This window comes from Python bivittatus, unplaced genomic scaffold (genome assembly GCF_059951505.1).
Source record: "Python bivittatus isolate LINGU-HERP-01145 unplaced genomic scaffold, Pbiv_v1 ctg000680_np1212, whole genome shotgun sequence".
Taxonomy (NCBI): domain Eukaryota; kingdom Metazoa; phylum Chordata; class Lepidosauria; order Squamata; family Pythonidae; genus Python; species Python bivittatus.
The window spans coordinates 6,830,574-6,974,023 of record NW_028277095.1 but is presented as its reverse complement, the minus strand read 5'-3'; the positions used below and the strand labels follow the sequence as shown (position 1 = coordinate 6,974,023).

At 44.2% G+C, this 143,450-nt stretch overlaps 4 protein-coding genes across 6 annotated transcripts; 1 reads left to right on the top strand and 3 right to left on the bottom strand.

Moving 5' to 3' along the window:
• Positions 1-26,655: 26,655 nt before the first annotated feature.
• On the bottom strand, positions 26,656-57,425 carry STARD7 (StAR related lipid transfer domain containing 7). The gene is made up of 9 exons (XM_088151883.1): positions 57,263-57,425; positions 52,753-53,205; positions 46,485-46,705; positions 42,562-42,611; positions 39,749-39,859; positions 39,558-39,640; positions 38,133-38,232; positions 35,427-35,511; positions 26,656-31,258 (listed from the first exon to the last, which is right to left on the bottom strand). Exons 2-9 carry the CDS (start codon positions 53,172-53,174, stop codon positions 31,056-31,058), a joined length of 1,275 nt encoding a protein of 424 aa, XP_088008009.1. The 5' UTR covers positions 53,175-53,205; positions 57,263-57,425; the 3' UTR covers positions 26,656-31,055.
• A 2,405-nt stretch (positions 57,426-59,830) lies between these two features.
• On the bottom strand, positions 59,831-74,536 carry TMEM127 (transmembrane protein 127). The gene is made up of 4 exons (XM_088151872.1): positions 74,377-74,536; positions 70,635-71,060; positions 65,248-65,412; positions 59,831-63,447 (listed from the first exon to the last, which is right to left on the bottom strand). The coding sequence occupies exons 2-4, from the start codon at positions 70,876-70,878 to the stop codon at positions 63,140-63,142; spliced, it is 717 nt and encodes a 238-aa protein (XP_088007998.1). The 5' UTR covers positions 70,879-71,060; positions 74,377-74,536; the 3' UTR covers positions 59,831-63,139.
• A 36-nt stretch (positions 74,537-74,572) lies between these two features.
• Positions 74,573-85,592, top strand: CIAO1 (cytosolic iron-sulfur assembly component 1). Of its 3 annotated transcripts, none has more exons than XM_007430389.3 (8): positions 74,573-74,954; positions 76,328-76,498; positions 77,376-77,524; positions 80,614-80,725; positions 81,345-81,433; positions 81,635-81,836; positions 83,684-83,771; positions 84,910-85,592. In XM_007430389.3, the coding sequence occupies exons 2-8, from the start codon at positions 76,360-76,362 to the stop codon at positions 85,148-85,150; spliced, it is 1,020 nt and encodes a 339-aa protein (XP_007430451.1). In that variant the 5' UTR covers positions 74,573-74,954; positions 76,328-76,359; the 3' UTR covers positions 85,151-85,592. The 3 variants fall into 3 exon arrangements, with proteins under 3 accessions (XP_007430451.1, XP_015743954.1, XP_007430452.1); XM_015888468.3 differs by having other exon boundaries at positions 74,574-74,954; positions 76,321-76,498; XM_007430390.3 differs by lacking the exon at positions 74,573-74,954 and adding an exon at positions 75,018-75,321.
• A 3,291-nt stretch (positions 85,593-88,883) lies between these two features.
• Positions 88,884-134,971, bottom strand: SNRNP200 (small nuclear ribonucleoprotein U5 subunit 200). Its single transcript, XM_088151864.1, has 45 exons — positions 134,789-134,971; positions 133,801-133,964; positions 132,603-132,774; positions 131,323-131,515; positions 129,848-129,903; positions 129,062-129,160; positions 128,645-128,797; positions 127,952-128,051; positions 126,269-126,405; positions 125,600-125,683; positions 123,418-123,591; positions 123,178-123,315; positions 122,741-122,896; positions 120,666-120,836; positions 120,328-120,521; positions 118,504-118,627; positions 116,464-116,613; positions 115,991-116,101; positions 113,667-113,798; positions 113,310-113,498; positions 111,772-111,969; positions 110,796-110,948; positions 109,541-109,621; positions 108,667-108,750; positions 108,094-108,200; positions 106,960-107,078; positions 106,016-106,170; positions 105,650-105,839; positions 104,364-104,537; positions 103,017-103,177; positions 102,562-102,786; positions 101,191-101,382; positions 100,726-100,904; positions 97,669-97,820; positions 97,068-97,176; positions 96,147-96,255; positions 95,175-95,364; positions 94,877-95,041; positions 94,661-94,782; positions 93,700-93,843; positions 93,363-93,539; positions 92,164-92,324; positions 91,275-91,356; positions 90,738-90,830; positions 88,884-89,378 (listed from the first exon to the last, which is right to left on the bottom strand). The coding sequence occupies exons 1-45, from the start codon at positions 134,831-134,833 to the stop codon at positions 89,235-89,237; spliced, it is 6,408 nt and encodes a 2,135-aa protein (XP_088007990.1). The 5' UTR covers positions 134,834-134,971; the 3' UTR covers positions 88,884-89,234.
• Between the last annotated feature and the right edge of the window lie 8,479 nt (positions 134,972-143,450).

Below are 143,450 nucleotides of genomic sequence, written 5' to 3'. Positions count from 1 at the left end.
AGGAGTGGGAGCAGAGCTGAGTAAGAGCTGGCAGGGAGGCTGCTCCTTGTCTCCAAAGGCAACCTGCCAAGCTGGGCGAGGTCCCCAGCGCCTCCACCCACTCCAGCCTAGCAGAAGGGAAGGAGCAGAAGCTCGTGTCCATGGCAGGTGACTCGCTGGCCCATTTTGGAGTGGGAGAATCGCTGAGGGCAAGGTGAGGCCAGCCTGGGAACCAGCTTTGCCCTGCAAGAGACAGAAAGAGAAAGAGCAGAAGAACATGTTTTACTTTGGGGGAAATCGGGTGTGCAACCAACAGCCAAGGGGTGGCCAAGTCAGTGCCAAGGTGGGCTTTGGGGTCTGGAGTGGATGTGCACAAAGTCTCATGAAGTGTGTGGGTATGTTGATGTGTGTGTGCATCCTGACAGTGGCGTGGTTCATACATCACTCTCAGCCATAATCTCTTGAAGCATGATTTGTTGACTAAGGCACCCTTGGCAGAGTTTGCCCATCAGGCAAAGGCAGGGAGTTGCAATGTTCTCCTGGTATTGGCTGGATATGGCCTTGGATTGGTATAGCAGATGTCCATAGTGTGTAGTGGAGCGAGGGGAATAGCCAATTCTATTTACACTGGCACTGAATCAAAACGATAGCCAGAATGATGATCTTCCAGACATTAATTAATACTTTAGCCCTTTTGTCACATTAAAAATAACAACTTGGTAAAAATGTTTAGTAGTATTCAAAAGGCACAACCAAAATGTGTGACCCTTCCTCTTGGGGTTATAAACCACCAAACTAAATCATGGTTTATGAACCACTGTGCTTATAATGGTTTGTCTGATTTGGACTCAGCATGTTGTGTGACCCCAGTCATTGAATGAGGGCATCAGTCCACCTATCCATTTCAGATTTTGAGTCCCATAAATTTATGGTTTGATCAGTTTCTTCTTGCTTTGGTATGTTCTCACACCTGTATCTAGTTGACCTCATTTTTTCATTGGAACAAGTCAGTGTCATCTCTTAGTGACCACAAAGATAGATTTTCTCCAGGGTGATCTGCCCCAGCCTGGTCTTTCAAGTCTTCCAACAGTGCACCCATCATCACTGTAACTGAGTCCATCCACCTTGTTGCTGATCGTCCTCTTCTTCTCTTTCCTTCTACCTTTCCCAACAATATAGACTTCTCCAGAGTGATAGGTCTACTCATAATGTGTCCAAGGTATGATAATTTGAGCCTGGTCATTTGTGCCCCAAGTGAGAACTCTGGAATGGTTTGTTCTATGCTCCGTTGGTTTGTTTTCTCAACTATCCATGGTCTTCTCCAATACCAAGTTCGAAGGTGTTACTACCCTTTCTATCCTGCTTCTTCAAAGTCCAACTTTCAGTTCCATACAAGGAAAACCATTGTCTGCACAATTCTGACCTTTGTAAGGATAGACACATCATGGCATCATGCCACTCTGTCTATGCAGCATATTTCTTACCTCCTGGTTCTTTACAATTGATGATCAATCCTAAAAGGCAGAAAATATCTACCACTTCAGTATCTTCATTGTGAGTTCTAAGGTTGGTTGCTGTAACTGCTGTCATTAGTTTGGTCTTCTTTGTATTTCATCTTAGTCCTGTTTTTTCATGGTGCTTCTGGATTTTCATTGCTAGAGCTTCCAGATCATTTGCATTTTCTGCTATCAGAGCAGGATAATCAACATAGTGCTGGTTATTGATGTTTCTTCTCCCAGTTTTAAAACCACACTCATCTTCTAATCCAGTTTCCCTTAATATACTATATCCAGCATCCCCACAAATAAGGGGAGAATATATAGCTTTGTCTCACTCTTCTGCCAACCTGGAGCCAGTCTGTTTTACACGGTTCTATCTGGATTGTGACTTCCTAACCTGTTTTGCATGAAGACAATGAGATGTTCTGGGATTCCCATTTTCCTAAGGACATGCCACAGCTTGACATGATCAACCCAACTGAAAGCCTTTCTATAATCGATGAGGCACATAGTGACCTCATTTTGGTATTCTTTGGCTGTCTCAATTATCCAGTGTGCATCACTGGATAGGCTTTTCTAAATCAGTATGAATAGGTGGCATCTCTTTTTCCATGTAGGGCTCTAATCGGCATTGGATGATCCTAAGCAATATTTCGCTAGCATGTGAAATTAAGGATATTGTAAGATAAGTTGCCCACTCTGTTAAGTCTCTTTTCTTTGGTATTGGTATGTAGACTGACCTCTTCCAATCGGTTGCCCACTGTTTTATTCTCCAGATTTGCTGGCAGAGTTTGGTTAGAACTTTTATTGATTCTTCCTTTGTTGTTCACCATATTTCTGTAGATATTCTATCAGTTCCTGTAGCCTTATGACTTGGTAATGGCCAGAGTGCTGATCTCAATTAATCTTCTAGTACTAGGAGTTCATGTACTGTAAGTAGGCAACATCTTCTAAGATGTCTTGGATGTTGACATCTTTATGTACAGTAATTCAGTATACAGGTAGTCCTCATTTAGCAACCACAGTTGGGACTGGCTACTCAGTCATTAAGCAAAGCAGTTGCTAAGTGAAACCAAGACTGTGCTTACGATCTTCCTTCAGCTTTCCTTTGCTTTACAGACCTGCAAAGGTCATCAAGGTGAGGACTGGTCATAAAGTTACTTTTTCATCTCTGTCGTAACTGGGAATGGTCGCTGTACAAGGCAATCACTAAACAAGGACTACCTGTATTCCTTCCATTTTCTTTGCCTGCATGGCAACATCAGGAACCAGACATGTCAAAGGTTTTAATTTAGGCATATCATAAACACCATTATTACTCCGAAAGATCCTCAGCTCTTCCTCAGTAGCAGGTTGAGGGCCATCCCACCCAAGGCCCCATAATCTAGCACTATATCATTAATCAGTTGATATTGTCTGTCCATGAGGTTTTCTTGGTAAACTACAGGAATGGTTTGTCATGCCGTCTCCTGCGCAGTATGAAATGATGCCTTTGCTGGGGTCATTTGCCTCTGGCATCTTCCTATATTGTTATTGCCCAATATAGATGCCTGTATATATTCTTAGCATACCCTCCCAGTAGTATTCACTCATCCTTCCCAGGAACACCCTGCACCAACTCCTCCTCCTGCCCCAGGACTTGAGCAGACATTTCTTCATAGATCTATACTTTTTATTTAAAAAAAAAAACTTCCAGATTAAATTCATACTTAAATACTATTGAAACCTATTTTAAAATTCATTTGTTCTCAAAATATTTATCTATCTATCTATCTATCTATCTATCTATCTATCTATCTATCAATCAAATTTGTCACCGCCCATCTCGTTAGAAAATGACTCTGGGCAGTTTTCAGGAAAAATAAATATTAATTAAAAATGCAATGTAACAAATCGTCCTAAATAAATAGTAAGTAAATTCCCAGATAATTGATGGTAGCTAAAACTAAAATACGCATTTCGAGATGTATTTTCTCTTGAAGCATGGAAGGGTAAAACCATTCTGATGCAATGTGCAGAAAGGACAAGACCTGGGTTCAGTGTTTTAAGCTGCACATTGATCCAGGAAGAGAGGATCAGGTCAGACTAGATCACATTTTAAAAACAACCATTCTCCTACTTCCTACAATGGCACCTCCCTCCCGCCTACCCCGCAAACAGCTAGTGCAGATGTTCTTGACTCCCCATCCTCCAGAGAAGCCTTGGAATGACAACCATCCAGCTGGAAACTCTGGAGGCCAGGAAGCTGAAGGTTACTCGCCCTCCACCACAGATGCATTAAGCTGATCGAGCAACAGAAACGTTGCAAAATAATTTAATGTTATAATATGGTTATAGCGTAATGGCCCGTTCAGGACCCAAGAATGTTGAGCGTGTGGATGTTCTTTGCTGGTTGGTTATGAGAACAGCCTTTTCATTTCATTCAGGGGTATCCGCGGGAGGTGTGTCTATCAGGAAAGTGAAGATGGTGGCCAAAGCTGCATGATTAAAGCTGCCATCTTGACTTTTGGGCACCCCTGCCCCCACCGTGGTGCCCCTGTCTTCCCCAGGTGACTCTGAGGCCAGGAGGAAAATTCTGCCCCTTAGCAGAAGATGGAGATGGATGAGACTGCAATCTGAAAGCAATCCAATTAATGAGATTTCTCTTTTCCCTGTCCTCTGTTCAAAGAAGCTTTGGGAGAACCTTGAATTTTGTCAAGGTGGGATGCCAAGATCTTGGCACAGAGTTACCTTATTTATCTTTGTGTATACCTAAGTGAGTAAGCAAAATTAGCACCATAAGATCCAAGACCATTGACCAAGCATGACTCTATCCATCCAGTCCTACAGATGTAAGGAGATCTGGACGATATGACAGGCCTTATCTGTAGGAGTCTCCATCTCCCTACCTCAGGAGGTATGCATGACCCCTACCCATCTCTTGCTTCAGAAGGCCTTCAAAACCATTCAAGAGCCTTTGCTCCATCATGAGAACTTGGGGGAGTCCATCTGGTTATTGTACTTGTTTTAATGTTGGTTAGGGGAATTATTAGGATATTCTTTATTAAATTCTCCCCAGAGTTGGTATGACTTGGGGCAGTATATAAATACTTTTTTTAATTGCATCTTTCTTTTGCCACTTATCTGTACACTTTCTGCAATGCAATATTTATTATATGTGCACAATATGCTAACCTATTTCAATGAACTGCAGTTTACAAAATTAACCTGATCCTTAAACTAACTTGGGCTATAAACTGGTTGGGTTACACAATTTGCTTAACCAGGTTGATTAAAGTCATCACAACATGGTAAGCTAGGTTCGTGTTTTGCAGCCCAGACCTGACAGTCCTAAGCTTGGTCCATCCTTGATTCAGCTGTTGATTACTTCACGTTTTGTGCAAAGGCAACCTTTGGGTTAGTTTGTGGTTCAATGTATTGGGGAAAGCCATAAAATGGGTTATTTCTTCACCATGTTTAGCATGTGTGAATGCAGCCACCAAGCCATAAACAAGCCAACCATTTATTAACCTAGTCTGTTCTGCAAACTTAGCTGTAGACTCCAAGGTCTCTTGATGCCATCATCAAAGTAGGAAAGAAAACCAGCAACTTCCCCATGCACATCTGTATCAAGCCAGGGAAAGGAAGGAGCTCTCTTTGTGCTCACCTGAAGGATGGAGTCTAGAATGCTTTGGGCTGTAACAAGAAAATTCCCACCCAGCTGAGAGTCCAAGACTGCAGTCCCACTTTCATGAGAAGCGAAGAAGTAGCTTTTCCTGACATTATCTGACCCATCGATCTGCAAGGGAGGACCCAAGAGCTTGCAACAGGAGTTTTTCCAGGGTGGGCCCATCCGCTATGGAGCCCTTGGATGAGTCCCAATATCCCACACATTGAAGCAGAATTTTATAGGTTGACCACACCAAGTATAAGTGAAGCCAAGCCATGCTTCTTGCTTACAACCACTATTTATGAGACACAATCATGTGACTAACACATGCAGATTCTATGGTGTCCTTGGCTTTGTCCCTGAGTTTTAATGTTGTTGTTGTTCAGTCGTTAAGTCGTGTCCGACTCTTCGTGACCCCATGAACCACATCGCGCCAGGCCTTCCTGTCCTTCACTGCCTCCCTGACTTTGCTCAGTTTCATGCTCATTGCTTCAGGGATGCTATCTGACCATCTCATCCTCTGAGTTTTAATAGCTTGCTCCCAATTGCCCCCAAATCAGCCATTTCCCCTTCCTACTCATGGGACTGAAGTGGGCTTCCAGGTGAACTTTTAATCCTAAAGGAGACAACCAAGATCATTAGCTGATTTTTGTGTGACCATATCTTCTGGAGAATTCCTTCACACAGCATCAAACACATCTCAGCCTCTGGTGTTCCAGGGAGCCCTGGCTAACCTTATCAGAAGAAGGTCACACAGGGAACAGGCAATCCACCTACATCCTTCTTATTATCAGCCTTGGATTAACCATTATGCAAATTAAACATGTGCTTTGGGCCTCAAGGGAAGGGGGGCACCACAGAGTTTTTCCCCTAGCTATCATGCCTTTACCTCTTTGACTTTCGGTTTCAATAAATTTTTGTATTTGCATTTCTCCTTTATAACACTTTTATTTAAAAGATGTTGAAACTTTGCATTTTTCTATTGTCCTAGGTATAAGTAAATAATTTCCTTATACTGCTGACTGCTATTTAGCGTTAAATGAATAAAAATCTTCTAAAGTGTTCTGGGGTCCAACCTCAGGAATGGTCTGGAAGGAAACTGAATTTTTAATCTCCTAGTTCACCTTCCGCACTTACTGAATCTTAATGTCTCGGCAGTGAAGCAATGGAGTGGCACCATTGTTGGGCTGTACTAAGGGCAGTGTTTCTCAACCTTAGCAACTTTAAGAGGTATGGATGTCTACTCCCAGAATTCTCCAGCCAGCATGCTGGTTGGGGAATTCTGGTAGTTGAAGTCCATCCATCTTAAAGTTGCCAGGGTTGAGAAACACTGACTTAGGGTACCGGTTGGCCTTAATCTGACCCTGCTTATTATCAACCAGACTCCCAGGCCCACCTACATTTCTTATTTTAAGATTCTTTTAGTTAAAAACGAACAAACAATAAATAATAGCAAAGCTAAATTCCAACCGTCAACACGATCTCTGTGTTCAGGATAGTCTCTGATCCCCACGAAGGTCCTGATGGACAGAATCAGCATGGTGGTGACTGCTGGACCGCTATACATTCTGGAAAGTACGCCCACCTGCCCTGGAAAAGATGAAACTTGGAATGGCAGAGACCCAGAGGACTACATGCTGGCTGGGGAATTCTGGGAGCTGAAGTCTGCACATCTTAAAGGTGCCACGTTTCAAAAACACTGGACAACAGGGTGGTGTCAGGGAACAACTTCATCAACTGCTTACCTTATTTACAATCAAAGACCAAACCTATAAAACACAATCACATAAAAGGAAAATAAAGTTAATACAGTAAAAGCCCCATGATTAATAAAATGAATAACTACTTTAACTTTTTAGTTTGGTTTTGGATGATTGTGCTAACTAGTACTAATGAAGCTCACCAGCTTTTCTTCTGCCAAAAAAGTGTTGTCAGCATTCTCACCTTGGCCCTCATGTTGTTTCTCTGTCTTATTTATTGTTTAAGGTAGCATTACAGAAATACTTCCTAAATGGAACAACCTTATAATAAGACCTTTAAATTTTGTGTGCATCCTAAAGGGAATTCACTTTACTTACATAAAACATATATATACTTGCCAGTCCCAGTAAGCAAACAAATTTTGTCAGACACCTTCTCAAGCAGGATTATCGACCAAATGTTATCAAATTATTTCTCATATAAAAGATTGTACAACTATTGAATCTCCATTGGTGGGCAATGATTAACTTTGCTATGAAAAGCAATTAGACAACATTTCTTGTTTTGTAACTTTTCCCATCTCTGCTTTCCCACCTAAGCCTTGACTGCTGTAGACTATTAACAAGAAAGTCTGCATTTTATCAGAAACAGGGTCTACACATCATACTAAACCTTGGTTTGTTTAACTATGATTTATTGATTAAACTATAAATGATTGGATTTGCAAAATACAGAAAGCCATAATTTGAGGGAAGCATGGCTGGTCCCTGAAGACACTGTAAGACACCTATTTTGCTCCTTAAAAAGTTCTAATGCTACATATTTTGGACCCAGCCATACCATAGATGATCTGGGGCTGATTTACAGATCTCAGAACAATGGTGGGGATTGCATGGAAACTGTGGACCTGCCTTCCTTGCCATTAAGTCTGACCGACATCTCCCTTTCAGCAGTGTCTGTTATGTGAACCTGGCCAACAACCTGCTATTATTCTCTAGCTAATAATCCTGTTGGATACGTGCAGAATACAGTCTTGTGCACCAGAAAAGCATGAATTGTAAGGCAGCCAATGTCCGTCTTAGAACTATTAGTTCTAGGCTGCAGAAACCCAACCAACCACTAGATAGCAGCAAAGAGCTGGAGTTTTATGTCTCTCTGCTGTCATCTAGTGGCTGTTTGTGTTTGTGCAGCCCAGATATGGACATGTAATCCTAAGCAAGCACTTTCTCCCTCCCCCATGTCAATGTTCCCATCCAATGTCAGAAGGTTCAACGTGCCAAGCAACCCACCCCATCCTGCCACTGTTCCAAAAACCACTTGCAGCTGGAGGAGCTCCCAAGCTAGGCAGGTTCCAAAACTGCAGGGTGCCAGCTCTTCCCAGACAGGCCACCTCCCTTGTCTTGAGATGAGGCTGCAACTCCAGCTGAAATATGGGTAGATGTGGTTTGGAAACAGCCCCTTATTTATTCTGACTTCCTGGGAGAGAAACTAGAAAAGAGCTTGGGTTGATGCAGAGCATGGGATGAAGTTCAGTAGGTCAAAGATACAACTGAGGCGTGGAGGTAACGCTAGGGTGCCTTGGGGCAATAGTTTGGTGCCCTAGAAATGAAAGGGAGATGAATCCCAAGAGGAGATTTTGTAGTGCAGCAACAGGGATCCTTTGGCTTCCTGGATGTAGTTGAATGCGGTTCCCAGCATCCTTCACCGTCAGCCAGGCTGGCTGGTTCTCTTGGGAGTTGCAGTTCTCCACTTCTAGGCTCTCATGGGTTCTCTGCTGTGTTTGATATTCTGGAAGGATGTCAGATGGCTCTCCCTCAGACATGTTTGCATTCACCCCAGTTGATTTACGTAAACTAGAATGTGGCCTAAATAGGTACAAAGAGTGTTGCTGGATGGGCCATGGCTTCATCTAGTCTATTATTCCAAGACAGGTTGGCCAACAGGAAGCCTCTGCCATTTCTGAGAGTTCTCCCTGGTGGCATTCAGAAGATTACAACCTTTGAATGAGCGGGATTTCCTTTAGGGATCAAGACATCTTTTTCAAATCTCAAAACTTGCACCGTGGCATCTGCCAGGCATAAAGACATGTCACTGGAGTAGACACAAAGATTTGTCCACTGACCATGGGGACAAATTCATGAAGTTGTGCAAATGGAACCAGTCGAAGAATAACTAGTTTAGTTTTGATCTAGCATGAGGTATGAACCAAGCCATGCTGGTTCACTCAACCCACTTGGTTAAAACAAACCATGCTTAATGCAGCATATGAACACAGCTATTACCATTCCCATCTTTGTTCTGTGGCCTCCAGATGTGATAGGATTACAAATCCCAGAACTGCTAGGCCCTGAGCTATTGACTGTAATGCTTGGGGTTATGGTAGTTTAAATCTCTGGAAACCACAAGTTTGGGAAATCAAATCTACATGGATTTGATGAATATATCTCACTAAACCATTAGGTGGTTTATTTTGTTGTACCACAGTATGTTCTGTGAGAATCCAGATCCTGTGGCTCAGTGTGTTGCAAATGAATATATTTGCAACACACTGTTGTGACTATTGTTCAAACACACATCTGCCGATTCCAGAACCATCACCATCACCATCATCATCTCTCACAGAATCTTAGAATTGTGACTAGGATCACCTGGTCTAACTCTTCTTAAAACCTCCAGTGTTGGAGAACCCACAATCTGTGTAGGTAGAATCTTCTAGTTCTCTACAGATCTTACCCTCAAGAAGTTCTTCCTTGTATTTAAATGAAATCTACATATTTGCAACATATACTTGTTATTTCTGGTTCTAGTTTCTGTGGCAATGGAAAATACTTCCTGACCATCTTCCCTATGGCACCTTTTTATGTACCTGACTACTGATATTATATTTTCTCTCCAGCTTCTTTGCTCCAGACTGAATATCCCAGTATCCTTCAGCCTGTCCTCACATGGCAGTTCCTCAAGTCCTCTATCAACATTGTCACCTTCCTCTGAATCTATTCTTTGGAAATATGGTGGCTACAAGACTCCAGGTGTGGTCTCACCAGTCCTGTGTAGAGGGATTAAGGACTTTTCTTCTCTGCCTCTGGCTCTTTTCTTGTTTTACAAGTTCACTGATAGAATGGTGGACCTTTCTTTCTTCATAGCCAGGTGCAGTTGACAAGAGTTCTGCCAGTTTCCTCTTTCTGCCCACATGATGGGGAGAATGGTAAACAGTGGTGCTTTCTTTCTTTTTTCTAAAAATTCACCAATGGATGCACCAGACAGGAAAGTGTCAGATATAAAGGGGAGTAAACAGAAGGGAGGGCTTATACAAAAAGTCTTACAAATGGAAACTACATGTCCTCAAAGACCCACCCATGGAAAGGAAAGTGATTGGTGTCTGCTTTCTCAGCACAGGTAGAAGGGATAAAGAAGCAGGGGATCCACCAACCACGGAAGATGATAATCCTTGTCCAGACACAGCACTCAGCCAGCATCCTTGACAAAGCTGAAAAGCAGATTGAAATCCAGATGGCTATTTCTTAAGCCACTTAATTCCCAACCTGTTTATACATTGGAGTCAAGCAACTTAAGGCTGCAACAAGGGTGACCGCAAGATGTGGTCAAAAAAGTTAAGATAGTGGCCATAAGAGTGTGATTGAAGCTCTGTCAATTTTGTATGTGTGTCGCAGGTGGGGCTTTGATCACACTGTTGTGGCCACCATCTTGACTTTTTCCACCATACCTGTGGACACTTGTGGACTGGGGTATAGAAAAGCCCTCTGCAACTTCATCCTCATACATGGAGTAGGTTCTGAAATGTCCATTCTTTCACAGTTCTTGAGAGACCTTGGTTCAAAGAGTGACAGTGAAGGAAAATAGGCCAAGGGAGAGCTAATCCATATTAAATCATCTTGGAGGAAGTGGAAACATTTGACAGCAGTGCACAACCTGATACCCCAAGACTTGCAGGCCCCCCTTCAGGGTCTTCAGAAGTTGTTACCCAACTGTAACATCAGATGGAACAGAAGAAGAAAATTACTGGGGTGGAATATAACTTTAAATCTGAGTCCCATGATACTACACCTCTTTTTCTTCTGGCCCCATCCACTACCATTTGGTATGCACTCCCAGGAATACTACGCCATCCAAGAGTTTCCCCAAGTCTATCTATCCCAGCTTTAGGAAGTCTAGCCACCTGACTTCAGAAGGAACAACCTGAATTGCAACTGCATTAAAATACTTTGCAACAGAAGGAAACATGTACATTTGCATCTGAGAGAAGGAAATGCACGTGGGTGAGCTAATTGTGATGGTTGGGGGTTCTGGGGTGTTTTCTAGACCTGCCTGTTTCCTTAAATAGAGTAGTGCTGGCAAAGATCTCCTTTCCTAGCATCCTTCAAATGATTCCCTTCTCCTCAGTTGCTGAGGAATGGGATTAAATGATGCTAAACCTGTTCTATCCCTGCCACCTGTCATTAGCCAGTGACCCTGTCAAGGTTTCTAAATGCTCCTAAATCCAGTGGGATTAAATAGCTCACTTCTTCCACCTCTGTTCAGACACCAGGCAGGTCCAGTCTCCACCCAAGCAAGGAGAAAGTCAACTCTATGAGCAGGAACCCTAACATGGCAAAAATCTGGGCAATAACACCACTCTGGTCTCCACCAGTACTATTTTCCCTCTCTTAATCCTCAGCTGAACTACCCACCATCCATTGTGCACATCTTGGGGGGAAATACAGTTCAGGGTCACAGTTTTTAAAAAATCCAAAGAATTGAGTGCGTTGATTCAGGCACACTGAGACCCCAAACTTGGCAACTGCTCAACCAGAACGTTTCTCCTGTCTGACAGGCTCATCAGCAGTTGGGAGTGGAGCTCCCCAGGACATAGATTACTGGAAGGCTGCCAGCCTTATGCAAACAGCAGCTGGCCACGTGCAGCCAGAAAGCGAGAGAGAAGAGCAGTGCTAGAAGAGGGTGTTCCTCCCAACTAATGACCCGGGGGCCCTCCCCAATGGCTTCTGGGAAAAGTGAATTGGATTAAGAGGGGGTGGGGAAAAGAGATGCAAGAGGAAAGGTCCAGGAAGTGGCAGTGGGTGGCTGGTCTCTTTCTCCCCCCTGGGGAAAGGAAGGCGGGAAGTAACAGAAGCTGCATGAGCTGAAATGGGTGGTGAGGTCAGGGGTCCACCAAGTAAAGAGGGTTGGTCAAGGGAGCAGGTGTTGTCCTGGAGAAGCTGGCCTTCACATTCCTGCCAAGAGGGACACCATGGCTGTATTTTAAGATTGTCAACTGATCAATGGAAAAGGAAAACTTGGATAACCTCGCATCTTACAGAAGCACCAGACTGTGGACTCAGAAGGATCACAAAGATCATCTGCAGTGTAAAGGAAATCCAATTAAATAATCCTCAACTGGTGGCTGTCCAGCCTCTTCTTCAAAATCTTCAGAGATGGAGACTCCATAAGTAGACTGTTTCACTGTTGTTCCACCCTCCTTCATTAGATTTATATCCAGCCTTTCATTCAGGAGCTCAAGGCAGCATACATTGTGTTCCTTCCTCCCCTGTTTCACCACCACCACCACAAGCCAGTGAGCTGGGTTGGGCTGAGAGTGTGACTGGTCAAACATCCCCCCAGGAGCCTCCATCACTGAGGGTCGACTTGAATCTAGGTCTCTCTGGTGCCAGTCCAATACTGTCACCACCACACCAGCCTGGCCCAGCAAAACACAGCAGGACAATGAAACCTTCCAAGGAAAGTCAACTTTCAGTCTTCTGCTTGCCATTAGGTGAGATGGCCATATTTGCTGGGCTGTCAACCACCTGAAGGATTCTTGCAAAGATGATTGCAATCACAAGAAGGGAGATAAAGAAGGTCTTGCCCATCCCCTGCTCATCCTTTTGCCCACAAGGGGGGAAGCATTGGTTTCTATTTGAATTGTAGGACTAACCTTTACCTTTGTCTCTAGGCCACCACTTGCAATCACTGTCAAAAGATCTAGGTCCCACCCAGATATTTTTTTCCCCACCTGTCTATAGGTATTCTGTGATTACATTGATCACTTGTAGTATGTCAAAGACTTAAACTTTCAACAGCATGTCCTAACCTAGGACTGGTCCACACAGCCAGTTTGCTTCTGTGCAATAATGGGCCATTAACCATTTCTCAAGGGCAAGAACGCATGGCATCATCCTCTTCTGGCCCCCGGCCCACCAGGAAGGCAATCTTCTTCCCATCTTTTCCTGCTATGTGTCAAATGTAGTGTTTTCTGACTTGCCAGCACTTCTGGTTCACTTGCTGTGACTCATTTTATTGTAAGCAAACACTTCCACTCCAATTGGCTACTGTGGTAGGAATGACCCCTCCCTTCTAGTCACTGCCTTTTTAAAAAAGAGTTCACCAGTGGAACAGCAAGCAAGCAAATAGTTGTTGAATAAATAATAAAGCTCCAGGCCGCTTCAAGTACCAATGGAACAGTTAAAAGTTGGACATTTGATTTTTTTCTTCCGAGTTCACTTATAAAACCATGAAAAGTTGGCTCTGTCTTTTTTATAAGTTATATAAATTCAGTGGAACAGTGAAAATGAACTTGTCTGTGGGTTTTTTGTGTGTTGGTATTTTGTTTCCTTTAAACCAGGTGGAATGGATAAGAAGCCACTTTCCCCTTCTAGCCCAAGGAACAGGAAAAATGGCTTTGTTTGTAGGCTTAACTGTTTAGATCAGTGTTTCTCAACCTTGGCAACTTTAAGACGGGTGGACTTCAACTCCCAGAATCCCCCAGCCAGCATGCTGGCTGGGGAATTCTGGGAGTTGAAGTCCACCCGTCTTAAAGTTGCCAAGGTTGAGAAGCACTGGTTTAGATTTATATGGCCACCCATCTCAAACAAGTGATGCTGTGCAGCTAAAGCAGAGGAAGGGGTTGAAATCTAGAAGGGCTTTTTCAAGCCACCTTCATTTTCAACTAGTTTATCCACAGGGTCCAGCAATTAAATGCTACAGAGTGAACACTTCTATAGTGCAAGTGTCAAAAAAGTCAACACACTATCTATGACCATGAAATTGAAGCCCTGCCCCCCCTTTTTTTACCTGTGTTGCATACATGACACATATAAAAGTGGTCAACCCTTGGATTGCATGGTCTTGGATGACATAATGATGTTTTTTGAACCTTCCCTTCCCTCCATTTACACACAACTCTGTTTGAGCCCCACCTAACTATGCAATCAGCCCGTTCAAAACCACTGTTCTATATATTTAAATCAGCATAGGCATATTTTCTGAAAAGTCATGCCCTCTTTTGGGGGTGATTTATAATGCTTGCCTTCATCCCCCTTCCTTGCAGATCCCATTGTGACTCAAGAAGAGGTGGTCTCAACCTCTATTTGCTCTGGATTCACACCTCATGCGAAGCCCACTTTCCCAACATGGGTGTCCTGCAAACTTTCCATTCCCAGAATTCTCCAGCTCTTGTTGGCTGGAGAATTCTGGGACTTAAAGTCCACACACACTTCTAGAGGATACCCAGAATGGGGAAAGTTGCGTTCAACTACAGCTTGTTTCATCACGGTTGTTGAACAAATCATTCGCTGGGTCACACAAATTCTAATTTATTTATCACATTGATTGAAATCACACACAAACAACACACTAAGCCAGTGGGAAGCGGTAGAGCACTTTCTCCTGCCTGTCTTCCATTCCAGCTCAGGTCTCTGACAACTGGGTTCCTGCAACAGACGTAAGCCCCAAACACCATTGCTGTATACACAGAATATGTCACCCAAACAAATAATCATATTGTGTCTTAAAGTGATGGCTTTGTTCCAGAGTTGGATGAAGGCCAACTGATGCCCTAAACCCAGCCCAACAATGGTGCCCTTTTATGGAAGTGAAACTCTCACACTGTGAGACAGAAACAAATGTGGTCACTGACAACACCTTCAAACCAAACTTTTAAACTTTAGTCACCCACCATGCTAAAGAATTTATTTCTAACAATGCAGATTAAAGTCAAACACAATTACAAAAAAATTGAATGGAGTGTGGCAGTGAGAGAGGCATGATAGCGGGGGGGGGGGGAGACTGTGGTGCCCCCCTTCTCTTGGGGCCCTAAGCACGGGCTTAGTTTACTTAATGGTTAATCCAGGGCTGAATTTGCAAAAGAGGGTTTCTAAAGCTTTGAAGACATCTTTGAGATGGGAGGAAGAAAGTTTGAATGGAGATTCAATCCCACGACAGCAACTTGATGAATTAAAGATCAAGATTGTTAGATCTCCCCCCCCCCCCCCGCCAAAACATGGAATATAAAGTTGACTTGTTTGATTGAGGGCAAAATAAAAAATACTGCCATAAAATGACAAGGATTTTTGGATTTGCAAATGGAAAGGGGGAATTACAGGAAGAAGTGGATTATGTATATAATTTTATAGGGGGTGGAGAAATATTAAATTTGCTTGTACTTGTTGCAAAGAAGATGGGGAGTCACTTCCTTACAGTAAATATTCCTTTTTTATTTCTTTTCTTTTTGCACTTTACATTTTTTTTCTTGTTCTTTTCTTTTTTTCTTTCTGATACTAGTTTCTTTTGTCTTTTTGTATTGTTCAAATCCTCAATAAAAATTATTTTTAAAAAACAGGGCTGCCCTGTTCACACAACAAACCAAAAATGATGGCTGGATTCCTGCCAAATGTTGAAACCCGGTTTCCCAACCCCATTTTAGTCTAGTCTAGCATGTTGGGTGAAGCGAGCCAACTTGTCAAAGGATTTCAAACAAGCCTCCTTCTTTCTCAAGGACCTCCAACTTTAAATGAGAGTATTTTCTTAATTAGCCAGGTGAAAGGGTTGAGTTCCCAACACTTCAAGCACTCCATTCTATCATCTTCCTCCTCCTCCTCCTCCTCCTCCTCCTCCTCCTCCTCCTCCTCCTCCTCTTCTTCTTCTTCTTCTTCTTCTTCTTCTTCTTCTTCTTCTTCTTCTTCTTCTTCTTCTTCTTCTTCATCATCATCATCATCATCATCATCATCTTTTATATATGTGTGTGAGCTAATAAACCTGTTCTATGCCCCCTCCCACCACCTCTGACTTTAAACTACAGCAGGAAGCTACTTCTTCAGTGACAGCCTCTCTACAGTTTTCCCACACCACCCATTTAAGGAGGCATGGGTGGAAGCAGGATTGTGCAACTTCATGGGACATTCATACAACATGTTCCTTCCTTGAAGGCAGCCTGATGCAAAATGACTTCACTGGGAACACCATCGTCCCTACCTAGCAGGGCTGGCATCAGCAGCTTGGATCAGCCGGGCTCCCTGCCCACCTGCCCATATTTGTTTTTATATTTAATGGTATGATTTAGCATATACAGTAGCTAGATCCTGGACTGGCACTAGGAGGACCCAGTGCAAGCACCCCGTCAGTTGCAGAAGCTCCCTGGGGGACTTTGGGCTGGTGCAACCTACTTCACAAGGTTGTTGTGGGGGGAAGGGGAAGGGGGGAACCTATGTAAAGAGAAGAAGGGAGGGAGGGAGGGAGGGAGGGAGGGAGGGAGGAAGGCAGGCAGGCAGGCAGGCAGGCGGGAGGGAAGGAGGGAAGGAGGGAAGGAAGGTATAGAGCACCCTATAGTAGTTTCTAGTATGATCTGCATTTCCAAGAACACCTCTGACCCCAAAGGTCCCCACAGGCAGTCAGATAGAATAAAAATGGTGGGGACAAGCAGCCAAGCCTTTGACTGGAAGGGTGCCCCCCTGCCCAGAAAAGAAAGCCGAAGTGGAATGGAAGGCAGGAGCTCAGGTCTTCTGCTAACGTGTGGCCATTAGCTGCGCACATCCTTGCAGCAGCCATTTTGGGGAGAGTTCAAACTATGATGTGTTGCTACCAGCCCCAAAATTTGCCTCCCTCAGTGCCTCCAGGACATGGACCTGCACGTGGATCTGTAGGGCTTGCTAGCAAAAAGGCAGCAAGAGAGGTGCTCCTCTCCCAAAGTGGCTTGCAGTGGGGAGCCCTCATCTACAAGGCAGTCAACACACAAGTTACAATGTCTTTCTTTCTCCTTTGTGGCACGGGCTGTCTTCTTTCAAGCTGGTACACTCTGCTCCACGAAATGCATCGTTTTGCAGCCGTTTCTAATTAAAGCCACCCCCAATGCCTTCCCAGCAGGGCCGGGAGTTGGACCAAAGGCAGAACAGAACCAATCCTGGGTGGAATTTACCACAGACTTCCACTTCAGTAACTGTTGATGGACCCCAGAAGTCCCGGACCTTGATTTACTTGGCCAGACTCAGATGACACTCGCTGGTTGGTGACCGAAAACACACAGTATTCCCTGTTTCATTATATCTCAAGGGATGCCAGGATCCTGACTGAGAATTTGCACAGCATGTTTAATGCAATCATTGAATGTCCTGGGTTCCTACAATACGCCAAGCTATCAGACAATCAGATGGGCTGAATCATGCCCATCTGATTATGTATGATTCAATGCCCAAGATGATATTGCCTCCCTTAAGCCTGCGAACACAAATCAGCTTTCCAGATAGAAAAGTATTTAATTATTGATATGCCCCGACGTCTTAAAGTTGCTGAGATCGAGGAAGGCTGTTCTAGAGGATGTTTTGCACAACTCAATTCCATGGTGATGTATGGGAAGTCCCTGATGTTCCATTTGCAGAAAGTGGTGCAACAGCTATTGAAGACCTCACGTATATCTTATTTGATCGCAAACAATATTCTGCGGAAAGGACCATTTATTCAGATCCTTAATTAAAAACTAAGAAATATTGGGACTCTCAGGTTAGGCTGTCATACAAACAGGGAACAAACTTGCCCATTATTAGGAAGACTGTAATTTTCATATCAAAGACCATTCTGAATTCATAGCAAATTCAACCCCAATTTGCTCTAGTTAGACTAGAGCAAATTGGGGTTGAATTTGCTATGAATTTGTCCTACTGTTTTTTATGTATTGTTTTTATAGCTTTTTGATATAGTCAGATGACTAATCAATAAACTGTATTATATTGTATTGCAAGTATGGTTTGGTGTATGTGCAAACCCAGGAAACAGGTTCATTCAGTAACAAGGCTAAGCAGCCATTAAGTCACAACCGGCTAATCAAGGTTTACACAAACTAAGCTTAGCAGGTGGCGTGAATATAGTTTTTGGGTCTTTGCCTGACCTGGATAAGTGTCTTGTGTGAACCCAGTCATTATTTTGGTACTATCACCGTGGGAATTTTAAAAATTAAGAGTATTTAAATGTTTTAAATAAATAATAACCTGTGGCTCTTCTCTCCATTTTCAACATTGCTTCATGGATTGGTTATTCTTTAGATCTGATAAATAATCAAAGGGTTCAACTGCGTTTAGTTTAAATAGAATTTGGTGTTGCCTAACCATCAAAGGCAGATGCCTTCTTTGAAATATTGAAGGCTGAGACATGGCTAACTTAACTGTTGTTTGTTGAATAAGCCACAGTGGCCGGGATTGTACAACATGGTAAGCCAAAACCAAATAAACTATCTGATGACTTCAGATGGTGAGCGAACCCTCCTTAGAATAGCCCCTCATGAGTAAATCAATCTTTCTCTGAAGGGCGCTGCTAAAAGTCTCAGAATTTCCCTCAGAATCAATTAAAAGTCTCAGAATTTCCCAGGCAGGATGGCTGTTATGGCCCATTCTGGACATTAAAGTCCATGCATCTGTGGGGTGCCCAGGCTGAGGAAGCTTGGAACAATGGACTTCTCTAAATCATAGACTTTGACCTCAGGAGGCTGTGATCTCTCCCCTCTCCCCAGCTTGACTAGCGGGATTTTTGGAAGTGGGTATTTCCAACACCACTCACTACCCTACAAAGAATCTATGGCACATGTACAGGAACTGATATTCAGAGATACTCCCTGGTGAAAAGAAAACTTCGGAGTTTCTCAATCAGGGGTGCAACATTTGTCGCCCGAAGGCAGCATCTGGCCCAGCCATGCCCTGTTACAGTCTCCAAGGCCTGTTTTGGGGAAGTTTGGAAAAGTTCTGAATAGTTTTGAGCAGTGAAAGGATTGCCTGAAGCCTTCCAGAGATTTTACGGCATTTGTTTTGTTCCTTAGAAAAATCTTCTCCCCCCAGATTAGGTTCTGTCCCAGTATTTGGGAATACTGCCCTCAGCATGGTTCAGAGAGCACAATGCAACCCCTAACTGATAGAAGTTGAGCTTCCCTGTCCAAAAGTAACAGTTTCCAATTTGTTAAATCTAATTTTGGGGTCCTGAGGAGGCTACCTCTTTGATCCTGAGACACACAAGGCCCAAGGCAGCACACTATTGACCTCGACTGATGTGATATGGTCCTTAAAAGCTTTTAATTACAATCTAGTCGTCCACATAAAGAAAAGGTTGGGAACCATTGTCCAACAGCTTCCAAATGCATGCTGTGGCATGTTTTATGACTACATATATGTGGAAAGGTGCCTCCCATCTAAACACAGCTGCCATTTACTGGTGGCTTGTGGGGAAACTGGTTTTTCATCCTCTTGAAGAGTCTTGTGTTCTCTCGTGCTTCCTCGAACTTTTGCCTCCAAAGCAAAGCTGGCTTTTGAAACCTTGAGAGAAAAGAAAGGTCCTGCTGAAGTCCCAAACCAGTTCTCCTTGTGAATCTCAAGCTAAAGAGGAAATCCTCTCTTTGCATAAGTGACTGCCATTCTTCAGCCCACCTTCATAGCAGATTGAAACCCCAGATGGCAAGGTACAAATGAATCTAGAACACAATCCAGCTGGAAATTTTAATGCAAGTTCAATGGAAATTAGCAGGAATTGGATGACAGGACTTCAGATGTGGCTCAAACTAAAACTTTTAGTATTACTTGAACTCTGGAATTTATCACTTCTGAAAGTTCATACAGAGAGGTTTTCCCACTGAAGCTTTCCCATCGGACTGCTACTTAGACTTCTTCCACATGGCTGTCCTGCCTGACATTCCTTCTCTCCTTTTTGATCCATGGGAAACTAATCCTGTTTGGGGGCGATATGTGGATCACGTCTTTTCAAAGGTTATGATTACCATGACACTTAGCAAGTAGCAGCACTTGGGTGGCCTTGCCTGAGCGTGGAAGCTAAGCAAGGCTGGCCTTGGTAAATTTTGGATGAAAGACCATCAGAAAATCCAAGGGCTGTAGACTTAAAATGAGAAGGTAAAGAAATCCTGGAAGAAGATAATGGCAATTCACTTCCATGGTGCTGTCAAAAACACTGCATGGACAAGTCTATAAAATCATTAGACGTTCAGCTTAACTCACGGGTGCCTTGATTTTGAATAGGACTGCTGCTGTTCAAGAAGAGAATATCTGATTTCCATGCAGAAGATCCTAATGGTCTAATTGCCATCCTGCCCTACTAGGGCTGGGACAACATTAGCATGAAATTCTAAGTTGCTGCCAGCCAGTGCCACCATACAGAGCTTTTCAGACCATTGGTCTGCCTCCAAAAAGGCAATTTCCAATGTGCTTATGTGCCATCTATTCTAGCAAATATTGATAGCCATACCAGCTAGATCAGTGTTGTCCAAACATGGCCACTTTAAGATGAGTAGACTTCAACTCCTAGAATTCCCCTGCCAGCAGGTTGGCTGAGGTTGAGAAACACTGCACTGGGGCACACAGAGATAAACGGGGTGTAGATGTGAAATAATGCAGTAGGTGGAATTCCTGCCACTCAGTTCCTTTCTGCTCAATCAGTCTTGCTAAAGAGTATCTGGAGAATCATGCATGGGAACATATTGCTTCCAGCCTGGTGCCTTCTTAGGGAATTGTCGCTCAACCAACCCAGTGGCAGTGAGTCCCATTGTCTGCCAGCTAACCTATTCAGAATGACACTCCTCTGTTCCCCCAAAGATATATGGACCATGCCATCTGTCTGATTCATCTTTGCTGCCAACGTCCCTGATGCTTAAACAGAGCTGGGCCATCAATACGGTCACCTCTGGCCAGGAGTGGTTTTGATCAGAGAACGAACTGAAATCTGGGAGTTTCTTGAAGGCAGAGCTGCAACCGTGCTGTCATTTCAATAGCACAAGCGACAGGGTGCAACTCAATCTGTTAAACTGAGCTGGGATAATTACGGCCCCCTGGTTCCATCTTCTCGTTAGTGCATGTCGAGGAGAAAGGTAACAATAAAAACAATTATTTTTCCCCGTTCGTCTATTAAGATCGTGCTGGACGTGACGTCACTGGAAGACAGTCCCACATCATCTTTTATGCCATTTTTCATTCATAGCAATGCACAAAGAAGCAGAGGGGGAAAAATGAATACATTAAAAAATAAATATAATTATAATAATTGAACATCATCAAACAACATCTGCCTCTCCCAGATCCTTGGAAAGGACGCAAGAGGTGGATAAAAATGCCAGATCCAGTCTAAACATCTGGGTGACGGTGCGACCAAGCATAATAATGTATTAAATTTATGTTGCCTGACTCCCAGCAACTCTGGGCAGTTTACAATTGTTAAAACATTTAAAAACAAAGAACAATACAAAAACACAAAAAACAGCCCAAGACAAAACAACAATGGCAAAAAAGAAAAAAATAAACCCGGGGGAAACAGAAAGGAGCATCAATCATCCTCTCCAAAGGCCTGGGTAGAGTGCCAAGTCTTTAAGGCCCTTCAAAATACCACGAGAGTGGGAGCTGTTTGGATTTCAGAAGAACAGAACAAAAAGAATATTTAAATCATAATCTTTTGTGTGTGTGTGTGTGTGTGTATGTGTGTGTCTGTGCCTTCGAGTCAATGTTGACTCCTGGTGACCACCTTGAATAATCCCTGCAGTTTTCTTGGCAAGATTTTTTGGAAGTAGTTTGCCATTACCTGCTTCCTAGGGCTGAGAGAAAGTGACTGGCCCAAGGTCACCAGGCTGGCTCCTGTGCCAAGGTGGGACTAGAACTCAAGTTTCCTTGCTCCTGGTCCAACATCTTCACCACTAGCCCAAACTGGCTAACAAGCAGTTGATTGATTGATTGATTGATTGATTGATTGATTGATTATGTGCCATCATGTTGTTTTTGACTCCTAGCAATCCCATAAATAGATTTTCTTCATGATGATCTGTTCCTAACCTGGTCTTTCAGGTCTTCCACGGTACACCCATTGCCACTGTAACTGAGTCCATCCCCCTTGCTGCTGGCTGACCTCTTCTTCTCTTCCACAGTTCCCAGCATCAGAGCCAAGCAGTTGACAGATATTTTAATCCCCACCCTTCCAACAGAAATACAAAAATAAAATCCAGATAATAATAACACGATGCCTTATTCAAAGCTAAAAACTAGTTTATCCTTAAAACTAAGCTATGGTTTGCTTAACCAGGTTCTCTGGAACAAGCCAGAACTGGCTGGGTTCACAGAGCAATCAACTAGATTCATATATTGAACTAATCCATGGTTTGCTTAACTGTAGTTTATTGAATGAACAGCTGGATTCACACAACACACTAAATCAAAATCTAAGAAACCCTACTGTGACTTAATGTGATGGTTCTAATTACTGCCCTAAACCCAACTTCTGAATCTTTAAAGTTCTATGAGCAGATGCTTCCACCTTTATTTACAGTCCCAAGGTTACAGGCTAAACTGAGAAATCAAGAAGCACCCTGAAAGGAATGGCATATTGTCATGTTGTCATCAAAAAAATTACACGGATGTGTCCATGAAGTCACCATAAGTCAAATTTAGTTGAAGAAACCTCACCTATCTTTACACTGTTGCTCAGATAAAACATCATGCAGGATGATCTTAGGATAAAGAGGGGAAGTATGTGTTTGGGGTAAGAATGTAACTTCCTTTGCCGAAGAATGGATGGAGTCTATTATTGGTGGGCAACCTGCAACCCCAGGTCACATGCAGCCCTTGAAGCCCTCTTGACTGCTAAAAACAGATGGCACCATTCCAGCCATTTTGAGTTGTGGAACAAATAAAAGATGTTGTGTAAGCCCAAAATGGGCGTATCCTTGTTTTTGTAAAAATGAAGAGAACCCATAAATTCCTTCCACCCTGCAGGGGTGTGATGTGATTTCACCCACTTTGTGGCTTCAGAAATGTCGAGTGTGGTCCTTGGCCAACAAAGGATTGCCTATCCTGGTAGATCCCCAACTCTGGGGCTTAATCTGAAGCCAATTCCTGAATCAGTGTTGAACGTCAGGTTTTAATATGAAAACCGTGAAGAGAATAATTGCCTCTCAATCAAATCAAAATCAAACTAGGACACAAGTCTCAAACAGCTGGGGGACCAACTTCCAGTCTGGGTCTCTCTCTTCTAAAAACTTACACCATGCTGGCTGAATTTACACATTATGGTTTGTTTTGTTTTCCTTGAATCCTACAGTTGTAAGAATGCCTTTGGCCTTCAAGCCCCTTCTTGGAATAGGAACTCCAACTCAAGCATCCCCAAAAGATGGTTGTTTGAACATCTCCAATCAAGAGGAGCCTCTCTAGATTGTTGGTTCCTTGGCCAAACTGCTCTTACTGTTAAGTTTATGCTTTCCCAAACGTTCAGTTGGAAACGGCCTTGCACTAACTGGAATCTTTGTTCTATGTCCTGCCGTCTGGAATGATAGAGAATAGGATTTGTCTGTCTTCTGCATGATATCCGTTCAGGTATTTGAAGAGGACCATCATCTCCCTCCTCAGTTTTATCTTCTCCAGGCTAAGCAAGTCCAGCTCCTTGAACCTGTCATTCTGATTCATTCTCTAGCCCTCTAATCATCTTTGTTGCTCTTCTCTGAACTTGTCCGAAGCCCCTGAGGTCAACCCGATGCTTAGTGTTGGAATCCAAATTCAACCATGTGCACCATATGACTGCCCAGCCTCTGCTTGTAACCCCAGTGGAGTCCACAACCTCTCTGGGTCACTGGTTCAAGAAGCTGCTCATACTGGTCTTTCAAATATTCATCTGGAATCTGCCTTCTGTAATTGAATCCCATTGTTTCCAGTCTTGCCTTCTGGATGCTAAATAGGCCTTGACTTTGAAGGTGATGCCCCTTCAGGGACTTAAGAATGCTATCATCTCTCTATCTCCCTCACCCCATTCTTCGCTTCCAATGGCTAAACATACCTATAACCTCGTCTCAAGCTGAGACTATCCACTTAGAGTAGAGGGAAAGCCATTTGTCTGAGATGGTACACTAGAAGGCAACAGATCAACAGATCTGGGCAACAGAATGTTAGGAGACCATCAAGATCTCTTCCAGCCCTAGAATTCTGGGAAGAATTTACCGCCCATGATTTGGAAACTGCCCATCTACTGACGCAACCTAACATTCATTTCACTTTTTGCAGCCACATCACAGGCTTATTCCTTGATGGTGATTGACCTCCGTGCCATGGCTTGATTGTGGCTTATTCAACAAACCATAGTTAAAACAAGAGTGGCATTGTCAGTCCAGCAAGGTAGACCAGACTAAGAAACCAATGCCACATAGGACTATTTTTATTGTAACAGAATCTTGCAAGTATGAATGGGCTTCCTCCCCCCCTTCTTTATCTTCATGTGAATTAGGGAGGGGCTCTTCTGAGATGTTTTCTCAAGTTATTTTCTTGGCCTGGGCTCAAGCCCCTCTTATCTGACTGTTGTTTTGATAGTAGCTCTTCTGTCATCATAGTGTTTGAATTCAACCACCATCATTTGGAATGGCCTACAACACCAGGGCACAGGCTGCCTTTTCACTGATTATACCCCCTCACCTGTCCCCCCCCCTTTTGTCATATGCACTCTTGAAAGCCACTAGCGTTTCCTGCACATTTGGTTTTTCAGTGATATACTTAATACGTAAACCTCTGCAAACATGATGATTATTCAGCTTGTTCATTCATGGAGCTGGAGCTGGAGCTGGAGCTGTCGACTTCATGGACAGCAAGATGCTGTTGCTGGGCAGGAACAACCTAAAGCTTTTGCTTCAAAACATAGAGAAGACCCTCACCTCCTCCTCATCACCCCTCCCCAAGGGGGACTGAACACCCACTCTTCAAAGTTGTCCAAAAGCTTTTTTTAGAAGCCACCACAATGGGCCGGGGCATAGCGCTGGCTTCCTGTTTCCATTGTAGTGTGGCTTCTTGAACAGTGTGAGGTAAGATTTGCCAATTCCGGTGTGAGTCATCTCTCCTACATACAGCTCTGCATGTTATCTCATTGGACAAGGTTCTTGATGAAAAGATTAGCAGAGCATCCCCGTTCACCACCACAAAAACAGAAGTGAGAGATGCAGCAGCAACCCCCAACCCACTTCTTGCATTTCTGGCTATATCCTCCAAGAAAACCATGAATAAAGCAAGAGAGTAGAGGATCAAAGGCTCTGGAAGATTGTCATAGCAGTGCGGTGGGTGGGGGGCGAGGGAAGGCGCAAGGCTTCTTTGGGCTCAAGGTCTGGAACAGGCTTCGCACAACCATTCAAGCTCCCTGCTCTAAGAGGGAGAGGACCAGGCCCCATTTTGGGTAGCAGAATTTTAAGGAGTGAAATGGGTACCTTAAGCATCTTCGGGGCTTAATTCTGGGCCTTAAAATCCCCCTGCTTTAAAAAAAGAACCCAAATCCTTGGTCTAGAAAAGAGATGCCTGCAGAATGTACATGGCTCCAAGATCATGGTTTTTGCACCTCTGTAGTTAATAAGGTGGCTTTTCGTATTTCTCTTTACTTTCGAAGAGTTTGGAGGCAGCTAATTCTGCCATACTGGATTATCCAATTATTTCCACTGCATCCAACTTACGAAAAAGCACTTTTTATCTCGGCACGATCCCCTGCCTGTTGCTTTACTCTCTTCAAAATATGTCCCACAGTGAAGAATAGCATGCCGCTCTGTGTCATCAGATCATTTAGTAGTTCCTCATAGAAGCACGTGCTTCCAGCCCTTTCAGTCTGCCTCCATCGGAATCCGCTAATTCTGCCATCTGAGAATCACGGGATATTCCAAAAATGAGGACAAATGAACCTATTGCCACCTTGCATGACTCACAGCTCCCACTATCATTGCCTTTTTCTAACAAGTCTCATCTAACAATAAGAAATAAGGGGACCTTGACGTCAGCCAGATCTTTTTTCCTCTCATTTTTTTCAAACAAAAAACGTGCAACAGGGAAGTGTGTTTCAGAGTTTAATTTATGGAGGTGAAGAGCAGAAGGCCCTAGAGTGTACACCGTGAAGACAGGAATTCTCATTCAGATTTTTTAAAAATTACCCCTCCTGATTTATTTTTGCAGAGCAGGAGCACGTGCCAGCACCAAAGACAAGGTCTTCTACTATTTTTCAATACGGGTGGAGCTTCTCTTAGTGGCTGGATAAGGAAAGACAGTTAAAGAATACTCCATAATCACAAGAAGCATTAATATGTATTGCTCTTCTGACAGATTAATCATAAGTTTCAAAACTCAAAGCTGGGCGGATAAAGTCAGCTCAAGCTATCAGCACCACGTCCTCGATCATTGAATATAAGGGTTGGAACAGATTTTGGAGTCCAGCTCCTTGCCCAGTTCAGGGATCCACTGTTACATAGCATCCTCAGATGTTTAGCCGGTTTAAATGCTTCCCAAGGTAGTTCATTCCATTGCTGAATGTGTTAGTTAGGAAATGTTTCCCATGTCTAACTGAAAGCTAGCTTTTTCCAGATTGATCCCACTGCTTCTTGTATTGCCTTCTGAAAAATCTTTGAACAATTCTGCCCTATCTTCTACAAGACCACCCTTCGCATTCCTGAGGACAACTCCAATGTCTCCTTGCAGGCTTATCTGCCCTGTCTCCATTCTTTGGTTTTTATTCCCCCTTCCTGGCCCCTTGCTATCTTGGTTATGTTCCTCTGGACACACTCATCTGTCAATGTCCTTCCTACAATATGGTGCCCAGAAGTTAACGTGGTAGTTGAAATGAGACCTGACCATTGCAGAATAGAGGAAAAATGACTTCCCTTGACCATGACATACTTTTGATGCAGTCTAGATGTTCTTGGGCAGCTGCATCACTCGATGTAGAGGGAAGAGGGAATGGCCTTGCAGGACAAGAGGACTGACCTACATGGCATTGGTTACTTAGTCTGGTCTACCTTGCAGGGCTGACACAAGTACACTTGACATGATCCTTTTGTGTGCACTACTGTTCTGGATGCTGTCCCCTCCCCAGCTACCTGAGACTCACGCCTTTGATTTTTCCCACTTTACACTTGTCCTTGCTGAATCCATCTGGCTGGTTTCTGCCTGTTTTCCCAGATTGTCAAGACCCTCTTGATACTTTAAATTGCTTGTTATCCACCCTTTAGGGCACTGAAAGATCGTATTTTCTACCCTCATCCAAGTCTGTTATAAATATGTTGAACAGCAAGGGCCAGAATGGAGACCTGTAGAATCCCATTTGATACATCTTTCCAGCTTGACAGTTATGTATTCGTTGAGTATGATTGTTCAAGCAGTTTCACCTAACGTAGCACTGTCCAGCTCACATTTTGCCACCTTCTCTACGAGGGCCTCATGGGAGGCATTATTGCTGAAATCAAGGCATGCTATCTCCACATTTCCATGGTCAACTAAACTGGGTACCCTATGGGAAAAAACATCAGATTGATTCACAATTTCTTAAGTTTCCATTTATTTTTGATAAACCTATGGGAGCTAACCAATGCGTTCTTTTTGAAATGCTCATAAACAAATTGCGTAATTGTTCCTTAATCGTTTTTGTTTTGTAATTGTTTTGCCTGAATTCAGTGTCAGCTACCAGTCCATAGTTACCCAGTCCTTTTCCCCTTTTAAAGAATGTTGACCCTTTCCTGGTCCTCTTGCACTTCTTCTCAACACTTAAGAAACAGGGTATGAGATGACATCGACGAAGTCCTTCGACATTCTCAGACCCTGAAGACTGAAATTCACTCATGGTAGCCAGATGCTCCTTAACCATTTACTGACTTCGCTTGCAATTCCACTGTGTCATTTATACTGCTTATGTCTACCAGAACACAGCAGCCCTTTGAAGAGAAGACGCAATCAAAGCAGAAATTGAGGAGCTCTATTATGGCACCAATATCTTCATCAACCAGTGGGCTCTGCCCTTCCTTTGGCTACTCACAGAGCCACAAAATACCTTTTGTTATCAGCATTCCTTGCACACTAAGCTCCCTTTGTGCTTTTAGCCTTTTTATCTTGCTTTCTGCAGGTATTAATTACTCAGTGGTCTGGTTCCTTGGTGATTCCACCCATCTTTCCTATTCATGCCCTTCTTAATTCTTGGGAGTCAAAAGCTCTCTAGGTATCCAAACATTTTCTAACATGCAGAGTTTTTTCCTCATTAGAATTGTACTTCTGCTATCTTACTGGAGAGAGGTTCCTCTCCTGTGTTCTCTTGGATCTGACAACAGCTGTCCATAGGATCCCATAGTGCACTTTTTTAAACTTGTTAAAACTGGCAGTTCCATAATGAACATGAAACAGACTGAATCTTCAGAGCAAATCTGCCCGATCTGCACTGGCACAGACCTAACCTATTCAACAGAACGATCTTTACATGGCAGTGACGTGCTGCCACCTAGCGGGCGATATATTAAAAGGACACCAGGAATAAGATCAGGAAAGCAAATAGAACAAATGAGGAAACTGCAAAAGTTAAATTGAAATTTTGATGTTCAGTTGCTAGCTCAATCTTCCCCACCTGATGGCCTCCAGAGTACTGGAAATTCTCCTGTGGTCTGAAGCAGAAGTCAACAGAATATCCCAACTGGCAATTAGACAGGTTGATACAGCAGTCATTCAAAAAATCATTAGGAATATTTGATTTAAGAAAGGGGATTAATTTTTTTGTGTAAGACGTCTAGTAAATGGAGCATTGTCACATTGTTATATGTCCTACTGGATATATTTCCTTCTCCATATAACAAACCAAGCCAAAGTAATGTTAAATTGTAAATGATGTTATCTGCAATCTGACCTAATATCGGGCAGGGGTTATAGTGAAGAATTTGGATTATCCCAAAGAAAGTGCCCCATAATCACAGGAAAAACAAATGTAACCCCCAGAATTTAGGGGGACTGGAGAGGTATCAATAATGCTGCTTTGTGTAGTTAGTCCATTCCTAACCTAAACCCATTACTGGCCAAAAACACTTTCCATTTTGGGATGCGAACATGGGAGGCCGAACCCGTACAGATGTTCTAAACACAAAGAAAGCTTTTAGCAATGGGAGGCTTTTTCCCACCCACTCCTCAGAAGGCAGCCTGGTTAGATGGGAGCACCAATGAGTTACATTTATTGATGTTTGGTTCTCATAAAAACATTAGTTGAAATAAAAACAGAAATCACTCAACCATTATATTAAGACGGTCCCAGGACAAGAACAAGGGGATCTCCATGCACGTACAGTACCTCTGATCACTCAGCCCAGACCAAAGTCCTGCCACCCCTGATGAGCTCTTCTTAGTCAGCCTACACGTTTCCCGTTTCCTGCCACTCGTGGATTTTTTCCCCTAAAGATGACATGCACAACCACATAAAACAGAAGAGAATGGGAGGATATCAACTGTCTCTTCTGATACAAAAATGTTCTCTGAGGCACCATATATATATTTGCAATAGTATCTAACCACACTTTTGGGGTGGGAGGAGCTGGCAGAGACCAGCTTCCTTAGCATCATGAAGCTACCCATGACCCACTTTGGGAAGACTCCACTTGTGGGAAACACTGCATAAGATGCCTGGGCATGGGAAAAGGATGTAAGCCTGCTTCCTGTTTTACACGGGACATGCTTGTAATCCAACCAGCTAGTGAGCAAGGTGTATGAGAAAGCCTGCCCTGTACACTTGCCAATCATAAAGCACCCTTAGGAAGCCTGGCTGAAATTCAGCCAATTAGTACATCTGAGCTTATGGAAGAAATCAATTTAAAACAAGGGTTTAAAAACTGGAGAGTAGGTTTCCCCAGTTTTGCTTCCCACCACCTCCTGTCAACACACCTACAGGGTGCCAGGTTGGAAAAGAGGCTCCAAACAGTCTTGGAAGGAACCATGCATAACGCTTAACCACTTGCCTTGCCCCACGTGAAGCACCTCTGTTATAAGCTGTTTTCCCCCCCTACCTTACAGCAAGGAGGCAAAGGCATCTTGGAAGTTCTCACCTGCTACATGTGCTCTTACGACATACATTCGGTCTTATGACATACATTCATACACCCATATGAATCCTCCAAGAAAAAATGATATTCTCTCTTCCTCCTTCTTACCCTGCTCTGGCCACCCAGGAAGCCGGCTAGCTAGCCTACCACCAAGCAGGAATCTCCACTTCCAACATGGCAAAGGGACACTCTGGACCAACACGCACAAAGACGACGTGGGCAGGTCCTTCTTTTACTTTGAAAACCCAGTTCAGAGATGGTGTCTTTGGACAGTCAAGGTGGCACTTTTGTTGATATCATCAGACTGACAAATAATCACATCAGAATCCTCCTCCCATTCAAAAGTTGAGGAAGTGAGCCAACAGTGGTCAAAGGCGATCAGTTCTAAAAGGGGAGGAGGGAGAGGTTTAAGCTGCATAAAAATATGGCCTTCCTTCACTCTGTGGACAGAGATTTAGTAATGGGTGTAGCACGGACCCTAATGCCAACTGGCTCTCAGCGGGTTCACTGCCCACTTCCAGTGGCCAAAGAGGTGGCATTCAGTTGTGCCTCAGGGATAAAAAGGCACTTTGGCAGCAAAGCAGCTCTTGTGTGGGCAGAGCACAAGATTAACAGACACACATACATGGGAAGCCAGGAAGAAGCATTCAGGTCTCCATGAGGATGCAGAAGACAGCACTGGGGCTGCAAACAGTTGGACTTGCCTCTCTCAGCCCAGCCCTGCAGCTGCCTTGAGGCTATTAACCTCTACAAAAGGGGAAAGATGCGATAACCTGGAAACTCTACTGAGCTTCGCCCTAAATGGCTTGCAGGGGAGCCTCAAGTGGTGGGGGAGGAAGAAGTGAGCCCCCCCCAGGAACACAGTGTATTTCTCAGCAAACACCCTACCCGCGCCCCCCCCCCCACTACACAGAAGTGGCCGCACAAAACTGTTTTTCAAGAGTGCCGAGCCTGGTTTCCAAGGGCTGACGGTGTTGCTTTTTTTCAAGAAAGAGAAGTGGCAGAGAAGGGGAGGAAGAGGAGTACAGACACAGGCGGAGGTGGTCAGCTGAATTGAGATCCCAAGGGCATCTCCCTCCTTGGTCTTCTCAAAGCCTGGAGCAAGAGGCACGGGCTGGCAGCATTGCCAAACAAGCCCTCTCCTTTAAGCATAGTCCATCTGAACGGGGCTGCAGGTCCCTTCATTTTTATGGTCTTGGCTGGGCAAGTTGGTCTTCCCGTCACTACTGCTGTTCTCACTCCCGTTGTTCCAGGATCTGGAAGAGGCAATATAGTCTTTCACAGCAATCTCCATGTTCCTGGCCTTCAATGCAGCTGTATGAAGTTTCTCCAAGAAGTCAGGCATGCCTGTGAGGGGGGCAACGAGGAGGACATGTAGGTGGAGGAAAAGCATACCAGGTGTTTGAACACCGACACATGGTCAGTGAAACCAATCCACCCCCGAGCACTAAGCAATCAGAACCAGTGGAGATCACATGGGCTGCAGCCTCATAGGGGGCTGAGGATCTCACCTATGCCTTAAGATATATCCTTATCTTCTCCCCCTGGGGTTTAGGCGGAAGAGCTCTCCCACCCACATAAATTGCTACCTACAGAAACACAGGATCCCTGCTCCTCCCAGAACATGGCCGAAACCCTGAGCTACACTCAGGACTGAAACCTTCGAGAGATCTGAACAGGAGTCCCACCAAAACTCTGGGGACTCTGTTCTGCTCGGGAGAACCAGAATTTGAAGAGGTGCCTTTTCAGTTCAACTAAGCATTAATAACCAATTCTGAACAAGTTCAAAAGGCAACTACGTGCAGGATCCTCTCCAAATTCCTATAACAAAAGGGAATGATCCTCAAATACCAAACCTGAGGGGGAGCAATGAAGACCCCATCATATAAAATCAGCCTCTTTTCATGGGGGATCTAAGGATAATCTTCTGCCAAGCTACTCATCCATTCATTCCATTTCTATATGGCTTCCCCATTAAAAGAAATCCTGGGGCAGCTCACATTTAAAAATTGCAAGTAGAATTAAAGTCAGGAAGTTAAAAAAAATAAAAACACGCATCAAGTTGTTTCATTAAAAAAATAAAATAAAATCAGCAACATAAGCATTCAAGTGGTAATACAAAATAAGAGCTGCAATAAAAAAAGTTAATTATCACAGCAGAATGAGCACATTATTAAAAGCCTTTCAGCATGGGAGGGCACCCAGAATAGGCCCTCCAGAGATGAACTCAGTGTACAGGTAGGACCATCAGGGAACAGATGTTCCTTCAGATACTGTGGAACCATGAAGGGCTTTACAGATTAAAACCAGTACCCAGCACTGGGACTGGAAACAAATGGGGAACTGAACTGATGTGAAGTGTTCCTACTGTAAACTTCCAGTCAGTCCTCGTGCTGCAGTTTTTGTACTAATTGAAGTTTCTGAACTGTCTTCAAGGGCAGTTCAATGTACTGCAGTACAGTTAGTCCTCTCTTAACAACCACAATTAAGACTGGCAATTCTGTTGCTAAGTGATGCGGTTGCTAAGCGAGACATCACGTGACCGTGACAGGCTTACAACCTCACTTCAGCCACTGTCGTTAAGCGAGGTATCACGTGACCACGACTTGTAGTTTTACTGCCGGCTTCCCCATTGGCTCTGCTTGTCAGAAGCTGGCTGTGAAGCATGCAAACGGTGACCACATGACTGTGGGACACTGTGACAGTCATAAATGCCAGGACTGGTCATAAAGTTACTTTTTCAGCACTGTCATATCTTCAAATGGTTGCTAAACAGGGCAGTTGTTAAGTGAAGACTATCTGTACTCTGCAAAAGCACCAGGACATGGACTACTGCAGCAAGATATATCCAAGTAAGATATAACTGGTGCACCAGCCTAAGCTGGAGAAAGATGCTCCATGCCACAAAGGCTACTTGTGCCTCTAACAAAAAGGATGGATCCAGACGTGCTCCCAAGCTGCACACTTGACCCTTGGGAAGTGCTCTTCATCCTAAATCCATCTTATCTAGATTGAGCTTCATCTCTCTGGCCCACATCCAGTCCATTACTACAGGTGGGCAGGCATTGATTCAGCAGTACCACTGCCTCACCTGCCTCAGATGAAAAGGAGAGGTCATGCTAAAGACCATCAGCATACTGATAACATTTTGCTCTATGTCTCTGACCTCAATTAGCAACTTCACAGAGATATTGAACAACACAGGGGATAAAATGGAATTCTGTGAAAACCCACAGCATAAATACCACAGGGTTGAGCCCAAATCTCCCAGCATCACTTTCTGGAGAAGGCCATAAAGGTACAAGCAGAACCACTTCAAGGCTGTTCTACCCACATCTCCCTTGGACAGTAGCTCCAGAGACACTGTGCAATGTAATATTGGTTTACATAATATGGTTGATGCTGCTGAAAGCTGTTAAGAAGACTAGGAGAATCAATAGGATTACATTCCCTCTCTCCCAACAAAGACTGTCTAGCAGGGTGACCAAGGCTGTCTCAGTACCAAAACCAGCCCTAAACTCCAATTCAAATGGAACTAGAAAGCCCATTTCATGATCAGCTGCTAATGCTGATCATCGATACTAGACTCTTGAGGGTATGTTGGCTACTGCTCTATAATTGTCTAGGTCTTCCGTCCAATGATACAAGCCTCCTTTAGAAAGCCCAGGATAATTCCTTCATGGTGGAATTTGTAGCTTCCTAGACTTTTCCTACTTATAGTGGGGCAAAAAAGTATTTAGTCAGCCACCAATTGTGCAAGTTCTCCCACTTAAAAAGATGAGAGAGGCCTGTAATTTTCATCATAGGTATACCTCAACTATGAGAGACAAAATGGGGGAAAAAATCCAGAAAATCACATTGTCTGATTTTTAAAGAATTTATTTGCAAATCATGGTGGAAAATAAGTATTTGGTCACCTACAAACAAGCAAGATGTCTGGCTCTCACAGACCTGTAACTACTTCTTTAAGAAGCTCCTCTGTCCTCCACTCATTACCTGTAGTAATGGCAACTGTTTGACCTTGTTATCAGTATAAAAGACACCTGTCCACAACCTCAAACAGTCACACTCCAAACTCCACTATGGCCAAGACCAAAGAGCTGTTGAAGGACACCAGAAACAAAATTGTAGACCTGCACCAGGCTGGGAAGACTGAATCTGCAATAGGCAAGCAGCTTGGTGTGAAGAAATCAACTGTGGGAGCAATAATTAGAAAATGGAAGACATACAAGACCACTGATAATCTCCCTCGATCTGGGGCTCCATGCAAGATCTCACCCCGTGGGGTCAAAATGATCACAAGAATGGTGAGCAAAAATCCCAGAACCACACGGGGGGACCTAGTGAATGACCTGCAGAGAGCTGGGACCAAAGGAACAAAGTACATCAGTAACACACTATGCCGCCAGTGACTCAAATCCTGCAGTGCCAGACGTGTCCCCCTGCTTAAGCCAGTACATGTCCGGGCCCGTCTGAAGTTTGCTAGAGAGCATTTGGATGATCCAGAAGAGGATTGGGAGAATGTCATATGGTCAGATGAAACCAAAGTAGAACATTTTGGTCTAAACTCAACTCGTCATGTTTGGAGGAGAGAGAATGCTGAGTTGCATCCAAAGAACACCATCCCTACTGTGAAGCATGGGGGTGGAAACATCATGCTTTGGGGCTGTTTTTCTGCAAAGGGACCAGGACAACTGATCTGTGTAAAGGAAAGAATGAATGGGGCCATGTATCGTGAGATTTTGAGTGAACACCTCCTTCCATCAGCAAGGGCATTGAAGATGAAACGTGGCTGGGTCTTTCAGCATGACAATGATCCCAAACACACCACCCGGGCAACGAAGGAGTGGCTTCATAAGAAGCATTTCAAGGTCCTGGAGTGGCCTAGCCAGTCTCCAGATCTCAACCCCATGGAAAACCTTTGGAGGGAGTTGGAAGTCCGTGTTGCCCAGTGACAGCCCCAAAACATCGCTGCTCTAGAGGAGATCTGCGTGGAGGAATGGGCCAAAATACCAGCAACAGTGTGTGAAAACCTTGTGAAGATTTACAGAAAACATTTGACCTCTGTCATTGCCCACAAAGGATATATAACAAAGTATTGAGATGAACTTTTGATATTGACCAAATACTTATTTTCCACCATGATTTGCAAATAAATTCTTTAAAAATCAGTCAATGTGATTTTCTGGATTTTTTCCCCCATTTTGTCTCTCATAGTTGAGGTATACCTATGATGAAAATTACAGGCCTCTCTCATCTTTTTAAGTGGGAGAACTTGCACAATTGGTGGCTGACTAAATACTTTTTTGCCCCACTGTAGGTTACAAGTTATGGGGGCATGCAATCTGTAAATTAAAGCACCTTATCCACATCATCAGGCCTTCAAAAATGAAACTGGCATTTTTTAAATCACACAATTCTGAAATCTGAGAACACAATAACCAATTCACAGTTCTCATTCTATCCCCTTGATAGCCTGTTCTCTAAGCTGAAGAACCACATTCCCAAAACTCACCACTGGAAACCATCCAGCTGACACAGTATCGAGGAAACACAGTTTGCGGGTTGTCACTGTATGTTAGCAGGTAGTCAAAGCCATTCTGAAAGGAGAAACAATATTTACTGACTCCTCCTCCTTGTAACAAGGAGATCCCTGCCTATCTGGCACATCCAGTTAACTTACCCAATTTAACCCTTTACTACATAAAATGAAATTAATGTAAAATAATGAATTATAAAAATTATAAAAGCAAAGAAAAGTGCCAATTGCTATGGTAATAAGGAAAGAATCATGAAAAATTTCTCTGATGCCAAACTTAAAAGGCTCAGGGAAATTTATATGAGGGATGGGAACTTTGCCATAAGTCAATCATAAGCAATGAAAGGGTTCAGAGGTGTCTGGCAGCAACTTTATTTCCAAATGGGCTTTAAAGTTGTCCCAGAGACTATGCCCTTCAGTAGTAAAGATCTGATGTAACTGGGGGCATGAATAAATGTGAAGAAAGTAATGACATTGGAGATTTAAACTGCAGTTGTTCAAAAGGTGAGTTCCCATGTCACTTTGTACAACGCAGCTTATAGTCAAACATTTTCTTGTTCCTTTTCCTAAAGCTGCGTTAGCAATACTTAGTACAGTGAACTTCCGGGGGAGGTATAGCTTTTGCAGACCAACAACTGTGGCGAAGACCAAGGAACCGATGAGTAGACTGGTTCCTTGGAACCTCTCCGGATAAGGAGAGGATGGGAGATCTCCCCCATGTGCTGCTCCTCACGAGGAGACTAGAGGATAGCGGTTTTCCACAGATTTGAGCACTGGAAGATGATGGGATTAGCCGTCTTGCTCACAACCAGAGCAGAGACTTTGATCTTAGAAAGTTATAAAGGGACTAAGGGTCCAGATAAAATTGGAATATTAAAACTTTTACAATAAGATTTTGGAGTTAATTATAAAGAAAAAACAGCTTCCCGTGGGAAATAGATTTTGTTTTGGTTTTTACAAGACATAACAAAGATAAACAATTTAATAATTTCAAAAGCTGGACACTACAGGGGACTACAGTTTTTAGTTAGAGGAAAGATTTACAAGCATGTAAAATATTGCAAAACATATAACAATAAAAAAACTGAAAGCAACTTTTGAAGAATGGAATCAGAAAATAGTAGCCACAATATCGACAATGTCAGTAATGTTGTTTGCTTCTATGGATAGACTATGTCCAAAAGATGTTACTGAAGAAATGACAGATGAAGAACAAATTTTATCTGACAAGATAGAGATGGTATTGAAAGTGGATTTACAATTACAAATCCTAGGACAATATTTGAATGAACTAAAGAATAAGAGTGTTAGAAGCAGAAGGAAGGAATATAAAGCTGGTTTATTTGGTCAAGCTTAAAACAAGATATGTTGTTACTTCTGGCGATCCTTTATGGACTTTCTGCTGACACCAGGACTGAAGAGATGATGTTTTATGGATTTGTTTATAGATAAGAAATGGGATATGGATGAAGAGATGTTTGTAACCTCAGAGGGGATGAAGAGTCACTAAGTTTGTTTATACTTGTTGTGATGAAGGTTGGAAATAACTTCTTTATACATTTCTTTTCTCTTTTACTATATTATTTTTCTCCTTTTTTCTTGCACTTTTTTCTTGCATGTTTTACTCCTTTCTATTCTCTTTTCTTTAAGTTTAGTTTGCATTAAATTTTATTATTATAATTAAAATTCATATATATATCAATACCTACTACAGTGTTACTTAAAGTATGGTCTGAGGACCCCTGGGGGTTCCCCAAAACCCTCTCGGGGGCCCATGAAATCAGAATTATTTGCCAGATAATCTTCAATATTTGCAAAAATTTAAAACAATGCCCCTCTTCTCATTATTATTATTTATTTGTTAAAAAAGTGTTTTTCATGAAAATATTTTATTTATGTTAATATCTAATGGGTTTAATAGTTATTTTTACATGATTCGATAAATGCTCTACAAATGCGTCAATTTGAATTTTTAATATGATAAATGTCAATAAATGTAACCCATACAAACAAAAGCTCTTTTGGGGTCCTCCATAATTTTTAAAAGTGGGAAGGGGTCCTGACAGCAAAAGGTTTAACAAACACTGACTTAGTATATTAAGTGTGTTGAATGCAGACATTGGAGAACACATATACAGTATCTACCACTCATAGGAAAAAAACCAGCTTTCAGATAGACAGGATGGACAACTTGAAGCCCCAAAGCCTATTTCTGATGTCCCCAAAGTCACTTCTAACCAGAGGCGCAAAAACCTGGTGATCCAGCTTCTTGCCATTCTGAAGTGGAAAACATGTAACAAGAGAGAGCACATTTTCAAGTAAGTTTTAATGTAGTTTTTACACTAACTGAAGAAAACCTAAAAATACAAAGGAATCTCCTTAGAAAATCCTGGCCCCACCCAATTTGTATTATCAAAGCGTGGTCATTAAATGAAATAAGATGGTCATCGCTGCTATTGACCCAGCAGTCAACCTGTAAAGTCTGGCAAGAATTATAGAGATGATACATAATGCATGTCAAATGCTGAGACCTATAATATAATAAAATGTGCATGATAAGACAAAAGAAGAGGACTCAAACACACATTAACAACTGTTGTTTCAGCCTCTTACATATTCTTGCTCCCTGTAGAGAAAACCTCTTCTAAATTTCAAATTCCCTGGGAGAAAAAGGGGACTCACCTCATCAAATGTTTTGTGAGGATGGATAACCATTTGTGATTCGTAGGTTCGGACACGGACAAATTCAGGATCTTCTGGGACGCCTGGGTGCTCAACCGCTCTGACCAAAAATAAGAAAGAGGACTTGTACTTCACAAAAGCAATCAACCATCAGTTCAGTTCTAGGGCTGCAGACATTGTGTAATTGTAGAGAGTAAGAAAGATGATATTGTCAGGATCTACACAATCAACTATCAAAGGGCTATTAAAAAGTTATTAGAAAATTTATAATTTTAACAGGCATGTGCTAATTAGCTAGTAAGTAAAAATGTTAGTTTAGGAAGGAATCATAAGTTACGTAGTTGCTTGCTTGTTCCTGCCATAAAAGGAAAGAGGGGAGATGAAGAATAAACAACAAAGGCCAGGTGCGTTGTTATCTAGCCTCGAGGCACCGGCAAGGCTGAACAACCGTGAGACCAAAGAAGAGGCGCGAAGAAATCAAGTGGGAAAATAGAATAGAGGGGGGTTAAAAGGAGAGCCCTGGCTGGGGAGGGTCAGTCTCAGCAATCTATGGAACGCTGTATGGTGCTTCTCAAGAAAGAAATCTTTATTGGAAACAACCGGGCTCCAGGAGATTTACTGGACTTGGGAACTGAGCGTGCAGGCTCTGACAGGTATGGACAGAGATATGTGAGAACTGTTGCCTAGGGGAAAGGGGCTAAAGCATTTTTGAAGTCCAGAAGGAGAGAACGTTTGGAAGCAGCTCGAGCAGACGCCTCCCTAGGTCACTGGGCTGTAAGGAGGAGGAGGAGGCCCAGCACAATCAACTTGCAAGGTTCTGTTATTAAAGCCCATCTCAGTCTAAGTAGTTTTAGCCTTCCCGTGGAGATGATTTCCTGATCTGGTCTACCTTGCTAGGCTGGCATCCGTCTTGCAAGTCCGATCGTGCTGGACCTCCTCATCTTTCTTATACGCCACTGAATCAGGGAGGCATCTTCCTGAGCTGCTTCAGAATGTTATCTTGTAGCTCTGGACTTAAAAAATACTTTAGCCCATTTTGCCTAGGTTCCTGCATATCTCTGTCAAAGTTATCTTCCATATTCTCTACACAATTCAAGTTAGCCCTATCCTATAGCTCACAAGGCTTTCAGTTACAGGACAAAAGAAACAGGTGGAAGATCAGATTGGAACAATCAAAAAAAGTGTTTCAAATCAGGGATCTCAAATTGATAGGCACATTGAAACTAGAGGAAAGAGCACAATTTAAGTTTCCAGATGAGCTCTTTACCACTTAACAACAATGTTCACTTGTTGCTCCTTCATTCTTCTAGCATTTGCCCGAGAACCATTCCAAAAGATTAAGAAATCCAAATTTAGCAAGCAATTTGGCAGACTGCTGTCCTTTGCTGCACAATAAATATGCCTCCTGGGCACCTGATCACTTACCGGGACACCAGCACCATCAGATTGTTTTCTTGGTCCACGTCATACCGTCGAACATAAACGTAATCCCGAGAATACATTGGGTACTGGAAAGGAATGGTGGTAGAGGGAGAAAAAAGGACACCGTCATCACACTGGATGCCCACAGGCAACGCGCCTGGCAAGGGGCACAAAGCGAAGAAAAGAGTCCTTACCGGAAAGTGAGTTACCCAGTGCACAACCTCTGAGCCGGTGACCTGGTCTCTCTCAATCACCTCCAGTTTGATAACTAGGGAGTCCCATTTCTTCCGATATTCAGTATCCAGCTAGAAAAGAAGAACCCACAAACTCTCAGTCAGTTGCCCTAAGCTTCCTGTTTGCTAATGCAATCCAAAACACACTGCAAGGACAACATCAACAATCTTGAGGCCTCCTTGTTTGCTTTCATCTCAGAAAAAAGTTCTTCTCCCACCTGGCGGGTTCATTTTGGGTTCATTTTTGGAGTTTGGGAGATAGGATGGAGTCAGGCTTTCTCTTCCCTCAAAGGGGTATGCATATGAGAACATCAGAATTCAGGAAAGGATAGAGAAAAACCTGAAGGTACCGTTCCATGCTCTTTTACATCCAGAACCTGTTCTGCAGAAGATGCAGAACAGCTACATCTGAAGGCATAAAAAATAAGATAGGAGAATGAAGAAGAGAATAGAACAGAAGGCATTTTGGAAAGCCGGAAGCAAATGTTCTGGGCCAAGGCTGCCTCCCCTTAATATCAGCAGCTACTGCATACACGTTTACAGGTAATCCTCGACTTATGACCACAACTGGGACCGGAATTTCCATTGCTAAGCGATGCAGTCATTAGGCGAAACATCACGTGATCGCACCACTTAGCAACAGCAGTTCCTGTAGTCTCAGCTGCGGTCATTAGGCCAGGACAGCGTGGTCATTAGGTGAGGACCTCATGCTTTTCCTGCCCTGCTCGCCTTTGCTTCAACTCCCCTAACATGCCTATATCCCCCCATCTCTGTCTTATTGGCTGTCCTGCACTTTGCCGCCTACCCCTGCCGCCCCCGCTGCCCAGAGCTGACCTTCCCCATCTTCCTCCTTCTGCCTCTGGCCTGGGGTCTAGGTGCTGGGTGAGAGTGCAGCCCTGGGATGCGAGCTGCGAGTGCAGAAAGGCAGTGGAGCTTGCCCAGCCCGGCCAGGGAGAAGACAGTGGGGCAGCGAGGCATGGTGCTCTCTGTTGCCAGGTGAGGCAAGAGAGCTGGCAGCAGCTCCCCAGGCAAAGATGGAGGCTATGTGGGAGGCACTGTTTGGGGTGGCGGCAGAACTGGAGGAAGTGGAGGGACGTGGGCTTCCCGGAGGCGCAGCACATAATCTGCAGCTTGTGTTGGAAGCGGTCCTGGAAAACTGGCCTGAGGGCTTCAGTGAGAGGTGGAGATGCACCCAGCATTGGCAGAGCCTACCCAGAGGCCCTCTGCTTGCTCTCAGCCCAGCCTTCCTCCTGCAAAGCATCATGAAGAGCCAGCAGCTTCCAGTGTGCTGAAGCCTGCAGACCGGCTCTCCAGGGGTCCTTCCAGTATGTGCTTTGCACCTTTGGAAGACCTCAGAAGCTTTCCGAAAGCTTTCTGCAGCATTGCGAGAATGGGGTGCACTATTTGGAGAAAGGGGTGAGCGGCCTTGGGAAGAAAGCCTGGCATGGCCAGCAACTGCCTTGCATAAGGCAGGCTGGGCGCACCTCATCAGCAGCGGGAGGAAGATGATGAAAGTCAGCTGGGTGCGGCAGGGCCTGCGGAGCACAGGGTGGCTGGGGCTTTGCGCTGTGGCACTGGGGTGGCTGGCCGTGGCATGGGGCGTGAGGCGGCACTCAGCAACAGTGCCGACTGTGCTGGAACTGAAGTAGAAGCCAGGGGCGGTGGCAGGTGGCTGATACTGCTGGGGCTGAGAGACCCCGGGCCTGTAATTCAGCCCCAGCGCTGCCACTAAGGAATGCTACTGTGCAGGGCAGTCAAAAGGGAAGAGATGGGGGGAGATAGGAGGGTGGGGAGAGTTGAAGCGCCCCTGTAATCATAAGTGCAGGCAGGCTGCCAAACACCTGATTTTGATCATGTGACCGCAGGCGTGCTGCAATGGTCATAACTTTGAGGACTGGTTGTAAGCCCCTTTGTTCAGCACCATTGTAACTTCAAACGGTTGCTGAACAAATGGTTGTAAGTCGAGGACCACCTGTATTGGTAGTTGGTCATCAGACTATCAGCTTGACCAAGGAAAGTAGGTGAACCATTTCTTGAAAAAAGTTTATTTTAAAAGGAAATGAAGAGAGAAAAAAGATACATAAAAATTATAAAATACAGTTATTACATGGAAAAGTTTGCAAAGTAATATAAGATAAAGTTAAAGAAAATATAAACTATTCCACTGGAAGAAGTATTGCACTTTTCAAGTTAATTTGGATATTGATGTATTCTCCCTTAGTTTGCCATTCTTCATTTCATTAGAGGAATTGCAAACTAGGGGAGAACACATCACAATTAAACATTGTTTTCAGTAAAAAGAACGAAGCATCCTGGTGCCAGTTATCATATATAAAACCAGCTCAGTGCATTTGGTAGGTATATAAAGTTTAGTAATACAGTATTTAGCAGAAAAAATAATTAGTTGAAAAGGAAAGTCAGCACTTAGGACTTATTTCAAGCCACAGTAAACTATTTTCCAGAATAGCTGAGCTTGCCACCAAATAAGGTAGAACATTCCAGCTCGATTTTTAAATTTCCAATCATTTTTGAATATGTATCAACCATTTTAACAATCATCACTGGAGAAATGTACCAGCAGAAGAACATCTTACACTGATTTTGTCTTGGTGTTATTTGCAGCGACTGAACTATTTTGCTATGCTTCTGAGAGGCCCTTTACGCGCCTCCCAAAATAAGAATAGGACAAAACAGAATGTAGGATGAATTAAATATTTCAGCTAGAGACATCCTACTGTCAGTGAGAAACACAGAAGAGGTGTGGGAGCACTCACCTGCACATTGAAAAACTGTCTCGGAGTCACATCTGTATATGTCCCAAAGACTACAATAGAAAGACAAATGTCATAGCAGCCATTAAAGCAAACACAGGTCTTGGTTAGGCTGCATGTCACAGGTGGGCAACAAGGTGCCTGTGGGCTCTAAAGCGCCTGGACATACCTCTCTTGGTATGTACCAATCTCTCTGCCTATGCCCTACCTATCTAATTAAGTTTTTAAAGATCATTCTCATTTTTAAAAAATGGAAAACAGCAAAGCAGAGCATCCTCCTCTCACATTACCTTTATTTACTTATTTATTTTAATTAGTATCGTTCTGGCCCTCACACAGGCCCTATTAAGCATCCTTAGAAAATAAAAATGGTGGGTGGCTGAAGTTCAGTGCTTTGTATGCCTCCTGGCACCTCAAAAAAAAAGAATGATAAACTCAAGAGTGGGTGTCAGAATGAATTGGCGGAGGGGAGCCTCATCAGTTTGCTGTCTGGTAAATGGGACTTTCATGACCGGCCAGGCCTATCGCAGCAGCCAATTTGTTAATACAGTCACAACATGCTCTCAGTGTGCTTCTTGGTGCAAAAAGGCTGCCAATTCCTGCTGTAGACAGTATGATTTGGCAAAAAATGAGGGGTATGAGGTAGTCTGAACAGAAATACTAGAAAGGGAATATAAAAGGAAAAAGAAAGGGAAGTTAACATTTGGAAGACAGAGAAAGGAGGACACAGATTGGCTTAGGAGCAGGAACTGAGGCTAATAAATCACAGCAAATTTTACTCTGCAGTCACCGGCTAATAGGTAGGTGATATTGGATATGGCAACTTTAAATGTCAACACGTTTCTTTTCCCCATCCAAAAAACCACTGTGTCATTTTCCACTTGTTCAGCAGGGCAAAATTCCCTGAAAAAGAGCCAAACTTGTGAGTCACCCAGAATCTTGAGAAGTAGGCATCTTACAAATACAAAAACTAAAATAATTATTTTAAAAGGCAGCTCTTCCTCCTGCTATTTCTATTCTTAGCCAAATTGCAATATGAGAGAGGCAAGATTCCATCTCTGAATCTGCAGGAGCGCTCAAGGAAACGTTAGCCGGGACAAAGGAAGACTTGACTGCAAAGCTATCTTTGCGGGCCTGCAATACCCTACTTCATCCTTCCCCATCATAGGTAATTTTACCAAGAGGGGGTAGAGCCCTTCGGCATTATGAGCACCTGATTTTCTTATGTCCAGGGAGTTGATCTAATACAGGAGTTGAGCTGCTTGACTGCAGATTCTTTTCTTTCAACAGAAAATAAGACCACCTCTGAACGCACGGAGGCCAAGGCTGCCAAGAGACTAGCAGAAAATGTAGCACCTGAATTTTGCTAGGATGGGTTGGATGCCCGGAAGACTGCCAGCACCTGTACCAGTTTGAGTTTCAACGTATGATAATTTGACACATGGCAGGGAAAAGAATTTTTGGAGGTAGGTGGGAAAGAAACCTCCAACAGGAATGGAAGACTTGTTCCAAACTGCTTCTGTGATACTGCTTTTAGGAGAACTTTTTTCTACTACTAGTTTATTTATAATGCCCATTTGGTTATTCTGAAGACTTACATATTGAATGTAGTCACTTTTTGTGGCTTTTGTAATTTAAAGTAATTTTCAATCTGCTCTAACTCTGAAAGTGGGCTGTAAGCTATTAAAATTAAGTACGTCATTTAGGATGCTCCTGGATACTCAGGAGACAGCAGTGGCAATGCATTTTTGTCTACAGCTCCCATAATCCCTGCACCCTGACCAGGAGGGTTAGGGCTCATGAGAGAAGCTCCATACTTCTGGAAGGCATCAGGTTGCATCCTTATCGCTCTGCTAGGCTCACTACATCGAGAAGCAACTACAGATAGTCCTCGAGTTACGTCCATTCATTCAGCGACTGTTCAAAGTTATGATGTCGCTGAATGAATGGTAGTTATGACTGGTCCTCAAAGTTCCAGCCTTTGCAGGGCCCCTGCAGTCACATGTTTTGGGCATTTGGTGACCAGCCTGCATTTATGACCATCACAGAGTTCCACAGTCAGGTTCTCCCACCCTGTGTGAACTCCCCCCACCCATCCCTCATCCCTGTGCAAACTCCCTTAACCCATCTCCCCCCATCTCTTAACTCAGGGAGCCGCCTACCCCTACCACCTCCCCCACTACTGCTGCCCCAAGTTGATCTATGCTGTCTCCTTCCTCCTGCTGCTGGCCTGGGATCCAGTCGCTGGGCAAGAGTGGGGCCCTGGGACGCATGCAGTGAGTGTGGCAGGGCAGCGGAGCCTTATTTGCTGAAGGGAGGTCACTGGGCCCAGCTGGGGAGGAGGCAGCGGGATGGAATTCGCAGAGGGGGCAGGGTGGCAGTGCAGGTGGAAGAGCCCTGTCTTCTGCTGCCGGTGCGAAGAGTAATAGCATGCAGACTGTGGAGAGTGCAATGGGACGGGACGGCAAGATGTGGTGTGCTCTGTCACTAGGCAAGGCAGGAGAGGTGACAGCAACTCCTTGGGCTAAGATGGAGGATGTGAGGAAGGCACTGTTTGGGGTGGCGGCAGAACTGGAGGAAGTAGAGGAACAAGGGCTTCCCAGAGGCATAGCGCGCACTCTGCAGTTCACATTGGAAGCTGCTGGCCCTTTGTGAGGCTTTGCAGGAGGAAGGGTGATCAGAGGGCCTGCAGGTAGGCTCTGCTGGTGCTGGGCTCGCCTCCACCCCTTGCTGAAGCCCACAGGCTGGTTCTCCAGGAGCACTTCCAAGCTGGCAAGCTCCCTTTGGCAGATGAGGCTCCACCCCCCTGCCACACTCGCCAGGCGTGTGCCTTGGCCATGCCCTCGCCCAGCACCTGGATCCTGGGCCAGCAGCAGGAGGAAGAAGACAGCAAAGGTCAGCTGGGGGTGGCAGGGGTAGATGGCAGAGTGCAGGGCAACCAAAAGGGCTGAGATGGTGGGGGAGATAGGCGGGTGGGGGGAGTTGAAGCAGAGGCAGTTCACACAGGGCAGGAGAAGCGCAAGGTCCTTGCCTAATGACTGCAACTGGGACTGCCAGAGCTGCCATCCTTAAGCGGCACAATCATGTGATGTTTTGCTTAACAATCACTTCACTTAGCGATGGAAATTCCAGTCCCAATTAGGGTCATAACCTGAGGACTACCTGTACAAACAGTTTGGAACCTGTCAGTGATATAAAATGGGCCTATTTGTATACTGAGAGACAATGGAAAATGTTAGGCCTGACTTAAAAATCCCTGAATCTGGATTCTTTAAAGATCATCTTTGCCCATATTAAGTCTTGAAATTGGCTTTAGAGGCTCTGTTTTCTGGTCAATAATTACTCAGGGTTTGATTCACAATTATCAGAGACAGCGCCCCTGGTGGTGGCAAAGCAGGCACAAGCTTTTCTCCCAGGGCAGATCCTGTATGTTATTATTGTAAGGAAAATATATCTTTAGGTGAATCTTTGGTTGAAAGAGACAAGTTTTTAGAGACCTCAGATGAATGGGATCTTCTCTGTGACACTATTGTTTTCCTAGTAGATAGCAGATAACAGAGGGGCAGAAAATAACTTGAGAATTATTGCTTATTTAGGTATGCCTGCATCATCATATGAATATGTATGCGTATGCGTTCTTTTTCCCCTTCCCCTTCTTGTAGAACTGTATAAATATCAAGGCATCCATTTTGCCTATAGGGGAGCGTCTCCCACTAACCTTTGGTGGGGTCCTCCATCCAGTATGCACTGCCTAATAAACACTGCAGTGAAGCCTTCATTATTTTGCATTTGTGTCCTGCATTTTGATTCCACATTATCTTGAATTATATAGTTGGAAGGGGTTAATAAGTCATCCAGCCCAACTCTGCCATGCACACATAAGATTTGTGTACCAAGAGAGGAGTGAACACGAAAGGGGGCACTACCTCGATACTGGTACACATGGGTCCCGCCAACTGGACGCCTCCATAGTTTGAAGTGCTTCTTGTTGATCACCATTTCCCAACTCTGCTCGTCGGGATCAGAGGCAACACCTTTGTAAGCGCTTTGCTCCGGCTCCGGCTCCGGCTCCTGCATCTGATCTTCAGTCTCACTGCTCTGGAAGAACTTAGAGATTTCTTGCATGTGTTTCATTTCTTCCACTGACCTTGGGAGAACAAAAACAAAAACAAAAAAACATATCAGCATACTCTCATCTATTACATGTAATATTATTATATTATATTATATTATATTATATTATATTATATTATATTATATTATATTATATTATATTAATTATTACATCTACTCTATTACATCTACCTGTCCCATCAGATCCAGCAGGAGAGGCATACTATAGGTCCCATCCGCATAAGAGTTCCATCTGATGGGACCTAGGTGGTGAGCCTTTTCTGCCATAGCATCCACCCTCTGGAACATCATCCCTCCTGAGATGAAGCTGGCCCCAACTCTTATGGCCTTCCGTAAAGCTCTCAAAATGCTTTTTTTCCCCAGTAAGCCTGGGGATCCCCTGGAAATAGGGAGCCTGCATGCTGATTATATCGTATGTAAACATCTTCCCTCTCGTGGTCTTGTTTTATCTAAGTTTATTGTTTTAAGGGGTTTACAAACTGTTTCCATTTTTGATTTATTGTACACCACCCAGAGTCACTTCGGGCAATCATAAATTTGACAAACAAACTAACTAATGTGAACCTATCAGCTAGTTCAAATGGCAACATCAAATCGGGGCAGGGATGGTTGTAAAATAGGAGCCTTATTCCCAAAGCTGCACAAAACTGGTAAACTTGCCAGACCAGCCTAACTATGAAATTTATTTATTTATTAAATTTGTCCCCAGCCCATCTCCTCCCAATGGGGGACTCTGGGCGGCTCACAACACGTTAAAACAATAAATAAACGTACAATTAAATACATCCAGACAAGGATATTCTTGTAAACAAAAAAACAAAGTGCGCCTGGACTAATACCCTTTTGCTTTTCACTAACATCTCCCTGGAAGGAAAAAGATGAGGACGATCAGCAGCCAGGTGGATGGATTCAGTTACGGTGATGATGGGGACGCTGTTGGAAGAGCTGAAGGACCAGGCTGGGGACAGATCCTCCAGGAGAAAATCTATCTCTGTGGTGGCTAAGAGCAGACACTGACTTGATGGCACAATCAGAATCAGCCCTTGCCCCTGCTACCATAAGGAAAGGAGGAGAGGGAAATGAACATCTCTGAGGCTCTCTGGCTTGTTCCCATACATACATCACATTTACTGCTATGCCAAACAAGGCCACCATCTTTTCAAAGGCTTTCAAAACTACCTCAGGTTGCATGTCCTCTTTCACATCTTTACACAGGCAGAAAGAGACATAAAGTTTTCCCTCCTACAACAGCACCAGTATGAAAGTCAGAAGCTGGGGAGAGGTGGTGCCCCAAACATCCAACAGACAGCATAGCTCATTAGGTACTATAGGGCAAGCAACCAGGAATGCTATTATTAGTATTCACAACAACTCCTTGCCTTGTGAGGTTCGTGGGCAATTCCTCCAGTTTGAATTCTGGCCAGCTGTGCCTTTCCATGTCTAATCCTAGAAACCCGGGTTTCCATGAAAAAATTGGGTCACCCTGAATTCTAAAGCTTAAGAAGTTTTTGCCCCACCATACCACCACTGAGGAACTTTTTCATGTAGTAAGCTTGCCAAAAACAAAATGTAGTTTATTTAGGGTAATAATTGGCTCAGAAATATTGCCCTAGTTATTGATAAATTTTTATGAATCAGCTTTATTTTAAGAAGCTTCCTACCCTCTGGCAAAATTTGGAATACTACATTCCAAGCATCTGCAACCACTGAAAGAATGTTTTTATCTCCTAGCAAATGGACTGAACCAAGGTGTACTTGCAATCCTATTGTGGCCACAGGATCTGAAACAAATAATCAAATAAAAATGCAAGGCATGACTCAACTGCTTCTCGACCATCCTAGCCAAGAAAAATATGTGATATGTGGAATTACCAGAGGAAAAAACAAAACAAAACCCCCACCCCCACCAACACTGGTAGGCATGCCACTGTATATAAACAGAGAGCAAACCCATTCCGTTCTAGCACTGAAGATGTTACCTAGCCAGGTAATGAAACGTTTGCAAGAAAACAACCAAGCTCAGAGAACCCCAAGGACTCCACAAAATATGTGATATTAAATGTGAAAGTTTTTCTAGGGAGGGAAATCTTTACCTGGGGTCTAACCTGCAGAGGGAAGTTCATCATTTTTGGTAATCTGGGAAAAAGATGTAGAAACTCAGTCTGTCTCATTACAGAGCCTCAAAAGTGTCCCTACAAGCTGTGTTTAAGATTAAAGGTACATTTTGCATTGCAGAATTTATATAAAAATAGATTTGTAACATCTAAGACACATGCACTTCTCGACACTGTAAATTTCATCTATTTTACTATTTACTCAGGACACAATATCTTAGGAGATCTATTTGTATGCGTCACTGGGGTATATGTGGGTTAAAGAAATACTTCAGTGTTTTCCCCCTCTCAAGCTAAAAAATGTTTTAGGGAAGTAGACTTAACCATCCTCCTAAAGCCATCCCCATGGGCTTGTCTGGTAACATTTAATCAACCTGACATGTATTTGACTAGGGACTAGGAAACTATTCAAAAAATGCTGTCCTTTTTTTCTAAAGTAAACTCTCCAGTCGAGTGACTTCCTGAACCATGCTCATGGAGTGTTTTTGACAGCAATATGCAAGCAGGTTGCTAGTGTTTCTTTACATGATTTTTTTAAAAAGATCCCTGGGTTTTCTTGGTGGATTTCCATCCAAGCACTAACCTGGTTTAACCCTGCTTAGCTTTGGAAGAACAAGCCAAGAACAGCTCAGTACTGCCACCTAGCAGGCTTTTTTATTTTTATTTTTTTGCATTTGCTGTCAAATTAAAATGGCAGCTCTATTTGCCCTTGTTATGGCACAGGTCAGGCCGTGCCTCTGCTATTTCTGGTCCAAAAAGGTAATTACAGCCCCTGGATTTTGCACTCCTATTCGGGCAGCAGAAATTCAAGTTGCACTGTACTCAGCTTGGTAAATCACAAATGGCATGGGGCAAACTAGTAAAAGGATAATTTGGTATACCTACAATAAGTTCTATGTTTGTTTCCAATGTAACAAGAGGATGATAGTAGTTCTGTTTCTCCACATCTTAACTCTGCAAAATCGTATTCTCCCAGCTCAGTAAACAAATGGATGGGAGCATGCGATGGTGAGAAATCGTTTAATGAAGAGCGATGTTCCCATCTGGGTAACTAATTCTCATCTTTTAAAAGGCTTCAGCTGCAAACATTTAGCATCTCTTTCATCCTACCCATTCCTTGGCTGGGTTTACACAATATGCCAGCCTAGGATAAAATGCCGTTGGCTGGTTTGTGGTTCAGTGTGTTTTGGGACTGCAACCATTATCATAGCAGGTTGTATGAAGCAGGCCTTCTAAGCAAGCCATCATATGGTTGTTGCTGTCATTTCATACCATGTTGTGTAACCACACAAACTGTGCTTTATTAATCTTGATTTAGGGTTTAGCATATTGTGTGAGTCCAGCCATATTCTAGCTAGCCATGAGAGTTTGGCTATGAACTCCAACATACATGACAGAGGTTAACTGGAAAGCCAGATGTTTCAAATATGTCAAATGCATACATGACTAAAGAGGACTAAATGAGGGTAATAGGTAAATTAGTCAAATCATCTAGTGATGTTTCAAGAGCTGCTTTTAAGACAACTGCCACATTGAACCTTGAAGGTTTCCAGGTCAATGGTACTTGTCATGAACACATGCCTCCCATTCTCTTCAACTGAGCTCACACAAATATTCCTATGATGACTTTAACTTGCACTGAAGTCAAAGCTGAAGGAAAACAACTCATTCCAAAATGTGTTTATCCCTCATACATTAGATGTATTCTTCTTTCCACTGATTGGCCCAGGTTTGCAAAGGATAAAAACTCAGACTTGTAATTTTTAGAAGCTGCCTGGAATGTTCAGGGGGTCTTAAAAAAGCATTACATGCCTATACTACACTTGCTGCAGGAGCTGAGCAGTATATCACTCCTGATTTATTTTCACAAAAAACATGTCAAGGTGGCTTAGGCAGAGATACAGGGACTTGCCCAATGTCACTCAGAGAACATCAAGGTGAACTGGGAGGACTGTACCAAATCTCTTTCACCATAGTTCAACGTTAATCACGACAGAGACCTTCACAAAAGCACATACTATGATCCAGGTGATTATAGGCAACTGCTTGGGTAATAGTATCCTGGATTACACAAAGCATTCAACATTTGTACAAGACTCAGAACACACAGAGACCTGAGCTCAGCAACACGCACAAACAGCCAAAAACGTAGCTGCGAGACCTCATCTGGTAATGGTTCAGAACAGATTTGCAACACACTGATACATACTGCATTTGAGTTTCTTTTTATTAAACATTCTGAGGACACTCAAGCATACGAAGAGCTGCCTTTCTTGGAGCTAAAAAGTTCACTGTGAGTTTCCCGGCCAGTATATAGTTCTTAACAGCCTCCTTGCAGGAGTTTTTTTTTTTAATGCTAAAAGCTTTACTAAATCTATGTTCCAAGAATTTCTGGTGACATCCTTTCTTTCTTCCTTTCCTTTTCACATCCTCTAAATCCTATTTTAACAAACCTTAACCCACCATCAACGCTTTAAGTCAATAGTTTCAGCCACATTGCCCCTTTCCAGAAAGAGGAGAAATATTAAGTATCCCCATCTTTCTGCACAAGATAGCTAAAACAGCTTTAGTTTTAGAAAGTGGCAAAGAAGCTTCTTACATTAACAAAGACATATGCCGCCCCCCAGCAAAAAGAGTGAACTTCCGTTAAATTCAGCAGCAGACAATTTCAAAAAGTCATTTAAAGAAGGTCAATAGAAATGAGGGCTAAGTAAGCCTCCCAACGAATTAATTTCAAAGCCTAGGAAATGTCATTTTTAATAGTGTATTCACAAAGACCCCAAGCACTGGGAGGTATTTCCCCAGGCAGCTATACACAGGAAAATGAGGCCTTTCAGATTCTTTGGTCCCAAGCGGTTAGGGCTAGAAAGATAGCCAGAGGAATACTGGGAGCCATTGTAGGCAGCCAACTGTTTAACAATGAACTCACACATTCCCAGCAACGTGCCCCAGCTCTAGGGGACTAGATTCCTGCAGCTTTCATGAGTTGTGCTCGCTTCATGACATGCCTGGCTCCCCCTGATTTTTAAATCCTGCAGGTATATGGTCTGCTACAGTTAGGGAATCTGGCATCTGCCAGAGGCTTAGCACTTCAGCTTTCCTCAGTGGCCAATGGAAAGCTAATCTGGAATTTATCGTACAAAACACTGGTGGGGGGGGGGGCACCAGACTGCCCCACACTACATAGCAAATCACACATCAACAGCTACAGAGTCAAGCGCACTCCAAAACAGACAGGTGGTAAAAATTTTTAAAAACTTACTTAACCCATGTAATTATTTGAAAATGCACAATAACGAATGCTGTATGCTTTGACTGGGGACGATAAGTCAAGCTTCCCTCCACATGCTAGGTAACAACCCCCATAATGCCCAACAAAACACCTATTATTATACCGACTAGGAATTAGGGAAACTGCAGAGCACTACTTTGGAAAAAGCCACCTGTGCATATTTCTACTTACTCCCCATACTGCTTCTCCTGCTTTCTTAAATATTCTTAAGCCTGCCTGTGAAAGCTCAATTAAAAGTCAATTAACAGTGAAATAAAAGACATAAATGAACAGCGTAGTAAAACACCAGTATAAAACTCCTCAGATGCTAGTCAGGAAGGTCACAGGATGGAGAACAAGAGCTGGTGGGCGCTCACTCTCTTCTCCCCCCACTCTGGCCTAAAGAACAGGTGCTGATCTCTCTCTTTTTAGAAAGAACTCTGGAGCAATAGTCAGTGGTCTGGTGGTTATGGAGGCAAAGGTAAACCAGGTTCCAGTCACCTGTTGGATTTACAAGCACTACTAGAAAATCTCTTCCCTCTATGTGATAATCCTGCCCTAGTCCCTGAGGAATTAAAGGAAACTGGGTCATAATGTGCCCTATTATCAACACAGAAGGAGCCCTATCCGCCTGCAACAGCCTTTGAGCCTTAGAAGAAAACAGAGAAGACCAACCTTTTCAGCTCTTCTTCTTTGATCCTTTCCTCTTCCCACAGGAACACTCCAGCGAGGGCTGCCATCAGCTTGCAGGCGTTGGCATGATGCCCCTGGAATCGGCGCCACAAGGAGGAGAAGAGATTGTTGCGCGCCCTCTCGGAGTAAATGTTACTGTACAACTGCGCAATCTGCTGAGCACGCCTGATTCTCTGGCTTGTCACATAACTGCACTGATTGGCCAGCAGGGAAAGGAGGCTCTTCTGCCCTGGGTCTTGCTCTAAGCCTTTCCGTAGCCAAGCGAGCAGCCATTGGTACTTCCCCTTCAAGAACTCCTCATTCCAGTACAAATGCCGTTTCCCTTCATAGCTGATGAAGCGGGCTGAGTTAGTATAAAAGGAATAAAGGCTGGAGAGAGGCCTCCATTGAAGTGGATGGAACATTCCTGCCACGCCTCACTGACCAGTCAATGCCCTAGACAAAAAACAAAATCACAACAGAAAATTAGTCACAGAAAATGCCAGCTGCCTTTTATATCTCCATGTTTAGGATTCTACCCTCCTGACTGGATATACAGCCTCACAATTAAAGGTAGCGTCATTTTGTGTTTTGGAGAAATACCACATGGGTAAAGCAGCTACTTCGACAACACATGTAAGCAATCTATCAGAGTTTCATAGACCAAATATAAGTCAATTCATTATAAAACACCTTTGTTTTGTTCAGCCTATTTTTTTCTGTTTTTTAAACAAAAAGTTAACTCCCTATCTATCTCTGCTACATTTTAGTAAATATTACAAACAGAAAGCACAGCTAAAGAATTATTATTCTGCTATGCTGTTGCCTTAGTCTTATTTATTCTAAAATAATTCATTTCAGTCTCTTCCATAGAACAGAACTAAATACACTGAAAAGACTGGCAAATGTACCAGTAATAGCTTATGTGAGAAGGGTTGACAGGCCATATATTATTTCAATTTTTTTTCCTAATCTGATCCAAAAGTCAAAGTATAAAATGGAATGACTGACTACACTAATATCCTGCATCACTCAAGTACAGGGATAAAATATCTGGATTCATACATCCCAGTATAAACTATGATTTACAAATCACAGCAATATGTAGGCATCATACAGTATGGTAAATCAAAAGCAAACACAGCACTGAAGGTCTAATGCATAGCATCTAACAACTCCGAGAAATCACTGTAAAAAATGCAGAGATGAAGAGAGATGGCTGGAAGTAGAAATAAATTAAGCTTTTATGGAATTTAGTTTAGCGTTTAAAAACCTGTGTGTCCAAAGAGAGAGATTCTTCTCAATGCAGCAGAATCACTCATAAGGACAAGGGGAGAATGAATTCAGCCACATCACATTTTCCTGATAAGCAGAAGCTATTGTCTCACTATTCAGCATTTCCAGCATGGAGACCTTCTCTCTTGGAGAAGCAGGAGTCAAAAAGAAGCAGCTCTACCATCATTCTCAGCATCCCATGACAGGCCTCAAAAATCTGGTACAGGTAGTATTGGACTTATGACTACAATTGGGACCAGAACTTCCATCACTAAGTGATGCGGTCATTAAGTGAGTTGTGCCCGATTTTACAACCTTTTTTGCCGTGGTTGTTAAGCAAATCCGGCTTCCCCCATTGACTTTGTCGTAAGCCCCCTAGGAAGGTTGTAAATGGTGATCATGTGACCCCAGGATGCTGCAACTGTCGTAAATACATGCTGGTTGCCAAGCACCTGAATTTTGGTCATGTGCCTGCAGGGGCGCTGTGACAGTCGCAAGACTGGTCATAAGTCACTTTTTTCAGTGCCACTGTAACTTCAAACAGTCGCTAAATGAATGGTTGTTAAGTTGAGGACTACCTGTATTAGCAACAGGATCAGCTTGCTTCACAACAACCTAGCAGTGATCCTAGTGCAGGAATGCTTATAACAGTAGTCCAACCAAAAAGGGGAATAGCACAGGGGTATTCTTTTGCAGAAGTAGAGATTTCTGCAGCAGCTGCTGAGTAAGACCCTCACCCAAAGATTTTTCCAGCCCTCAACAGTATCAAGTAACAGAGAAATAGCTAGTTAGCTGCACTATGCTGATCACGAACACATGCTCATTAGCTTGCCCACTCCACCCAGAGATTAATATGTAGCCCAGAAGGGAGTTTGTGGAAAGGAGTAGGAAGGTCCCACCGGTCTGGTTGCATCTGTTGGACTAAAGCTTCTGCTAGCTTTTAAGGCTGGGCGCTGCTGAATGCTGAGTCTTAACAGATGCAAAATTTAATTAAAACCCAGTACTTCATTACTTTGATTACCAGGACAACAACTCTTCAAATCTAGCAACTGGCAAAACTTTAATACCATATTCTAATTAACAGAATCCATAAAAATCTACAAACAATGTATTTCAGAATTGGAAATATATTAAAGACCAGAAAACAGAATAAGAATTTTATTAGTTGCACAATAAAGTAAATACTAAGTAATGAGACTTGCTTTTAACATTACAAAACACAGGAATAATCTATGGTAGTTCATAATCTTTACTTTGATTCCTTGAGTTTTAAGTGAATATAATTAGAGGACCAAGTATAGAGGAGCGTTAGGACTATGATCCAGGAAGATAGTACACAAGTGAAAGCTCAGGTTCCTGCTTTCTGTCAGCTACAAAATAGAGACAATGCCACCCCTCCTTTTAGATCTACTGCAACCAGCACAATACTACTTCAATAATATGGCCAATCCTCCCTCCTGTTCTTTCCAAATCAATCATTTCTTACTGCCTATTTTTATGCCAATCTTTCCTAAGTGTGTGTCCTCTAAATGTAATGGACGCTCATAATCCCCCATACGACATGGCCAACAGCAATACTGGGTGGGAGATTACAGAATGAAAACAGTTCTGAAGGGGAAGAGTGTCCTACACTGTTACGTTGCGACTCCACAGAGAACAAATCCTACAAAATGATTATCAGCAGCAGAAATCTCAGGTTCCAGGATTTAAAAAAAAAAAAAAAGCCCGTATGGCTGTCAAGATATGTTTAAAAGTCATCCAGGACAAATTTCAGAATGGATGATGAGAATGATTTCTACTGAGCTCTTGAAATATAAGGGGAGGTTCAGAATGATGCAGTCTCTATTATTCTATGACTCTATAGCATGGTTACGCACAATAAGAACAAATTAACTTGCATAATCCCTAGTAATTTGCAGAGGAACATTTCAATTTTTAGCATGTGCACTACTGCTTACATCAGAAGATAGCAAATTATAGATATGAGCCAAAATTCAGCCTTCTGAAAGCCGAAATGTATTTTCTCTTTCCTTTGTACACGGCCTCAGATAACTACAGAAATACACAGATAACATTCATAGCCAGATGTCTTTCAGTTAATGAACCTTAAATGCCATGCAATCTAGAACAACTTTTTCCAGCTCCCGTGAAAACCCTCAGGGTGGTAGGCACTGAAAAAGATACTGAAATGTACTAAATAGCTGCCCTGCATCATTGGCGACAACTATAAAGCAGCCCCTATTGCTTATTTTTTCCTGTCTTATGATCTTCTGAGAATACTGAACGCCAGTTTGGGGTAGTGGTTAAGGTGCTGGCCCAGAAAGCAGGAGGCGGTGAGTTCTAGTCCCGCCTGAGGCATGAAAACCGGCTGAGTGACTTTGGGCCAGCCTCTCTTTCTCAGCCCAACCCGCCTCACAGGGTCGTTGTTGTGGGGAAAACAGGAGTATTAGGCACGTTCACCATTTTAAATTATATATATAAAAAAGGCATGATAAAATAACGACGACAACACCGTTGCTCAATTCTTTTTCCTAGGCCCACATGCAAATTACACTGCAGGAATGAGTATCTATGCCATAATAATAGCAATAATAAAAGCACACTTGGGGAGGAACCTGCGGCCCCCAGAACCTTCTGGCTCCACAAATGACGATGAGGATGATGAGGATGAATTCGGCCTGCGTGCCGCCCAACACAGGCCCCTCTGCGCGCAGCTTCCTCGAGGGCCCGTTCCGCTGAACTCTCCGTACAGCCGGGATAACGTTCGTTGATCGCTGCTCCACGACAGCATTTAGAAACAGAATCGCCCGCGATCTCCTTCCAGAGAGACCCTCGCCTTCCTCGCCGCTTCCTCGGGCACCCCACCCGCCGCTCTCCCCGGGCAGCAATCCCCCCCCCCGCCCAACAGACCGGCCTTCAGGAAGGAGCCTTCGCAGGCTGCACCCCGTCCCTTGCCAGGCCTCGACCAGCCCCCGCCCTCGTGGCCCGAAGTCGATCCACGCCCCCCCGCCCCTTGGCGCCTTTTTCCAGGGCTGAACGCGGCGCCCCCGCGCGCCTCCCCCCCGCCCCCGCGGGCCTTGGGCTGCGACTCCCGGAAGGCTGCTCGGGAAGGCGAGCGCTGCCCTGAAAAACCCCGCGGGGAAGCTCATCGGCGGCTGCCCACGGCGGGCCCGCCATCGCCGTGTGGCGGGAGCAGCGGGCCGGCCCTTCCGCGGAGGCGGCCCCGCGCGGCGCTCACCTGGCGAAGCCTCTCCCCGCGGCCCTCGAGCCGGTGGCGTGGCCCGAGCGGAGCCCGGGGGCTGCGAGGCGAAGAGCGGCGGCCGGTGCGGCGCGTCTCACACCCGCCCTCCCGGCTTTTCCCTCGCGGCGGCGAAGCCCTCAGAAAGCTGGCTCCGCCCTCCAGGCCCCGCCCCGCGCCCCCGCTCCCGCCTCTATTGGCCAATACCCAGGCATGGCCGCCCTCCGATTGGAGGAAGGAGACGTCCGTCTCCCTCCCCTTCCTCCGACCTCGCGGCCTGCACGCTGGCTTCCCTCCGCTCGCTCGCCCGCCCCCCCGCCTGAACTCCGCCTTGTGACCCACTCAAGGGCGCCTTGGAGACAGGAGGACCCCGCCGGGGCTGCCTGGGCGGCGCCGGCGTGAAGCGCGGCTGGCGGCATCAGGCTGCTTGGGCCAGCCTTGCCTCAGGGCCCTCCAGCCCGCTAGGACGACGGGAGATGCAGTCCAGAGCCGTGCAGGACTCCCAGATGGCTCGAGCTGCGCTTGGGCTCTCCCAGCCCCGTCTTCCTCCCGCGCAGCGACCGCTCGGGATCTTCGCAAGCGCGCGCTGCGCTGCGCTGCTCTGCCCGGGGGGCGCAGCGGTTGTCAGCCTCTGCCGCCCGGAGAGGGGCGGACTCCTTTACTAGAAGAGACAATGTGGGAGAAACGAAGTGGTTAAAACAGGGATTTACTATAGTTTGAGGAGGGCGAAGCAAGTTTTAAAACAAGAGAGCAGTTAGAAGGCTCTCTATGGCATTGGTTTACTCATACGCAATTGTCTGAACGTTTTAAGCTGGATGAAAAGAACTATAGATTGGTTAATGCAATGTCTTACTCTGAGACTCAGCTTTGTACAAATGATGAACATGGTATTGCTAAAATGTATAAGATGTTGCTACAGATGAACCTAGAAGGCGAACAAGTCAAGGAACGTATGATTAAATGGGATAAAAACTTTGGACACAATATCGTGTTGGGACAATGGGGGAAAAAAGGTCTGAAATTTACGTTGAATTATAATTTAAAAGAATTTTTTTCATAAAATGATGTACCGCTGGTATTTAACTCCTGATAAGTTATCAAAAATGTATACGGGTATAACAAATGTTGGAAATGTTCAAAGGGTGAAGGAACCTTTTATCATCTTTGGTGGACTTGTGAAAAGGCCAAAACATTTTGGGACCAGATATGCATTGCTATTCAAAAGATTCTTAAAGTGAACATTAAAAAAAACAAAAAACAGAATTGTTTCTACTGGGTTTGATGGAGAAAGGATTGGAGAAACAACATAGAACTTTGCTTCTATACATGACCGCAGCGGCAAGACTATTATATGTGCAAAGATGGAAAGATTCATAAATACCTACAGTGGAAGAATGGATTATTAAATTAATGGACTTGGCTCAAATGGCAAAGTGAACAGCTTTAATAAGAGATAATACTGTTTCTGTCTCCTCATGGCAACCCTTCCTAAATTACGTGCTTGGGTTGGGAAAAAATGAAGCTTTGATTGTGGGATTTAATGATGGGTTGTGTTGATAGAAATAATGTGAATTTGAATTAATTAGTGGCAAGAGATTAACTTTTTTCAAATTTGTACTTGTATCCGTATTGGAGATAGTCGGAAGTCACTTTTCGTTTCATCTACCTATTCTATTTTAGTTTCTGTCTTTTTCTTTTAGTTCTATCTTCTTTTTTCTATACTTTTTGATTTGTATCTTAACTGTACTTTTTATATATCTTAATAAAAGTTTTAATAAAAAAAAAAGAGGGGTGGACTCCAACTCCCAGAATTCCCCAGCCGGCATCGCCAGCACTGCCTTACCATACTATAATTTCCTGGTGGTCTCCCATCCAAGGACTATCCCATGTGGCATTTGGAGAGCTGCTGAAAACTGCCACCTAGTGGAGAGAAAGCAAAGGAGCACTCCCCCATGCAAACATCCCAACAGAATGCAGGCTTCCTGCCCTTAATCGCCCCACTTGGAGATTTCAAACCCTTTTTCTCTTTAGGCTCATTAGAAAAAGGGCAGCAATACCTAATGCTACTACAGCTGCTCATAATGGTGTTTTCTGGGAATATTCCCAAAACAAAATCAATATCTCCATTAAAACGGTCCTTTTCCTTTTGGAAGCCACTGGACCTCTCAAGCTATCTAGAGCAGTGTTCCTCAACCTTAGCCACTTTAAGAGGTGTGGACTTCAACTCCCAGAATTCTGGGTGGCAGGGGAATTCTGGGAGTTGAAGTCCACACCTCTTAAAGTGGCCAAGGTTGAGGAACACCGATCTGGAGTATTATTTCAATTTGCCATGAAGAGTATGGAAAAACAATTGCAGCACATCCTCTAACCCTGAACTATCCATGCTACTAACACGTTTTTAACTAATTTCTGCCACTGGTCTTGCACTTGAAAGAAAGCAACCACTTCCATGTTATTGCCCAAAAAAACTTGAAGGCAGCTTTACTTTTTTTTTTTTTAACCTGCCATTACAAGGAATAATCCACATGATTTCAGTAATTAAAACATTTTAAGGAGGAGACGTCTAAAATAGGTGGTAGCTTTTATTAAAACATGAAGTTATTTCAGAAATATTTCCCTTCCACAGGATCCTCAAAACAGCACCTTCGTGGAGGTGTAACGTTTACCTGTATTCAGAACTGATCGTCTGGTTAGGAAACCAAAATCTCTTAAAAATCATTTAAGTAGCGACTACTCTTGTAAATGGAATGGAAATTTTGAGTTGCGCGACAGGCGGGGACCGGTACTGTGGCGTCTCCTGCATGGGTACAATGCCATCTTTAAAAGGACATGGTAAGAATAATATGGAGGGAGGGAGGAATTGGAAGAAAAAAGAGCTCGATATTTTTAAAATGTGAGACGTCATCCTCCTCTCTCGGGCAGATGCTCTTCCCCGAAATGCATTCTCAGGCTGATTTCCAATGAGCTGGATAATCCGGAGAACAAGGGGAAGCAGTGTTGTCTCCCTCCACACAAGCAACGATGCTGGCCAAGGATTACACTCCATTCGAGCAACAGTAGGCATGACTTCCATTGCACCACAGCTCTCACGGTATTCTAACAGTAATACCCTCGGTAGCACGCGTACTGCTGATCTTGCATCACTGCATCACTTTAGAACGGAATTCCTTTTTTAATTGAAGCATCTTCAGGCAGGGATGTAATGTTCTTCTGTTGGGCAAGCATTTCGTGAGAAGACCTTATTTCACTGAATCCTGTTCCTCAGCTCCAGCCTTCGTAGAAAGGGTGTTCTTTTTCTGGTATTCTAATCCTTTATTGTGCATTAGTTTTATGAAGAAAGAGAGATTCAAGGTGGGTTGACAAGAGTAAATGCACTGCAATGCAGCTATTATTAAAAAAATAGAAACATGTAAATGCAGAACAGTCGCCTTTGCAGGCAGCCAGCCAACATGTAGAGAGATACTGGCCAAGTTGGGTTTGCACTTCCTGATGGAGGAAGCCGCACAGGGCTCCCTAATCCTGTGATCATTCCTTACGAGCTGAATTCAAATATTTGGTAAGAGGCTATTTACACCCTTGTTTTATTTTTGGTAGAAAAAGGAATCCAGTACCAATGGATTTAATCAACAGTGCTTCATGAACGATGCTCTAGGTCTAAAAACAATCATATGCAGATTATGTGGAGAAGGTTTTCACGAAGTCCTGCTATTGAAACAAGGCAAATGAGGCCGCCAGTTATTCTGAAGATGAGTCAAGTTCCCTTACTGCTTCTCTGCCTTGGACCAGAAAAGGAGAACAGAGCAACCATGTTTTTCCATTACACCCTTCAAGATCCAAAGACGAGAGATCAGGTGGAAAGAGTAAAAGTGTGCACAACATTTGCAGCCAAATTATGCTTGGGAAGCAATCTGAAGGGAGCAAAAGGCCCCGCTGCCATTGCTACAGGCTGTTTTGTGAGCAGGTGGAAAGCACAGAAGTGAGATTGGGACACATAATTTAACTACCTTTAAAAAAAAATGGTCAGGTTTCTTCTACATTCCACAGCTTTGTCCTCCTCCTCCACATCTTTTAGAAGTCTTCAGAGTCTAATAAAAGTTCTCTTCCAATTTTTCTTCCATGCAATTAAGAGAACATAGAAGGGTTATCTTTCTCCATTTCAAGCCTTATACCAGTTCATACTGGCAGCACGTTAAAATGCTCAGGCTGTAGAGCCTTTCCAGTTCTCTGCATGAACTGGCACAGATAAGAGAAGAATTAAAGTCCGCTCTAAGTTTGAAAGACAAAAGAACCCTCAGAGGGTAGCTTCAGCATCAATATCATAGAAAACATCCTCCAACATCTCAGTCAGGTTTCACTGTATGATCTTTTCACCTAGTTGAATAGGAACAAACTTCCATCCAGTAAAACCGGTTTTACTTTTTTGTTTTACAATCTCAATCTTCCTTTAAAATACACATGCATTCCTTGATAGGCCTCTCACTCTGTTTCATGTAAGCTGCTTCCCGCAGTCAGTAAAAGCACATTTTAGTGAATACAAAACATTGCTGGCTTATTCAAAGCAGATTTACCTCAATGCAGAGAAAAAGAAAAAGGTTAACCATATTCTCTTTGTACAGAAAGCGAACTCTGAAATGCTCTTTCAGTTACTACCTGCAGCTAAGAGGGTGACTTCTGCCTGTGAAACACTGGCTGGTCAGAAGAATCAGCTCAGGGGCTATGGAGACGGTTTGAGACATAAGGGTGGAGTCAGTTCAGAAAAGACAAACCGAAAAGGTAACCACGGAAGTCAAGCCTGGAATCAGTATTTGCATATAGTCTGGAGACTGGAGGGGAAAGGATGTGGTTCTGATATGTTGCTTTGCGGGGCGGGCTGAAGGCCTGGCAACTGTGCGACAGGAGTGCCAACTGGAAGGACAGCCCCGGGATTCCTTGCCATAGACAGGAGTCCAATCTATTCAAGACAAACTCAGTAGTGGCAATATCCTGGAGCAGGCCACGTTTTGTTGCCCCTTCCCCTCCCTCCCCCCCATTGCTTAGGGAAAGAGGCGGCTGCAAGAACAGCAAAGAAAGTGCAAAACGCTTCTGCGAAGTCGCAGGAGGCAGAATGTGGGAGTGGATGAAACAATGGTGGAAGCAAACTTAACCATGCTTTTCAGGAAGCACAAGGTTCGACCAAAATGTGTCCCCTCTCCACAAACCAGTGCATAGAGGAATCCCATCTTTCAGGGTGCTGAAGGCCGAGCACATTGGCCCTAGGTGGGGACATCTGAGAGTCCCCTTCCACTCTTCCCCCAAAGAAGAGAGAGAGGCTCTGCGGGTGGCACTACAGGACCGCTGAATTTCCTCTGGCCTACACCCCCACCAGCGTGAAACATCTCAGCGCAATGCCAAAAATGGTGGAACCCTCCCCCCCACCCCCAGCCCTTTCCCACTCAGATCAAGCTGTCTACATGCCATCTTTTTCACATCCTCTTCCTGAAGCAGCTTGGCTTTTCCTCTCTTCAGGCCTCTCTCTGGAGCCCCCGAGTTCTGCAGCTCTTTGCTAGAAGCTGGAGCTGGAAAATGCTGGGCAGTTCGTGTGGCCCCTTAACGCACGAGGTTCAGAACCCAGCCCCCAACGGTCACCCAATTGCTTCAGAACGCGGCTGCTTCAGAGGCCACTGCACGAGCAAGTCTTCTGCTTGGGCAGCTGTCCTCTCCCTAGCCAGGAAACGGTACAAGTGAGCAAATCACTGGAGGGGGGGGAGAAGGGGAGAAGCGCCCACGCGAGGTTCCAGGAAGAGAAGGGAACGTATTCCCAAGCAATTGTGTGCAGGTTGACTTTGGGGGTGGGCTGGAAGAAATCCTCCTTGCCCCAGCCATCATCCAGGGGGAGCATTATGGGGTGTAAGCCGGTGGGGGCTGGAACTGGTTGATCCCTTCGTACTCTGCGGGGTAAGGTTCATTCTCCTCCATCTCGGACAGGAGCTCCAAGGCCTGCTCCTCTTCTTCGGTGGGGTAGTGGCGCAGCAGGTTGGCAGCCGTGGCCAGGATCGATGCCCCCCCGGCTCCAGCCACCAGGTAAAAGCTCACGGCAAACGTAACGTACACTTGCGAGCCGTGGTACTTCTTGTGCTGCTGCTGCTGTGCAAGAATCAGCTCCGAGGCCCAGTAGCAAAACCCAATCACCGTGGCACATTGCAGCACTGCGGGCAGAAGGAAAAGACAGGCGGAAACACCGGGAATGAGGCCATGGGCAATGCCTCTTTCTCAGGCTGACACCCCCCCACCCCCCCAGATACCACATGCAGGATGCTGGTGGGGAGCCAAAGGGCTTGCATCATCTCATTCATCTGCTGAACGTACTTTGTCTTGCTTTTCCAAACCATTATGGTCTTTACGACGAATGTTACAGATCGCAGACCAAAGTGGAAAGCAGACAGATGGGGGGGGGGGAGTTAAGAGAACAAAAATGCCAATAGCAAATGGGGGGTGGGGGGAAGAGAAATGATCGTTCGGGATTTGAAACTGAATGAACTTCTTGACCTGGTTTGTGTTCTGGAGAACTGACTAGACAAAATGCTCTGAGTATGACTCTTTACTGGTTATCTCTACCTCGTCTCCCAGTGGCCTTTGCGAAGACAAGGGGGTGCGATTTTATCTCCTGACCAAGTTTTCTCACAGCTTTTCGATTTGGAGTGTGCCTATCTGAAGTCTGGGGTTTGGGACAAGATGGCGGTTCTTTAGGCAAACTATTTGCTCTACAATCCTTCTTCTTGAATTAGCCAAAGTGGCCCCAGGCCTCCAGAACAGGTTAATGGTGTTGCACCATCTTAGGAATGATTCAGGTCTCCAAGCCCTTGATGACCACCATGGATATATCTGGCCCATTTCTCTCAGCAAAGGACACCTGAGATCTGGTTTCCTGTGTTGGTGGAATGGGCAGCCTGCATGAAAGGCCTGGAGTGCCCCTGTGATGGGTGCATCACAACATGGTGAGGCTTAAAGTAAGATGGGCCAGACCAGGAAAGTGATGAGCCAATTAGGGATCTTCTTGATTCCTACACAGAATCCCAAGTGGACCACTGGAAGGAAGAAAAGGCCCAGGAGCTGACAGGATCATGCTGGAACACCCTTCTCTGAGTAGCAGCCAAATACTCTGGTTTTTACCAGTACCGGGAGCAATGCAACCAATTATGATATTGCATCCTTAGACAGCTGGGGGCTGTTGTATCATACCCCCTTCTGGCTTATAAGAGCAGCCACAGGAAGAGGATGAGTTGGCACTGAATAAAAGTTAACGGCATCTGCACTGTTGCAAGATGGGGAGATTCAATAAAACTTCAGAGGCCTTCTTAATCGCTGCTCCCATGCTTTGGCTCTGTTGGCCTTTCGCCTCAAAGCAAAGCCACTTTTATTCAGGCATTTAAACTGTTCTGTTATTGAAGATGATGTTGTTTTAACAACTGCTATACTGTAATTTTACTGTTAAAATTACAGTATAATTTAATAATTTTATCAATATATTAGATGCCTTACGACTATTTTTTAATGGAAACATAGGATATAACCTGAATATACTTCAAAAGGTGGTCTAATGTCTTGCCAATTTTTTTTGCTATACCCTCATAGCATTATTTTGAGATTATTCTGTGGCATATAGCCAAACCAAGGGCCAAAGACTGAAGTGTACTGATGCAGAAAGCAAAAAAAGTAAGGAATCTTGTTGATCCAACTAATTATGGATAATTTAATTGTGCCTTCAATGCAGATGGGATTTTATACAGCAATATGGCACATAAGCTCTAAAATTTCATGAGGGAAAAATCTGCATGATAGAAACATGCAAATAAAGCTGTGTTTGGTCAAGGCTCAAGATCAAGCATGTATGGAAAAAGGTGAATGTATTTGATGGACCAGTAAGAGGAGTGGACGGTTGCGGAAGGCTCGTGTGAACTTGGAAAAGGAACATAAAATGTAATAGGAGGTCAGCGCACTCCAGCTACCTGTGAGAATGTGAGCAAATGCATAACGCCGAGTAATCTTCAGTGCAGGATGCTTGGGCCCGAAGACATCCAGGAGGAAGGCTGAAAGGCTGCAGATGATTCCCAAGAAGCAGAAAGCAGCGATAACCCGAAGTAACAACACCGTCTGGGGGTTCATGCAGTAGTCTGGAAGGATGAAGACAGAATCAAAAAGTAGTTTCCATTAGTGGCGTTACTTTTGACCAGGAATTCCTCATCATTTCACAAATTCAATCTTTCAATTTATAACCCAGAATGTCTACAGTGCATTGCAATATTGTTTACTGAATATTCTGATTTCAGTAAAGGATACCCTAGCCTTCCCCTACCGGGGTATTCTCCAGATAGGTGGACTTTGTCTCCCAGAATTCCCCAACCAGTGAAGCTGTTGCTGAGGATTCTAGGAATTCACATATCTCAAGGGGCCAAAGTTACAGAAGGCTGGGCTGGGTGGGAGGAAAACATTTCAAACTGGGTGGTTTATAGAAAATTATGTTTAATAGATGAACATGGATTATTACGAAGGCTATCCTAAAGACAAAAATAAAATTCTCATAATGCTAGTGCTGGTTATAGAAATTTTCAGGCAGTAAAGTCTTTGTTCTATGCTGGTCTTGTGTTCGTTAGCTTCATCATAAATGCAGCATCATGAAATGCTCTAGCCTGGTATAGATTCTACCTTTAAGATGCACCCATTGAGCTAAAACAAATGTCTCTTCCATAAGCATACATGACAGGATTCTCCCCCAGACCCTCCAAGAACACAGTACCGAATCACAGGGCCTTATTTAAAACTGAAGCTCAGTCTTTATTTGACAAAACACTCAGTCAGATAGTTTTCTATTTGGACTTGTTTCTCAGCGAAGTAAGAACAGCCTCCTAGTTTTTATGGGGATAAATACTGTATATTTCTTCATACCCAGGGATATTACAAGTAATTTATAGGAACCTTTATTTATTTATGTCAATTTATATGGCTGCCCATCTTGCAAACAGTGATACTAGGTGGCTAACAGAATTAAAAGCGCAATTAAATACAGCTAATGCAACAATCATCATGTACACATAATGGCGATACTGGTTGATCAAGAGTGAATTGTGCAGCAGTTCAGTCCTGGAACAGTGGAATCCCAGGAATGAATACTCCCGTGTTTCCAAAGCTCACCGTGAAATAAAATATGCTTCCAAGTGACTGTAGGCAGTAATTTGTTTTTCTTTTAAATAAATTATATTTTGAGGTGTCTAATAATCAAATCCATATTTGTGTGATATTTCCAGCAGTCTGTTTACAGTAATAACAAGAAGCAGGGCAAGTGCCCTAGGATTCTCTCACTGGTCATCGATATTGAGCTTTTGCTCCTGAAGAGCTGCTCAGCTGCAATCTTGTTATGATCACAAGGCCTGTTTTTAATGCCTTTTAGCAGGACGCTTGACTCAGCCAGAGTTCTTTCCAGCTTCCTCTGCGGTGCAGAACTTCCTTCAAGTCTTTGTCTTGTTTTGACAACGCTGTTTGACTCATATTTCAACCACGTCTCGGATCAAGAGTTGTTTCACTTTGACAGTTTCCTCAAGGATCTTTTCACCTACTTAAATGTGCTCTACTGTCTTATCTTGTGGCTCCTGCCACAGCAACAAGCTGAACCGTAAAAACTCCCATTAAGCAGAATAAACAGGTAAGAATCTTGTGAGATACGCCCGTCACTGAGAATCCGAAATGGAACTTCCTATAAATTTGGGAGTGGGGGGGCTTCTTAAGTGAAACAAAATTACTCTTTCAGACTATAAGACTGAGATTGGCAACATGCTGCTTCTGGATGTCCAAGCAGCCCCAGAAACTCCCTTTAACATCTGAGGTCCCTCTCTCCTGATGTTCACTTTGATTTTTATTTCCTTTAATTATTCAGGACAGAGAAAAAGCAGCACAGCTCTGGCCTCCTATCATCTGACCTCCCCCTCTGATTCCCAGGTGAGCCCTGAAAGAAAAAGGAAAAGGAAGGGACTCAGCTGTTTCCCAAATGCTCACTGAAATGCTTTGAAAAAGAAACAGAAAGAGGCGTTGTCCAGTAAGCTTGGGACGATACTGAGGCAAGGGAGAACAGAAGGAAGGGCTGAGGAGGCAGTACAATGCTTTTGGGGAGGAAAGTAATTAATTTACAGGTAGACCTCATTTAACAACCACAGTTGAGACCAGAATTTAGGTTGCTAAGCAATATGGTCGTTAAGCAAATCATCACATGACCATACCCGATTTTACAACCTCTTTTGCTGCAATCATTAAGCGAATCACATAGTTCCTCATTGATTTTGCTTGATGGAAGCCAGCTGGGAAGGTCGCAAATGGCAATCACGTGACCCCAGGATGCTGCAACCGTCGTAAGTGCGAGCTGGTTGCCAAGTACCCAGATCATGATCATGTGACTGCTGAGTGTGGCAATCCCAACACTCCAAACTTGAAAGTGGTCCACAGCCCCAAACGCTGCATTCCTTTTATAACGGGGGGGGGGGGCGTACTTTGAGCCTTCAAACAAATATGATCCAGAAAACATTGGATTAATACTTTTATAACACATCAGTATTATGTCTAGCGCTCGCTATAGTCCTCAAGCATGATTTAAGTTCCACAAACATATTTTGTTAGCTGCTTAATTCGTGACTTTTTAGAAGCATAGTTTGGCATCTCCCCCATTTCAAAACTGCTGAAATTCTTTTTCAGAAATAATCTGACATGTTGCATTACAAATGCAACCATCTGAGAATAGGTGTTGTTTTGCAAAATCAAGTTTCTTGAATTCAAAAATGAATTCAAGTCCTGGCCTATGCATATATTCCTAATGTTCACCCCATGTGCCTAGATACTCTTCTCTTGCTCTCAGAACATTCAGAGACTGTCAAATTTAGGGGGAAAAAATCAAGTACTTCTCTCATCAGGTGTGTAAACAGCCCCTTGCTTATGGAACAAAAATTGTTTCTAGGTGACCAGAAAGCAAATCTTTGTAAACAGGGAGATCTATGAAACTCCCTTCCATTCGGATCTACAACTGCTGGTACAGATATCGATGGGGCAGGTGGACCAATACAAACATTCATACTTGATTCATTTTTGTGAAAGGCTGATTTATTTGTTGATTCCACCGTGTTCCATCTTGTCAAGTGTACAGGTTGTGAATTAGTGAGATTTACTTCTTCCATTAGCAACTCAGTGGATTTAGACCTCATGGATGCCAAAAAAGTGCTCCTGCTTAAATGTGATTTACATTTTTCACCCTCACAATTTTTCATCCTCCAAAACCAACTTCTGGAGAACCAGAACAGAGATGTTGGGGTTTTGAAGAACTGCTTTACTTTGTTCACAATCTGTTGCATGCAGCTCCTCCCAGTTCAAGAAACTTGAAATCCTGTTCTAATGACAGCTCACCATAGCTACAAGCAACAAAAAATCCAGAAGACTGTGTTCAATTTTAGGATGTTTCACACGGAGCAAGTGCGCAGTCATAATCTAATACCAAAAAGGATATCAGAGCTTGATGTATAGGACAAGATTAGCTGGCAATGAGTCAACCTCATTTCAGTATGAAGAAACGTGTCTGATCAACTGAACTACCTGCGAATATGAGTTTTTTGGTGGGATGGTATGTATGCAAAAGAGCAAACAAATCAACCCAGGCTCATGACCCAAATAATCCACTTTCAAAATGGTGATTGCAGACAAACAAGGGAGGATGGAGGAAGGTTAAAGAAAACGAGGAATGAGAATGTGAAAATCTGGCTGATTTCCTTAGTCTTCACTTTGGTGAGGGATAGTGTTAGCCTCCCTAATAGACCAGGCTAAGAAATCAACTCCACAAGAAGGCTAAAACTATCTTTACTGAGATTGGCTATAACAACAGAATCTTGCAAGTCTGATTGTGTCGTACCTTCCTTCCCTTCTTATACTCCAGTGAGTCAGTGTGGCATAATGATATTAATAATAATAACAACAATAATACTAACAATAATTTATTAACTTGTATGCCACCTGACTCTCAACAGCTCACAACAATCAAAGAGATTATATGAAAATCAATAAAAAGAGCCACTTTCGAATGTTTTCTTGTTATCTCACTTAAAAAATGTTTCAGCCACTTTTGCCTAGATAACAGTTCTTACATATTTCTATCAAGGTCACCTTCCTTCCTCTCTACATCTAGGGAGCTATAGGGTTAAACTACATGGGAACCATTACTTTTTTCAAAGAAAAATTGTGACCTTTATGCAAGCTTCTGAGATTTCCAGGCACAGATAGCAAAAAAATGAATGATTTGTTCATGTCACGGTAGAACAGGAGGACCAGAAGTCTCTGATAGGGCCTTTCAAGGAACTTTAAGGGCACTGTTTTAAGTGAGGGAGACCGTTAGAGAACTACTGATAACCAGCCAGTGGTATGCCTGAAAATTAACCAACTGCATGGCTGAATTTTTATCCTGACTATTTGTTTATTGGTGACACCCACCCCCATGCACAATTATATTTTGCACCATATTTAACAAGTAAGTGGACCTTGCTCTTTACAGGATACCAGCATCAAGCTGAATGAGAAAAAAATGTGGAGGAAGTGGTGAGAGGAGGAAGAATTGAAGCGCTAAGTTCTTTGAATAGAACAACAGTTATGCACTTTGTTCCCTATGTAATAATGGCAAACCTGCAAGTTATGATTTGTTTGTACTCTAAATATAGCCTTATGAAAATAGGATGAAATCCATGTTCCAAGACTCAAAATTAATCAGAGCTAACTAGATGCCTAACCTTCCCCAGATGACCCAGCTTGGCTACAATCCTACTTGACAGTATGCTCTACCAGAGGCTGCATCTCCAAGCAAGCATGCCTATGAAATTGCACAGTTTGATAGAGTTCAAGAAGGTGGGGACCACAACACTGAATATCATAAGTTCTGCTACCACATTTATTAACTCTGGGTTAATAGCCTAGAACCTCAGAACTCTACTTGCTGAACCTCACGACAAAATTCAGATTTAATAAGAGAAAGCATGACACTGATATACTCTTTACAATGAAGCAGAAATTTCCTTTCTACCAGCAGGTCTCCACTAGAAATGGATTCCCCCTTTGCGAGAAATTACTTTAAAACTACAGCACATCTATCACCTACGTCAATGTTTCTCAACCTCACCAACTTTAAGATGCATGAACTTCAATCCCCAGAATTTCCCAGCCAGGTTGCATAAGTCCACGGATCTTAAAGTTGCTGAGGTTGAGAAACACTGACCTAGGTGACCGTGACTTTGGCCAAATGAGCAGCAGAGGATCAGGCACACAGACCAGTCTATAGTTATCTTTAACAGTACCCATTCAGCCCACATTTCCTTCTCACCTTTAAGTAGATCCGGGTCAATGTATCCAAGCACATCGGCAACACCCAGCTCCTGGCGAGAACAAGTGCCCCCATGAATCCGTAGCCAGGCAGGCTCTGCCAGGGCAGTACACAGGGCAGTTATTGAGAGTGCCCCAGGCAACGCAGAGGCCAAGCTCCTTTCGGGTTGCTTTGGCAAGGCACTCCCATCTTGGCCTCTTCGCCTTCGGCCACTAGGCAACACTGAACCACTTGGGGTATACATGGATCTTCTTTCGGATGTGAGGCCAAACAGATCCAGTGCAACAATGTAGACTGAAACACTTCAGATCTTCAGAAGCGGGTACTGCCAGCGCTACTGGGTATTAGCTAGGAGGCAGCAGATTAACAAAAGGCCTGTAGACAGGACATCAAAGGCAGGGAGGTCTCTGGACTCTGTTGAGGAACCTAAAAGAGACAATTTATGACATGCAGATACAAGATGGGACAAGAAATTGCTGTCTCTAATTGACCACGGTATGGATCCATGAGAGTTCCCTTCTAGGCTACCAGAGTTTAATTGGTGGCATGTGGGCTGGAAAATGATACAGACATTGCCAAGGTCAAGCAGAGGACAGACAGCAATATTCTACATAGCAGTATATTGGACCAAGGCATGTGAAGATGCTGGAATCTGGGTTAACAAAAATACAAAGCACTAAAATAGCCAATAATTAGACCAAAGAAAGAGATCAAGTCAAATAGTCACAGGGGTAATTTCTTTAAAGCAATAGGGGCCTGGTGCAGTTCACATTTTAATAAAACATTTCTTTGCGTTTTGCTTCAAAGCCACTAACATTATATAAAAACACCTTGACAAAGACCACACGCATGTCCTCCATGCTAACAACCTATAACATATTTGTAATACTCAGAGAATTATTCAAGATACTAACACCATCTGAGGAATATAAACATGAGGGCAGCTCTCATTCTAAAGGCCACTGTTTATTCACACTCTCTTCCTTTTTACGCAACGCAATCTGTACCCACTGGAGTGTTTCTCAACACTGTGCAGATTTCAGTTAATTGGGGAGATAAGGGGATCCTCATTTTACCCCTAATTTTCTTAAATGTCACCCTTGTTGATTTTGAATACCACTTTCAAGCTAAAGAATTTGTGCACCCCAAGTCCACAAGAGCCAGAAGACAAGAAGAATTTTCCTGAAGAAAAACAATATGGAATTTTATATAAAGGATAAGAGGCAACTGTTCCCTGAACTACCCTTAAGTAGCATTACCAGGTATCTTATCTAATTCCTGAGCCGAATTACCTTTAAAAAGAGCCTATTTAAGACCAAAGAAAATGAAACACTCATCTACAAAATGAATGTGCAACTGCAATTTAGTCATACACCTGAACTAGAATAACACATTTTGTCCATTTGCCCTGACCATTTCTTTCTGTTCATGCTTTTTTTTCCCCTCTGCTGTTATTTATCTTTTGGGCTCAAGCCAGGAACAAGCTACTTCACAGGACATGGTTAGCTCTCTCTAGGTTCTTAAGAAAAAGGTTGTGCTGTGGGCATAGACACCACAAGAGCCCAGTGCCAGACTCTGTTTAACCTTGCTACCTAGTTGCACAAGGCTGGAGATTTTTAACTAGGAAACAATTCAGGTAAGAAATAATTCAGTCAAACTTCCACACTTGCAGACCTGTTAGAAGGAGCAAAGCTTCCCCTGTATCTTCTTCCACTATTGATTTCTGTAAACTGCTCAATAATTAAAACAATGAAAAGAAATCATTTAAGTCACTGAGTTCAACCCCCACCCAGGGCAGGAATCCAAACTGTAGTATTGCCAGTAAGGGTTACCGGGTCTTTCACTGAGCACACCCAGCCTCAATCTCCCTTAGTAATGGGTTCCACTATTGCTAGAAAGTTTTTTCCAACATTCAACCACAATCTGTCTTCCTGTGACTTAAGACCCTTATTCCAGACCTTGCATAATGGAATGACAAAGAACAGATTGTGGCTTTCTTCTTCCCATATTACATCTCCCCTTAAGGGATTTTTCTCAAGGCTACATATAGTTCAGTTCCTCCTTATAAGGCTTACTTTCCAGTCCTTGATTATTCTCACTGCCATTCTCTACACTCATTCCAGTTTTTCTGAATGTTTCTTAAAACATGATGCTCAGAATGGTACACAATACTCAGTGTAGAGTCTGATCAATACAGAATAGAATAGAACTATTCCTTTCCTGTGATTTGGAAAGTTTACACTGATTGATACAGCACAAAATTGCATTTACATTTTAGCAGCTAATCATATTGATCTTTAGCATCCCATCATATTGACTCACGCTCAGCTACAATTCTAAGACCCTTTTCATACATACTACTACCAAACCTGGAATTCCTCATTCTAAATTTGCACACTAAACACTAAATTTAGTTTCTCCCCCAGTTTGGCATTTGTGTCTATTAAGATTTCTTTTGTTAATCTCAGTCCACTTCTCTCTAGCCTATTTTGAATTTTGTTTCTGTCTTCCAAAGGATCTGCTATCTCTTCCAGTTCTGTACGATCTACACCTTTTACTCCATTTAACCAAGTGTTCTTGAAAATTTAAAACCAATTAAATCCAATCATTTGATGGCTCGGCCTCACTTTATCAAGGGACAACTAATACTAATTACATTTTTTACATCTTATAACTAGTACTAATTGCATTTTTACATCTTATAACTAGTACTAATTGCATTTTTACATTTTTGCATCTTATAATACAGTAAAGCCTTTAGATCAGGCCCTCCTGACTGGAAATGATGGGAGTTGCAGTGCAACACATTTAGAAGATGCCACTTTGAACCTGGCCAGATGAAAAGCCAACCACCATTCTCTAAAAAACTGCCCCTGGAAAAAGATGGGGGGGGAAAAGTTCTGCATAAGCCGTTGTGCGAAGCCAAGCTGCACAACTCCACAGTGGAGCCTTTGAGAGGCCAGGAAAAAAATGCTTCTTTGTCTCTCCCACACTCAGACTCGCATTTTCCAGCATCCTGTCCATGTAACTTTTTCTCTCCATTTTCCGGGTGTCCCAAAGTCCAATCTAAGTGTTGGCCAAAACAGAGGAGTCCCTCTAGTTGTACAGTAACAGGCTACTTTTACTGCCTTGAAGAAAATACAGTTCCTCCGGGAACACAAAGGACGGGCGATTTATGACCCCGCAATGACAGCAAGGCTTTTTTTTTTTTTTAACTTGGTCCCTGGCGTCTCCTTCCCCACGTTGGCAGATTTTTTAACTGGTACTGTTTACTATTGTTTCTTTACTTGTCTTAATACGTCATACGTTGCCCTGGAGTCGCACGGTGGTTGAGGGGGCATCTCAACGGAACCAAGACTGTGAGTAAAAATAACACCCTGAACCCCCGTCGGCTGCACCCCCTTCAATCATCATCATCATCATCATTATCATCAAGGCTCCACCACGTTAGCATCCCGCCAACTCCGCTGGCTGGGTTCACACAACGCGCCGAACCCGAAACGCGAGTCCGCGAACCCCAGAACCCCACAGCCCACCCGAGGAGCCCCATTCCAGGCTGTTCACGTGAAGGGACCGCCCGGGTTCACACGACGCGCAGCCCGCGATTCCAGCGGGCGGGGCGCGGGACATCCCCTCAGTCCCCGACTCGCTGCCGGGCCGGGCCGGGCCGGGCCGAACCGCGCCCCCCCGCCGCCGCCGCCGCCGCCGCCGCCGCCGCCGCCCTCCCGTGCGCCCTCCTCACCGCTGGCCGCTCCGAGGCCTGAGCCGCGGCGGGCCTCAGCCGGGCTGCCCTCGCGACCGCGCCGGGGGGCCGCCGAGCCTGACAAAGCCGCCCCTCCCTCCGCGCCCGCGTCCCCGGGCGCCGCTGCCTCCGCGCTTCCGCTTCCGCCTCCTCGTGCGCGACGTCACGCGCCGTGCCGGGCCCCGCCCCCCGCGGTCGCCGGAACCGCCGTGACTGCGCTTGGCTCCTCCCCGTCGAAATGGGCGGCGGAACAACCCGAGCGACGGGAGGGCCTCCGTCCGCGCCCCCTCCCGCATCGCCGCAGAGGGCCGGGAAACACACCCTTGCCTTGGGAGCTGCAGCCTCCTCTCGCGGCGGTCCTGAAGTTGGAACGAGCGCACTGAGGGGAAACAGAAAAGGAAAAGACTACGACTCCCAACAGCCTTAGCGGTGAGGGGCTCGGCTTCCGGTTCCGCCCAGTCGCGGGCTTCCGCGCTGCTCCCTCCAGCCCGCTAAGCAAGGGACGGCGAACAATCCCGCGGCGCCGAACCACGTAGCCCATACTTCCCCGCCAGAGGCCGCATTGGCCTGGATCTCAGGTGAGCACTGAGGCCGCAACTCCCGCGGGACCGAGAAGCGGGGCTATGAGCCGCAGCCCTTTCCTGGTGAGGACGCTAAGAACAGCAGGGATGTATTAAATGCGTGTGCCGCCCGGCGCTCAACGACTCCGGGCGGCTCACAACAGTCAAGCCAAGAAATTACAGACTGACACGCTCGTGTCCTTGGAGAACCGGGTGCGGTCCGTGGCTGAGCGGGGAGCAGAGCCTGGGTCTCCCTGGTTCACAGCCAGCCACAGCCTTGTGGTGGTGGTGGTGGTGATGATGATGATGATGATGATGACGATGCTGCTGCTGCTGCTGCTGCCCCGGCCCTATATCGACTCTGGAAGCCTTGCCCAGAAAAGTGGTGGGTGGCTAAAGCCCAGGATTTTCCTTGCTTTTGAGTTCACGGGGGTCATTATGCAGTCATCTGGTGAAAGTATGCCGAAACACGCTCTCAGTATTCATTTAGTATTGATGATTGATTGATTGATTGATTGATTGATTGATTGATTACATGCTGTCAAGTCGTTTTCGACTCCTAGCAACCACATAGATAGGTTTTTCTCCATGATGGTTTGTCCCTAACCTGGTCTTCCAACAGTGCCCCCGTTGCCACTGCAGCTGAGTCCATCCACCTTGCTGCTGATAATCCTCTTCTCTTTCCTTCTACTATTCCCAGCATCAGAGCCTTCTCCAGAGAGCTGGGTCTTCGCATAATGTGTTCAAAATAGGATAATTTGAGCCTGGTCATTGGTGCTTCAAATGAGAATTCTGGGTTGATTTGTTCGATGATCCATCGGTTTGGTTTTTTGGCTGTCCACAATATTCTCAGGAGTCTTCTCCAACACAAAGGTGTCAATACTCTTCCTATCCCACTTCTTCAAAGTCCAACTTTCGCTTCCATAGAGTGTCACAGGGAATACCATGGCTTGCACGATGCTGATCTTTGTAGATGTAGACATATCATAGCATTTGAACATCTTTTCTAAGGCCTTCGTGGCTGTTTTACCAGGTGGTAGTCTGTAGTGTATTTCTTGACTGCTTGTTCCTTTCCTCTTGATGGTTGATCCTAAAAGGCAGAGGGTATCATTCATTTATTATACTGTTATGCTTATAACGTATAATAGATAAGCTAATTTGGAGATCTGTAGGTTGCTCAGAGACAACCTAATTGGGATGACATATAAGCTTGTAAAATAAAAAAAATATTCCAAATATGCCAAATATGCCCATTGGACTAAAAAAGGTTAGGGACACCTGAATTACAGCATGGAAGCCCTGGTTAAAATCAGGAATGAAAACCATTCTGACTTGTGATTTAAATGAAGCCCTCCCGCTGAAATAAAACCCTTTTATTTGCAAGGTTATAGGTTCTGTTCTGGTGTGACCACGTGGCGTTCCAATGAAGGACTCCTTGACCCTCCTGTCCCGCATCCCGGCACACCCAGATTCCCGCTGCTGGTTTCTAGCCTGGAATCCTACAGGAACGCTCCTGGCTTCTTGTGGTGGGGACCGTAGCATCCGCATCTGGGGGAAAGAAGGTAGGCTCGGGTGGTCGTCTTGGTGATTACACTTCCAGAGAGGGAGAATGTAAAGAGTAGGGCATGTGCAGTGTTCCAGATTTGAAAAGGAAAAAGGGATTTGGAACATGTGAGGGCACTCATGTGGCAGTGTCAACAACTTAAAAAAAGCTCTATTTTTCATGACCTTGCACAGCAGCTTGTTTGATTTAAGGAGTAATGACAGGAGTTATGTGTGTGCCTGCACATGTTCTGAATCTCCTTTTTCTATTTGAATCCAGATCCGGGCAGTGTCCTAATAAACAAACACCTAATCTCTGGGTTTTGGGTTTGGAATTGAAAGTTCTGTTCCCTGGATTCCATGGTGCATCTCTTAAAGAACAAGGAGGAACTTTTGATATCTGATTCAACCACAGATTCTTGCGGTCAGATAAGATATGGGCTATGTGCTTGACCAAGTATTGGACATTAAAGCCAATGTTTCCTCTGGCTGCATTCACATGTGTGAAGCCAAAAAACGTGCTTAATGCATGTACACACATCATTCCCCTCCCATCTCCTCTGTCACATACTGAACTTTAAGCAAGCTTTGTGGCTTACAATGCTGTCTGCATCCCAAACTGAGGATTGCTTTGGTTGGTTTAATGGGTATTTTCCAATCTAAGTGGATTCTTAACCACCATTAATGCCTTGGTCCTCTGTCAGTGCAGCTACAGCTGATCTTTTAGAAAAGTTGAATAAACACACTGGCAGTTAGCAGAGGCATAATACTTCTCCCTACCCTCTTCCCTCAGCTCCATCAAAGGGAAGCTAGATATTTGATTAATATGATTTACCTTGGGATGCCAAGATCAGGCAGGATGTTACAAACCACATTGCCAGCTTTCTCTCTTGCCAGGTGATGCCTGGGTGTGCAAGTCTGTTCTGGGTGAAGGACATCAAAGGACCATCCGCAAGGTGGCCTGGTCCCCCTGTGGGAACTACTTGGCTTCAGCCAGCTTTGATGCAACCACCTGCATTTGGAAGAAGAACCACGAAGATTTCGAGGTACAGGAACACCATCCTTTGCAGCTACTTAAAATCTAACTGAAATTTGCTCAATGGAGAGATAATAATCTGTTTAAATTACAAGATTTTATCATTAACAGGAAAAAATTAAGACATTTAATTTTTAAATGTTTAAAAATTAGGGGGGAATATAGACAAAATATGACTGAATTTGAAAACATTATGACTCATAATAACAAACATTTACTGACCAGAGTTTTTAATATACTAATGTAATACAATTCAGAACTGAACAATTCAAATATTGTATGACTACATGGATGCAAAATTTGAATACAGTTAAAAAGAAATGGAACAGTGAGAATCTCAGTGGAAAAAGAATAATAATTCACCTGAAACATTATACTTAGAGACAACTGCAGTCATGATTGCTTAGATTAGTAGCTCTTTTTCCCCCAAATGCTGGAAATGGAGTGAACAAACTGGAAATCAATTTATCGTAAAATGGAACAAATTTTGAAAGTTGTAATTGCATTTCAACTGAGATATTTTTATTTTTTTTGTAATTATTAAATATTTAAACAAGAAAGATAAAAACTAACAAGAACCAATATTTAAGATAAAAGAAAGAAAGAAAATAAAGAACAAAGCCAAAAATGCAGAAAGAAAAAAAAGAAATTTAAAGAAATGACTTCTGATTTTCTTTTACAACAGTTATAGGTATAAATTTAAATTGAATCCTTACTCTAGAGTTACGACATAACTTTCATTTTTTCTATCATCTAATATTTTTTCTAATAATCAAACTCTTATATCATAATTTCATTTTTTCTGCTTCACACAAAAAGTCCAAAAGGAATTTCCAGTCGACACTGAACTTAATCAGTGTCTTTTCTCTAATCAGAGTGGTCAATTTAGCCATCCCGGCAAACTCCATCATCTTCACGATCCACTCTTCTGTTGTGGGTAATGTCAAATCTTTCCACTGTTGTGCATATAAAAGTCTCGCTGCTGTTATCATATATAAAAACAAAGTTCCTTGAGTTTTTTCCAACTCTTTGTCAATCAGTCTCAAAAGAAACATCTCTGGCTTCAATTGTATATTAATCTTTAAAATCTTCTGTATATTAATCTTTAAAATCACTGTACATAAATATATGTACAGTGGTACCTCTACTTATGAACTTAATCCGTTCCGTGACTCTGATCGCAAGTCGAGTTGGTCGCAAGTCGAAGTAAATTTTCCCATAAGGTTCAATGTAATTACCGTTAATCCGTTCCGGCGTCCGCGGACCACGTGTCAGGGGCGGAAAAATGGCCATGGACAACGTGGAATGGGCGGGAAATGGCCACGGACCATGTGGAACAGGCGGGAAAATGGCTGCGGACCACGTGGCATGGGCGGAAAAATGGCCGCGGACCATGTGGAACGGGCGGAAAATGGCCGCGGACCACGTGGCACAGGCGGAAAAATGGCTGCGGACCATGTGGGACGGGCGGAAAAATGGCTTGTAAGTTGAGGCGAATTCGTAAGTAGAGATAAATTTTTGGGGCCGGAGCTGATCGTATCTCGAAAATTTTGTAAGTAGGGGCGTTCGTAAGTAGAGGTACCACTGTATTTGGATCCAAAGTTTTTTAGCTGTTTTATATGTCCACCAAGCATGATAAAAAGTCCCCTCTTGTTGTTCACATTTCCAACATAGATTCAAGGTACTTTTATACATTTGGACAATTTTTCTGGTGACAAGTACCGACGATACATCATTTTATAAAAATTCTCTTTAAGACTGTAACTCAGTGTAAAAGATGGGATAAATTACAATTGTCATTGTTGGGGAGAATTTCTGTAATTAAGATGAATGTTTTGCCTAGAATGTTATTTTTGTTTCAGACAGTACCTGTTTTGACAACTGATGTACCAATTAAACAGTGGCAGAAGGACATATCTAAATTTATGTGGCAGGGGAAAAAAACACAAGATTTGGGTTTACCTGATTTGAAACTATACTTCTCAGCTTGCTGTTTAGTTTGGGTGAAAGAGTGGGTAATGCTGAGAAATAGCAGATTATTGGAGTTAGAAAGACATGATTTGAGGTTTGGGTGGCATGGTTATTTATGGTATGATAAAGCTAAAGTTAATGTTGACTTTAAAAATCATTTTGTTAGACAGGCCATATTGAGAACATGGAATAGATATAAATCCAGATTGCGTCTGAAAATACCTTTGTGGCTGTCCAAGAAGCATATTATAGAAGAGAAATGATAGCTAAACATAAATGGTTAACTTAAGGTGATATATTAGAATTTTCTCAGGGAGAATTCAAAATGAAATCAAGGGATGATTTGACATTAGAAGAATACGTGTGTCAATGGTTTTCCTATGTACAATTATTAGAAAGATTTAAAGTAGATAAAAGGATTTTTGATTTGATTAAAGTAGATAAAAGGTTTTGAATATTGTAAGACTGAACTTGAAACAGAACTATGTACAAATGATGAACATGTTATTGCTAAAATGTATAAACTTTTACTGAGATTTGAAACATGAGAATAAGTGAATGTATGGGCATGGGCAAAAAACTTTGGTTATAACAACTGAGATTTTTTTTTTAATTTCACCAAACCACCCATTTCTTCAAAATACACTGAACTGGCATTGTATATGATAACAGCTGCAATATATAATAATATATTAATTATATATTAATATATAAAATCTATATGCTTCTTTTTGGAAAAGATCTCTGACCCGCTCTATGGAAGCATGGTTAATTAAACTCTGGGAATATGCTTTGATGTCTAGAATAACTTCATATCTAAAAAGTAAATCTGATGTATAATTCAGTCTTAACCCTAACTATTTCTGGACTATAATTTTATACCTGAAAGTGCCACATCCCAAATTTTAAGATATGTTATCTAAATTTGACAAACATCAAACTTCTAATCCTGTTAAAACAACAAAGAAGGCACTAAATTGATTCTTAAGAGCAGTGGACCATAACAGAAGAACTGTCAAAATGAGCTTGGTTGTCAGAAGACCATCCCGCCGTGGAACATTTTTCTTTGTGTTCTCTGATTGCTGGCCGCCCTTCCCGTAAGAAATGTTCCCTGTCTTTCTCTACCAGTGCGTAGCCACTCTGGAGGGCCATGAGAATGAGGTGAAGTCTGTAGCCTGGGCCCCATCTGGCAGCCTTCTGGCTACCTGCAGCCGAGACAAAAGCGTCTGGGTTTGGGAAGGTGAGAGAACGCTTGCGAAACGTTTGGGGGCAGCCATCCTTTGGCGATGCAGGGCGTGCATGTGGAATTTTCAGAACCTGTCATGATGCTCTCACAGAACGGCTGCCACGATAGGCATGGCTAATCACAACCCCCCTTCCATTTGACCCAAAAGCCGATGAATGAACTTGTGCCCTTATCTCCCCACACTACGTAGCACTGCTGTGGCTTCTGATCTCCCTTTCTGGGTATAGATCCAAACAATGGAGGGACCACTTTCTAAGAATGCCAAAGAGGTTCATATAAATCAGGCAGATAGCTGGGGCTTTTAAAAATCTTTTTAAAATAATAAAGTTAGGGAGGCTGCCAAGAACCAAGGGAAGGTGCCCTAAGGTCCCAGGAATCATATTTCTGTAATAAAGGAAATTGAACTTCTCAATATATTAATATGTTATGCATTAATTATATTAATACATAATTAATATGTTGAGTCTGTCTTCTTTTATTGTAAATCCATAGAGTGCAGAGGATATGTTTCCATTCTTCATTTGGTTCACGTTCTCTCCCAAATAATAATAATAATAATTATTATTATTATTGTTATTCAATTCTCATCAAATCCCCCCCTTCTCTGTTGCAGTGGATGAAGAGGATGAATATGAATGCATGAGTGTCTTGAATTCTCACACGCAGGATGTCAAACATGTTGTCTGGCATCCTAACCAAGAGGTAAGTATGGCTTTCTTCTTTGGGGTGGGGTGGGTGGCTGTCCTCCTGCATTGCCACAGCAGCTAGAAGATGGCTTTTGTAAAACAAACGCTGCAATTCTCTGGAAATGGGAATTTTACATTTGGCCCAGCAGGCCGCAAGTCCTGTTGTTCATCCACTGATGCTGAGTTGGGATTCCCTTTTGGGGTTTTCTCCTACCAGCTGCTGGCATCTGCCAGTTACGATGACACTGTCAAACTGTACCGGGAGGAGGAAGATGACTGGGTGTGCTTCAGCACCTTGGAAGGACACGAGTCCACTGTGTGGAGCTTGGCTTTTGACCAGAGTGGAGAACGGCTGGCTTCCTGCAGTGACGACAAGACCGTGCGCATTTGGCACCAATTTAACCCAGGCAGTGAGCAAGGTTGGTGGTGCAGCATGGTGCCCTGTGTTCTGTCCCAGGGGATATAACTGTTAACGCTTTTCATTGCTGCATCGCTGGACAGAAGTGGCTGATGCTGGTTTTCAAGAGCTCGGTGGAGAAAATGCAGAAATGCAGCCACTTTCCTGTTACGCTGTGAGGGTCTTATTTCTATATCAGCGTTTCTCAACCTCGACCACTTGAAGATGTGTGGATCTCAATTCTGGGAGTTGAAGTCCACACATCTTCGAGCTGCCAAGGATGAGAAACACTGTTCTATGTGGTAGTCAGGCAGTTGCCTTGTCAAGAGGGCGAGCCATGTGGGGTCACTCGGTGTGGCTTGGAGTGCAATTCCCATAAATTCCACCCAGCATGAGATTGTGGCAATTACACTTCCAAAACACCTGAAGGGCATCAAGTTGCCATGCCTTAATGCTTGTCCTTATGTAATTGGATCTATTCATTTATAGATTTACACGCCACCTATTCCAGTAGCTCTGGATAGGTTACAAAAATACATACACTGCATCAAATCTTAAAATAATTTAAAATTAAATGTGAAAACCTTTACAAGTCTTGGGCAAAAAGATCATTTTTAAACCCTCTCCTAAATGTATTCATTTATTTATGCAATTTCTATACAATTCTATAAATTGTAAGAGGAAGTGGCCTGCTCTGATGCCAACAGCAATTTACTCCCAAGTCTGCAGAAAGCAGAACTGGCTTTTGATGTTTCATGTACCTGTGGCAGGACCAGATGCCCATGGAGGATTTAAAAGTGGGGTGGACTGTACAAGAACAGGTCGTCCTAGGCGGTTTGGGCCTAATGGCCAACTTTGGCCAAGAAGTCTTGGAACTGCTCTTCTCCAGAGCAGAGTAAAATATTGAAATGGGAAGGGAGCTAAGGATATGAATAAGAAACATCCTTCCTCATAGAATTGTGGAGCTTGAACAGGAAGTAACTTCTACCTGTATCACCCACCATGTGGATGGATTCCTGCCATGTGCACTATGGGGGGGGGGGGTGCCTTTATAAATGACTTGAAAGCCACAGCTGCTAGAAAATGCAGGGGGAACCTGCTGCTGCATGGTGACCCCTATTTTTAGGTTGCTGAACTGCATCCTAGTAAGGTTCTGGGCCAAATGCAAAGTCCTGGTTAATACCCATAAAGCCCTCTGTGGTGCAGTGCTGGATTACTTAAGGGACACCCCATAACCCCCCCACCCCAAGTATGATTCTGCCTGCACTGTCAGTATACCTAGAGAAGGTCTGCTGAAGGCCCTGCCTTGGCAGGCAATAATAGGGGCGTGGACCAGAAGGCAGGCCATCTCCGTGACTGCCCCACACTTATGTGCAGCGTACCTCTGCATCATTGCGGAAGATGGTAAAATCCTCTCATTGTAGAAAGACCTGTGATACTTAACCACATTAGACAGGCATTGCTGCCATTTGTATTTTTAAGTGATTTTTTTTTAATTGTGGCAATTTGGAGGTGCCTTTTAATAGTGTTGGACACCATTTGGGATCTCTGGATTGGGCGATCAAATCATTGCGGTAAATAAATCAGCGGAATTCAAACAGTATCCATGGCTCCAAGCCTCCGAGTTAAAATCCAGACCATGGAAAGTTTCCAAAGCGCTGAATACTTACTTGCCCAGAATGTAGATTTGCATTATGCTGCATCTACCAAACTGAGGGATGCAGAGGAGGTAGTTTTGCTTTCTGACCCAGCCACTGTTTCTCAGCCCTCAAAGCCTTGATAATTTAAATCGCCCCCCTTCCCAAGAGCCTTTAAGCTCCTGCAGCAGAGCCGAGACAGCAGCCTGAGGAGTTCTCTTGTGTGTTTCAGGCGGGGCCGGTAGTGGCACCGATCCCACTTGGAAATGTGTTTGCACCCTCTCTGGTTTCCACACACGGACTGTCTATGATGTGGCATGGTAAGTGGAGGGAAGGTGGGGGAAGTGCCTCCCACAGTGGTCCCCAGGACAAGCCGAGGTCTGGGTCAAGAACTGGTTCTTGTGAGGACATTTTGCAGGTTGCACTGCTGTAGATGGAGGAGCAGCACAAGTGCTTCTCTACAGAAAAATGTCCATGTATCACGGCTGTTTTCCACTGCGGAACGGTGGGTTTGGGGACTATTCATGGTCCTGATTCCTAAGCGGAGAGCCAATCTGTGCCGCTTTGTGGAGAGGGGAATGCATTTGGATAGATGTTTTAGCTACTATTCTACAGTTGTTTTAAGACACTAATTTGGCCCCTTAACCCTCCCCACCGATGCAAAGAAAAATATAGCTACATCTTGCCGCACTCTAAAAAAAGGACAGGTCCAGAACAACAACAAAACAGAATAATTGCTGATTAAAATTACTTACTTGTAAAGTAAGGTATCCCATTTATAAAATTAATTGAGCCTCCCCCCGCAAATATTAATCATGCATTCTGCCCATCCTCCCAGTAGAAATAGCAAAAAAGAAAGGGTAATGCTGGGCTGAAGGGAAAGTGTAGCTGCCCTGGGAAAGGAAAGCGGGGCGGGGGGGGGGACTTGGGATGGAGAAGGTCACTCCATAACTGAACAGGGAAGGCCGCCATTCAAAGCATCCAGACTTTCCAGCAGCACTGTCTGTACTCAGCCTGCACCCACTGCTCATTCTCTTCTTGGTAGCTTATGTTTATAATCTAAAAAGATTTCACACAATTCTCCCCCCTCCCCCCCATAATTATTTTGAGGAAAAACTCATAGGATCGCTGCTTTGGGCTTCTCTTCCCACCTGGAGAGCCCTTCAGATAGGATACTTTGAGCAGAATTGGAAGGAAATCTTGGGGAAATGACTTAAAATAATCTGTTCCCACAGTTTGTATTGATAAATTGTCATTCAGGGCTGTTTGCATCAACATTCTAGGTCAACACAGGAATATATTTCTGAAGAACAAAGTAATTCATTGGTGATTAGCAGCAGTTTTTGAAGGCTCTGAAACTGTTCTCTCTGTATTAGCAGCTCCTCTTTAAAGTGCCCAGTATATTCTGAACCACCCAGTCCTGTTCCAGAATTGTTTTCTTTCCCAAATTCCCGGTAGGTGCCACCTGACAGGCGCCTTAGCCACCGCTTGCGGAGACGATGCCATCCGGGTGTTTGAGGAAGAGCCTCTCTCGGACCCTCAGCAGCCCACCTTCTCCTTGGCTGCCCACATGGCCCGGGCTCACTCTCAGGATGTGAACTGTGTGGCTTGGAACCCCAAGGAGCCAGGGCTGCTGGCCTCATGCAGTGATGATGGAGAAATGGCCTTCTGGAAGTACCAGCGTCCAGAGGCTTGCTGAACACATTTGTGTCTCCAGTGCGGTCCACCAGCACTAGATCCTCCAGAAAAGGCGACCAAACATCCTACAAGTTGATTGAACTGCGCCGTAGTCATTTCCATCCCTCCAGAAGTACTGCAGTTCCCCAGGTGAGAACTACTATCCAAAAGGAACACACTGGCTTTAACTAAGAGGGAATCTGATGGTTCTTCGGTACGGATCCAAGTTATTGCCAAGGCAGACTGCACTGAAGCTGGATTTCCAAGGTAGGCCTGAAGTGGACCTTGGAAAGCTTTCCTATCCCATTTGCACTGGCTTCAGTAAGCGAAACAACAGGCTTTAAATGCTGGTTTCTACTTAGTAAACCAGACTCCTAAAGATGTCTGGTGGGGGTGTTATAAAGGGAGAGGAGCAGTGACTTTGACATCTCTCAAATGAATAAAATATAACATCTGCTGCTGTTCATCTCTTGACTTCTTTATTAAAGTACAGCTTCCTTAACCTGATGCTCAGGTGGCTGGGGATGATGGGGAAGATTTCTCCATATGTTTGGGAAGCATGATAGAGATGGGTTGGAGAAAGATGAAGGGGAATTTCAAGGAGCAGGACTAATATAGGTATTCAGATAGGGCAAGTTTTTGCCAAGAAACTTCTTCGGGAAGGTTTTTTTTTTCCATTTCATTTACAACAGGCACTGGTTTCTCTCTCCAACCCCTCTCTATGTTTTCCGAAAATGATACGCTTTGGTTGTTATGTGGGGGAAGGAGAGATTCCCAAAAGTTGAACAAAGGGCTAAGAACAAGGGCTTGAGTAAAAAATTAAGTCTGAACTTATTTCCCTAACCCAGTTATTGTTTTTTTGCTCTGAGCAACCTTGTTGAAACTAAAAGGCTTCTTCCCATGCACGTAGGCATTGACCTCCAACACACTCACCCTTTGATTCCCAAGGGCTTGGCCACCAGTATCTTCCTCAGGTCCAGAGTGCGCTTCAAGCAGTGTTTTTCCCCCCAGGTAACCCCTCCCCCTCCAAACTATTCCCACAGGATGACTCTGAGTCCCTGAGGACTGGGTAATTCTTAGAAAATGAAGATAGTGAAAGGCTGAAGGCAACCATTTTGCTCTGAAGCGATCCTAGGCAGCCATCACAAATAGGGAAGGATGGATCTTGTGGGTGATCTGTTGAGAACCTCTATGTTGAGAACATCAGGATTAAAGGACTTGGATTGCTAATTATGAATTTGCAATTAACATGAGTTTTTGTTTGCTGACCATAGCTTTAATAGAACAGTCTTTACTGACCCAAGATTGATTAGTTCTTATTGCAGCCCATAGCAATTGTCTCCAGCTCCATAATATGAAGGGATCTTAATTTCTTTTTCCCACTCTTAAGTCATTTTCACAGCTATACAATATTATTGGAAAGGCAGTTGCATTAATTATTCTAATCTTTACCCAAATATTCTTATCCTACTTGCTCCTATCACTGCCTTCCTCCCTAAGGTTATCCTCTCTATTTGTTTAGCATTACTGTACATGTTTTTGAGCCCAAGAAAACAAAAATATTGTATGTCATCCATATCTTCACTAAGCATGCTGGTTGATACCACCTTTGCTTAAAACTGTACTTAACATCAGCTTTCCAAATGAGTTCTTCTAAGTCATCTTTGTTTTGGGCTAACAAAGCAGTGTATTCTGCGCAGCACAAATCATTCGTATTTTGGCCTTCTGTTTTGATTCCAGGTGTTGTCTCTTCCGATCCGGCTGTGCTATGCAATATAGACACTGAGGCAATACGCATCCTTGACTCACTCTTCCCAGTTCTGAACCAGTTGGCTCTTAAAGCAGCTTGATGTTCACTGTAAAGAATCATAGGACCCGTTTAAACTGTCAAGGCCAACCTCCTCTTGATGCAGAAATCCAGATTAGAGCGTCCCAAAGAAATGGCAGGGTAATGGACTGCAATTTCTAAATCCTTATTGAAGCCCAGTATTGGATAGAATATTTAAGGTGGGGGTGGGGTTAAGGTGGGGGAATATTTAAGGTGGGGGTGACCAAAGCAGAACAGGCCTAAACAATTACGTTAGAGTGATTGATGCAGCCTTAATCACACCAGCCTTCTTTGTGACTTTTATTGCTTCGGCAAATGTATTGTCGAAAGCCTTCGACAATACATTTTATTGCTTTGTTGGCTTACTGTTTTCATGAACTTTTTTGCAAGTACTGTTAAAAATACCAGGTATCCCCAGTTGGATACTTGTGAAATTAGTTTCCTTAGTGAAGAACTCTGTGGTTACCTATTCAGTTTAATCCTGTTACTCTCCGCCCATTTCTCCACCCTAACAAAATCATCTTGAATTTTATTTCTCTTACAGAATAGTAGCTATCCCATCCAATTTTGCATCATTTCCTCCACCAATAAACCCTTATAAATCCATCCAAATAATTCCGTGTTCTTTCTCATCCACTAAAATGTGGCCACACTCACCATTCCAATCATCTGGCTTTTTTTTTCAAGCACTGCTATGACCTTGCATTTGCTGCAAACATATCCCAGCTTCTTTTCAGGCAGAAAGACAAATGTGACAAGTATAGCAAGTCACCGTACAGATTTCTGACTGTTTTAGAGCATCTCATTCCTCCTCCTTGGAACTCTTAACTTAGTGGGAAAATGGATTAGTGACACCGCCTGAAACTCATTTGCCAGTTTCCCCAGACAGGTTGTCTCAGCTTGCTTCCCCAGGGATGAGAAGAATAATCCAGTATTCCGGTAGGCCTGCTAGCTTTTGTATGTTCCACATTTGGCATGATCTGCACAATGGCCTTGCTGTAACAATCCAGCAAAGGTAACTTTACTTGAGTCCTCCTGGTCTCTCCATTATCCATCTGCAGTTCGCTCTCTAACCTTGTGTCCCTGTTGCTTCTGAAACCTGCTTATTCCCCTTGACATCTAGTTCTTCCATCTATGTTTGTTCTTTGCAGCAAAAAACCCCAATTTGCACGATGAATTATTGCAACGGCTCAGTAATTTGCACATTCTCTGGCATCACCCTCCTTTGATGTAGGTATATACACCAATCTGTTCCACTTCCTAAGCCATATAAGCTAGTTCCATATTTGGCGATATAAAACTATTAACACTGGAAGTGCCTCGCCTCCCACACTTTAAATAGTTCAGTGATTATTCGATCTACACTGGTGGTTTATTATCTGACAGCTGATCTGTTTCCTGACATGCTTCACTTCCTAGTAGAACTGGTTCCTTAATAGAGCCTTGTCACTTCACCCGTATGACAAACAGCCTGTATCAAATCCTAACAGCATCTATTCACCGCTCTATTACTAAGGAGCTGTTATAGTCAGCCAGAAGACAGCTATCAACGTTGTAAAGCCGGCCTATTTGCCTTACTGAATTCCGTTAAAACTGACGTAGATGGAAGTGCTGAAAATATACAATCTGTTACAAAATCTGGGACCTGCAAAGAACTGATTTTTGCTAACGCAGCAACAGAGCTAGAGGAACAATTTTGTCGGATTTTGAAGAAGGGGCATCTGCAACTTCTTTATTTAGAGCTTCCTGTTGTGAGGAATGTCTTACTCAGAGGAGGGCAAGTCTATAATTAGTCTCCTGCATTGGAGATACAAAAAATGGATTCTAATTTTATACCAGATAATGAGTGGCAAAGATTACACAAGTCTGATGCATAAGACAAATGGAAATCCATTGTGTAGAGGGTTGGGGATATTTGAGAGAAATCAACAGATAAGGAAGTTTTTATTTTGGAAAAGTAGGAGGATTTCAAAAAAATAAATTCAACTCATTTACTTAAAACATTGTACATAAAGCTACTGCTTGCTTTGCTGAGTTCAAAAAAGAAAAAGCTCAAGAGGCTGGAAGGAACACAAAAAAAGGAAGTCCCCCTATGCCTGTTGGCTGAGGCTTAGACGAGGAGACAGCTAGAAGCTTGCTTTTGGAGGAAATCTGAAGGCCGAGAACATCTACAGCACACGTATGAAACACCTTCCCAAGCAGCTATGATGGTCATCTGCTCCAAGAAAGTCCAGAATGGCTTTATGGGGTCCATCACAGACGACATTAAATGTCTCACTCAGTCGGAGTCGCTGTCACTCTCTGCCTCCTTTACGTCCACACTGAACTTATATTCCTGGTCACAGCCCATGTAGGCATCACTCATGAAGTAGAGGGTGTAGTTGTGAGTCCCAGTGGCTGGGGCCACAAAATCCAGTTTCACCTAAATAGCATAAGAATTGGCTTTTTAGAACAAGTCAGATCACAAGTAGACTGGTGGGGTGAGAGTTTGCCTACAAAAAGCAGGATTGTGGGGCCTGCTCACAATGCAAAACCAGATCAAAGCGATTGGCATCCCTTTGGGAAAAGCACTGAAGGGCACCGGCTAAATCACTAAGTTAAGGGTGAACAGAACAGAGATACCACAAAATCAGGTGCAGTCTGTAGCTCATTTAACTTCATAAGGTTTCGTTCTGACATTTCAGATTTTCACAATCGGAAGTTTTTTAAAATTCAGCAACCACTAAGCACGCAAGCAGGACAAGGGACTCGATAGAATGTGAGACAGGAAAAAATGACACAGGGAACAGAATTCAGCTTCAGAGAATCCTGGTTTCCTACGACAAATGTTCATAACTGCCTTGGGGCCTCCTACTTTCCCCTTTTGTTCTGATATGCCTGCACTCTCGTGATAAGCCTGTGAATGTTAGCTTATCACCGTCTAGCAAGCCGTTTCCACCATCCAGGTGGAAAGGGTCCTGTTAACGGAAATTTAAAGTGTACCACCACATTATCTTCCTTCTTGTTCCTCCACCCTTGAATTTCCTTCCCTGCTTTTCCATTGTTATTCCAAGGCATCGTCACCATTACTGGAACTTTCTCCCACCACTGAAGAGATTTAAGTCTCTCAGACAGCACTCGAGTAAGACTGGCCTTTCCCTGATCCCAAGCATACATTGTTTAAAAATCTTTCTTTACACTCAAGATTTTTATTAAGGGCTTATAAGATAAATACTGTGAATTCTGCCCAACATGGTTCTTAATTGCTCAGCCTCTTGACCACTGAGGTTCATCAGAATGTCCTACCACCATCCCTAGAATCTTGTTAGTTTTGTCCTACTGACTTTAAGCCTACGTATGTACAGGAAGCGTACAAAAACGGCATCAAAATGATGTTATAGAAATATCTTGTACAAATCATATGCGTTATTGAAATAGATTGATTTTAGGAATTGTCTTGAATATTAGATTAAAAACTATTTTTTATTATGTAGACTTTTAGATATTAGAGTAAGAGGCAAATATATTCTACATCTATACCTGTACCAAGGAAAGTCGGAAGCTACTCTTTCTTTTCTATGTTTTTTTCCCTCTTTTTTCCTTTTTCTTGATTTTTCTGTATTTTAGCTCTTTTTGAAAACATCATAAAATTTATATTTTAAAAAACTGCATCAAAATGCTTTAAGGGAAGGAGGATGCAACAAGGTAAAGAGAAAGATGTCCGGGCTTCATGCCTTTAGAGTATCGCTGCCTCCTGCCCTGTCTGCAAGTGCTGCTAATTCCCTTAACAGGCCCAACTTACCTTGGCCTTCTGCTGCAGCGTCAGTCGCTTGATGGAAATGAGGCTGTTGGATTTGGAGTCGCCAATCACCACCCACCAGCCTTCCTCGCGTTTCTGCAGGGAAGAAGTAGCAAAGAGGACAAAGTGGGGCACGCAACAGTTGTATGTCCTCAGCCCCAACATGCCCTCGGTCTCTGTCAGGCCCAGCCCAAGAACAATGGTGGAACAGCCCAGTTAAGTTCCTTTATTTGCTTACGCCCTATAGACAGAATCTTGCCAGGCTAAATCTATACTACTGCAACTAGTGGGTATACCCTGGGAGATCCCAGGGAGTGGCTATCCTGAACGTCTTATGCTTCCCGCGCTCTAACTCCGGACTGTGTTGTCTTTTGTCTCCTTGCCCTTCCTGGAATGCACCCCCTCCTTCCTGATAGCCTTGCTCTCGGTTGCTGTCTGCCACATCACCCTCCTCTTCATAGATACATTCCATCACATCCTCTCACAGAAGCTGAATCAGCCATAGGCTACCCAGGATCTTCCTCCAAGGACTCCACTTACCTGGGGGAACAGCGGGGCAATCACTGGCCCAGTAACTTCCTCCTCTCGCTCCAACTGCACCAGCACAACCACCGGCCCCCCACTGGAGAAACAAAGCAGAGTGGATCTCATGTTTCCCCAGTACTGTTCACCCTTCGCTCCCTTCCCAGCCCACTACAAGCAAGAGGCTGAGGAATCAACAGGGTAGCAAACCTTGGTGGTTTCCAACATGGAATCCTATCCCATACAGGTTTTTTTAGGTGCCTTTGAGTCAGTCTTGACACCTGGCAACTGCCTGGACTAATCCCTGCAGTTTTCTTGACAAGATTTCAGAAGGGGTTAGCCATTGCCCCCTTCCTAGGGCTGAGAGAGAGTGACTGGCCCAGCTGGCTTTCTGCCTAAGGTAGGACTAGAACTCTTGGTCTCCCAGTTTCTAGCCTGATGCCTTAACCACGACATCAAACTGGCTCTCACAGAAATTTTACCACCTTTGTAACTCTGAAGGCAGAGAAGGAGCCTCTGAACGCCCTATTTAGTTAAAAAACTGAGAAGCTGAAAGCATGCGTGAACATTAGAGAATATTTTAGAAAGTTCAAAACATTTCATACTCTTCTGAAAGGGAAATCAGTCCTATAATAGTTCCTTAGTACAAATTGCTGCCAAAGCTGCTTACTGAATTTGCCATTCTTCAGCTTGCACCCCACGGACAAACTCACTCACTCTGTAACTGAAGAGCCAGACCCCCTCATTTAGCCCAAGGCCCTGATCCTCCCCTCCTCCTCATTGGTAGCAATGTACATTCAACAAGGCTTGCTTCTGCTGATAAGCAGTGAGAACAGAGAGGAAGCAAAGTGCTCTTGCGAGCTACGTCTCCAAAGACCTTTTCTTGCAACCTTCCCAGCCCTGTCACCTGCGGATGCTGTCCTTCTCCACCACCTCGTAGGAGAGCTCGATGTTGGGGTAGCGGTTGCAGAAACGAGCCACGTCTGCAATTTGGGCATCGGAGAGCTGAAGCAGGGCGTTGCGGTCCTCATCTTCCATCTCCATAATGTCAAACACGCTCTCCACTCCCTGCACAGAACGACAGGCGTGGAATGAGCCGAGGCTGGCAGTCCGAGGGGAAAAGCTTCCGGGTTACAGTGTCATTCAAAGAGGGCCCCCATTCAATATCCATTGACACATATATGAGCTGGAGGTGCTGTTGTGATCCTGCTTGTGGGGTGACTCTAAGTCCATCTCCTTCTGGTAGAGGCACATCAGAGGCCAGGTAGGAAAGAAAGCAGGGTGAACCACCCACCAACGCCAGTAATTCTGGGGCAGCTAGGCAGTTTCTTGAAATAAATTCTCCAAATCACAAGCAGTTCACAGTGCTCTGGGAAAAAAACAGGCCTCCTTCAGGGATAGGCCACCCTAGAGCATCTTGAATTGCTTCTGGTTAGAATGATTTGTTTCCAGAAACTGCTGCAGAAAGCTAGGTATGTCCAAAAATTGGCCCCATCCCTGATAGTCAACCATTCCTCAGGAAAGACAAGAGGCCAGTTGTAATGGTATGTGGGAATGACCTTCAGAGACAGGCGGGAGGGGGGAAGAGATGCTGCCTAGAGAACAGATGGGGGCCCACAGCTGCGTAATGGGCAGAGAAAGAAACTCAGAAAGGATTTCTCAGGCTGTAAAGGAGATAGTGGGAGAACTGTACTTTCAGACTTGCAAGATTCTGTTAATGTAGCCTTACAAGAAAGTAGAATTAGCTCATCTGGTCGTGTTTCCTGTCTGGTCTACCTAGGAAGGCTGACATCAATTTATGGTGGCAACTCAAACCTGTCTGCTAACCTCAGCACTCAGAAAGGTAACACTTCCAGGCAGGTGGTTAGTTTTTCACTAGACAGCTAGCCAGCACCACCCAGAGTACTGTTCAAGCAGGCAGGATATAAATCTAGTAAATGAATGGTGTTGGCGGAACAATCTTTTTAAAAAAACCCTCGTACAATTAAGCACTCTGTTTTCACTGCTTCCTGCTGTACTCTGTTGGCAATGACGGTTGTGCCCTTTTTCTGGGCTCCTCCATTGCTCTTCCTAATTAAGAGAAATGGAGCCTGGGCCTGCTCTCACCTTCTCCGTGCAGCGCTTGATGTGTTCGGAGGTGAAGTGTGGCAGCTGCTTCAGGTAGGAGTCCTTCGACCACATGGCCTGGGTGACCATCTGGGCCAGCTCCATGGCAGCCAGGGCGGGGCTCAGCCAGCCATTGCTGGAGAGGACATCTACGCAGGCTTGGATCAGCCGGATGGCCTGGGAACGGACAGAATCGGCTTAGTGTCTCTGGGCAGCTGGCATGAGAAGCTCCTGCTGAATTCCCCAGCTAGACAATGCTCCTGCCAGGCCAGAAGAGGTGAGATTGTGCCACTTGGGATGTTTCCATTCCCCCACCCCCTCCCCCCACCGCTGGCACCTTGCTCAGGATCTCCTCGGTGTCCGACTGGAGCTCTGCGCTTAACTGCATCCGTGACAAATGAGCTTGCAAAAGGAGGTTGGTTTTGACGTGGGGGTCGTTGAACTTAGGGTTATTCAGCTTGTGGGGCACTTTCTGGGCCAGCTGGAAAAGGGAGGGAAGGAGGAGTCTTCTCAGCATCAAACGCAATCGATCGTACATTGGCCCAAGCTGCCAACTCCCCACGCTGCCCACAGAAGCCCCACTTACATTTTATCAAATACGAGTTTAAGCTATTGAAATTAGAGCATTCCTTAGGCAAAAATACTGTGGGAAAAATACAGGGGGTTCTGAAAGAAATGCCCAACATTCTTGCAGTTCACTAAGTTTATTCTGACAGACTAATCTGAAACCGGCCACAAGAGATTTTGTCATTCTGTATGTTTCTCAACAAACCAATCAAGGGACAGAGTGTTTGCAGCTGTCCATCTCATACTTAAATTCTGACCTGCAACTCGGACAAGAAACGTGAAGCAGATGACAGGCTGAATAGTAAATACAAAAACAGACTGAAACTTCCATAGTTTCTTCACTTCAGCTATTGTAGGTAGCCAAAAATCAGAAGGAGCCTAGTAGCGCCTTTTCCCACTAACAAATTCTATTAAAAGGCAGAAGCTAGTAGAGTATTTCCAGTTCTTCCACACTAGTTGGCTTTTGATATGGAGCTTCTATATTCAATCTTTCTAAGAGCAGGAAAAGACAAGCTCTGAAAATCCCTTATGGATTTGGGGAGATGGAGCAGGTACAGCACCACTGCCACAGAAGAATCCCACCCAGGTCATCCCCGAGCTTCCCTTGTTAGCCAAAGCCAGTGACGGGTTGGCCATGGAGGCATAACAACTAAGCAACTCACCAGGAAACCCCAGGAAACCCATCAGAGAACCAGGAACCTCCTCTGGCATAGAGGTGATTATTTCCTTACCTGCCGCAAGAGATTGTCCTCATGGTGCCTGATAGGAATGTTCTCATATTCTGCAGCATTAGAGATAATTTCAATCAAACCTCTCACTTTCGTCTTGGCATTCAGGGACATGCTGAAGAGTTCTAGAGAGGATGATTTGAGAAAGAAAGAGAACCTGCATCAGATACCAAGCTACAGCCTCAGGGACACAGCATCCCTTTCCCCCAGACCCTTTACCAATGGTGGTGTAGTTGATGTAATAATAAGCTGCAATCATTCCCAAATTCAGAGGTGCCACGTCCATCTCATCTTCAACGCTGATGCACTTGGACTGCTCCAAATCACTCAGCGTCTGCTCCACTAACTCCGAGAGGTGATCGGAGAGATGCCTGTGGGACACACCTGGGCAGAGGACAAATCAAGTGTCAGAAGTTGCACATCTGGAGGGGCTGGGAATACAGGGGCCACCTGGAAGGGGTCAGGGGAGACAGACAGGGGAAGGAACCTGTGAATATTGGGACACTGCCCCTCTCACCTTGCAGGTTGTAGTAGTTGGGATTCTGAGTCATCCTGCGGTACAAGAAGGTCCAAGTGAGATAGTCCACAGCGTCCTGCTTGTTCTCAATGGTCTTGGTGACAATTTCAGCATTGAAGTGGTCGTGCATGCAGTGGTCTAGATGAGACTCCACAGGAAGGGGCTCATAGAGGAACTTTTTGAAGAAATCCTTGAATAGAAGAGCCAACATTATATTTAGCACTGGAAATGTTGCCCGCTTCTTAAGGCCATGGTTCAGGACAAATGATTCCAGAATGGAAGAGAACCTGCTCCAAACAAACCATGCCAATACAATGTGCAAAATCAATGAAGGATCCCACTGGTGTAGGCTATCACAGCCAGTGTCAATCAGGTAGTGATGAGTGTTCAGCCTGAATTACCACATTTTCCTTAGTTAAGGGCTGTTTAGTCTCGGTGTGGCTTAAAAAGAATCTGCAGCAGCCTCACCAGAAAGAATACCTAGTGATATCCTGACTCAAAGATGGGCCAGTCAGGAACCAGGTCTCTTGGAATTCTCCAAAAGAGACCAATCAGAAATCTGCCTACACAAAGAATGAATCAACAGCCTGGTTCAAGGATGGGCCAATCAGGAACTGGTTTGCTTGAAATTTCTTCAAAACAGACCAATCAGAAGTCTACCTAGATGAGGAACCAACTTTCTTGGACTCCAGTGATGTGGACCAACCAGAGATCACCTTGCTACATTCAAATACAAGAGCCCAGTCAGTCCCTGCTCAGTTGTTTGTGAGTTGCTGAGAAGTATGTTACTTAGCAGCTCACTCTGCCTCTGAAGATGCTAGCCACAGTTACTGGCAAAACATCAGGACACCAGAAAGCTAGACCATGGCCACTCAGCCTGAAAGCTATCCACTGCTAAAAGGATCCCAAATTCTCAGGAGCCCCAGCTCCTAAGCTGCAGAGGAATCTACCTGCTTCCCCATCTTTGCTCACCTTCTTGGAACCCTGGCACATAATAACACAGCGTCCCTCATCATCCTGCAATGGGCGGTTAGCACGGCCCACCATCTGTAGGACATCATAGATAGGATAGTCCACATACCTGGCACAAAGAGAACAATTCACTCTGTTAAGTGAGTTAGTCAGTCAAGAATTCAGCATTCTGTTTTGAGGGAGGGATTGCAATATCCAGCCGGTCTGGAAAGTTTCAGACTTAATCTGAGGTTTCAGTCTAGTTCAGTGTTTTTCAACCTTGGGAACTTTAAGATGTGTGGACTTCAACTCCCAGAATTCATGCTGGCTGGGGAATTCTGGGAGTTGAAGTCCACACATCTTAAAGTTCCCAAGGTTGAGAAACAGTGATCTAACTGAATGAAATGATTTCAATGTCTTTGCCTGTGACAAAGGTTAGCAGTAAACAGAGAAAGCAGGTGTGATTTCAACTAATTAATGAAAAACCCACTTACATTCTCTGACCTCTTCATGAACAGAAGAAAGATCATACACCTTTAACTGCACTAATCATAATGAGTAATAAAAATCCATGTTTTTACAATGTTCCAATGTGAATCTTCTATAGGTCAAACCACATATGCATCTAGAGACAACTCTAAATCTTGCAGCAATCACTCTGGACATTAATAAAGATGTAATGCACGAGGTATCCAAAGGCCCATATTTTAATCTTAATTGAGTGAACTATCAACCCTGCAGGCAGACCAACTTCCAGTTCACTTGACCTGTCTTTCAGCAACAAACCTTTACAGATGCATTGGATAGATCACCAAAACTGAACCTGAGTTCAACTGAAACCCCACCATCTGTCTCCCTCTAACCACACCCCTAGCTGTTGCCCAAACAGCCACTTTGTCTAGTGGCTGTTTCAGTCCCCCCTTTCCAGCACCCTTTACTCACGCGTGGATCTTCCCATTGTAGTACTGTGTGTCCATGATGATCACCAGGTGGGCAGCTAAGTTCATCCCCCAACAGAGGCTCCGTGAAGCCACCACCACCTGAATGGCACCTAAGAACAAATCACAAAGGAGGAACAGTCCAGAATTCAACCAATCACCTAGGGACGTATTCATTCAGCTGTCTGCAAAGAACTGTCCATGTTACCTAGGGCAGAAATAAACCTCCATAGCTTGGAGAGGTATGTAGAGTCTGCTACTATCTAAAGCAGATTCATTTCTACTACAGCTGATCAGAAGCAGCTTCAATATGCAACTGGAGACCACCCCCTGCATCTCACACTACCAAATCAACGAGAAAGATGATTCAAGCTTTAATTATTTCTTCTCTGCAGATTTTCTTCAGTTGAAACTGAAAGCACACTCTCATGTTCTTTTACTGAAACAACACAGTGTACTAGTTGGTCTTCCCAGATCTACAGAAAGCATTTAATACATTAAGATGTTTCCCTGTGAATCTGAAATAGATATAGATATATTTCTTTTTTTTTAAATTAGGCCTGTTTATTGGGCCCAATAAGCCTTGCTTTTCCTTGCCGGTTTACCTGAGCTGAACAGCTGCTCTACCACTCGTCGTTCCATTGAGGTCAGTCCCTCATGCAGGTAGCCCACCCCGTTCACCACCGTCTCTTTCAAGGTATTGTCGTTCAGTTTGTCCAAGTAAGGAGCCACATCCTTCTCAGTGCAGTGCAGAAACCTGCCGAGACAGGAAGCCAGGCAGATCAGAACAGCCAGCAAGCCAGGTCTTAGCCAGCTACTCTGCCACAAAGGAGAATAATGCTTTTTGTTGAGGGCCATACTGCCTCTGGCTGTAGGGGGGCTACAAAGAAAATGAGAAGGACACCCTTTCCCTCTTGCTGCCCCCCCCCCCGCTTGGCAATTTCCTCTTCCACCACCTAGCAGGCAACTGGAGAAGCAACCAATGGTTCTGGTCAGAGGCCTGAACTGATTACACTCCTTTCCAAACCCCCTTCTAACCATTTCAGTTCCCTCCATTCTTCTCTTCTTTTCTCCTCCTCTGGCCTCCTTCCCTGCTCCCACCCCAGCTCTTGGACCACAGGCACTAAAGGCCTGCAAGACTGAAGAGAAGCATCTTTTAAAAAAAGAAAGGCACCCAGACTGCCATGCTAAAAGAGAATGAGGATCCTGTTATCCGTAAAGATTTAAATCAAAACAGAACAAACTTTTTTACAGTCAGTGACCAGTAAGAGAAAAAGAGAGAGAAAAAGGGAAAATACAGCAAACTATCCATGTACATATAGGTAAATGAGTAAGTAGGTAAATTTAAGATAGCATAAAAATGTATAGACGTAAAGCCTATAAAATCTGTTCAGCTGATCTAGTTAACTAAACCTATTATCCATACAACAACTACTGTATTTGCTACTTTACAATCCTTGACTGGGTGCATGTAAGAATAAGTATGAACAAATGAAATGGAGGAAGTAAATATCATTATAACATACAAAATTACAGTAGGATGACATGGAGACCTGGTGGCATCTTTGGCAACTTATGCTTTCGTATTGGCTTCAGAACAAAATCCTGCAACTTGGGCCAGTATTAGGGGGCTGAAAGACTGAAATCGGCAGGTCACTTAAGGAAACTGAAGAAGCACAAGAAGAGCAGAGTCTGAAGAACTTTCACTTCATTGTTCCAGATCTGTTCTCCCTGAAAACCCCACATCCCCTTGACTGCCTCAGACTGATCTTGGATTTTTTTCCCTAAGCTCACTTCAACTATATGAAAGTCTACATTCAGATCTACACCAGGTATGAAGAACTGAATCCATGACCTTCATGTTTTTAACTCAGTTATGTTACTTTTAGGACCAAGGTCCAAGAGACAGCCCATTAAAGCTGGGGAGGGTGGCATACATACGGTTGTTAAGGGCTACATTTCCTCAAGCAAAATTAGTTGGTGGATGAAGCTGAAGCTTAGAGTGGATGGGGAAGGCCCTGTCAGCCTTGCAAGGTAGTCCAGACAAGAAGCACACCCAGAAGTACTAGCTCTAACTTTACTTTAAGGTTACAATAACAGAATCTTGCAAGTCTGAAAGTAAATCCCTTGCCTTGACAGTCCAAGAAACTAGGGAGGGTCCCTTCTGAGATGCTTTCCAAACCCCCAATCCTTCTGCGGGCTCAGCCACCACTTGTCTGACCACTGCCTAGTCTGTGGCTCTTCATCCTGTCTCCCAAGGTCATTCCCACAGACCATTACAGCCTCAAAGTTATGGGGACCCCTATTGTCTCACATATTGTTTCCCCCTTGTCCCCCCCCATTTTTTTGACAACCCTTTTCTCTCTCTACCCCAAGCAACAGGATATTTTGCTGGTTTCATTTTCTGATTCTGACTGGACCTTTCGTGTATCTTTGCATCTTTCTCTTCTTTTTTATTGATATTTTATTTTATGATGGGATTGTTAGCTGCCTAGAGCTTTCTGGGACTGAGTGGCATTCAAGAAAAGTAGGTGAACAAATTAATGCAGAAAAGGGAGAGAAAGCTTCTACCAGAAATCTCAACAGATTTTTTTGCAAAGAGCATTTTACAGTAGACTAAAGGGCTTGCTTGCTCGCTCCTGTTTTAGAGAGAGGCTACTGCTGCTTCAAAGGCCTGTGTGTAGCAATGGGAGGGAGGGAGGGAGGGAAGGAGGGGAGGGGAGGGAGGAAGGAAGGAAGGGGGAGGGAGGGAGGAAGGAAGGAGGGAAGGGGAAGGGGAAGGGGAAGGGGAAGGGGAAGGGGAAGGGGAAGGGGAAGGGGAAGGGGAAGGGGAGGAAGGAAGGAAGGAAGGAAGGAAGGAAGGAAGGAAGGAAGGAAGGAAGGAAGGAAGGAAGGAGGAAGATGAAGGGAGGGAGGGAGGGAGGGAGGGAGGGAGGGAGGGAGGGAGGAAGGAAGGAAGGAAGGAAGGAAGGAAGGAAGGAAGGAAGGAAGGAAGGAAGGAAGATGAAGGGAGGGAGGAAGGAGGGAAGGAGGGAAGGAGGGAAGGGGAAGGGAGGGGAGGGGAGGGGAGGGAGGGAGGAAGGAGGGGAGGGAGGAATGAAGGAAGGAAGGGAAGATGAAGGGAGGGAGGGAGGGAGGGAGGGAGGGAGGAAGGAAGGAAGGAAGGAAGGAAGGAAGGAAGATGGAGGGAGGGAGGGAGGGAGGAAGGAAGGAAGGAAGGAAGGAAGGAAGATGGAGGGAGGGAGGGAGGGAGGAAGGAAGGAAGGAAGGAAGGAAGGAAGATGGAGGGAGGGAGGGAGGGAGGGAGGGAGGAAGGAAGGAAGGAAGGAAGGAAGGAAGGAAGGAAGGAAGGAAGGAAGGAAGGAAGGAAGATTTTAAGTTGTTGTTGGAGAATGAACAACTTACTAAGCTATGTGGGTTCAAAGGTAATAATTAAAAATACACTGGCAGTTTTGGGGGCAACTCACAATAAGGAGGAAACAGATTTCAGCAGTCAACAAGCAGAACTCAGTACCCTTTGTAAGTCTTTCCCGGGCTAATTAGAGAGAATAAATTAACAACCACCACCTCCCCAAAAGAGTCAGGCATGTTTACTCAATGGTGATTGCAAAAGTCAGTCCCACTCTGCATAATGATCCAACTACAGAAAACCACGCTCTTACCTTTGTCTCTGGACATCTGAAGCACAGGTGGTGAGGATGTCAATGGCTGTGAGACGCGTCTGCTTGCGAGAGGGAACAAACACGATGACCGGCTTCTTTGGAGAATGTTTCATAATCGCATGGTAGACTGGCTTAGCCATGGACAGGAGGCGGGTCTGGGTGTGGCTGATGTTGAAGCCCTGAACAAAGCAAGGGAGGAAAAGCAAGACAGCTGACAATAACACCGCATCTACTTTCTGGGGGAGACCTTAAAAGGAAGAACTGCAATTGAGTGATAAAGCACAGCGTGGAAAATGAACCTGAGGCTTAAGTAGCTCCAGAAAGGGCTGGAAAGGCCATTTGCTTTGCCTGAGAACACACAAAGCTTCTGCCAATCAATGAAGGAGATGCAGAGGTAAGGAGACCAAGACTGGTTTACAGTAGCTCCATACGGGTGGGGCTGCCCAGAAAGGGTGGGAGACTTACTTGGATGTGTAGCTCCAGAGGTACAGGGCGCACATTGGGGTGGAAATTGAAGGTGGCTGTAGCACTGCAACCAAGCCAATGGGCCACATCTTTGGCATTGGACAATGACGAGCTGAGGGCGACAATGCGGATTGGCCGCTCGATCTGGGAGGAGATGTAGCGCATACGGGAACAGATTACCTCCAAGACGGGCTGCGAAAGGAAGCCAAAGAGAGCCGGGTTATGTCAGGAACACCCGGTGACTTGATATCTAGCAATTTGGGACAAATGAGCAGGAAAGGCATGCTATGAAGTGCTGAGCTTCATGCAACCTTCCCTGGCTTTGAAGAAGTCACCCAAAGCTCTACCAATGAACTAGAACTCCACTAGGTCAAGTGGCAGAGGTCACCTGTGATCATCAGTCACAATCTCACACATACACACATTTCAGTTTCTCAGGAAAACAGAAGTGGGATTCAAAGTGGCAACCGCTTGATTTAGCCATTCAATAATCCTGTCCCAGAAGGAATGAAGGACTGTAGATTTGGTTAGCTGGGTGACCTGAAACCCTTTGGGAGAGACAGGAAACCTAATGTGTAACGAGAAGTTGCTTTCTCAGTACTTAAGATCTTTACTCATTTGAACCTATCTCTGACATAACAAGTTTTTAAAGAACTATATCAGACATCTTTTTAATAATCTGGTTTATTGAACAGTGGATTTCATGCCTGCAGGGAGATGCAAGAATCAGTCCTCAGCATCAAAGTAGAGATGTTGGACAGCTGCTACCACAGGAGTTTCAGCAATTTTAGACCAGAGACGACTGTATCCTGAATCACATCATGCAAAGCCATGACTTATGGAAGGATAATATAAATTATAAAAGCCTGTTGCTGAAACATGCCATGCCCTGGAGCAAATTCCAATGGCTGCCTTTGCAAATTACACTAACATCCAAAGGTGAGGTATAAACCCAGCTGAGACAGCTCCCTGTATGCCGCCTATCCTTTTAAAAGAAGCGGGGAAAGTGTTTTTCAAGCAGGAAAAGTATGTGGGTTTGGAGCAAAAACACCCCACTTGCACCTCTCAGCAGACCCTTGCAGATGTCTTCTACACCATTCTTTATGCAGCGTGAAGTACTGCCCGTTGGTTGGAAAGGAAAGAAGGGCATTGCTCGCCCCAAATTTCTGAAGTAAGCACTGAAAAACCTCCTTTCGCAGTTGTTTACTTCCCATGCAGGGCAAAATTGTCCTTACTAAATTGGGGGCAGGGGAGCGACAGAAGCTTCAGAATACAGGGTTCCTCTCCAAATGAAAGGAAGGGTGAGAGACAAAGGAAGCAGTGGCCAGATCAGTCCCTCCGAAATGAGTGGCTTCTCTGCTGGAAACTCACCCCATTCTCACCACCAATGAGGTGAACTTCATCCACAATGAAGAGGTTGACATTCTGCACATTCTTGCGCTGCTTCCAGCGCCGGGACAGGATGTCCCACTTCTCTGGGGTGCTGATGATGATGTTGCCCTTTCCCAGCAACTTCAGATCAGTACTGGTCTCCCCCGTCAACAAGACAACTTTGAGAAGCCTTTCTTGGAATTTCTCGTACCAATCCAAGAAGATCTGTCTCGGAGAAGGAAGAGGAAGAGGATGACATCTTAGAAAGCTTCCAGATCAAACTCTCACTCAAACAGCTTGGCCCCTTCTAGCCTCACCAAAAACAAAAAAACCCTCCTTTTCACATCTGCTCCCTGTAAGACTCTCTGTAGAGGGAGCAACATCTGTTGAGCTCTGATCTATTCCCTTTCTTGGGAAGAGCAGACTCAATAAATGGCAAGTCAAGAGTTCAGCACCTGCTCAGCGAGCGCCTCCATGGGAGTGATGTAGACACAGCGGCCCTCCACGTTCTGCAGCAGCATCCTCAGGATGGCAAACTCAGCACAGATGGTCTTCCCACTGCCCGTTGGTGCTCCCACAAAGACATTTTCATCGCTGTTGTAGACGGTGTTGAATACTAGACACAAAAAGAGCCAAACTGAACACCTCGCAGTGATCACTTGATGCTCCAGCCATCACAGATAAGTACAACGCAGGAAAAAAATGCTCATATGCTACAAGGCAGGGATTCTGACCAATCTGCGATTCTGCAATGATGTTATTTTATCTTGTGTAACCATAGCAAGAAATGCTCATAGATTATTTTATTATTAGATTTATATTCCACCTTTACAGATCAAGGTGTACATAATGCTCCCTCCTATCTTCCCCTATGAGGTGGGTTGGGCTGGGAGGGAGTGACTGGCCCAAAGTCACCCAGCTGGCTTTCGTGCCCAAGGGAGGACTGGAACTCACAGTCTACCTGCTTCTGGTCCACCAGAATGATGACACCAAACTGGCTCTCACAGATTGTTCATATACACAAAGCTACTTTCTCTGCTTACAGGGAAAGGTTTTCTCCCACCCTCCCCTCCAAGAGAGGGCTACATTTACAGAATGCTGGCTGGGGAATTCTGGGACTTGAAGTCCACACATCTTAAAGTTGCCAAGTTTGAAAAACACTTATTTAGAGGGTTCAATCCCTCTAACCACTAGGTTACTGACTTCACTTAGTGCACCCTCCCACAATTACTCTCTGACTTTGCTGTTACAAAAACTGTACTTTCTCCTGTTGTTCAAGAAGCCAGGAGCTTCTGAGCTTCATTTTGGGAAAAAACCCCCCATATATATACAGACTGAGGGCTGGCCATTTTTGAGTTTTCAGAGATATGGGGGAACTACAAGGTGATTCATCCCTGAATGTTACAAAGCAGGGCACTAATTTCCACTCATTATCAACAAACACATTTAGTCTTAGCTTAAGCAGCTCACTTCATGGCTATAACATCTGGCCTGAATTTCAGATTTCTTAATCCTTTTCCATCCCCCATCTTTTTTAACGTTTTGCCTGATGAGAACTCCCCAGGAGCTCGGAAATCTGCACACACGGTGCCCCACTTCGCTTGGTCCTAATAAAGATACTACCCAACAGTCAATTTTGTTTTTTTTCTTTGTGATGGATCAAGACGGCTATGGTTTATTAAATATCCCTGGTTTGTATTTGCAAGGACACTCAATCTCATTGAAGCTCTCCATGCCCAAGAAAACACTCTTTTTGGTGAAATGGCCCTCCGCCCACCCGCTGAACCCTTTGCAATGCCCACCTTGGGTCTGGATTGGATTGAAGAAGGGGAATTTGTCTTGGTAGAGGCTCTCAAAGGCGCTGTTCCGCAACGCAGAGACTGGCAGGGGCTGTAAGTCCAGCAGCTCGGTTGGAGGAGGGTACTTCTCTGGCAGGATTAAGTGCCGGAAGGACACGGGTAGTTGGGTTTCACAGGCTGGAAAGATCAAGCACACACACACAGTTGAGGAAAAGGTGGCAGAGACACTGGAGGACCTAGGACACCAAGAGGTGGAGGAGAAACCACTGCTCAGCTCCCTGCATTTCTCTCCTGCTATGGCCAGTCTCCTTTGGAGGAGAGATGAAGCAGCCAGTTTGAAAATCCTGAATAGTGTTTTAGTCTGGCTGCCAGGAGCATCTGCAGGAGAGCCCAATGACATTACGCGGGTCATTCACTCATCACACAAACTGCACACTTTGCATAAGTTGTGCAATGATATTACATGTGATGTCATTGTGGTTTGTACTGAACACCTATACTGGCTGCAATTCACCTTCAGGAATGCAAGAGAACTAGCGACAGCAATGCAGACTGGACTGGCATTTTTGTCTCCTTTACGTTCTTCATGGTCTGTGATTGGTAATTAAATATTAAGTGTAAATTGTTCTATTGCCATTTTTAACTACATGGTTCTTGAATCTGTGGTTCAACTGTATTTTTTAAAGTGTGATCTTATATTCTGATGTGTTGATATTTATGTGAGCCACTTCAGACCCAGGTTCACAATGGAAAAACAGTGTACCAATAATAAGTAAAAGTAAAAGAAAAAATGGGGGGGGGGCTAATTCACTTGTATGCCAAATTCCCCCACATAAACAACAGGACCCAGCATGTCGCAAGGTGGCCTGGGAGAACTACATGTTAAACCTTGCTTGTTTCTGCACTTGCTCTGAACTTTCCCCTGTCCATTTAGCATGCTTAACAAGGCCTCAGCACAACAGAACCCTCACCCTGCCCCTTTAAATTCTGGAACATTGTCCTCCATCCTACTGTCGTACTTCCCATCTAGAAAACAGCAAAGTGCAAATATCTCATGTCACATACAGCCATAATGAATACTGTGCGGGGAAAATGTTAAGAATTTTTCATTTTAGATTTGCTTCTTCAAAACAGAGGCAAGAGGTAACCGGATTTCAGACAGGATCGACTTTTCCAAGAAAATACTTATGCCCGGATGGAATGCCTCCATAATATGTCCCCCGATGCCACAAACTCCAGCAAGAGAGCATAAACCTGTTCAGCAAAAGCCCCCCTCGTTAGGGACTTACAAAGCCAGCGATCCGAGACCACCCGAATGAAGTACTGTGGAGGAAGCGGCTCAAAAACTGGCACAAAGAAGGTGATGAGGTGCTCATCTTGGGCGTATTTGGCCTTCAAAAGGAAATACTCATGATGGAGGATCACTTCGCTGTCCACGTCCTCCACCAAAATCCAGAAAGCCTCTGAGGAACCATGGACCTGGCCACAAGAGAGGAGAGAGACCGGACTGTACAAAGGAAGCAAGGAGAATCGCTAGACCAAGAGTGAAGGGATTTCTCCATCGTGAACTGCCTCACCCACACAGGTCACCCTCAGATCCCGCCTCCTCAACATTACTGGAGATTGTCCCTGCAGATTCCAGGTTGTCCATTTACCTTTTCATCCCACTGGAAATCAGGAGTAATGGTTAGCTCCACTTTCAGAGTAGACCTGGTGATGGGCTGCAAGTGGACAGACAGCTCCAGTTTGGGGAACAGGTGGACGTATTTGTGGATTGTCTTTCCCATCTTGGGCATCCGAATGAGCTCTCCTGAATGAGGACAGTATTGGTGAAGAGGAGAAGTGTATCTTCCCAACAGCATTTAACCAGGGCTGGATATTCCCTATGGCTGGGTTTACACGTTGTGCTAAGCTTCCTGTGTGGTTCTGGCTAAACCGGTTGTCTGGAGCCAAGTCACTGGATTTGTAAATCCTGGTTTATGGCTTACCAGGTCATGTGACCTCAGTCATTTGCAGCTCACTCAACAAATCATGCTTCAATGCGAGCGCAGTATGTGTGAAGTCAGTCTTTGTGCCACTTGGTGTAGAATTTGGACTGAAGCACGCTGGCTACCCAAAAGCTAACCCAGTATTCTTGATCGTTAGCTCACATTTTGGGTTCCTGGATTCTAGGAAATAGACTGAAGTTCTTTTGTGCACAACGAATTTAGCATTACGAGTCTCCTGGAAATATATTGGTCCAAAATAAACACTGGTTTTTATTGGCACATTTGAATAGTCTTTAGATGTTTCCCATTTTTAGCATTACTATTATACCAAATTAATTACAAATTTGCTGTAGTGATTTACACAACACAAGGTCTCTTCTGCTGGGTCCTCACTGGTCTCAGTGTTTGGTCTCTTCAAATTCAGCCATAATCTAAATATTTAATTCAGGCTTAAAGGATAAAACGTGTGTACCCACCTGTGCTGCAATACAAAAGTAAGCAATGCCTACCTTGCAAAGGAAGGCAGCACCTTTCCCAGCCTCCAGGTGGCGCTCTCCCCAATCCACATCCCTACCCTGCGGTCCAAAAACACGACAATCCCCGACACTGACCTATTTCGTTGTGATTCAAGTCATACAGCCGCTCAAATGGGAAGTTTTTCTTCTCAATTTTCTTCACCACCTCTTCTGGCAATTTCCTGAACTGGCGGAGGGGGCACATGGACTGCCACCTATAAGAACAAGAAGGGTGCCGCTCAGGGTCCAGCACGTGCTTTTCTTCAACTGTTGGCATCCATAGAAACAAGATCTGAAATGGCGAATAGGGGCAGGGAACGGGTGGGGCCTTGGGTCTGACTCCAGTGTTGCGCCTCTCAAGATCCAACCCTCAATCACGGCTGGTAGAAGATGAAAAGCTAGGAATCTGCAGTTTAGTTCCTTTCATCCGGCTGAATCTTCTATTTTTAACTGCAGAAAACAGGCCTTTTGCAAGGACTGTGAGACACAACTTTGCTCATTCGCACTTGCAAGACTTCTTCATTTTACTGCCTTGGAGAGGTTGGCTACACATGTCCCTGTGCAGGGGCAAAACAGAACATGCTCTTCCCGGCACGGAATGTGGGAATTCAGAACCCTGCACTGCTGCAGTCACGTTTCTGGTTTTCTAACAAGAACTCTTTGGAAATAGAGGGTTTTATTAAAACATTAAAAAGGTTTCTAGGAAGTTCTGATGGCAGGGACTACTGCAAAAATGCTGATCAACGAATACGCCAGAAGCTAGCAAGGTTGAAGACACAACACACCCATGTTCCCATCTCCACAACTGCCATGGCCAGCTCCCTTCCTTTCTCCACGTTAATCCTATTTAACACTGTTAAAATTCTGCCAGGTATTTAAATTTTGCTGTCAAAAGTATGTTCCTCCCCACCCCCACCCCCCAAACACAGGCACAGTTACAGAATTCAGGATACCAGGACACAGGTATCACAAGTAAATTTTAGCCAGATGCATCATTTGAAGGAAACCAAACTTGGTGTATACTTTCTTTGAAGTTTAATATACATTGAACAGAACGGTTCTTTTCTATTATAATCCTTAAGCTCCACCTAACTACTGGAATATTTACATGGAACTAAACTGAGACTTATTTCTGAATAAACATGCATAGAGACAAACTGTATGATAGGCAGATGACATTATCGGATAGAAGCTATGGAAAATATAAAAAATTAAGAGAAGCCGCCTTACATTCGCTTGTCAATCATCTTGCAGAGGTTTAGGGTCTTGTCAGTGAGCTGAGCCCAACCACGGTTTAGGACAATCTCAAAGATGGCACGCATCAGCCGTCCCGCAGACTGAGAAGAAAACAAAACAGAACGTCAATTTCAACTTGCAACTGAAGCCTGGGGAAAGAGGAGGATACTCCACATCCCACCCCAGAGTGTTTTTAATTTACTGACAAGTAAAAGAACCGATCTGTCCACCACCATCACATTTTGAATCCTAAACTGTCTGGATCTGAAGCCCGCATTCCACCATACAGATGGTCAGACTTCAGTGGTACGCCTCCTTCCCCCACGCCCCCATCTGTACAAGTTTGGACCATCAAGAGACGCATCAGACAAACTGGACTCTGGTCCACTACAGACTTTATTTTACGTTATTTTTTTTTATTTTCAATATTCCATGAAATAGGGGGAAACAAAAAAAGAATCTTCAGGTTCCACAGGGACCCTGTAACCTTGGGGATAGCCTTCCCTAGCGCTAGGACAGCCACACCCAAAGATGCAGGCATCGAATTATCTTAGGATTGGGGCTCACCTGAGTGACGTAGACCATGTCTGCCATGAGGGCAAAACCTTCTAGTTTCAGCTGAGAGATAAAAGCTTGCAGGAGCACGTTGATCTAGGAGAGGAGGAGAAAACTTAGCACCCTCCAAAGAACATAAACAAATAACCCAGGTTATCTGAGGAGCTGTCTAGCCTGTTATGTCAGCCCGTCCCACTTGGTGTGGCAGAAGGGGAATGTTGGGGATCCCACCAGTCAAGGTTCTTCAGCTGGAACAGGGCCTTTTCTGCTGTGGCCCCCGCCCTGTGGAATGGCTTACCGCCGGAGGTGCAGTCCGCCCCGACTCTCCTGGCCTTCTGGAAAAGTGTGAAGACATGGCTATCCCAGATGGCCTGGGGGCCTGATGGGGGCTCACATGGTTGGGATTGGCTGGTGGGATGACCAATACTGCTCCTGCCCCCATCATCTTGAAGTGTATATAGTCTTTTTATATAGAATTGTTATTAGCTAATTTTAATATGGATATTTATATTTTCATTGTTTTTACTGTTGTGGATTTTCATTGTGAGCCGCCAAAGTCGCCCTCTGGGGGAGATGGGCGGCATATAAATTTAATAAATAAAATACATAAATAAATAAACGTACTCTTCTGCCCCTGGAAAGGGAGGTAGTGAAATATGTTTGGGTTTTTTAAAAGAAGAGCTTTAATCCTCCTCTCCAGATTTACACTTGGGAAAGGTTACAGCAATCAAAACCAAGTAGAACATATTCATCTGAATCTCCCAGTCAGCCTTATAGGTACTGAATGACATGCACCAATAGGTGAGAAATTGGCACAGACTGTAAAATACAAGCAAACCCAGACTTGTCCTGGGAAGGTTTTCCCACAGGACGTGGAAGAACTTACTTTAGCGCTTGGCTCCTCAATGCTCTCTTTCACTGGAATCGGGACCCTCTCCAGCAGCTTCTGAAGTTCCAGTTTCTCTTCCTGCAAAGATTATGAGAAAAATAGGGGAACTGAATCACCTCTGTTATGCTCTACAGAGTGGACAGACTTTGAACAAGCCAAGAGTTTTATTTTTACTAGAGTTCTACCAACTGGAATCTGGTGCACAAGACATCCTGCATAAAGATAGAGAATTGTTGAGCTCAGAATTTTGTTCCAAGTACTAGAACTGAATGGATCCGCTTCTGATTAAGCTTTCTTCATTTCAGCAGTATAATTTGGCTATAATTTGGGACTCATTTGGCTAAGTTGCTAGGTGAATTACTGCAAATCACCCACAGATCTACCCATGTTGAGTCAATCGATTCCCAAAGCTAAGAAGGGAGCAGCAAAGGGCTACACTCAAAAGCAAAGGTTGCAGTTAGGTTCTGTAAAAAATGGAGGGACTGTGGAGGTTCTGTGAAAAGTGGAGGGGCAGCCAGAATGCCAGATATTTAGAAATGGACACATTTATTTTTATGAAGTGAACTAAGCAACAATAACATTATCTCTAATGTTTCAAACCTGTTTCAATCCCTTAAAGGTTAAGAACAAGTATATAAACTAAGACAAGTACGATTTTAATAGGGGGAAAAGTGAAAAAGTTTAGAATTAAGACCTGCTCCATCCATTTTAACATTCTGGAAGTCACTGAAAACAAAAACCTTTCCTAACAGCATTTGGCTAAACAGTTTGTTACTGCCATATTTCATTCTGAATTACATACATTGATTTATTTGTTGATATTATTTTATTTGATTTTGTTATGAATGGTTCTTCATTAACACTTAATATATTTTCACTAACACATTATTAATTTTTCTACGGTTGCAACTTTAGTTATTGGTTGCTTTTATTTGTATCTATCACAGACATTTTATAGACATTTTTCTCAATGTTTTTGTAAGTCATCAAGAGTCTGTGTTAATCTGGCAAGTAGAATAAAATCTTAAAATAAAATAAATCGTTCCACATTAAGAGAATTTTGCCAATCTAAAGCCCTCATCTTTGTGACTTCTCATATCTCCCTCCTCCCCTAATAAAAGCAAAAATTTGGGGAAAGCTCTTGAGCTAGGCAAAAATATTGGGGGAGTTGAAAACTTGACTGTCCCAATATTAGCAAAATGGTGAAGATACCAGATTGACAGGAGGGAACTGCCCATCTCTGACTCCATACCTCTCTCACAGTGATGTTCTTGAACTCGGAGGACAGAGAGAAAACGCGAAAGAGTTCAATCTCGCTCAAGGTGGGCTTGAGCAGCTGGTTGTACGTTTGTATGGTCTCATTGGTGATGTAGTAGTGGCTGGCTATGCGGCCCAGCTCGGTCACCTGCGGAAAGAGAAGAAAGGTTGGGAAAGGAGCAGCGAACAAGGGGAAAGGAAAGAATCAATCGTGAGCAGAGCTACACGTTGTAATTTCGTTCTTTTAAAGCCACTGAAGCTAGTGGTGGTCCCCACTTTTGCAGGCAAAGAGACTTATCTGTTAATTGAGCTTTGTGTGAAGTAGCGCTTCCGTGTATCCTGAAGCTGCTAACAATCTATTTCACTGGCTGACCTGAAGGCTGGGTGACCGAGGATCACCGGAAGATAAACAGCCCCTCTCCACACTTTTCGTAGTTCTGAACCTCTGTCATGTCTCCCTTGTTAAGTTTCATGGAGCAACAGCACTGAGGCTAAATTGCATGAAACTTACCAAGCAAAACTTGGTACATTTTGTTGCCCCGCCAACCTTCTGGAACAGCATCCCACCCAAGCCCAAATGGCCCCAATCCTGCTGCTTTTGGGAAGACTGGCTCTTTCCCCAAACCCTGGGCTAGGATGGTGTGCGGTCTTGTTTATTATTATGTGAGCATGATGTAATTTTTAGCTGTCATATACTGGATTTTGTTTTTCCTCCCCAGAGTGGTTGTCTTTTATTGTTGTGGTCTTTTTCACAATTTTTGTAATCCTCTGTAAGCTGCCCACAGTTGCAAGAGAGGGGGTGGCCTTAGAAATTAATGAAATGAAATGAAACGAAATGAAATGAAATACAAAAGGAAATATTTGGGGCCTTATACACTATTGCCAACACGAGTGATTATCCATGGCTAGACAATTAACAGATGCTGGTGGAATTTACTCTAGCAAATTAACCTGAATATCTCTGTACTAACCTGGAAATTCCCCGTCTTCTTGTCATATTTAACTAAATTGTTTTTGTCTAGCATCAGGGCGGCAGTATGCACCAAGTCCAGTCGGCGCTGGTCCAGCAACGGATCTCCTTTCATGTCATCGTGGGAGATGCCATAGAGATTCGGAGATCTCAGCATCCGTATGTAGAGGTAAGTGTAGCCGAGCCAGTTCACGGCATCCTACAGCAGCCAAAAAAGGAAGTATTGGGACTGTTAGCCTCAGAAATGCTACAAGCAGAGGGGAATGAGATGGTACCACCAACTCCTGCTCTGAAAACCAACAAGAGGTGGAAGATGGGCTCACAGATTACTAATAAAAGAAAGAAAGAAAAAAGGAGAGCAGAGAGGGCATAAGGAATGGCTTTGAGGAACAGGAGGAAGAGCTACAACTGAGACAACAGTCAGATAAAAGAAATCTGAGTCTGGGGCAGAACTGTAACCTGAGAAAGCATCTCAGACTTGACCCTCCCTAGTTGTCACAAACATAAAGGCAGGGAGTGGGAGGCCCATTCAGACCTGCAAGATTCTGTTATTGTAACCTTATCATAAAAGTAGTATTAGCATGGATGACTTTGATTTCCTAGTGTGGTCTAACTTGAAGGGGTGACATAGGAGGACCCAATCCCATCTTCCCCTGGTGCAGGTACTTTTCTTGTTGTTATATTTATTGTTGTTACACATGTTGCTAGTTGTTTTTAACCCACTGAAAACCACCCAAAGTTGCGTTTTCATTTTATTTTTTATTTAAATTTATAATAGATGCCCAATTCCAATGGACGCTTCTTGAGTGGGTGGCCCCAGAAAGTAAATAAATGAATAAACAAGGCCCCCCCAATCAACATAGGCCCCTATCATGACAAGGTGGGGGGGGAGGCAGGGAAAGAGGGAGAGGACAACATTTTTGTAACTGGCACAAACTAAACCCTTCCCAACTGTAGGCTGATAGGTGTTACAATCCAACAGGGCACCAAGAGACATCTACAAGAATTAACAGTGACTGTCCAAAGACTTCCCAAGCTCTATTGCTATAAATCTTCCCCATCCTGGTATCCTTGTGATGGGTTGGGACTGGAGCTCCCAGAACTCTACGCCAGCAGGAGAGCCTGGGAATTGCAATCTCAAGACATTAGGAAGGCACCAGGGCTGAGAAAGCTGCTGCTGCAGATGCTAAGCACTGAAGTAGGAACACACCTGGGTGAAATCTAAACTAGGCAGAGACATTTGAGACCCAGGCCAATGAGAAGGATGTCTTGTAAGCAACCGGAATGCAGAATCCAAAATGCAAACAAGAATAAACAAAAGGAGAAATTGTCCTGCATGTTCTTCATCCACTGCAAAAGATCCATCCTGACCATTTATTTACTCATTAACTCTACAGCCTGCCGTTTGTCCTATACGGAATAGCTTACGAGTGGCACACAAGGGCAACCTCCTTTTCTTTACTTCATTTCTATGATGTGTGAACACAGTCAACCTAAGAGTATCTCTAGGTGAAGTGGACATGGGCACCCCGTCCTCACCTTCGCATTCTGGACGTTGCCCAGCACAATTTCTGCATTAAGCATATCTGGGAGCTTGGCCACCATCTGGCTCTCAATGGGAAGCTGCTGGTTGAGCAGAGAGAGGTAGTACTGCAGCTCGCCGTGGGATGTGATGAGGATCCCCTCGCCCTTAGTGTCATACTGAGGTCTTCCAGCACGACCCAACATCTAAACAAAACACACCACCACCACGTCAGAGATACAAACGTAAGACCTGGTATAGACTTTTAAGCATACCAGCCAAATCTCTTGGGAAAGGTTCAACAGTGATGAGAAAAAGAACAAGGTTCTGAATGCATCACATCCCAGAGTGCCCAACTCATGAGCAGGATTTACCTGCAAGATGTCCAGGGCACCCAGCTCGGTCCAGCGACCTTTCTCAGGGCTATAAACCTGTGTCCCTTTGATGATGACAGTGTGAGCAGGTAGGTTAACACCCCAAGCCAAGGTTGCGGTGGAGACCAGAACCTGTAAGAGAAGAATGCCCAAGAGATGAAAAAGGTTAAATCTAATGGAGCTTCTAATATTTATATAAAGCACATAATCAGTAAAAACCCAATTAGAGCTGCCATTGCAATAATACTTGATTTAATCACACATAATTCCATCCATCCATCCATCCATCCATCCATCCATCCATCCATCCATCCATCTGCAAAGAAAGAAAAATAGCATTGAAGAAAAAAATAACCTGCCTTCAGATTGTTGTAACAACTGCTGTGTTGCAGGATTTTTTGCAGGCTACAGGAGTGTTGCATTATAACACCCCATCACATGCTAGGCATTTCTGTCAGTGCAGACTAGTAAAATCAGTCGTACACTAACAAGGAAGCTAGCATGGAAAGTACCAGCAACAATCTGGGGAAAAGCCTCAAATTTCAGGAGGCAAGCCCCTGCAGCTTGTCACGTGCTCAATCGGAGCACATGATCCCTTGCGCTTCATGTATTACCATATATAGTTATGAGCTTGTATTAGGTAGTGTGACGTATACATGCTTAACCCAGCCCTCTGATGTACTCAATAAAAGAGGTTTCCAGACTTCGGTCTGGGCGCTCTCATCCCCCTCGAAGGAGAATCAGTTTGGTGTCTTCTTTCCCCTCACTCGTGAGAGGCCCGCGGTAACTGCGTGAATGTTACACAGGAGGGAAAGCTATCTTCTGAGGGGAGTTAAACCAAGCACAGAACTTTCTAATAATGCAGCACTAAGAGTAAATATATTATGCATAGCTTGCACATGTAATGATACAAAAAGGCTGGATCTGAAATTTACAGCTAGTAATCATGTTACAACAGTGATTGTGAAATGTTTCATATATTCTTCCAGATTTGCTTTTCATGTAAGATTTCTTTTCTTCCAAATTTTACCTTTCAAGTCTCAGTAAGAAAACAGTGGGGCAAAAGAAAGCTAAAAATCAGTGGAGTGGCAAGTTATAGTGGTTTGTGACAGAGAGGAAAGTGTCCACAACGGGGCTGTTTCCTGGACCAACCACAACTGAATCCCTTCGAAAACAACCTGGCTACCCGTGAATAGGAACGACACAAGGTCAGTACTAAAATACAGGATAGTAACAGCTATGGGAGAAGGAATATTTTGTTCAAAACCTGATTTTCCAGAATGAGTAGGATGGAGTCTGGGGACCAAAAATAATAATTAAAAAAGGTTGTTTTAGGGAGCAGACGACATAGAAAGGATTAGTCTGGCAAAAGAAAAAAGAAAAAAGAACTAGCACAAACAGGCCTCCAAGCCTGGGATGTAGTCAAGAGCTATACATGCAGGGTAAACGTCCCTCTAGACCAGTGTTTCTCAATCTTGGCAGTTTTAAGATGTGTGGGCTTCACCTCCCAGAACTCCCCAACTGGCAACTCATCAACACTCTTTTAGCATTTCAGAGTTTTCTAGCCCAAACTGAGAACCAGTTTGGTCTAGGGCAGTGTTTCTCAACCTTGGCTGCTTGAAGATGTGTGGACCAACTCCCAGGATTCCCCAGTCAGCAAAGCTGCCTGGGGAATCCTGGGAGTTGAAGTCCACACATCTTCAAGTTGCCACGGTTGAGAAACACTGCTCTAAATGAATCCTTCTAACATTTAAACATCTTACTATCACCAGCATGTTGAAGTCCACACATCTTCAAGTTGCCAAGGTTGAGAAACACTGCCCTAGACTAATCTTTGAGCCCACTACTAACTCTCTCCTCCTTTCTTCCAAAAGGAGCCACCCAGAAAAGTCAGAGACACATTATCATGATGTAATCAGAAAGTGGTTATTCTTCCCTGTTCCAAAAATCCTGAAGACAAAGAAATAGCATGTCCCAAATATTTCTGTCTAGCAACAAATTGGGGCTAATCTAAGCAATAGAAAAAGAATGGAATGGGCCATTCGCAACACCTAAACTTATTAATTTAAGTTAAGAGAAGCTTAATAGATAATAAGTAAATGTTTACAACCTTGACCTTAATTTGGCAAAATACTCCCCACTCACCCCCCGTACCCACAGGTGGGCATAGCAGCCCTTAATGTATAATCTTCCCTGAGAACAGGAGAACAACAATCTACAGTAGCCCAAAAATGATGAAGAGACATCTCAGAGGCTACTTTACCTTCAAGTATTTTAGAACACTCAACTACAGGGAACTCATTATTCAGGAAGCGCAGCCATACCTGAATATGTTTATCTGCAAACAAATCTTCCACCAATGTTCGATCTACCCTGGTCATGCCCGCATGGTGAATGGCAAATCCATAGGGCAGCAAGTCTTTAAGTTCCAAATTCTGTAAGGGAGAAAATAACAATGTTGTTAGAAGACTAAGAAGAAAACTCTTCTCAATTTACTGCCAATGACAGAAGAAAAAAATAGCAATGTTTGGAAAAAGATAGGGAATACTTGCTAGGTGCCCACCAGGGGATAGGCTGACTTTTGCTAGAAGGAAGGACAAAGGGCAGTTCTCCATTAAATCTTAGTAAAAAAGAGCAAAAGTTGGATCTTTTAAAAATAGGGCTTTATCTTCTGGTCCTTGGATTTGACATTTTGTAAAAGTTTGCACATGATTGTTTAGATGGGATTATTATTTTACAGGTGCTTTGTCCAAAACCTCTTTTGAAATCAGTATGAAAAGTATTGGAAAATGAATACCTTGCACTGCTCTGCCTCTGTCCTCAGGACCTCTGTGGAAGCAGAGCCCTCTCGCAGGAAGAGACCCAGCGTGTCTTTCTCCAGACACATATCCCTGATGGCTCGTGCCGTCTTCCCTGTCTCCTTTCTGGAGTGGACAAACACGAGCACCTGGTTTCAAACATCCGAAACAAAACCATTAATCAGAATCTCTGACAGCAGCACTGAGTTTGCAGTGAAGAAGGCCAGAGAGAGATGAAGACTAATGAGGCATTGAGAACAACAGCATAATAAAGGAGGAAACCAGCACCAAAGGAAAACATATCAACATCAGAGTTGTTTCTCAGACGGGTAAGATTCAAGCAATCCACAACTATAGGCTTTATTACATAAGAGACCCACCACCCATAGGATGGTTCTCCTAAGCACCATCACTGATGGGAAAAAGACCCAGAAAGACCCTGCCCTTATACAGACATAGATATATTGGTTCTCAATTGAAAACAGTTCACTTGCTGGAATTCTTGTATTGCTACCACTTTCATCCTAATTAAAGTTGCTAACCAGAAATCTGTGAGATTCACGCTTGGGAAGCATCACATTCAGTTCAAGCAGCTACCAAAAACCTGACAGGCAACTGGGGAGGGTCCATAGCAAGGAGAATCATGATATGCAGGCTATGCATGAATCTACTCTTCACTAAAATTACACTAGAAGTAAAATTTATGAGATACATACATTCCACAGCTCTATTGAAGTGGGTGGCTATATAATAGTAATAACAACGATGCCTGCCTATCCCAGGTCCTTGGGAAGACTGGATAGGTGGATAAAAATGCCAAATCCAGTCTAAACATCTGGCTGACTGTGCAGTAACAACTACTGAACTAAGCTTCTCTGTCCTACTGTCCAACCATGGAAATTGTGCTCAGTCTTAAAAAAAAGAGTTGCATTATAACCGATTCTATGCTGCTGTATCTCTGATCCCTCTTTTGACATTTGTTTTTAAGATTTTTTAATGTTGCAGTGCTCTAACTTTAATATTCTGTCATAACGTACTTAAATGCTACTTTATACCCTGCTTTGGAATTATGGTTATACTAAATACATGTTATAAACAAAGTACGTTTCTAAACACACAATACAGCTAGACTTCTCCACGTATCAGATTTCATGTTTTCAATGTGCAACTGTAGAGCTTTAAAAAGTGTAATGCTATAGATACTGCCCACCCACCCCCAAAACCCCCACTTAATAGAACTTAAGAATTATCTTGAATTGTCATTTTGAGTATTCTATTCCTTAAGCTGCAACAGCTAATTAAATCAAGAAGAATTTGGAAGAGCTTACACGTGATCAATAGGTAAGTCTCTCTCAACTGGTACCCACCAAATGTGTAACATTGCATTACAACTCCCATCACCATCATTCACAACTGATATCTCAGGAATGTACGTAATCTGCTACAGTTGAATTGCACTTAAATATTTTAAAAATGCATTTCATCAGATAGATATTAGGAACATACTGAGCAGCGAATTATGATAGGGACTTTTAAAAAAAGCTAAAATACAATCATAAAGCATTCTCAGAGGGAAACTAAAAGGACTGCCAAGTCAGCAGGCAATGCATTCCTGGGGGGAGGCTACTCCACCAATGGGACTGTGTCACAGTTCTCTCCCTAATCACCACGTAAAAGAAACTCTTGTAGATCTTCACGTGCAGGAAGACTTTACTAGGAACAAATTCCTCTTCAGTTATTTGGCCTCAAGATGTTGGGGCTTTAAAGTGAAGCTTCACCACCTTGAGCTGGCTTCAAAAGCAAACATGAAGCCATCCCGTTTCACTCAGAATTGCCACAATATGACTGCATCTAGGTGAGGCTCTTTCAGGTGATGCTTCCACTAGCACTAATGTATGGCACGTGGAGGAACATGGGCAATGTGACGTTATTCATTCTGAAGTTTTGCATCCGGAAACAATATATTTATTTTTGCAATCCCTTCAATCCAAAAAAGATTAAACTTGTGGGAAAATGAAAGGAAGTCCAACCCATCTTACCTGGTTCTTTCCAGCATGCTCCATGATTTTCTCGTACACTATTTCATTCATAATCTGGAAGCGCTTGATGGCTTTTTTCTCTGTAATTCCCACATACGTCTGTTCCAGAGGAACTGGGCGAAAGCTACAAGGGGAGACAGGCAGAATTAAGAGAGCTGAAGACGACAACAGCTTCCCATGCAAATCTTCAATTAGGGATGTAAGAAATGTTTACATCCAAGACATACTTTGCACAGCTCCTTGTTCTGTTTGACAAAAACATGGCAGTCAATATTATTTAAAGAGAGAGAGAGATAGGCTGGAGGCTGCATTAGGACATGGAGGCTGCCGATGTGAAGACCTGGAAGCTCCTCACAATGCACAGAGGTTTCCACCCCAAGTCCAACACCCAGAGACTTTACACCAGCCGGAAAGAGGGTGGTGGGGTCTGGTGAGTGTCAAAGCCACTGCCCTGGATGAAACCCAGAGCATCCAGGAATACATCAGTAAGATGGCACCCAAAGGTGAGCTGCTGAGAGAATGCCTGAAGCAGCAAAGGAAGTGCCATGGCAAGGCAAGCCCCTGCATGGGATGTGCCATTGACAGATTGAGGTAGCTGATGTTGGGAAATCCCACCAGTGGTTGGACTAAGAGACAGCCCTGAGGCACTGATCATAGCAGCACAAGAACAGGCGCTAAGCACCAGATCCATAGAAACGGGTCTTCCACACTAGATAGGACCCAAGGTGCAGATTGTGCAGAGAGGCCTCAGAGACAGCCCAACACATAGTGGCAGGGTGTAAGATGCAGGCAGGAACAGCATATACTGAACAGCACAACCAAGTAGCTGGCATTGTGGTCAGGAACACCTGCACAGTGTATGGGCTAGACCCCCCCCCCAAAGTCCAGATGGGAGATTCCACAGAAGGTCGTGGAGAATAGCAGGGCTAAGATCCTGTGGGACTTCCAGATCCAGACAGACAGGCAGGGACTGGCCAATCAACCAGACATCATGGTAGCAGACAAGGACCAGAAGACAGTGGTGGTGACAGATGTAGCAGTGCCAAGTGACAGCAACATCAGGAAGGAGGAGTATGAGAAGCTGGAGAAGGACCAGGGCCTGAAGGAGGAATCAGAGAGGATGTGGCAAGGAAAGGCCAAAGGGGTCCCAGTGGTGGTAGGAGCCCTCGGGTTGGGGGAGTGGCCCAACAGATCCCAGGAACAACATCAGAGCTCTGTGTCCAGAAGAGGGCAGGGCTAGGAACAGCTCAGATACTGCGTAGAACCCTGAAATTCCTAGGCCTCTGGTAGAAGATTGGAGATTGAGGAAGACACAGACCACTCACAGAGGTGAGAGGGGATTTCATTCATTCATTCATTCATTCATTCATTCATTCATTCATTCATTCATTCATTCATTCATTCATTCCTGTCTGTCTGTCTGTCTGTCTGTCTGTCTGTCTGTCTGTCTGACAGGACTGTAGAAGGAAGGGCTAAAAACTGGCATCAAATCTCTCCAAGGACTTTCTATCTTGCTAATTCCCTTTGTAGGTTTGCTCTCAATTGTCTTCCACATCATAAAGACAGAATCATAACCCTGCTGGGAGAGGATGCTTAAAGAAAGATAGGCATAACAGCCACTATTTTCTTAGAGTTTAAGTCTTCACACTAGGGCAGTGTTTCTCAACCATGGTAACTTTAAGATATGTGGACTTCAACTCCCAGAATTCCCCAGCCAGCAGTCTGTAGCTGGGCAGCCTAGAAATTTGACAGACAGACAGATGTCCCCAGTGACGCTGCACTTTCAATAACCATTCAAGATAGCCCCCACCTTCCGCCCAATACCTGTTGTCAAAGTAGAACAATCCTTTGGCAGGCTCCACTCTCAGGAAGGTAGCCACATCCTCGTAGTTTGGAAGGGTGGCGCTCAGCCCGATCAGCCGCACGTCCTCCTGCGTCATCTCAATGTTACGGATGGCTCTGGCCACCAAGGCTTCCAGAACGGGTCCCCGGTCGTCATGGAGAAGGTGAATTTCATCCTGCCCACAGGAGAAAGTGTGACTTCCACGCATAGCCAACCAAAAAGGCTAAAGGGAGCTGCACTGACATGTTTCCAACAGTCACACCACAACAGGTGATGGACGCACAGATCCTGTTTGGTCTCAACTTATGGGTCAACTCACCAAGATAATGAGGCGCACCAACTGGGTATAGGTGCGCTCCCCGCCTTTGCGAGTGATGATGTCCCATTTCTCTGGGGTACAGACAATGATCTGGGTGGCGTTGATTTCCTCCTTGCACAACTGGTGGTCCCCAGTCAGCTCAGCCACAGTGATGCCGTAAGTGGCCAAACGCTACAAGGAGGAATAGACATTTAATATCAAATGACACAGGCTTTTAAAATAGACATTTTTCAAAATAGTCCACAGGTGTTTCAAAAACAGATCAAAGCAGCACTGACATGTTGGTCAAAGACTGCAATAAAGTTTGCCTACCTACCTAAAGCAGCACTGGTTTAGGTGAATGGCACTTTTGATGTACCAGGGATTTTGACTGTTGGTATCTATGTTTTTACATCTGTCTTTAGTGCATTTTTTGGACTTTGTTTTATCCCGCCTAGAATTTGAGTGGGCCGTAAATATCATAAAACAATGAAATAAATATTATGAAATGCAGATAGACGTCACTTAATGACCACTCATCAAGCAACCATTCAAACTTACGACAGCATTGAATGACTGGGACTTACGACCAGTCCTTGTACTTATGATGGTTGCAGCATCCCTGCAGTCACGTGATCACCTTTGCAACCTTCTTTGCTGCAAAGCAAAGTCAATGGCGAAGCTGGTAGGAGGTTGCAAATGGTAACCACATGATGTTGCACTTAACGACTGTGTGGGATTCGCTTAATGGCAGCAACCGGAAGTGCTGGCATTTCCATCACTAAGCGGTGCGGTCACGTGACATCATGTGTTACAACCACATCACTTAGCGATGGAAATTCCAGTCCCAATTACCATTGTTAAGTGAGGACTACCTGTACAAATTTTATAAATACATCAACGTCCCACATAGATACTAATGCCATAACCCTTGCAACACATGTTTCCAACTAACTTCCCTTCCCTCCCACTGCAAAGCCTTTCATAGCTATGCTCCCTCAATGCTCTTCAGAGGCAACCTCTGATTTTGGCTTGTCCTTCTTGAATTGGCCATTCCACTGACTGATTTAAAAAATTACCTACCTTAGTTTGCTTTCCTCTTCCTTCAATTATCCCTTTTTCCTGTCCTGTTTTGTTCGTTACTTCATTTAGGTTTACCCTGTTTTTCTTCCACGATTAAAAGCAATCTCAAAGTGGAGGATTTAACTAAAAGATGTTTCACATCTTTCTATTCTGATTCATTGTATTACACTCAAATTATAGGTAACATTTATATCATGCATTTTCATTGTTTCATGTGCAGCAGTATGAACTGAGAAGTTTCTCAGAACCTGGACTTAGTTTGCACGCTGCATTAAGGTCATGCTTTTCTTAACTATGGTCTATTTAACAGACTACAATTGGTTGGATTTATATAACTTGGAGAACAAAGATTAAAACATCACACTTGCTGCGTTTATATAATGTACTGAACTAGGTCAATGTTGGGTGCTATGCAACCTTGCTAAGCTGATTTGCTGAAGCACGGGATGAAATGGAAACTGCACTGGGGCAGTTGTGAGTTTAACAACTGCCCCTTGGTCAGCTGTTCTACATGAACCTGAAATCCCAGTAAACTCTGTAAGCCCCACCCAGGAAGTCCTCCAAGGAAAAACTATGGACATACGCTATAGCCAAAAACCACTAGGGGGCCCATTAGAGAACATGCTCTCAGGGCATGCCCATCATAAAAAATACCCCCGAGCAGGCTGACTGGCTGCAGTGCCAAAGCCATACACGCTGCTACCACCCTAGCTTGAAAAGGCCACTGATTAAAGGAAGGCTTGCCACTATTCTCCTGACGCTTGAAGAAAACCAGACCAACTTGGAAGTAGATGGGAACTCTCCCAAACTGGCGCCATTAGTCCCAGTTAGCCTTTTTGTGCATTGCCAGATCCAACAGCAAAGGTTTATAACTGGACTAGTGAGTGACTGGATTTAAGGGCATCGGGTGAAAGTGGCTATTAAGACTTAGTACTACAGCATCTCTCATAGTTCCAGCTCTGTTGCTCACTCTTGTATGTGTCTTCTACAAACTGAGAATCAACTCTTCTTACCTTCCCAAAACTGCCCACCATCTCCTGTACTAGGGACCTCATGGGTGCAATGTAGATAATTTTGAAGTCATCCACGTTGATTGTCCCATCAAGATTGATGTGCTTTCCAATCTCACGCAGCATGCACATCAAAGCCACGTTGGTTTTCCCTGCACCCTGGATGATGAGAGGGAGTCAGATCAGAAAATCCTCCTTCCAGCTCACCCCCACCCCCTTCCCCATAGAACACATAGACAACCCACCAATGAAATATTCTGGAACAAAACACAGAGAGAGAGTAGCCTTTGCCTTCCAGGTGTTCTGGGCTACAACTCTCATAAGAACCACTCTGGGTGGGAATGAGAGAATGGGATGTGTTTTTACTCAACGCAACAGAAGGCATCTCACTGGGGGAAGCTCAGCTAGAAAAAGAAAAAGATGGGAGGAGGGACACTTGCCGTGGGCGCACACAGTAGCAGATTCATGTCTGTCTCCAGGGCAGCACGGTAGAGTTTGCTCTGAATCCTGTTTAGCGTTTTGAACCCTTCAAATCCAGCCTGTGCATATTTTGGGAGCTTCTCCACAGGAACCAGTTGCTGAGGAAGATAATGAAGGAAGAAGGGAAATAATCATTATGCAAACACAAGGTCATAAAATAGAATCTTTAAGCACAGAAGGGAAACGAGAATGTTACCAACCTCTTCCGATCCAAAGGGTTTTGGCTTAAGGGCAGGGACATGAACTTCCTCATAGCCTTTGCGCTGTTTGCGGAAAGAACCATCTGGCAGCTGGCATCGCTTGTTGGCCATGAAATGGCTTCCTTGGGCAAACACGAGGTCCTCCAGGTCCAAAACTTGCCGAGGGGCCAGGGCCTGGGATTAAAGAAGACAACTGAGGCAAATAGTGATTTTTCCTCATTCTCCTCACCCAAAGCACTCGATTAAGATGCACTGAATTGGACCCAGAAACAAACTGGCAACCAATGCAGCTTGCGGAGCAGAGGTGTAATGTGCTGTTCTGGGGGCACACATAACTGCCCGCACCGCTGCATTTTGCACCAGTTGAAGCTTCCAGATACTCTTCAAGGGCAGCCCCTTGTAGAGTGCATTACAGTAGTCCACCTGGGAGGTGACCAGGGCATGAGTGACTGTGAGCAGAGCCTCCTGATCCAGGAAAGGGCACAACTGGCACATGACATGAAGCTGTGCAAAGGCTCTCCTAGCCAAATATTGCAACATTTCCTCACCGGGAAGCTTCTCCTGCCTCTTGATCACCTTAGTTGCCCTCCCCTGAACTTCTCTAGCTCCACTATGTCCTTTCTGAGGAGTGGTAACTAGAATTGCACACAATATTCCAGATGTGGCTGCACCACTGATTTATATAAGGGCATTATGATACTGGCATCTCTATTTTCAATGCCATTTCTTATTATCCATAGCATGCTGTTGGCCTTTTTTTTACAGCAGATGCACACTGCGCTGACACCGCCATTGAACTGTTCACTCTTACTCCAAGATCTCTTTCCTCATCAGTCACTGCAAGCTTTGATCCCATTGCTTTGTTTCAGTAATTAGGATTTTGGGCTCTAATGTGCATCGCTTTACTTAAACTTGTGTTGAATAACATCTGCCATTTTGACGCCCACTCACCTAATGTGCAGAAATCCCTTCGGAATGCTTTGCAGTCCCTGACTGTTTTTACCACTGAACAATTTAATGTCATCAGCAAACATGGCTATTCCACTAATCACACCCAATTCCAGATCATGCATGTCAAAAGGCCCCAGTCCTAGGACAGAACCCTGGGGGACCTCACTATTTACATCCCTCTGTTGTGAGAAATGCCCATTTATTCCAACTCTGTTTTCCATCATGTACCTAGTTGCTTCTCCACAACAGGACCTGCCCTTTTATTCCATGGCTGCTAAGCTTCCTGAGAAGTCTTTGATCAGGGACTTTATCAAAGGCTTTTTAAAAATCTAAATAGATGTTATCTACTGGCTCCACATGTTTATTAAGCTCCTCAAAAAACTCTAGTAGATTAGTTAGACAGGACCTCCCTTAGGAGCTATGTTGGGTATCCTTGAGCAAGGCCTATGTCTCCAGACACTTAGTAATTTCATCCAGTTTCCACCCTCTTCCCCAGAACGGACAGGGAAGTTAAGCTGACAGTTCTATAGTTTCCTGGATGTCCCCATGAACACTTCTTTAAAACTGGAGTTACATTGGCCAACTTCCAATCAACTACAGAGGCTGAGTATAGAGACAGTTCGCATATTTTACTTAGGTCGTCCACAATCTCAGTTTTAAGCTCTGTAATAACCCTTACGTGGATCTCATCAGGGCTGGTGATTTGTTAATGCTCAATTTGTCAATAAGACCCAGCACTTCTTCTCTTGTCACCACTATATGGTTCAGTTCATCCAATTCCCTTCCCGAGATCAGGCTCAGGCATCTGCCCCCATTTTTCTCCTGTGAAGACCACATACCCCCTCTCTGGGCTCCTCGGTAGATGACTGCAACAGGTTATAGGACACCTACAGCTATTTACAAAAGCGAGCAATCCTAAATCAGGAAAGACACAAGAAACTAGAAGGAAAGATGTGAGCAGAGCCAAAACTACACAACTGGGCAAGTAGCACTAAAACACAACAAAGCACTCTGCCTGAGCTTTCCCTGCCAGTTGTACCCAGGTCTTTCAGGGCTTTTGGACCAAGAAGCTACAAGTCAGGACATCTTGGGAGGTGCAGCCAACAACTGGGAAGAAAGAACTCCCCATCCCCACATCTCACTGGAAGAGGACAGTGGCTTTAGACAGGTATAGAAAATGTAGGCGCCAGCCAGCCTGCTGGCCCTTAATCCGCCATATGAGCCAAGTTACCTCCCCTCCTTGATCCAGATCCATGGTTTCTAGGTCAGTGTCCATGCGGGACTGACGGACACGCTCCCTGCGACAACGTTCTTCCTGAAAAAGGAAGACAAAGCCAGCAAGTTAGTTTAACCTTAGTCCTGATGGTGAATGGCAGACAGATCTTAAAAAAAAGACTAAAAAAAAACTAACACCTTTCTCATCTGAAGGGGCTTTTTGGAGATGGGTGGGTAAGTGTCTTGTTATTTGCATATCTCACTAGAAAGCTTCTGCTTTGCCAATAGCCCACATTTGTGAGTTTCAATCCACAAATCAAGACTGTAATCTTAAATACACTTCCCAAGGAATAAGCCCCACTGAACTATCAGGGGTCATTTTACAATGAACACAGACAACCGCATAGTTAGTCACTCAATGTGTAAGGATGTAGAAACGTATATGGATGAGGAGAAAAATGGTACATATTACATATATGGCTGCAATACCAAAGGAACAGTCCCTTGTTTTATCAGTACTTAAATTCTGCACCTTCCTTAACACAGCAACACCACACATACAAAAAATAACCTACATGGTGCAGCTGTAGTGCACAAAGCCAATACTGGTCATGGATTAACCTCTCTTGGTGCAATCATCCTTTTAACAAGATTCCTCTCCTCATCGCTGCTATCAAATCCTTACCCGAATCAAATCTTCCTTCTCAGTCTCCTGTAGCTGATACAGGAATTTTGACAACTCAGGGTCCGACTCCATCTTTCCCATAATCCTCTCCTTCTCAGCTTCGCTCTGAGCACTTGCCAGGAGACTGCAGTATAGAACTAGTAGGGAAGCAAAAATGTCAGTTGCACTTGGCACACACAAGAGGAGCACAGACACAAATATAAATTCTCACAAAGGGAATATGCAGCATGCAGGCTAGGACCATGAACTCTTTTTGCATATATTTTCCAAAGCTAAGAGTTCTTCAAGCTTTCTGGAGCACAACCATATTCTTAAAAATTCCTCTCATCTCTTCCTTAATAGGGTCTAGTATTCCTGCTACTAAAGATTCATTTTTAAATACACCAATCCCTGCAAAAAAATCCTTCAGTGCACCAAAGTAAACTATCTACAACTCTTGGTTTAATTTCTAAAGCTTGCTGCAATTTTATCCCTTAAAATCTCTGGTGGGAGCCGTCAACTCCTTTTTTACAATTTGCTGTTTGGATGAGAGAGAAAAGAGTATGAAAAAGTGAGTATGAGAAATAAAGGGGTGTGTCACAAGGAGAGGGAAGCAGGTTCGCTCCAGCTCCAGAAATCAGTGTACACACACACACCAACCTTAAGGAAATGAGATTCACAACAGATGCAAAATATTGGCACTTAGGGGGACACTAATTTTGCAAACTGTATTGCTACTTGCTCCTCACTATGGTTTTCAAAACCAAGCCCATCCTTTTTTACTTAATAGAGCTTAATAATCTCCAACTATCCACATCAAAACATTCACAATTCTCCAATGTAATCTTCATAATCTATACCATTTTAAGCACAAAACCCAATGTTTCACACAGTGTCCCATTCTGACTGCAAAATGAATGTCTTGGGCAAACATTTCAAGCATGCTGATCCATCCTCAGCTCAAAACACTCTGTCACAAGCTCAAGACAGCCCCCCTCACACTCAGAACTTGCACTTGAAATTGGACATTCCGTGAAATTCTGTGCCCAATAGCTTAGATGAAACATTTAACATACTCTGTTCAAAACAGAGCAGAAAAATAGAAGCTTCTGCATTTGTCAGCACATTATGCTCTTACACTGAAGATAAAATTTTAAGTATCTTTCTTGAGGGACTGAAGAGTACAATTACTCTAAGAACTGTGGGTCACAGCCTAAAGTGCAATAGAAAAATGGCAGAAGACCAAACTAGACATCGTGTTAAGCACATGTATGTTTGATCTTCACATAGTTGGGGGATTTTTTAACCCTTTGCACGATGGTCTCCAATCCACACCGGGGGCCTGGATATCAGCAACTATTTAATAATTAAAACACAAACGTGCAAAGATAAAGCATCTCATCTAATTTGCCCTGAAGAACCTCACCTGTCCTAGGGTTAGGCTGCATCTCTTTTCAATCATTCTGCATGTGCAAAATGCTTAGAGAGAGAGAGAGAGAGAGAGAGAGAGAAAGAAAGAAGGGAGATCTCATTTGCTCTGCTGTTTTCAGAAGCCAGAAACAGCAAAAGAGATTCCTAAAGTCCAACGTGGGTAGAAATGAGAGAAACCCAAATCTCCTCTGCTGTGTATCTCAGAGGACCTTTTGTGACAAGAAGCCAATTCTTGAAGTCCCACAAAGTAACATTCCAACAACAAATACTCACTCATCATTCTGTGTTGCCTCAGCACTTTAATAAAGTCAAATGTGTTAAAACCCAGGAGCAAGACCAGCTGGTTCTCACATTCTCGGTCATCGCTGGCCGTCTGGGGAAGGAAGAGAGGAAAACAGATAGAGCCTGCGGTCAGTCAGTAACAATTTCAACTTATATGGAGAATTCAAATTACAGAAGGGCAGACAGGTCCACTTGGCAGTTAGGGAACAGAAACACAGGGCACTGCCTCTGACCAAGCCACATCTGCACTGGTTGGCAAGTGCCCTCCAGGAGTTTAAGCCCATTTTACCAGCCCTGTTTGGAGATACCATGGACCGCATGTGGGTCTTTCTGAATGCAAAGACAATGAATTTCCCTGTCTAAACTCAAGTCTACAGCACCCAGGGATACAAGCTGGGAGGAAAAATGAAGCTGGAGGATCAGGACTGGGAAGATGAAAAGTAGAGCTTTTCCCCAAAGCCTCCCGATTCCCATTTCCGGGATCAGAGACTGAGAAACTGATGTTGTGTTCCGGCAAAAAGATATAATTTCCTTCCTCTTTGAGTCAAAGGTTGAAGGAGCAAGTGGATATTTTATATGCATACATTTGTGAAGATATGTTGGGCTGTCCATATACATTAGCTGCAAACCACACAAAAAAAAGAGGATCAGAATCAGCCACCCAGGGTCAAGCAAACAGAACACCTTCAAGATTTCCAGCACTTCATCAGCCTTTTTCTGGGACACGATGGCATCGTCATAGAAACGGCTCAGCTGCCGTTGAAGCCAAAAGGCATCTATGTCTCTGGGATGCAGGTCTTTCTTCTTGGAGCTCATCAGCTCTCCTGAGGCCACAAGCTGGAGAGAAACACCATTATTTCTACAATGAGCTTTGCTAAAAACACCACCAAAGCCCAAATATACGCGTGTCACACTAGTAACATAGCATCTGCCTCTCTGATTCTTCATGAAATCTGAAAGTACTACCGACCTACATAGGAGCAAAGGATTCCCAAGTTATTGTGACCTTTCCCCACCACCAGGATTTTTTTTTAAAAAGCTACACGTTGCTAGTCTCCACTTTAATCAAACTGTAAAAAGTGCGTTTTCCTGGGGACTCACATTAGCTGAAAGTGTGCAGCGAACGACTGCTTCATCTCCTTCCAAGTCTTCATCAGATGCTTCATCCCGTACTTCACCATAGACATCCTCATCGCCTTCCTGTTGGTTCACAATGGCTCTTACTTAATAGTCCTTCCAAGGACAATTCCTATTTCTGCCAGGGACATGGCAAACACTGGGGAAACTGCTGATGAACAGGGTCATTGTTCAGGAAGCAGAAAAAAGCATGACCGCAACAGGCAGTCAAGGGTTCACATGAAGCCGAATCCTAGCTAGTATAGACCAGGTTTCTCTAACCAAAAAGTTCAGGAAGCACTCATCCCTGGCACCTCCATTTGTCTCTCTAATAAAGGAATGGGATTTGGCAATTATACTGGCTTGTAGGTAAACCAATCACCGAAAAAGGAACACAACAAGCAACTCAAAAAGTGGAATAGAGAGGCTGTCCACTGGAGCGGTAGAAGGTACAGACGTTATGACTGGACCTGGACTCCCCACGCTGAAATTTATTCAGCCATAAAGCTCACTGGGTAGTTTTGGATCAGTCAGTCTCTTTCTTAGCCTGATACACCTCATAGATTCATTGTGTGGGTAAAGTGGAAATGGATGACAGAAAGACCCACACTGCCTTTGCACTCCTTGGGGAAAAAACTGCAGTTCATAAGTTCACTGATCCTTTAACAGGAAGAAATAATTGACTATGCAACCTCAGACAAGGACAACATGCAAAATTGTTGGTGGATCTTCTCTCCTGACAATCTACAGCAAAAGAGCCCACATGCTCACCTCTTCGTCGGACTCAAACTGTACATTCACTCCATAAGTCTCATCAATGTTGTCATCTGCAAAGGAGGGCAAAAGTTTTTGGTGAGGAGGAGGAGGTCCCCTGCCCTGTACACCAGGGTCCTAGGCTTTAACTGAAAGAGCGGTGCTCCTAAAGGCAAGTGAACAGCAACCTCTATCGCTATTCAGACCAAGCAGCAGGCAGGCCTGTGCACTCAAGTCAATTACCTTATGCCATCCCTGACCCACATTTATGGTGCCAGTAGCAGAACAGAGATAGGCCACCCCTGCAAATCCAACTACCAGGATTCCTCATTGCAAACCAGACCCTTGGCCTGTCTTCTTTCCCACAACCAATGGAAGGCAGACATCTTTACTTCTAGGAGTGGAGATACTTGTTCAGCCCAGGGATAACTTCCCTTCATTGTTAGTGTTCTAAGCAGGGCATACCAGTGATGGCCGATCCATCACCTACTGAACTTCAAAGGAGGTATGCTGGCTCAGAATAAGCCTCTTCACCCAATTTTCTGTGTCACACAGTGGCCCACTGCCAGATTACGTGAGAAGCATCAAGCAGAACATATGGTAATAACCCCCTCCTCCTACTGCATGAGATTCAAATAACAGAGTATAGCCATCAAGGACTGCCCAGCCTCCAAGAATTTATCCAAAGTGGCTTAAATTAGTGCCATCACCACCTCTGGTAGCAGGAAATTCTTAGCCACACGTAGTTTCAAATTAATAGATAACCCAATTTCTAATTTTACAAAAAAGGAGGCCAAACCTATTCTCTATGACCTGCATGACTCAAACTTATCTCTCACAAATCTTTCTATTAACTTGTTTCTAAACTAGTTGGACTAAACTTGGGACTCCCAAAGTCCCTTCCAACCCTGTGATTCTATGATTAAACTAAAAAACCTTCAATGCTATAGGTTTCTTAGCATGGTGGCTGCTCTATCCATTAATCACTTTGGTTGCCCTTTCTGTATTTTGTCCACATTGGGATCTGATTTTGGAGGTCACTCTCTCCCTCACACCATGCTTTCAGCCGTGAACCTAGCCCTTCCTTCCCCAGCTGGAGTTTCTACAAAGTTCCCTATCTTCCCAGTGCAATAACTAGGCTTGCTAAAAGTCTCCTATTATCAAAGTTAGCAACAGAGCACCAGCAATAGTCCAATCTTTAAATGTTTTTCAAAATGTACAGATCTCATGATGGAATCATCAAAATCTTATAAGATTAACCATCTTGGAAGCTTTGGGCCTTTTCTCTGCGACAAGTCATCCCCCCCCCCCAACTAACAATAAGGCAAACAGAATTTGTACACGTAATCTCTCACCACCACATCCTATTGGATCAAATCAAGAAAATCACAGAAATGGTACTATACTGTAAAACTGCCCTCTCCCCAGGATGAAACAGTACTGTCCTAATTCAGAGAGCAAAACCTAAAAGGAACCGAGGCTGCAGACTGTACCCATGTTCTGGATTTCCTTGTCTCCACCATAATCTGTGATCTTCTTGCCCAGGTTAACCAGTACATGGTAACGGGTGTCATCTGTCTGCCCCAGCAAGAGGTCAATTTCTTTTCGCCGTTCCTTGTCTCGTAGCTTCTCATTTTTCAGGACAGCAAGGACTTCATCGGCAGCTCCACAGAGAATGTCTCGGGGCTGCAAATAATGATGATGATGATAATGATGTTGATAGCATTCTTTCTAATACTCAGCTCAAGTGATGAACGCCTTGAGAAAACTGATCCTAAACCATGAGACTTAGTTGTGGGACTGCATGCTCCCAGGGATATTTGCCTGCCTTATGTGCTCCAACAGGGAGGGCCCAATGTCACCTCAAGGGATCCAGGAGGGTTCTTATGGTGGTCCTTGCCCTCACACCCCTACCCCCATATATGGTTATTCCCCATCCTGCAGGCCTTTAGAAAGGCAGTTAAGACCTGGCTGTTTCCCTGGCCTTTGGGTCAGGATAAGCAGAGTTCCCAATGTGATGACTTATAGTATATTTTAGTTCTGATTGCTAGTTTATTGCCTGAGTTGATTTTTAATGATATATGTTGTTTTCATTTGGTAACTGTTATTTATTTTTTTGTATGCCACGTTGTCTGAATTGGGGAGCTATATAAATGTTTCAAATAAATAAATAGCCACTGAAAACTAAAACACAAAATAATTGGAAGTAATTATTTGGTAATACTTCAACTATACCTCCACATGATCACAGTTAAAAAAACAACAACAACAAAACTGAGTTCAGACACCAGGAATCATATCTAAAAATGCCTACTGTAAAGGGCTGGGTTACATTATCCTTCAGAAGATAACAATAATCAGGCACGAAGTTGTTTTCTTTAGCAGTGTGTGTGAATATTCAACATCTCAACACCACTAGAAAAAACAATGGATCTCCCATACACCAAATTAGCTTCCAGTTTCTACACTGCACCAAATGATATGTTCATTTCACTCAGCTGGTAGAAAACAGCAAAAAATAAAACAGTTGACTATCTCAAAGTGGTTACTGATATCTCTATTTTATTTATTGGCCACCCAACTCCAGTGGACTCTACAGGAGTGATAAAGTACTTCACAAACTGATCTAATTGTGTTTCTACACAAGACCCCAATGATGATCTCCTATAGCTTTTGCACAACAGTGCAAACACTGGATGCAAGGTAGGGGAGCTTGTACTCAGCCAAAGCTCACACAGGACAAACACCTTCACACCACCTGCTTTTCACTCACTTGATCACCAAGAGCTGCCTGAATGAAGCTCAGCAAAACTTCATAGGTTTCCCGAGTCTCCTTGGTTTTGGGTTTGTAGATAATTCCCACCATCTCATCAATACCCTCAGAAAGCAGTGTGTAGCCTTTCATCTTGTTTATGTCATGTCTGTCTTCATCACGTTTGCGCCTCCTGGAAAACGGGGAGGAAGATTAGGTAGCAGTTAGAAAAGATACAAGAATGCCTATGTAGCACACAGTCAGAAAATTCATGCTGAGGATCCACATAACATATACACAAAAGCACATTTTCTCTCTGTCCCAACCAAAACTATTCTGATATGAACAGCATTTTAATTACTCTGTATTCAGTCCAGTATCTTCCTCTAGAACTGCCTTGTAACTAGAATAGCTTTAAACATCCATCCTATTTTCCCCCCATCCTCTCTTTTGGTAGCAATAGCCTTATGACAAGTTATTGAGAAACTGAAAGCCTGTCCTCCCTTTGCATTAATTGGATTATCCTGAAAAAGTATCATCCAGCTATGATTTACGGTAAAAAAGTATGTAAATTAGTTTCTTCCTCCATTAACCAATTTGGCCAGGACTGTTTTTTAATATGCAAATGTTCTTTACTGATAATGGGATAGCTGGCATACTGTTATACTACCGTGCTAGTGCTTGTGCTAGTGTATTTCACAATTATAACGTCTTTCTATCTCTCTCAGATCCCCAAACATACATACATACATACATACATACATTTATTAGATTTGTATGCTGAAACCCAACCCTTATCATCTCAAAACACAGTAACAATCTTCTTTTCCTATGTACAGAGGGACATTCTCATTAGGTCCTCTTTATCTCTCCTCGCAATTTTCTCTACCCCAGCCTTCAACTTCTATCAATTCAGCCTACTGCCTAATCAGAATTCTTTCTTCAGCATCTCCAACACAAGAAAACTCTAGCTGGATCTTGGAGAGTGAGGTTTTAGTGCCGGCCAAACTGAGAGTTTTCCAGACTCTCTCAGAAGCTGATCTGGAAATGTTTAATATTCTGAACACGGTACACTAGCACATCAGCTTGGCCACCTTGCAACAGAAACCTCAGGATCACAAGCAGAAGATGCAATGAATGTGTCAGATCCATCCTACTCTAGAATTCAGTCAACTAATTATGATTTTTATAGGCAGCAAGTACATAATTATTTGCTTACTTCGCTCGTCTCTCCTCCTGCATCTGGGGTTTGGTCCTTTGGGCCTTATCACCCATGCGGGTGCCCTCCAGCTTCCCAACCAATGACAGGACCTCTCCTGTAGGTTCATCACGCCTGGTCCGGTCAATCAGGGACCGGTCAGCTTGAAGCACAAGATTAGAGTTCTGAAAGAATCACAGTGGAAACAGACAAGAGGAAAGGGAAAGAGAGAGCTCAGAAAGATGGTGAAGGCTACACAACGATTTGTTTCAAACGTTCCCTTCTAACATTTGGAGTCAGGCGGTGCCTAAATCAATTAAATCAAAATCAAAATTAAATTAAAAGGTACATTTTTGGTGCTGTCATTATTTGTACCGTTGCCCTGAAATTAGTTAATCACTACAGAATTGCAAGAGCCGGCAGCAGCAGCATGTTAGGACAGTGTTTTTCAAACCTGGCCCCTTTAAGAGGGGTGGACTTCAACTCCCAGAATTCCCCAGCCAGCCTGGCTGGCTGGGGAATTCTGGGAGTTGAAGTCCACCCCTCTTAAAGGGGCCAGGTTTGAAAAACACTGGCTGAGGAGGAGGAGTTCCACCGTGGGCTCGGTGGAGGAACCCCCATCAAAGCTTCCCAACTGACGGCTGGACACATCCAACCCTGGGAGTCCCCCCCGTGCCCCACTCCTCTGGGTCATCGCATCCAGGCTGCTTTGGGAAGAGCCTGCTTTCCCCTAACGAAGAATCCTTATTAAACGTATTAAATTTAGTCCTGCCCTCCGGAACAGAGAACAGGTCCGACCTCCCTCCCGGTGCTTCGGGCCCCTTCGGCCTTCCCTTCCCTTCCCAAGGCCGGACCCGGCCGGCTCCTTCGACCCCCTTCCCAGAGCCCCGGTCACCCCAGCCCGGACAGACGGCCGCCCTCCGTGGAAGCAGGCCTCCCTCACAGGAGGGTTTAACCGCCCGCTCGCTCAGCCCGAGGAGACCCGCAGGCGGCCCCGGCCCGCACTCACCGCTTTGTACTCGTACTGCAGGCTCCGGGCGGTCACGTCCGCCATGGCGGCTGCGCGGGGGCTGCCGCCGCTCCTTCCTGCACCGCGGCTCGGCCGGCCCTCCTCCGCAGCCCCGGCCGCTTCCCCGACTTCCCCGGGCCCCTTCCGCCCAGCGACGCTTCCCTCACGCACACGGCGAAAGCGGAAACGCTTCGGGCCTTCCGCTTCCGGGGCACCCCCTTCAACGGCGCCCGGAAGAGGCGGGCCCTAGAGGAGCCGCCCCTTGGCCTGTGCGCGGGACGTGCGGGTTTCTTTCGGCGCCTCGGCGCCGCGGTTTCGCTTTCCCGTCGCCCGCTGGGAGGGGCGGCGGCGATGGCAGCGCGACGGGCGGGAGGACGGGCGGGCGGGCGGCCTTGAGGCCAAGGGCCCCGCGGAGGCGAAGTGCCGCCGCCTCGCCCAGGCCGCCCCTCGGGAGGAGGAGCGGGGCGGCCCAGCAGGCCGCCAGGGACCTCCAGCCCAGCTGACAGCCCTGCACGAAGCTCGTCGGGCCGCCGTTCGCGATCTCCGAGTCCTGGCAGGGGCCGGGTGGAGCATCGCGGCCACTCAGCCGCGGCCCCTCGCTCCTTCCTCCCGCCGCAGCCCCGCTCGTGGCTCCAGGCTCCTTGGGCGCGCCGCCCGCCGTGCGGGGCACCCCGGGGGTCTGCTGGGGTGGCGCTGGGCGGCTGCGTGACTCGGCCAGCAGAGAGGCCGCCGCTCCTGGAAGGCGCCAAGCTGGGTTGCACTTCGGGCAATCCTCTGGCTGACTCCCCCCAACAACCCTGCAGGCTCCGCTGCAAGAGTACCTCCCGGCACCCAACAACTTCGGGCTCGGGGCCAGTCACCGTCGCCCAGCCCAGCTCAGCCCACCCCACAGGGTTGTCGTGGGAAAGACAGAAGACGGAGTGTTGTGTATGCTGCTGTTTGGGTCCAGCCAGTCGACCCTAATTACCAGGTTCGGGACTTGGTGAGAAGTGAACAGAACACCAAGACGAAAATCAGACTTTTTATCCCTTTATTTCAGAGCTCTAAAGTTGGAGACTCCCAGCGAAAGGAGGGAGTCCTGATTACATATTTTACATAGCTTATATACGTTTTCTTCACAGGATCTACGTGACAGTTTAAACAAAGAAACCAGTTAACTTCTTACAAACATCTGTTTCACCAGGTCATGCTGACTTCAACCAAAGATGGACATCCTTCCAGCTATACATTAATTATTATTCATTATCCCTCTTAAACTTATCTTAACCCCATCTCTCTTCCCCTTCCCCTATCAGGATAATAACATTACAGGCATATAGATCTTGCATGTCCTGTCAGTTGGCCCAGCCCTGGCCCCTTATCACACTGACCACAACTGGTCTCTCCCATCTCTTCTATAGGATCAAGGAAATCACAAATCATACAACCATTCTTATCTTCAAGGGTACAATGAAAGCATTAAAATAGTATAGCTATATTTAAAGCTTAAAGACTACAAAAACAAGCAAGGGAGTTACAAGGAAGTCATAAGGCACATGACTATCTTTAGAAATTGCATGGGCATGTCAGTGGGAAGAAATATATCACTCTTGACAAGAACACTGAACACAGTTTCTATCACAGATGCACACATTCTCATATGCTGTCCTCCCACTCATGTCTTCATATGCAGGTACAACTTCCACATACTCAGGTCCACTATCAAATTCAGTCCCCATCACTGCCTTGAGTTGTACAAAGTAAAGGCGGAATAAAACATAACATAGTATAACATAACAATATAAATATATTTTAATGTATTTTACTGTTTTTAGCTTTGTTGTACGTCAGCCAGAGTTGCCTGTGGTGAGATGGGCAGCTATATAAATTGATTTAATAAAATAAATAATATAACAATCAGGCCCGACAGAAGAGGTATGTTGCGGGTCCCGTCTGCCAAAGAGTTACATCTAGTGGGACCTGGGAGACAGACCTTTTCTGCCATGGTGCTGTGGAACATCATCCCCCCCGAGGTGAGATTGGTCCCATCTCTGCTGAACTGTCAGGAGTCCCTCAAAACCTGGCTGGGCCAACAGGCCCAGCAGTTGCATGGGAATGGTGATCTGATGAGGTGGCTCCGTTTGTAACAGGTGATGCTCTCTCCAAGCCTTTTAATACTGATTTTAATTTTTGTATTTGTTGAATGTTTTTCAAAATGTTTTTTATGGTTTGATTGTACGCTGCCCAGAATCATGTTTCGTGAGATGGGCAGCCATATAAATATGATAAATAAATAAAAAATAACAGCCATTTATAATCCCCGAACAAATGGAATGTCACGCCCAAGTAGAACAGCTATGGCTCATTTGCAAGGTGCTCCAGGGATAAAAGTCACAGTGAAGAACCACTCCTAGATGACCTTGAAAAAAGTTTTGGAAGTACAAAAAATCTCAGAAGGAAGCAAAGAGTCTGGACCATTTCCATAGTGTTACAAAAAGCAAGCAAGCAAACAACACTTAAAACCCTACCTGGATGTGACTGCATAGTTGCTGGGATTGATGGGAGCAGTTTCAGCTCTTGAGGCCCAAAGATGTGGACAAAATGCTTGTGGCTCTGTGTTTATTTGCTGTCTTATCACTTTCGTGGCTGATTCGATCTAGCTTGAAGTCTGGACAGGATAGGTCCAGAGTATAAGCGATGCATCCTTATGGGAGAGGCAATGTGGGAAAAAGCAGTGTGCCTGATCCTTAAAAAAGGCACTCTGGATTCTTGGTTCTTAATCATTACTGTCCAATTGCTTGCTTGCTTATACTGTCTTTCTAAAAAAGATGTTTGAGATAATAATGGCAAAGTGATCCAAGGGGAGGTCTACAGCTTTCCACGTCATGGTCAGATCACATCCTGGTGACCCTGAGTTTCTCCTATACCACCCCCTCTGCAGGGAGGCCGGACTCATGCAATTGGTCCGCCCCTGGCGCCTGATGGACCCATCAGGGTTTCAGAGGGAGCTGGGGGATATTCCCGCGGATCTGCTGCACAATCCAGCGGAGGCCTTGGCTGCTGCCTGGAATAGGGAGGCAACCGGGGCCTTGGACAGGATCACGCGTATGCGACCTCTTGCCACATCGGCCCCGACACTCCCCGTGGTTTACCGAGGAGTTGAGGGTGCTGAAGAGGGTTAAGAGACGTCTAGAGCGCCGCTGGAGGAAAGCAAAGACCGAATCCAACCGAACACAGAGCCACTATCAAGGCCTACCTTGTGGCAATAAGAGCGGCGAAGCTCTCTGCCCTTATTGTGTCTGCAGAATGCCTCCCGGCAGCCCTGTTTAGGATCACTAGGTCCTTCCTTGGTAAGGGGGATGTGGGGGTTCATTTGCAGGGCCATGCAGAGGAATTTTTGGAGCATCTGCAGAACAAAGTCACTCGGATTCATTCCAAGTTAGACTTCAAGTGTGAAGCAGGGTCTCGGGAGATACCGGGGGACCGTTCTTACCCAGTTATCTGGGAACAGTTTGATCCTGTTGCTCCTAAGGAAGTGGACAGGATCCTGGGGACTGTGAAGGCCACCACTTGCCATCTTGACCCATGCCCCTCCTGGCTGGTGAAAGCAGCTCGGGAGGTGACGTGGTTGGATCCAGGTGATGGTTACTACATCCTTGCAGGAGGGAGTGTTTCCAGCTGCTTTTAAGAAAGCATTGGTGCACCCCCTCCTCAAGAAACCCTCCCTGGATCCTACTGTGCTGGACAATTTTCATCCAGTCTCCCACCTCCCCTTTTTGGGGAAGGTGGTTGAGAAAGTGGTGGCATCACAGTTCCAAAGGGTTCTGGAGGAAACAGATTGTCTGGATCCCTTCCAGTCAGGTTTCAGGCCCGGTTATGGAATGGAAACGGCATTGGTCGCACTTATGGATGATCTCTGGCGGGAGCGGGATGGTGGAAGTACAACCATCCTTGCTGTCCTTGATCTCTCAGCGGCTTTCGATACTGTCAACCACGGTATCCTATTGGGATGGCTCAGGGATTTGGAGGTGGGCGGCACAGTTTTGTGCTGGTTCACCTCCTTTCTCCGGGGCCGATCCCAATCGGTGGTGACAGGGAGCGAGAGGTCCCATCCTCCCTCGGTCTCTCCTTTGTGGGGTGCCGCAGGGTTTGGTTCTCTCTCCACTCCTTTTCAACATCTACATGAAACCGCTGGGCGAGATCATCCGTCATCATGGGATGAGGTATCATCAGTATGCTGATGATACGCAGCTATATATCGCCATCCCTGGTGAAGTAAGTGATGCCGTGACTGCTCTCTCGTGGTGCCTGGAGGCTGTGAGGGTCTGGATGGGGAACAACAGGCTTCGGCTGAACTCTGGTAAGAGGGAGTGGCTATGGGTTAATGGCTCCTCTGTATCTGGGATTTTGTCATCTTTGGTGCTGGATGGGGTGGCACTGCCCCAGATAGACCCAATGCGTAATCTGGGGGTCCTCCTAGACTCACGGCTCCTGCTTGAGCCGTGGCCAGGAGGGCCTTTGCACAACTTTGGGTTGTGCATCAGTTATGCCCTTTCCTGGATCGGGATGCCCTTCGAACAGTCACTCATGCCCTTGTTATCTCCCAGATAGACTACTGCAATGTGATCTACTTGGGGCTACCCTTGAAGAGTATCCGGAAGCTACAGCTGGTCCAGAATGCAGCTGTGCAGGCTATTGTCGGAGCCCCAAGGAGGGCCCATGTTACACTGATGCTCTGCAAGCTGCATTGGGTACCAGTTTGCTTCCGGGTCTAATTCAAGATGTTGGTTATCACCTTTAAAGCCCTACATGGTATGGGGCCAGGTTACCTGAGGGACTGCCTCTCCCCTATGACTTCAACCCGTCCCACCCGATCACACAGAGAGGGCATGCTTCAGACCCTCTCAGTAAAAGAACTTCGATTAGCGGGGTCCAGAAGGCAGGCCTTCTCTGCGGTAGCCCCCGCTCTTTGGAACATCTTGCTCCCGGAGGTGCGATTGGTCCCCTCACTCCTGGCCTTCCGAAGGGCTTTGAAGACCTGGTTCTGCCACTTGGCCTGGAGTGGGGAGGGAATACCTCAAGCATGGGGATGGCTAGGCCCATAGAGGCCTCCTGTCTTCAGCCTCAGATTTTTCATTTTCTTGGACTCTCCCTTTTTTAGAAATGTTTTTAAATTGATGTTTTATGTATTTATATATATTTATGTTTTTAATGTTCTGTGTGAGTTGCCCAGAGTTCCCCCATTGGGGGGAGATGGGCGGGGGAGAAATTAAATAAATAAATAAATAAATAAATAAATAAATAAATAAATGCTGTGTAGATGCTTTTGGAAGAAACATATTGGATTCAGGTCTGGTTATGGCCTCAATTGACCTTGATCACCTAATGTATGACCTTCATAAAGAAGTGTCCATTCTCCTTGATTTCTCAGCAGCTTTGACCAGGATATCTTTGTAGACCACCTCTGTGAGCTGGACCTTAAGGGCATTCATTATATTGCAGTTGTTCCACTCTTCCTTACGTGCCAGGTTCAGAAGATAGCATAGATGATCATCCTTGGCTTTGGGACAGTTAAACTCTGGGATTCCACAAAATATCACTCTGACCTCAGTGCTGTTTACATCTATATGAAGACACTTGGCATGATCATCAGATTTGGCATGAGATACTGATGATATCTATTTCTCTGTTATCTTTTAAGACAAGGGAAACTGAAGGCCCTGGACCAGTTTATGGATGCTAAGGTGGATAAGGGTCAACAGGCTGATGATGACTATCAAGAAGATGGTGGCACTTTAATTAAGCAGTTTGCTTGCTTTGGATATGGTTAACCTCTCCCTGAAGGAGCAGCTATATAACCTGACATTGGAGCATGGATGTTAATGGGAGGAAGCTGTATGACAAAGTAGACTCATGATGCCAATTCTACTTACTGTTAACTTTACTTACAAAAGAAAAGTCTTGCAAATGTTCTGTCTGGACAAGGAGCCATTGATAAAAAATCTTTTTAAAAAAACATTGACTCCATGGAATGTCTTTCTTCTTTTCCAGCTTGTCTTCCCCACACATGGACAGGTACATCAAGACTGGATGATTGCAATGTGTGGTACAGGAGGCTGCCCTTTAGGCTGGCCTGGAAGCTATAACTAGTGCAAAATGCCACAGCTCCTTTGCTGAAGGAGGTAACCCACCATGGCACTTCTTCAGAAGGCACTGCCTTAGCTGCCATAGTGCCGCCAAGCTGAGGTCAAGACGCTTGTTCTGATATCCAAAGCCCGTGATAGTGAAGAATATAGATGATTGGCATACGGTCTGCTGCCTAGTTCTCATGGGGATGTTCTCTGGAGGGTGCCACATCATTAGCCAGGTGGTGACCCAAATTTGCTATGTTGTGATCTGATAGAGGGTATTCAGTCCTCCACTTATGGAATCCCTTCACTGTTCCCTTATGTTGTATTTGTTCATCCAACTACTATTGTTCTGTGTTTTTAGATATTTAATTAATCGTTTCAATAACCTTTTCATTCATTTCAGTTGAACTACAGCCCTTTTTATTTGAAAAAAAAATGAAAAAGCAGGATGCAAATGTTGGAAATAGAAAATAAGGAAAACCCATTAATGATTTAAAAAGTATGTACATTGTTAGACAGGGCTGTTGCTTGACATTCCAAGCCATAGGTCATTTGATCTTCTGTGTACTCGCTCAGATGTTATGTTTGCTATTCCCAGTGTGAGCAAATAAGCATGGAGAAGATAGGAATCTTAATGAAGCAAAGTTCTTTGAGGACATGTCACATTGACCTCTTCCAAATGGACTGAGAGGGACAAGATGTCTGTGTGTCTGTGTCTGTGTGTTCCCTGGTCCCATCACTTCCTTTGTAGTGGGAGTATAAAATACACTCCTAGGATTCTGTCAGAGACTCTATTCCAAGAGGCTGATGACTTGATTTCAGCAGAGATATTTTTAGATCTAACCAAAAGGCCTCCTCAATTCACCAGTAGCTGACATGCCAGAAGAATCAAAGCCAAGTCCCTTTGCCTCTTTTAGAATAAATGTCATTGACCTAGAAACCTTGCAACCAAAGCCATACCCAAAATAATCATAGATACTCAGAAAAGTAAAATCTGGAACTTATGCAAAGGAATAAAATGTAGTCTGCTCTGTGTTCCCTCCCCATCATTTTGTTCAGCTACATGGATCTTTCTGCAAGGCTGTGGAGCAACAAGTTGTGTTGGCAAGCGTATATCCCATAAGTGTCTATCTTTGAGGGCATTTAAAGGTGAGATTCGGTGAGCAGGAATGATCACTCCTAACTCCTCCCTTGGACCAATTCTGCAACCAAAATCTTTCAACTCAAACCCATGTTCTCAATCTTTTTCTTCCCAGAGACACACAATAAGAATGGCTGTTTGCCCTCCTCTCCTCAGTAGGACTGCTGGTAGGGAGATTACAAATCAAAAATAAAACATCTGGTCTCCCCCGTTGATTCACTGAGGAAAATTCCAAATGTTTTGCAGGTACCTTTTATTTTAGAAAAAATATAACTCTGTCTGTGACCCACTCCCTTAACGGCTTGGGGTACAGTAAAAATATCATAGCTAGATGAGAGAGAGAGATGATTAGATAGATAGATAGATAGATAGATAGATAGATAGATAGATAGATAGATAGATAGATGTAGAGAAATGTACAGTAGGTAGAGTTGAGAGAGAGAGAATAGATGATAGAGATTAGATAGATAATAGAGAGCGATAGAGAAATAGGACAGAGAATGAGATAACACAAATCCTAAAACATGGTAGTAAACATTTAGGGAAAATAAATAAGGCCTATGGTTGGGAGAGGGCTTGTTTCAACTTCAGTGGAGGTGAAGACTGTCTTCCGCTGTTGTAAATTCCACTCTCTGGCAACACGCTGAGCAAAGAAGTATCTCCTTTTATTTGTTCTAAATTTATCGACTGTACTTTCCAGCAATTCCATACGGATAAGGCAAAAAGGGCATGATTAACAGTCTCCAGATAGTTTTCAAGGACATTCTTATTTTGGAAGGACAGCAGAATTAGTGGAGAGGCTAGTTAGACGTGGTGGGGGTTTCAGTCCAAGATATCTAGAGGGCATCTGGAGGGGAAGGACGGATTATGGGGATTACAAATTAGGGCCACCATATGACACATTCATCTGTACAGAAGGAGAACATTCTGAAAGTCTTCTGCCTAATATAAGAGTAAACAGAAAATGGATTGCAATGTTCTCGTTGACTTCTAAGTTATTTGCAATAGATTGCAAAAAGTAACTCAGCTTGAGGATGGCTCCTGAGCTGGTAAATTATTGGTGTGGGTTTTTCCCCCCCTATGGTGCAATCCAAGGATAGGAGCAGATTGTTCAATATACTCTCACATATGTAGCTACACCTGGTTTTGCCAAAACATTAACATGGGTAAGTCTCATAGGTTACCAAGATGTCCATTTTGGAAGGCTTTAACTTTTTATAAATTCTTCCAAATATCTGGATTAGCATCAAGCACATGCTAAGAAGCTTACTATCCATGAAAATACCTACAGAATCCAAATCCATAGGTGCACTTTTGCATTGAAATAGAAAAAAGAATTTATTGATAGGACATCAGAAAGAATGCACTCCTAAAATGAACGTTTTAAACATCTGCCTTCAAAAGCAGTCCT

What these genes read in the sequence shown, in the direction of transcription:
- CIAO1 (XM_007430389.3), top strand. Translation starts at nt 76,360, where the DNA reads ATGAAGGACTCCTTGACCCTCCTGTCCCGCATCCCGGCACACCCAGAT. An exon ending in CCGCATCTGGGGGAAAGAAG is followed by an intron (nt 76,499 to 77,375) that starts GTAGGCTCGGGT and finishes CTCTCTTGCCAG; the next exon opens with GTGATGCCTGGGTGTGCAAG. An exon ending in TCTGGCATCCTAACCAAGAG is followed by an intron (nt 81,434 to 81,634) that starts GTAAGTATGGCT and finishes TTCTCCTACCAG; the next exon opens with CTGCTGGCATCTGCCAGTTA.
- SNRNP200 (XM_088151864.1), bottom strand. Translation starts at nt 134,833, where the DNA reads ATGGCGGACGTGACCGCCCGGAGCCTGCAGTACGAGTACAAAGCG. An exon ending in CAAGGAAATCCAGAACATGG is followed by an intron (nt 129,904 to 131,322) that starts GTACAGTCTGCA and finishes CCTCCTTTGCAG; the next exon opens with ATGACAACATTGATGAGACT. An exon ending in TGGTGGGCAGTTTTGGGAAG is followed by an intron (nt 120,837 to 122,740) that starts GTAAGAAGAGTT and finishes TCCTCCTTGTAG; the next exon opens with CGTTTGGCCACTTACGGCAT.
- STARD7 (XM_088151883.1), bottom strand. Translation starts at nt 53,174, where the DNA reads ATGTTCCATCCACTTCAATGGAGGCCTCTCTCCAGCCTTTATTCCTTT. An exon ending in CTGATGGTGCTGGTGTCCCG is followed by an intron (nt 38,233 to 39,557) that starts GTAAGTGATCAG and finishes ATTTTTGGTCAG; the next exon opens with AGCGGTTGAGCACCCAGGCG. An exon ending in CTCACAAAACATTTGATGAG is followed by an intron (nt 35,512 to 38,132) that starts GTGAGTCCCCTT and finishes TTCTCCTTTCAG; the next exon opens with AATGGCTTTGACTACCTGCT.
- TMEM127 (XM_088151872.1), bottom strand. Translation starts at nt 70,878, where the DNA reads ATGTATACCCCAAGTGGTTCAGTGTTGCCTAGTGGCCGAAGGCGAAGA. An exon ending in TGACCCGGATCTACTTAAAG is followed by an intron (nt 65,413 to 70,634) that starts GTGAGAAGGAAA and finishes TCATCCTTCCAG; the next exon opens with ACTACTGCATGAACCCCCAG. An exon ending in ATTTGCTCACATTCTCACAG is followed by an intron (nt 63,448 to 65,247) that starts GTAGCTGGAGTG and finishes TTCTGCCCGCAG; the next exon opens with TGCTGCAATGTGCCACGGTG.